At 39.4% G+C, this 144,179-nt stretch overlaps 1 protein-coding gene and 1 non-coding gene across 2 annotated transcripts; one reads left to right on the plus strand and one right to left on the minus strand.

Moving 5' to 3' along the window:
• Positions 1-10,973: 10,973 nt before the first annotated feature.
• Positions 10,974-101,922, minus strand: LOC145624983 (plasma membrane ATPase 1-like). The gene is made up of 5 exons (XM_081678065.1): positions 101,888-101,922; positions 13,264-13,345; positions 11,655-11,792; positions 11,395-11,574; positions 10,974-11,300 (listed from the first exon to the last, which is right to left on the minus strand). Exons 1-5 carry the CDS (start codon positions 101,920-101,922, stop codon positions 11,115-11,117), a joined length of 621 nt encoding a protein of 206 aa, XP_081534191.1. The 3' UTR covers positions 10,974-11,114.
• On the plus strand, positions 55,984-56,089 carry LOC145626069 (small nucleolar RNA R71). The gene has a single exon (XR_014110939.1). It is a non-coding gene; the product is annotated as a small nucleolar RNA R71 (small nucleolar RNA).
• Positions 101,923-144,179: the final 42,257 nt, after the last annotated feature.

Genomic DNA, 144,179 nt, shown 5'->3' on the forward strand with positions numbered 1-144,179 from the left:
TTCCAATGTCTTTGATATGAAAATATCTTTGATAAGAGCACGTCTCAGATTGCGTCTCTTATCGAGTGCTCGGTACCGTGCTTGAGAAACATGAATGCCAAGTGAGTGATAGACCGCATGATCGGGATTGCCCACACTTATAAAAATAAAATAGATGCTAAAGACAAAAGAGAAAAGAGAGCTAAAAAAGAGCGAGAAACTTCAAGCATAAAAATATAAAGATTCAAAAGCAAGGTTGCACACCTTGGGGGCTTATCGAGGGTCTTGAGTCTTTATCCCCTTCTTCTTCAACCTTTAGCCTAACCACGTTACAAGCCTTAAAAAGACCTTTTTGAGGTATACACACACTTGTGCGAGGTTCGGCTAGAGCTACGTTCGGCCTTATTCCTAACGGATACGTAGGCAACCTCACATCGAGGTGCGACCGTAATAAACATGCATTCATATTTACATTCACACACTTACACCACGATCATATCAAGAGATATCCTATGCTCATCCCTTTAGAGCTAGACTTGGGGGCTTGATCCCTATATCATTAGTTTACCTAGCCTAAGAGTCACCATCATTTGAGTCTTCTAAAAATAACATCTTCCTACACACTTAGCCCTTGCATCCTAGCTTTAGTGTCACTTTAACACACATCACAGATACATGACCAAATATACTTCCCTTAGGAACCCTTTGTCATGAAATCTTAACACAACGCTGAAGCATGCCTTATCATTTCAAAATCGCTCATCAACCATAATGGTCATTGCATCACGAAGTACAAAGTACTTAGCCTCCGTGCCTAAGTTATCTAAATACTTTCATCATTGAGTCAACAATAGAGATAGCATAGGATGGATTAATCCTTGCACCTTGAGAGACAGTATCAAACAACATTTGACTAAGCTCATTCAACATGCATCTTCAAAACTTCGATTCTTTTTCGCGTCTTTCTTTTTCGGGAGAAAGTCGGTACCCTCCACAAAAATGACGGAAAATTTTTGCTTTCGACATTTTCGAGTCGCACGATCACATTAAAAATGCACACATGGGTCATGAGTCACACGTGTCATTTCACTTCGAGTCGAGTCAACCTCGAGTTAGTCGATCACAGCGAGTCAAGTTTATGCCTTGAGTCATGTCAAGTCAATGAGTCAAGCAACGTTAAACCTTAGGTCAACCCTAAGATAATTCAACCTTAGGTCAACCCTATGACGGTTAAAAAGATTGGCAAAGTTCTATAGTCAAAAATAAATACAGGTGCAGCAGAATAGGGAAGACCCTATCACAACATTCGGCGACAGAGCTCGAAGCCTCTCAGAAGGGTGATTTCGACCTCATACAGCAATTTCGGGTTCCTTGGTAAGCCAGTTAGCCCCTATAAGCAATTTTACATGATTAAGTAGTCAGTTTGATTACAATTGCAATAAGTGGTCGACTTGATGAAAGATCGTCTCACTTAGCTTAAAGCGCCTAAGATTTGGCTCATTACGGAAACACCGACATACTGGTTTTAGCGGAAGCAAAGTTCAGGCGAGCTTTAGAGATCGACAAACGTTGGTCTTCGGAAATTTTTCTTCAGAACATTATCGCAACAAACATTCAAGTACCGAAGCTCTATTGTTCAGAGACGCGTGAACATCTCCATCAAAGCTCTTTGCTCCAGAGATGCGTGGGCATATTATTCAAGCTCTATTGTTCAGAGACGCGTGAACATCTTCATCATGCTCTTTTGTTCAGAGACGCGTGAACATTTCCATCAAGCTATTTTGCTCTAGAGACGCGTGGGCATATCATTCAAAAGCTCTTTGTTCAGAGACGCGTGGACATATCATCAAAGATCTCCTATTTTCAAGCTCTTTTGTTCAGAGACGCGTGGACAATCCTTTTCAGACTCTTTCGCTCAGAGACACGTGGGCATCCTATTATCAAGCTCTTTGTTCAGAAGCGCGTGAACATATCCAAAAAAGAGAAAAGAAGCTCTTTGTTCAGAGGCGCGTGAACATATCAAAAAGAAGCTCTTTGTTCACAGACGAGTGAACATCGAAACAACAAGGTGGCGTTCCCTAGATTGTGGAGTGTTGTCACAAACAACTGAGGATTGTTTCAAGAGAAGCAATCTTCGATAGTATCCCCTTGGATGTGGAATATTATCAAAGCGGAAGAGGATCGTTTCAGGCAAAGCAATCTTCTAATTTGGAAGCAGTTACAGGCGTAGCAATTTTCAAGTGGGATGGAATTCTCTAGCTTGTAGGAGGTCATCAAAAAAACAAGGATACAGCAGCAATCGGTTACTTTCAGAGACGTGTGCTCGACGGTGCAAGATACGCGTTTCTTAACTCTTTTATCTGTTTAACTAATGCTAGTTTTGCAGGTATAGGCGTTACAAGAGTGATTTAGGATCGCAGAACGTTCTGAATCATTCTCCGTCCCTATCGATACTTTGACTTTTGTTTTCGAAACTTGCGTTTCTCCAAACTCGGTCAAAGTGGGGGCTTCTGTAGACACCCATTTGTGTCTTCCCAAAACCAAACCCAGTGATGAGTACCTTTCATGTCGAATCATAATCGAATGAAGCGAAAGTGTGGAAAGTCTAGTATTGCGGAAAGTTTTAATTTCTTTTCTCTTCTCTCTGTTTTTGAAAACTTATTTTAAGAAAACAGCCAATCCAGTTTGGTTGGTCCATGATATGGGTCCAATAGTAGTGTAGTTGGATGGGGCTTGCAAAGAGCTTTCCAATGATATATTATAAGCCCAATTCCGATTAATATTGAGGAAGTTATGGCCAATTTACCAAACTGGGCCCGATTTGAGCTTTATGTACGGTCCAATGATCTAGGGGGGGCCTAATATGATTTATCATTCCTAATGCAATTAGGAATGGTTTTAGTCTTCTAGATTCTTCTATAAGGTTCTTTTCATTCCTAATCCAATTAGCATTGATAAATTGACTTTTGTTGACTTTTTAGAGTTTTAATCAAAATCAAATAGCATTTTCAAGCAAATTATATGATTTTATCCTCCAGTACGGCAAACTTATCTGATTTTCAAAAACGCGTTAAAATTAGGCTTGGCGCCTGACCCCAGGCTTTGGCGCATGGAACCAGGCTTGGCGCCTGGCGCTAGCCATTGGCGCCTGGCGCTAGTGTTGGTGCCTAGCGCCTGTTAGCCAGGGTTTGCGCCAGCTTTGTTTTTTGTGCGTTAGACTCTGTTTTGTTTATTTTATCTTTTTGGCTGATTTTCTCTATAAATAACGTATTAAAAACTCCGTTTTCAATCATCCACATTCATCTACATTCACCAATTCTCACGATCATTCACCGACAATCAGTTTTCTAATTCTCTCATCTTTCTCTCTTTCTCTTAATTCTTACCTTTCTTTCACATACAAAATTCCGCATTCACAAGATTTAGAAACACCTAGCCATATTCGAAGTTGCCTTCGCCCTAGACGTGAAAGGTTTTAATTTCTGAGGGTTTGGTCCCAAATCTCTCTTTCAATTATTTAATTTAATTGTTTGATTATTATTTTCCTTGAAGTTACTAACGTGTGTATTTTGTTATTAGAAAGAGGTACGAGGCATCAAAGTAAGTACTTTAATGGTTTTTATTGATATTATGATGTAGACATCATGTCTATATTGTTATTATGATATTCCTAGTATCATGTCTAGGGTATTTTTAATATTAAATATGATTCATGCGATGCTTCCTATGTTCTTCCTAATATTTATGATTGCTAGTATCATGTTAGGGTTAAAGATTTGATTTTTATTGCTTAGTGACATGCTAGGGTTTGTTATCAATCTTGTTAGTATCATGCCTAGGATCTTGCTATTATTATGCTTTAATATTAACATGAACATGATTATGATTATAATTGTTATAATTTATGATGATTATGAATATTATTATTATTATTATTTTGATGATGATTATTTTATTTATGATGATATTATCATTATTATAATTTATTATTATCGTTATTATTATTATTATTATTATTATTATTATTATTATTATTATGTTGCTTGATATTTATTGTTATTGCTTGATCACGCCTTTTATGCATGTTTAAAGGGAATTTTGGTACTTGTAATCACGCTTAATAAGATAATTAATAATCTTATTTAGGGTTAATGTGATTATAATTCAAGTGATCGCCAATAATAGATTTGTTTGTGCATTAATATTCAACCAACATAGATAAACAGGTTTAGGGTTAATCTATTGATTGCATGTTAATTAGAAAGCGCACATGAATACGATTAGAATAAAGTAGAGGCCTATTATTTGGGTAGGTTCAATCTCTTTTAGGTTGGATTTGTACCTTCATCCCCGAACCCTTATTTGGTTCTAGACCTTAGGAGTTGACGATCTCTTGGATCGTTAAGGGGTGTAACCTTCACCTCGTGAATGGTTTACAAGTTCCTAAAACTTGTTGGCGACTCTTTTGCTCTATCTTTTTCCCATCAGTTTTGTCCACAAGATGAGTACACGTGTCTCGGGACTGGGGGACGTGACTACATGGGTGCGACATCGTCTCGTCGCTTCTTTATACATGGGGTGGATTCGACACCCTAAATGTCTGGTAAGTTAGTAAGCGCACTAACTACCGTATCCATTCAAGAAGTGCCTACAGTAATTGACAAGGAGTGGAAATAGGTCGTTGAAACTAATCCTACCTCGATCAAACTAAATTTATAAACACTTAAAAAACCTATATACTAGTATAGAGGCAAGTCAAAGGTCGAAACCAAAGGAACGGTAATGTTCAAGCGTTCTTAATTATGCTCCTAAGCTAGGTCTAAGTCTAAGGATTAAAGGTAAACGCTAACTAACTAACAAACCGAAGAATCAAACAAATGAAAACAGTAGGAACGAGGATTAACAAGTAATCATGACAATTATAACAACTCGGAAATACATGCAAGTCAATGGTTGTGAAGACTAATGGCAAGCTCAATCAAAAGATTCAACAAGCTATCTCCTATAGGTCAAACTAACGCCAACTACGAGAGACTCTAACTAGGAGCATCACTAATCAAGCTCAATCGACAAATGTAAGCTATAAATTAATGGTCCGTATCAATGTAGACTCACAATGCAATCTAGCATAATTCTCAAGGCCCAATCGAATTACACACATGCATACTTCCATTAATCACTTTAATTTCAACAATTAATCAACATAATTCCCAAATTAAGCACAATCAATCAATCATACAAGTTTCACCCAATTCCTAGCATACAACTACATTAACATCATCATCAAATCAACAAACAACTAAAGAAATCAAGAATCAACAATATATGAATAACAATTACACTAATCAACAATCAAAAATCAAAATCAAATCAAACAAACTTGAATATTAAACAAAGCAATAAAATGGGATAGAGTTAAGAATGCTCATTGATAATAAAGAAGATCTCAAACACAATTGTCACCATTGAATTTTCAATATCTCAATCACCATTGAAATTCCTCACTTTCTCTCTCTAAAATCTACTCCTAAACTAACCCTAAAACTAGAGAGAAAAGCTCTCAACTAAGCTATGAAAATGAATTCTAATTCTACTTGTTTCTCTCTCCACCAAAAAATGGGTATTTATAATTACAAGGTTAAAAGAAAATAAAATAAAAGAAAAGGAAAGTAAAAAATGAAAATAAGAAAAGAAAAGGAAAAAATAAAGAATCGAAAAATATGAAATCAGTGGATTTCGGTGCTCTTAATTTGGGAAATTATCCCATGCTCCTCACATTCCCTATCACGCACCATAAAAGCTGCTCATCATCATCAGTTAACTTTGATCATCAAATCAAGGCCAGAAATTTTCATTAAAATCGTCAACCCAAATTGGCGCGGCCGCGATTAATGAATGCGCGCCCGCGTCTATTGAGGTTCGAATCGAGCGCATTTACGGTGGCTACTACTTGGTGCTGCTCTGCTGCCGGAAATTGCTGCTAGTTGCGGTGGTGAATGCAGGGAAGGAGATGAGTGGGCTGCGCTGCTGGTTGCGGGCTGGAATAATTGTTGTGGCTGGTCGGTGCTTGCTGCGGCTGGAGTAGGGGAAAGCAGAGGAAGGGAGTGCGAATGGTGGTGGTGATTGTGGCTGACTGGTGGCGGAATCAGAGAGTGGCAGGTCTGTGGTTTTGATTGCGGTTGTTAGGTGGTGAAGGCGGAGGAGCTGCTGCTTGGTGTGGGAGGCAGATGCTTGGTGATTTAGGCAGATTGGTGGCTGATTTTTGGGTGATAATTGCGGTTGTTGTTGGAGTTGTTGCTGTTGTTGTGTGGAAGAATAGAGGAACAGGGGAAACAAGGGAGTTTAGGTAAGTGGTGAGGTTGTTGGTGGGCACGAGCATCATCCTCACAGCATGCTCTTGATAAACACAAAAGTAGGCAGTCCCTAAACACCATGATTGTGGGTTCAACACTACCCGACTTGAGAGCGCGACTATGCAAGCGCAAGGAGTTGAATTTGGAATATCCACCTACAAAATACAAATGAAATCAACGATAAAATGAAGTAAAATAAACTCAAAATTAACAAACAAAACTAAGAGAAATAAAATGAAAATGAAAAGAATAAAAGAAAGAAAACAATAAAAATGAAAAAAAAATAAACGAAAGAAAATGAAATAAAAATGAAAATGAAAATAAAATGAAATAAAAACTAAATCTGTAAAATCTAAAATAAAGGAAAAGCAACTAAAATAACTAAAATAGAACAAATAAAGGAGAAAAGACTAAAAAACCATTAAAATGCATAAAAGCTACAAAATAAGAGAGGAAAGATAAAATAGAGAGAAAAAACATAAAACTAAACATTTATTGAGAATAAAAACCATGAAAAGAAGGTAAAAACGACTTAAATGCTCATCAAATGGGTGTCATTTATGACACCCATCAATAATTCTCTATCTTTTAATCCCGAGAGATAGATCTCGCAAAGCTTGGGCTGAGTGAAATTTTACGCAACACCTACGCCGTACAATTTGGCGCCGTGCGATCCGCCATTTACATTTTTACGATGCATGAAAACGCCTTCCTTTGCTTCGAACGTGAAAAAAGAAGAAAACCCGGACATTTGTAACGTCAGTACAGTAAAATGACAAACCTGTCTATGGGTGCTTTTACGTAAAGCACCACCACGGAACGTCTTAAGGTACTCTTAAGAAAAACATTCATAACGTATGATTGGGGAAGGCACAAAGCACGGTGTGCATGCAATATGATGCAAAAAACGAACAAAAAAGAAAATAAACTACAATATGCAAAGCAATTAAAAAGATTTTGATAATTTGCGCGCCATTATGTCTAATAACGATCAAAAGCCGTTCAAAAATGATCAAACGGATCAAAATCAAAATCCCGGTCTTTTAGTGACCAGTATCCGCGCCCAACTCAGAAGGTCGCGCTGGAGAGGCATGCGCATCTTTCTGAGTTGCTTTGGTATGTCACGCGCAACATCTGAAATTGCGCGCGACATTTATGTTAGTAAAGTGAAAAAAAAACGCAGACGCGATTTTCGCTTCACTCTTTTCTTCTTCCTTCACCATTTTCGACTCTTTCTCCCTCTAGAAAGCTCGGTTTTTTGCAATTTTTGAAGCTAAAGGAAGCTAATCTCGTCCTCAATTCATATTTGCCGTAATCTAATATAAGTTTTTTGCTAAAATTTACTCTTTTTCGGCTGAATTCGAACGATTTTCGAATCGGTAAACCCCAAATTTTGAATTTGGGGTTCTTGATTCGGCTTATTTTTCTAGAAATAGTTTGCTCTATGTTGTTATGCCATGTTTAAGGAGTGTTTTGCAAAAAATTTCATGAAAAATGGTTATGTATTGAACCTTGTATGAGTATTTCTTTGTTCAAGTTCATTCTTGCTTCTTTTACTCGAATTTGGCTTGATTTTCTGTTATTGTGTTTGCCCATTTTTGTTATACTTGTTAATTATGCAACAATTGTAGTATTGGAACTATCTTTGGTTCCATAATTAACATTTTGAAAGTTTTGAATCCGAAAAAAATGGCGCGAAGTGTATACTTAGCCTATTTTCACCATATTCGAACTCCAAAATTGTATGGTAGACGATAACTATGTTTATATTACAATTATTCGTCTAGAATTAGTTGATTCTTTGAGATTTTGGAATATAATCCATTGAATGCTTAGTTGAAACTGGTATAGGATGGCTTTTATGGGTGTTAAAAGCCCCCATTTACTGAGTTTAACTGCAGGTATCGTAGCCCCCAAGTATGGGTGGCGTTCGATTTTCATGTTTTTCCCTATCGGTAGCCGTTATGCTGCCGAAATGGGTCTAGAATATGTATATTAGTTTAGGAAGTAAAATAAACTAATTAAAGAAATTGTATCCGTCAAAGCATGAACCCGCCTCCGTTTGTCGGTGCTGAGGAGGTTCTTGTTGGTCCGAACGAGGCGGTTCGCCCTCGAAAGAGGGTGAGCCGTCCTCGAGAGGAGGTTCAAGAGCGACGCGTCGCGGGTGATCGACATCGCCAGGAGGAGGTGATTTGGGAGGCTCCTCCCAACTAGGACCTTGGGTCCTTAAGTGGGACCCAGACCACCATGTTTCGATCCGAGGGTAGCGTGGCATCGTGAGTTTCTCGCACTTTTGCTTCTTTCTCTTTTCTTTTGTTTCTTCTCCTTTTTAAACCATAATCGTTTTTTTTTATTTAGAGTGAGCATGGCATGCGTTTGTACGGCTCTTGCGACCTACGAGCCCGTTTTGAGAGTTTTCCCGAGGTGGCAAAGGAGATGGTAGCACTTTTTGGGATTGACTCCCAGCTGGCGGCTCTTCGAGATTTATCGAGCCAGTCTGCGTCGTCAGCTTTCCTCTGTGGATTGCTGGAGTTTTGGTGGGAAATATAACGATTACCCCTTTCGGTTTCTCTATGATTACGGGTTTTCCTTTCGGAGGCAAGCCTGTAGTTATAGAGCTTGTTAAGGGGTCATACGAGAGATTGCGCGACCTTATGTGGGACCGTCTTGCGTCAGCCCTTCACGTGTACGCGCAATCTTGTCCGCACTCAGTTCTTGCCGACGAGTCGTCGGCTGACGAGCTTGACCGGCAGTGTACACTTGAGCAGCTGGCTCAGATATACATTGCCCACGTTCTTTCCGTCACCATCTTGAGTGATCGAGGAGAGCGTTTCGCCATTGGGTTACTCATTTGCTTCATCGATTTGGGGCAAGTAGGTAACCTGAGTTGGGCGCAGGTATCGTACGCATGTATGCTTACGACTATGGGCAAGGTGATTCGGGTCATGGATTCCGCGGCAGCTACTAAGGTGCCTCAGATCTCGCTTACATGGCATGGTCGTATCCTTGAGGTACGTAGTTTAAGCTTTTTTCTGTTATTACTTTCGTTTTTTCCTTTAGGCTTTTCTTTTCTCGATTTCAGGCTTGAGATACTCGTACCTGCCTTTCTTAGCCCCCAAGGTGCTTGGGGCTACTCGTTTTCCTATCGCCATCGATTGGTCGAGATTAAGAGGAGACGAGCTACTTTTGCCGGTGACTTTCGCCAGAGGATTCTTTCGGCGACTCGTGCGTCGGTGAGTATTCCAAATACTTGTTCTCTTTTTTGTTTTTTTATTTTATTCATTTTCTAACGATTTTTCATGTGGTTGTGTTTTATAGATCGATCTCCCTCCTTGGAGTTTGATCGTCGGAGTCCCTGAGGCTATCCGGTCTAGCATTGTTCATTGCCGTTTACGGGACCTCTTTACGGGACTTTTGGTATTCCAGAGGACCAACGCTTGGTTCTTAGCCGAGCGTGTTCTCTTGCAGCTTTCGACTGAGGAGCCTTTGGTTCCTGCTGATCCCCCGATCCGGATGCTACGTCCGGACCAGCTGTCTACCGAGGATCGGGCTCAGGCGATCCTTCTGGAGTTGCACGAGCCTGTCGCGCGCAACAAAATTAGTTGCGCGTGACATCCGCGCGTAACAAAATCAGTTGCGCGTGACATCCGCGAGCAACTTTTCCAGTTGCGCGTGACACCTATGCTACGAATGTCTCGAAAAAAAAATTTCTTTAAAAAATCGTATTGTTACCACCCCAAGTGTGAAGATTTTTTTCGTGATGTTCGAAAAATTTTGAACACTTAGAACGGTTTATTATTTCTAAATTACCCCCCAAGTGTTATGTATTTTACCGTGTTATTCGGTAAAATGCATAACACTTAGAATCTTTCAATTGAATGCTTAATTAAAAATGGTTGTATGAGTGAACGAGTTTTATCCGAATTTAATATGTAATTTTTCTTAAGGCGATCAATATTTATTAATTGGCGAATTTCATCTCCTCCAATATCCATTAATCTCACTAGTAGAAAAAGGCTTATTTGCGTCGCTCATTTATAGTGTATTTGCGTCGCTTCTATGAGCGACGCAACTGCTCGCGACGCAAATGACTTTTAAGTCATTTGCGTCGCTCCTAGGGGCGACGCAAATAAGAGTCATTTGCGTCGCTCCTTTATAAACAAGCGACGCAAATGACTTTTTTTATAAACTTATTTTTTGTCATTTGCGTCGCTCCTTTATAAACAAGCGACGCAAATGACTTTTTTTAAAAACTTATTTTTTGACATTTGCGTCACTCCTTTATAAAAGAGCGACGCAAATGACTTTTCTGATAAACTTATTTTAAGTTATTTGCGTCGCTCCTTTATAAACAAGCGACGCAAATGACTTTTTTTAAAAACTTATTTTTTGACATTTGCGTCACTCCTTTATAAAAGAGCGACGCAAATGACTTTTCTGATAAACTTATTTTAAGTCATTTGCGTCGCCCCTTTATAAACAAGCGACGCAAATGACTGAGTAAACAATACAATTGCTGTATTTGCGTCACTTGTTTGTTTAATGAGTGACGCAAATGATGTAAATTTTTTTTTTTTAATTATAATAATTGCTTGTATATGTTTGTAGTACCTGTTTTTCTTGCTAGTGGTATAAAGTAATATGCTAACGCTAATATAATTGAAATTAAAATGCAATATTATTGAATAATGCAAATGTAAATTTCGGCAGAGTATCCTTTGTAATTTGGCCTACCCATAAAATTGGGAATGACGGCATTATATTAACAAACTTTCCAATAATTTACATCTTTAGTAATCTCCAATAATGAGTGTGAAGAGCAATGGGGATTCCACCAATGAGGAGAACAAGCAGATTGTCAATTCCGCGCCAAAATGCTATGTGCTGGAAAAGGTACATGAAAACAATCTCCACCAACACCCCAACAGCAACCAAGCACAAGCATACATTCCTAATGCCAACCAAAACCTAAAAAGGAAAGAAAAAAAGCAAAATAAAGGGTTAAGAAGATAGAACAAGTAGCTATATATTTTTAGTGTTGAAATCCACTAGAACTTTTTACCTTATCCCAACATTTGACTTCATTGATGCTAAAATCCAGGCAAACATTTTTCCTAAAGAAGATTCGAGCACCTGTGGCAATGATCACAGCTTCACATGCTCCTTGTTCACAAATACAGCCAGAGTATACTGCATCCCCTGCTTTCTTAGTTACTGGAGACAAAACTCCTGTTAAAACATACTGCAAAGCACAAGAAATCATATATTCAGCAACAATAGATGCATGAAGTAAATATATTAATCACAAACATTACAACTGACCTCATCAATTATTACAGCATCGTCTCCTTCCAGTAGACGCGCATCAGCTAGAATGATGTCTCCAGCATTAATACTAATTACATCCCCAGGGACCAACTGTGAACTATACTCCTCACTCCACCAACCATCTCGCAGAACCTGATGAAATAGCCATAAATTTAGAAACAGCCTCACAAATACACGTGTATAGTCGCAACTCTCAAGTGATACTATGATACAGATAGACCAATGCAAGCATTGAAAGCATGCATACCTTTACTTTCCTAGCTAAGGGTGCCATGACGGAGGTTTGGTGATTATAGATATCTTTTTCTGTAATATGACTCATAATTGGAGCAATTAAAAGCACAAGAAAGACCGAAACAAAAAAAAAATTAGAGGAATTGGGTTTTAAAGGTTGAAGGTTGAACATTCAACTCGATTTCTGGGCGAAACTCAGGTCGGAAGGTCCAACTGAATTTCTCAAGGTAAAAACATGCAACTCGAGCCTTCAACTACTTATGTCAAATACTTTAAATCAAGATGAGTAAGGCCACTTGGATTTACATACACTTCAATAGTCCATGTTATCTTTTTATCTACAAAGCTAAACAAATCCTTCGATCATCAAACAATCAATCAATCAAACCCTAAATCTATCCTTCGATCATAACAAAGTATATGTCTCTCTCAAGAAACAAGTCAATCCAAAAACTATAATCTAAGCCACATTTTGACCTTTTACTTTCACAAACCAAGCTCATCATTGCTCAACCTATGAACTCAAGAAGACACTTTGATGAAACATTAGTAACATTACTAGTTTAAATTACGCTTTAACTTCCACTCTTAAAATCCGGAACAACAATTTGAGAACGAAGGGAGTATAATTCGTGCTTAAAACAACGAATTTACCATTAGTTTCATCACCCAATTATAATTTACAAGCCAACCATATCTTCGTTAAATTACAGCATATATCAATCATAAGAATCATATAATCATCCAAAAACAATAAAGCTTGAATATTTCCTCATCATACTAGCATAAATTCAGTTTTAAAATCTGAAAATAGTATTCAGCATCGAAAATGTAATTTTTAAATTAAAAAAAAATTGATATCCCATTAACAGAAATTATTAAATCTAATTAGTTAATTACCCCTGATTTACCAAGCCAAATTCCCAATTCCTACAAATTTTCAATTAAATAAAGAATTTGCAGCAAATAAATTAACTTGATTAAAATTGTATTGGTATGAATTCCTAGTAATACAACCAATTTTCAAAAATTAACAAAAATCAATCAACACATTTTCAGAGAACAAAACTGCAAACCGTTTTTAGAAATTATAAATTGCATTTTAAACTAAATGAATGAGCCATTCCCTAAAAAAAATAAACTAAATGAATGTGCCATTCTCAGCAACCTCAAACCCATTTTTATAGAGGCATTCTAATAATCCTATTACAAACAAAAGTATTTTGAGTTCTATCGCAATTATGACTTCAATTTCATGAAATTTTTTCGCATTACAGAAAAACAAATCAAAAATAAAAAAACCCTAGAACACAATTTACGAATTGGACGGAAAAAAAAAGACAACTTCACTAAATACAAGAAATCTTACCTTAGGTGAAATAAACTTCACACATTCAACAATGTCGAGCCTAAATGCAGTAATATGAGTGGGGCGAACACTGGTCGAATTGCTACACTAATCAAACTTCAATTATTGTTGCTGTAATTTGCTAGAACTTCCTCGGGTTTTTTTGGGGCGAAATTAATCGATTTTCCAGTCGAAAATTTCAGTCATTGCTCGAATATGAGGCCAGGATTTTTAATTGAATTTTTTGGGGTTTCTAGGGTTAAAATTCCTATAGTTTGGAGTAGATTTTTTGCTCGAAATGGGGGAATATTGGTCAGAAATGCTCAATTTTTCTGGGGTTTATGGGTTCGGATTTCTTAGGGTTTTTGGTCCAAATTTTTGCTCAAAATTGCTCAATTTTCTGCCGATTATAGGTCTTCAACTTGACTGCGATTTTGGATGTTGAATTTGCTGAGGAATCAGTGTTTTTTTGGCCGAATTTGTTGGATTTAAGGGTCGAATTTGTGGGTGCTTTGGCTGTAGAAATTCACTGGAGTAGCAACTTGTTTTTTCTCTTTGTTTAGTGAAAGGTAGGCGTGCAAAAGCTAAGGTCAAAATTCTGAAATAACCTAAATGCAAAAGCTATATTTGCGTCACTTTATTATTAAAATGCGACGCAAATAACATAAAACATAATGCTGTACATTTTTCATATGCGTCGCTCATTTATTAAAAGAGTGACGCAATTTATTCAGTCACTCATTTGCGTCACTTGTCAATAAATGAGTGACGCAAATAAGATTATTATTTGCGTCGCTTCAATAAATAAGAGCGACGCAAATAATAAAAATCTGCAATACAACAGTCATTTGCGTCGCTTCTTAATAAATATGCGACGCAAATAACTTTTCAGGATGGTAAAATTAAACATTTGCGTCGTTCTTTCTAATGAGTGACGCAAATATGGCGACGCATATGTACATTTTTCTACTAGTGTCTGACGGCTCCTCCTGATAGGATTTAAATTACGCGGTAGTGTAGACACCTAAAAATGTCTCCCCAAAACCAAACCCGATGATGAACAACCTTTCACCGCCACTATTGGTCGGGTTCAGTATTTAATCCTTAGAGTGCTTGAAAAATTGTATTTAATTAAATTTTATTTTTGAATAGTCCATGGATCAGTCTTGGTGTTTAGTCAAAGCATAGTTTTTTATTTCAGCCCAAACTTTTTTAATCTTATTGTTTTATTATTTATTTTGGCCCAAACCTTTTATTTATTTTATTTACTTATTTTCTTTTTTTAGCCCAAATAATAATCAATAAAAAATGGCCGAAAATTATCAATCGGCACTTAAAATGTTGAACGAAATTTGGGTTTAAAATGAATTTGGACGGGAAAACGGGCTAAAAACACCCGCGTCACGGCAGTATTCTACCGTGTCACGGAATACTCTTCCGTCTGACAGTGAGATTCCCCGTGACACGGGACACCTGATGTGACACAGGGGTCGTGTCCTTTCCGTGTAAACCCTTAACACGTTTTCTCCCCCGTTCACTAAATATTTCCCGCGTCACACATCTGTTCACCGTGTCACGGGAATGTTTCCTGTCTGACGGTGGGATTTCCCGTGTCAAGGTACATTTTGTCGTGTCGCGGTATATTTTTTAGGGTTTTTATCTTTTTAGGGTTCCGTGTGTTCCCTCAGCACATTTTTTCTATAAATACCCCCTTATTTCTGATGTACGGGGCATCAATTAATTCTCTATTTTTCTCTCTTCTATGCTCTAGCCTAAACACTAGCCTACCCTTCTGTAGACACCTAAAAATGTCTCCCCAAAACCAAACCTGTTGATGAACACCTTTCACCGCCATTATTGGTCGAGTTGAGTATTTAATCTTTGGAGTGTTTAAATTCATGTTCTATCCAATATATTTCATGAACCAATCCAATTTCTAGCTCATTTCCCTAAACCATAACCTATTTTCCACTTTTCGTGTCCACATCGCAAAACTGAGAGAAACTGATTTTATGGATATACAATTTTGATCCAATTATAATTTTGTTAGATAGGCCTTTAAATAAGCTTTCCAACCATATATCATAAGCCCAATTCCAAGCTATAACGAAAAAGATATGAGCAAAACACTAAACTCGGCCTAAAACCGACATCCTTCCACTAAAACGAACATATATTAAAATTACATATTCTTTTGACTTGATTCTAATTGGGTTAGAAAGTAGACTTGATAAGCTTTCCAATTATATATTATATGCCTTATTCCGAGTTACGGATCAAAAGTTATGATTATTTTAAAAACTGGTAAAAAACTGAAATTACCGCGCAGCAGCAAAAATGCCGCGACGCGGCAAAAGCTGACGTGTCACGGGGCTGATTCCCGTGACACGGTGCCCATTTTTGTATTTCTGCACAATTTTCTCCCGTGTCACGGGATTTTTTACCGTGTCATGGTGCAATTTCCCGTGTCACGGTGCCCATTCCGTGACACGGGAATATTCCGTGTAATTTCCGCGTACTTTTTACACCGTGACACGGCATACTGCACTGTGCCACAGTGAACAATGCCGTGTCACGACATTTCTTCCTGTGTCACGGTGCACATCCCGTGCCACGGGATTGCTCCGTGTTTCCTCCGCGTAATCCCTAAACGCGTTTTCACTTCCCGTAACCTAATTATTTCCAGCGTCACTCAGTTTTTCCCCGTGTCACGGGATCTTCCCCCGTCTGACGGTGCCTGTCACCGTGTCACGGTGCTCTTTGCCATGACACGGTATTATTTTTTAGGGTTTTTATCTTTCTAGGGTTCCGCGTGTTCCCTTTGCTCATTTTCCCTATAAATAGGACCCCCCCTTTCTGCAGTTCGGGGCACCAATAATCATTCTCTCTCACCTTACACCAAAAATCATTCTCTTCTCCCTCTTTAAACTAATTTCTAGCTTTCTTATTCTTCCATAATAATTCCCCTAAGCACTCCAAGGAGTCTATACTTAACCCGAGGTTCCGTCCTTAAACCAAGGCGTGAAAGGTACAAATAACTGAGGGTTTGGACCAAATCAACTCTACTTTTTATTTAATTTAATTTTCATTTGCTTTATATTTTTATTGAATTTACTAACAATTTATTCATGATGTAGCAATTTAAAGGAACACGCACAATGTTAGTAATTAATTAAATTAATTACTCTTATTTTATTTTTTATTGCTAGTATCATGATTAGGTTATTTTATATTTGATTTGACTAACACTATTATTGTTAAATTGCTTCCAATATTGATGTTATTCTATTATTATTTTGATCACCATATTGCATGTTTAAAGGGAATATGTAATTTAAAAATCACGCCTAATAAGATAATTTGGACAACATGTTTAGGTTCCTTTTTAATCTTGTTGTTTAATAAAGTGATCACGATATATTAGAATTATATGTTGCATTAATATTAAACCAATTTAGCCTAATAATAGTTTGGAGAAAATTGAATATTTTGTTTCTATGCCTTTGAAATCGTAGGAATCACTTTTCACTATAAGAATCGAGTAGAGGCCAATACGGGCGAATGTGACTCCATGACTCACTTCGTACCATCATCCCCGATCCACCTTTCGTGGTTCCGAACCATATGGAGTTAGTAATCTCATGGATTATGAATGGGGTGTAACCTTCAGGGGTCAATTGTTGTTGCCTATCGTTGTCCTTATTCGTGGTTGCCTTTTATGATCCGTGAACGGTTTACAAGTTCCTAAAAAAACTTGTTGGCGGCTCCCTACTTTCCTTGTCCCTAATCGTATATGTCAATTCCCACTTCCTATGAGTGCCAAGCATATTCACAACATGCTGTAACGTAGGCGCACTTCGAACGACGCCTACACCTTCTTCTTTCAAAATTCCTTCTTCAAGCACTCCAAGGAGTCCATACTTTACTCGTGGTTCTGTCCTTAAGCCAAGGCGTGAAAGGTAGAACTAATTGAGGGTTTGGCCCCAAATCAATTCTATTTAATTTAATTTAATTTAATTTTGTTTTATTATTATTTTCTTGAAGTTACTAACTCGTTTATTATTTTGTAGTTGCAAGCAAACAGAATCAAAGTAAGAATTATGTTTCTTTTATTTCTATTATTTTTCTAACGATTTTATATTGTTGGAATTATTGTTAAGTTGCTTCTAATATTAATGTTTATTCTATTATAATGTTATGATCACCATATTGCATGTTTAAAGGGAATATGTAATAGAAAATCACGCCTAATAAGATAATTCGGACAACCGACTTAGGTTCCTTTTTAATCTTTGTTGTTAAATCAAGTGATCACGATATTTTACAATTATATGTTGCATTAATATTCAACCAATTTAGCCTAATAATAGATTGGAGCAAATTGAATCTTTGTCTGTATGCCTTTGAGATCGTAGGAATCACTTTTCACTATAAGAATCGAGTAGAGGCCAATACGGGCGAATGTGACTCCATGACTCACTTCGTAACATCATCCCCGATCCTCCTTTCGTGGTTCCGAACCATATGGAGTTAGTAATCTCATGGATTATGAATGGGGCGTAACCTTCACGGGTCAATCGCTGTTGCCTATTGTTGTTCCTTTATTCGTGGTTGCCTTAAATGATCCGTGAACGGTTTACAAGTTCCTTAAAAACCTGTTGGCGGCTCCCTAATTTATTTGTCCTTAATCATATATGTCGATTCCCACTTCATATGAGTTCCAAGCATATTCACACATGCTTTAACGTAGGCGCACTTCGAACGACGCCTACAATTTGGCGACTCCACTTGGGAGGATTCTTGGTTATTTATCGATTTGAGTAATCGGTATTTAATTCAGATGAGTGGATGAGACTTGAAAGATTCTTGAAAAATATTCCTATGATTAATTTGGCATTTTTGCATAACAATAGACGTTTTAACGTCGCATTTAGGTCTATCCCATAGAAAAAATTAAATAACATGATTGCGAAAAACAAGGCACCAGTCAGATTTTCTGACTGTCGTGCCACGACTGAATATGCCGTGTCACGACAGATTTTCTGACGGTGTGCAGCACCGTGGCACGGGAATCTCTACCGCGTCACGACAGTCCTAAAATCAGTCTGGTGGCTTGTTTTCTCTTCTCACAGTCAACTTCCTTCGATTTTTCTGAAAAAACGTGTGTGTTCTACATGCGTCTTAGCCCCGAGGGATTTAAGCTCTATCAACCCAAAAACGCTCATGGCAATAAGGGTTCATCCGAGTTATTAAATCCACCCAAACCATGGAGTCGAGTTTGATTTCATCACGAACTCGCGGAGACGCCCGTTGGTATACATCCTCAAGGAAGGCTGCCTTGCTAACATGTCCAAACTCTTAACAATGGTACCCTTTTGACACCCAAAGCTTGACCAATAGTTGAACATAGATCTTGACCTTAGGTTGCGAACTCTTTTTTTACATCATCGTGACTAAATGCTACATTGTTTGTTTGGTGTTAACCCTCATGTGTTTGCTCTTTTTGTTTAACCCATGATCGAGGGTTTTTATTTCCATATAGTAATTAATACGGACCTAAAATCAATTAAAATCTGGAAAAACTCACAAAAAAAGACTTGTAACAGAGCACCGTGTCACGACAAGTCCTGTCGCGCAACGGTGAACAGTGTCGTGACACAGCGTTTTCTACCGGCTGACGGTAGACTGCACCGTGTCACGACAGTCAGCATCTTGACACGGTGCCCAAGAGAAGTGTCTTGTTAGTCAATTTTTGATTTTTGTGCGTAGGTATGTGGTTTATGTGTCCAGTTTGGTGTCATGTCTAGCTGTACGGTCATAACATGCGTCCATAACCTCACTTAATCACTCATATGTCATGTTCACACACTTTTTTCGTTAGTCGTGCACCATTTCATGACCGTATTTTAGGGTAGTCTTTTGTCCTTTTTTTGTGTCGTTTTTTTTTCGGAGTAAGTCGGATGGTATCCTCCCATATATATTATTTTTTAAAATAAAATAAAATAAATAAATAGAATTTCAAAATTCAATTTTTTTTTTTAATTTTTCCGGATGAGTTAAGGTTAAGTTTGGTCATTAAAGGTGTGTTTGTTTCGGTGTCACAGCACTTGGTCAAGAATCAGGGGTAGATTGTTACGGTTCAAGTCAATACCTCAACAACCTCTTATACCAAAGAGGCGTACAAGGAAACCACCACAATCATCTTCACAAGATTCATCTCCAGTCTACTTTCAACCAATGGCTACTAAGGAAGATATCGAGAACATCAACAAGACAATTGAGATGTTATCTAACATGATGCAAACACTCACCACTAGAGTCAACACGGTAGAGCAAGACAATCAGAACAATGTCACTGCCGCTGCAATGGACAAGATTAAGGAACAGATGAGTAAGATTTATAAAGAATTCACTTATGTGGAGAAACCTGTCACCTCTTTGTCCATAAGGAACAAGCTTCCCGAGAAGTTTTCCATTGCTGACATTCCCAAGTTCAAGCATACTAATAATCCGCTTTTCCATTTGAAAGCCTTTTCTGCGACCATGGCTCTTAAGGGAGTAGATGTGACACTCTTCCCTATTGTGTTCCCTCTTTCCTTAGAGCATGCCTGTCAACAATGGTTCTACTCCCTGGAATCTAAAAATGTTGCGACCTGGGAGGATGTTGCCGAAGATTCATGAATCGTTACAAGTATAACATTCAGACCAAGACTTCTGAACGTAAATTCTCTATTCTCAAACAAAAAGAGAATGAAGGCTTCACCACTTACTTAAGCAGGTGGAGGGAAACAGCTGCGCTCTTGGTGGATCCCCCCAAGGAAAAAGAGATGGTTCGCTTGTTTATTGCCAATTTGACTCATAAGTACAAGAAACACTTGAAGTTTCTACCTCTGAGTACCTTCAAAGCAGTATACGTTATTGGAATCAATATCGAAGATGAACTGATGAAGACTGCTGGTAGCAACAATAATAACAGCACTTGGAAAAACAAGAAGAACGACACTCCTTCTTCTTCGTCTTCCAAGCCCAATAATGCTACCAACGATATCAATATCAATGATGTGCTGGCCCTTAATGCTCCTCCTCAAAGATTCCAAAGGCAAAGGAGGGTTTACACGCCTTTAGGAATGACTTATGATGCCGCTTTCGATCGTTTGCATAGTCAAGGATTGATTTTGCCAATTGGACCGTTTCCAGATCCTTGACCAGAGAACAGAACCGCTAGCTGTGACCCCAATGCTCATTATAAGTTTCATCAGGGCAATGGTCATAATACTGAGAAGTGTTGGAGGTTGAAAGATGCAATCCAAGACCTGATTGATGCTAATCAACTTCCTGTCCCTCTTTGGGCAAGAAGCCTTACATTCAAACAAGTCCTTGTTCTGATGCTTTAGCTATCATGGGAGATGAAGTCTCCTTTGATCCGTCAATACTCATTCAACATGTGAATGAACCTTTGCCGAAAGTTGTATTTGTCTCGAGCTATGAAGAAGTGAATGGAATTTGGGATAGTGACGATGAAGACGCCTATCTCAAGGATATAGACTTTTCGTCTCTTGGCACAAGTGAAGATGTTTGGGGTGACCTTGAGGTCAAGGTTCTCACCAGAAGTGGACGGTTGCTACAGCCTAGTCCACCTCCACCTCCACCGCAATCACAACCAATAGTTGATCCCATCAACCCATTGAACAATGATGTGGTCAAACAATTACAAAAGACCAAGGTGGAAATGAATGTATGGAAGCTTTTGGCCACCTCCCACGAGCATCGAAAGGTTGTGATGAATGCTCTGGTGAAGATAGGAGTTGATGATGATATGACTCCTCAAGGACTGGTCAACTTTCTCAATAACGAATTGCTAAATACTAGCAATTTGATTTCTTTTTCTGATAAAGATCTACCCCCGGAAGGGGACCAACATAACAAGGCCTTACACCTCACTGTGGTGTGTAGGCAGATGAAATTTCCTATGAGACTGGTTGATAATGACTCTGCAATCAATGTAAGCCCATTCGGCACTACAAAGAAGTTGGGTATAAAAAATGAAGAACTGACTCCCTCTACTCAGGGGATTCACGCTTATGATAATACTCGCCGTCAAGCCGTGGGTACTATCATGCTAAACATAACGACTGGAGCCATTGAACGTCGCACAAAGTTTAAGGTGGTGGACATTAAGGCTTCTTTCAATCTGTTGTTAGGACGTCCTTGGCTTCATGAGCTAAAGGCGATCCCCTCGTCGTTGCATCAGAAGGTGAAAGCCATAGTTGGAGAGGTTCCAATTACCATTGATGCCTCCCCCATGCACATTCAAGTTATCGATACTCCCATCGTCCATGTTGAACATGACGAAGAAGATGAAGATCTTTGGGGGTTTTCGCTCGATGATGTTCTCATGATCGAAGAAGAGGAGAAGTGTCATCTCGACTTCGATCCATATTCAAACACCAATGTTAATGCCACTATGAAGAAGCAAGGGCATTTCCCTGGAATGACCCTCGGACTCAAAAAGAAAATGGCTGAACTTTGGGGGCATCCTGGTGCACTCAAGAAGGATACCTTTGGCTTGGGATTCAAGCCAACAAAGAAGATGTGAAACAAGCCCTCTTGAAAATGAAGGCTCGCAATAATGCTTGAATCATGATGACAGAAATGGCCATGTATCCCATGCAATGAATCTCCTGAGCCTTTCGTCCATGATGGGAAGCGTGAACTAGGATTCGAGATGTTCCCCGATTGTGACTTCGTCGATGAAGGCAAAGAACTCTTCACAACTGAGAAACCAGCTAGTCCAAGCTATGATGATCTAAACATTAACCTTCTGACCCATTTGTGTATCCCCAAAACCAAACCCAGTGATGAGTACCTTTCGCGTCGAATTATAATCGAATGAAGCGAAAGTGTGGAAAGTTTAGTGTTGCAGATAGTTTTAATTTCTTTTCTCTTCTCTCTGTTTTTGAAAACTTATTTTAAGAAAACAGCCAATCCAGTTTGGTTGGTCCATGATATGAGTCCAATATTAGTGTAGTTGGATGACGCTTGACAAGAGCTTTCCAACGATATATTATAAGCCCAATTCCGATGAATATTGAGGAAGTTATGGCCAAATTACTAAACTGGGCCCGGTTTGAGCCTTATATGCGGCCCAATGATCTAGAGGAGGGCCTAATATGATTTATCATTCCTAATGCAATTAGGAATGGTTTTAGTCTTCTAGATTCTTCTAAAAGGTTCTTTTCATTCCTAATTAAATTAGCATTGATAAATTGACTTTTGTTGACTTTTCAGAGTTGTAATTAAAATCAAAGAACATTTTTTAGGAAAGATACGATTTTATCCTCTTGTACAGCAAAATTTATCTTATTTGAGAAAACGCGTCAAAAACAGGGTTAGCGCCAAAAGCCAGGCATTGGCGCCTGGCGCCAGCTATTGGCGCCTGGCGCTAATGTTGGCGCCTGGCGCTAATGTTGGCGCCTGGCGCCAATCAGCTGGCGTTGGCGCCAACTCTGTTTAAGTTGCGGCAATGCTCTGTTTTGTTAATTTTATCTTTTTGGCTGATTTTCTCTATAAATAACGTATTAAAAACTCCGTTTTCATTCACCAATTCTCATCAACAATCAGTTTTAATTAATATCAATCAACAACCAGTTTTCAATTATATTCACCTACAACGAGTTTTCATTCGCAATCATTAATTCTCGCAATCATTAATTCTCGCAATCTCTAATCCATCATTCACCATCTTTCTCTCTTTTTCTAAACTTGGTTTTACATACAAAATTCCGCATTTACAAGATCTAGAAACACCTTGCCATATTCGAAGTTGCCTTCGCCCTAGACGTGAAAGGTTTAATTTCTGAGGGTTTGGTGCCAAATCTCTATTTCAATTATTTAATTTAATTGTTTATTATTTTCCTTGAAGTTACTAACGTGTGTATTTTGTTATTAGAAAGAGGTACGAGGCATTAAAGTAAGTACTTTAATGGTTTTATTGATGTTATGATGTAGAATCATGCTTATATTGTTATTATGATTCCTAGTATCATGTCTAGGGTAATTTTAATATTAATTATGATTGTTACGATGCTTCCTAGGTTATTCCTAATATTTATGATTATTAGTATCATGTTAGGGCTAAAGATATGATTTTTATTGCTTAGTGACATGCTAGGGTTTGTTATTAATCTTGTTAGTATCATGCCTAGGATCTTGCTATTATTATGATTTAATATTAACATGAACATGATTATGATTTTAATTATTATGATGATTGTTATTATGATGATTATTGTTATAATTATTTTTATGATTATTATTATGTTGCTTGATATTTATTTTTATTGCTTGTTTACGCTTTTAATACATGTTTTAAAGGAATTTGTATTTGTAATCACGCTTAATACAATAATTAATAATCTTATTTAGGGATAATATAATTACGATTTCAAGTGATCGCCAATAATAGATTTATTTGTGCATTAATATTCAACCAACATAGATAAACAAGTTTAGGGTTAATCCTATTGATTGCATGTTAGTCAGAAAGCGCACATGAATACGATCAGAATAAAGTAGAGGCCTATTATTAGGGCAGGTTCAATCTCTTTTAGGTTGGATTTGTACCTTCATCCCCGAACCCTTATTTGGTTCTAGACCTTATGGAGATGACGATCTCTTGGATCGTTAAGGGGTGTAACCTTCACCCTGTGAACGGTTTACAAGTTCCTAAAACTTGTTGGCGACTCTTTTGCTCTATCTTCTTCCCTTTTGGACGCCACCGTAGTTTAGTGTATGATCACAGTGGGGTTTGAGCAAGGGGTTAACGCTTGAAATTATTCCCTACACATTCTTTTTGGACTAGAAAAGAATGAATCCAAGCATGTCTACAAGGATGATTCCGAGCTCATTCAAGCTGTTATATCAAGCAAGGATTTTGACCCCTCCGAGTTAATCGTTGAGGCTGATGATATTTCAAAGGGATGGCGTAAGACAGTGCAGATCACTACGCCAAGCGGAGAGAAGTTGGAAATAACCACCGGCGAAGGTCCTATGTTTGATGAGTCAGAGTCATCTGGGTCCGAGTCCGAGTTTGAGTCTAAGTCTGTAGACGAGTCCTTAGGGTCTGAGGCCGACCCTCTTTCTGCTATAGAGTCCAATCCTGAGTCTCTTGTTGAGTCTTCTCTTTCTATCCCAAATAATTCCGGTGAGTTCGCAGCTGACCTTTCCCCCCTTGATGTAATGACCAATGAATTGAATAAAATGAATACCTTTGCTTACGATGCGTGTCATTCCCCTAACCCTGATCAATATTGCTTTGCTAACGATAAAAATGACAAAGAAATAATAAAAGCAATGGAAGAACACGAAAATAAAACAACAGTTATTGAAGATACAGAAACAGTTAATATTTCCAATGATACGACTATCAAAGAAGTAAAAATTGGATTAACACTAAGTCAAGATGAACGCAAAGAGCTAATTAACTTGCTTAGTGAAGTTGTTGATGTATTTTCTTGGTCATACCAAGATATGCCAGGAATTGACAGGGATATAGCTCAACATACGATACTACTTATTCCAGGAATGAAGCCTGTCAAACAAAAGCTACGCCGAATGAAACCGGATGTCGCTCTCAAAATCAAAGAAGAAATCAGAAAGCAATTGGCTGCAGGTTTCATCAAAGTATCCAAGTATCCAAAGTGGATAGAAAATGTGGTTCCAATTCCGAAGAAGGATGGAAGGGTTAGAATGTGTGTTGATTATAAGGACCTCAATAAGGCAAACTCGAAAGATGGGTTCCCTCTACCTCACATTGACATTCTGGTCGATAACACAGCAAACCATGCACTCCTATCATTCATGGACGGCTAAGCCGGATATAATCTAGTATTAATGGCCAAAAAAAATATGGAGAAAACCACATTCATCACACAATGGGGTACGTATTGCTGTACGGTAATGCCATTCGGGTTGAAAAACGCGGGTGCCACCTACCAAAGAGCAGCCACGGCATTGTTACATGATATGATACACAAAGAGGTGGAGGTCTATGTTGACGATATGATCATCAAGTCAAAAGATCGCCCAGGCCACATCATTGCACTTCGCAAGTTCTTTGAAAGACTCCGGAAGTACAACATGAGATTAAATCCAGCAAAGTGTGCATTTGGGGTCACATTAGGAAAACTACTTGGATATGTGATCAATTCTCGAGGGATTGAAATTGATCCCATAAAAGTCAAAGCGATCATGGCCATGCCACTACTCAAGAATGAGAAAGAAATTCTAGGCTTCATCGGAAGGCTACAATATATAAGTAGGTTCATATCAAAACTCACGGCGATATGTGAACCTATATTCAAAAAGCTTAAGAAAAATGTCCCGGTCACATGGGATGACGTTTTCCAAAAAGCTTTCGACAAAATCAAAGAGTACCTGGCAAACCCACCCGTGCTAGCGCCAGCGATACCTGACTTTCCTCTTCGACTCTACCTTACGGTCACAAGAGAAACGATGGGGGCAATGCTAGCACAAGAGATCGAAAGCAAGGAGAATGCAATTACTATTTGAGCAAGAAGCTTCAGGGATATGAGACACGATACACACCGCTTGAAAGGTTGTGTCTCGCACTTGTGTGGGCCGCACAAAAACTAAGACATTACATGCTCACTCACACAGTGCATGTCGTGTCCAAGATGGATCCTCTCAAATACCTGTTCGAAAAAGCAACACTCAATGGCAGATTATCAAGGTGGATAGTCAACCTTGCTTAGTTTGATTTGAAATTTTTACCACAAAAAGCCATCAAAGGTTCTGCGGTTTCTAACTTCTTAGCAGATTTTCCGCTAGAAGAAGTTGCGAAGGAAGAAGATGAATACGATTTCCATGACGAAGATCTACTCATGACCGAGGATGATAGCTGGACGCTCTATTTCAACGGAGCTTCAAACCAAAAGGGTTGTGGTGTAGGAGTCTTGCTCGTATCACCCAATGAAGAGCATATCCCAATTTCCGTGAAGCTCGACTTTGATGTGACCAACAATGCCGCAGAGTATGAAGCATTCATTTTTGGATTAGAAACATTTGTGGCCTTGGGAATTAAGAAGCTCAGAGTCTATCGTGATTCGTCACTAATCATTAACCAAATCTCCAAGAAATGGAAGGTGAGAAGTGAAAGTCTCGCTACGTATCAAGCTCATTTGGAAACTCTCACGGAGCAACTAGATGAAATGGAATATACGTACTTGCCTAGAGAAGAAACCCAGTTTGCCGACGCACTTGCTAAATTAGCATCAATGGTGCGAATTCCAACGGATACAATCAGAATGCCATTGACCATAGAAAGAAGATATGAATCGGCTTATGTTCACGCACTTGATGATGAACAAGAATCACAAGTAGAAGATGAAGAGCCATGGTATACAGATATCCTTAATTACGTGACATAAGGAGAATACCCTCCTAATACTGATAAAAGGGCACACAGTGCTTTGAGGCTCCTGAACTCACAGTATGTGCTCATCAGGGGAGAACTCCACAAAAGGACTGCACTAGGGAGAAATCTCTTATGCATAGCCAAGAAAGAAGCACACAAAACCATGGAAAATCTTCATGCCGAATGCTAAGATGTTAGTACAGAAGATTCAACGACAAGGTTATTATTGGACTACCATGGAGAGAGATTGTCATGAATACGTCATGAAATGTATGAAATGTCAAGTCTATGCAAATTTACATCACGTTCCACCTTCGCTTCTATACACATTTACCTCTCTATGGCCTTTCTCTACTTGGGGTATCGACATCATTGGAAATATAACGCCGCCAGGACAAGGGGGGCATGAATTCATCCTTGTAGCAATCGACTATTTCACCAAATGGGTCAAAGCTGCCTCATATGCTAAGTTAACATTAAAACATGTAGCTCAATTCATTGAGAAAAGTATCATATGCTGCTATGGGGTACCTCATGAGATGATCAGTGATAATGGAACGCATTTCCAAGCCGAATGCGCGGAACTATTACAGAAATATCATATCAAACATCACAGATTATCACCCTATAGACCGCAAACAAATGGTGCGCTCGAATTGGCCAACAAAAATGTGAAAACTATCATCGAAAAGATGACAGAAAATTACAAAGATTGGCCAAGTAAGCTACATTTTGCCTTGTTATCGAACCTCTATTCGTACATCAACGGGGGCTACCCCTTTCTCTTTGGTCTATGGAGTTGAAGCTGTACAACCAATAGAGCTCGAAATCCCTTCTCTCCGAATCGCGTTGGAAAGCCAACTAGATGAAGTCGACTGGATTAGAGCAAGATATGATGAACTAGTCTTACTTGACGAAAAACGCTTGCCAGCTTTGCATCATGTCCAAACCTACCAACAACGTATGGCGCGACATTTCAGTAAAAAAGTCAAGACTAGGAACATCAAAGAAGGTGACTTGGTGCTTAAGGCACTTTGCAAAAATGTGTTGGATCCAAGAGGAAAATTCAGATCAAATTGGTCAGGTCCGTACATTGTCAAATCTATCTTGTCTCGCGGAGCAGCACAATTGGTAGACATGGATGGTAACGGTTTCCACAATCTAACCAACTTGGATCAACTCAAGAAATTCTATGCCTAGTTGCATGGGTTCATGACCCAATAGAGCTACGTTTAACCTGATTCCTTTTTAAGGATACGTAGGCAACCCCTCAAGGGGGCCCGACCACTTTAAAAAAATAAAATCCTTCCTCCGTCGATTAAGTATACGCGCTAGTTCAACATTGCGTCACGACAAAATAGAGCTAAAAAAAAAAATTGCTCGATCAGCATCCGGAGTCCACCGTGGCACGGGAATTTCCACCGTGTCGCAGAAGCTACCACCGTGGCACGGTGGAACAATAGCAAAAAAATAATAATAAATTGCCGCGCCACGGGAACCTCCACAGTGTCACGATAGTTTTCACCGTGGAACGGTGGATAATTAGTAGTGTTTTTATTGATAATGCTTTGTGTGATTTGGGTGCTAGTGTCAGTGTCATGCCATCGTCTATCTGCGCTAAACTTAATATGGGAGAATTAAAAATTACTAATATAACTTTGCAAATGGCAGATCGTTTGGTAAAATACCCCTTAGGTATTTTAGAGGACGTACCTGTTAGAGTTGGTAAATTTTTTATTCCTGTTGATTTTGTTGTTTTAGACATGGCAGAGGATACACAAATACCTATTATATTAGGTAGGCCTTTTCTCTATACTGCAGGAGCGATTATTGATGTTAAAAATGGTAAATTAACCCTTCCTGTGGGTGACGACAATGTTACTTTTAATTTAGGGAAGGTTTTGGAAGGGCCTATGCTAGAGGAAAATTGTTGCTATATTAATGTAATGGATATAATGGATGATATTTCTGATGATAGCTTGCCACAGGTTCTTGCGAAGGATCCCCTAGAGGAAGTTCTCTGCGGGAATTTATCTATAGACAATGCAAGCGTTTGGGGTAATGAGGTACAAGATATTGAAAAGTCTCTTTCCTTAGAAGAGTTAAGCCCCGAGGAAACATTGAAGGTAGTAAATTTAGTTCACGAATCAAAACCTGCAAAGGTCAAGAAATCTGAGCTAAAACCTCTCCCTTCTCATTTAAAATATATTTTTCTTGATGAACATGAACTACACCCCGTGATCATCAGTACTGCACTTACTGACCAACAAACTTCCCAACTTCTAGGGGTTCTCAAAACCCATAAGAAAGATATTAGGTAAAGTATCGATGATCTCAAGGGTATTAGCCCTGACTTTTGTATGCACAGGATACATCTAGAGGTCAATTACAAGCCCTGCATTCAACCCCAACGAAGATTAAATCCCAACATGCAGGAAGTAGTCAAGAAGGAGGTCATGAAATTACTTGATGCAGGTATTATCTATCCTATTTCTGACTCCAAATGGGTAAGTCTTGTGAAGGTAGTGCCGAAGAAAGGTGGGATGACTGTGATAACCAATGAAAAAAATGAATTAATTCCCACTAGAACTGTAACAGGGTGGCGTATGTGCATTGATTATCATAGATTAAATATCGCCACTAAAAAGGACCACTTCCCTCTTCCCTTTATATATCAAATGCTTGAGAGGTTAGCCAATCATAAATTCTTTTGCTATTTAGATGCGTATTCGGGATTTTTCCAAATTCTGATTCACCCTGAAGATCGGGAAAAGACTACTTTTACATGCCCTTATGGTACTTTTGCATATCGTAGAATGCCCTTTGGTTTATGTAATGCACCCGCTACCTTTCAACGTTGTATGATGAGCATTTTTTCTGATTTCATAGAGTCTATTATGGAGGTCTTTATGGATGATTTTAGCGTATATGGTTCTTCATTTGATTCATGCTTAATTAATCTCGCTAAAATTTTGAAAAGATGTGAAGAGTGCAACTTAGTTCTTAATTGGGAAAAATGTCACTTCATGGTGACAGAGGGAGTAGTCCTAGGTCACATTGTATCTGATAAGGGCATACAAGTAGACAAAGCTAAGATATCAGTGATTGAGCAATTACCTCCCCCAGTTATTGTTAAGAGATTTAGAAGTTTCTTGGGTCATGCGGGGTTTTATCCCCGTTTTATCAAAGATTTTTCTAAAATTGCTAAACCACTGACTCAGCTTTTGCTCAAGTATGCTCCTTTTATTTTTACTGACGAGTGTCTTGAGGCTTTCAACAGGATTAAGCAGGCTTTGATATCGGCACCCATCATATGTGCTCCCGATTGGAACCTTCCTTTCGAGATCATGTGTGACGCAAGTGACTTTGCGCTAGGCGCCGTGCTCGGACAGAGGAAGGACAAGGTTTTGCATGCTATTTATTATGCAAGCAAAACCTTGGATGAAGCTCAAGTCAACTATGCCACTACGGAAAAGGAGTTCCTTGCTGTTATTTATGCTTTAGAAAAATATAGATCATATCTTGTTGGTTCTAAAGTTATTGTTTTTACTGACCTTGCAGCATTGAAGTACTTGATAGCCAAGGCTACTCCGATGGGTTCTTTTGCTCCAAGACTTCAACATTGAAATAAAAGATAAAAAGGGAGCAGAGAATGTAGTGGCAGATCACTTGTCATGAATCAGGTATGATGAGGGTAAGGATTCTCTTCCTATAGATGATTCATTCCCTGATGACAACCTGTATGCAGTTGTAGAGCAACACCCTTGGTATGCAGACTTTGCTAATTATTCAGTGGGTGGCACTCTACCTCCTGACTTGTCCTACCAACAGAAAAAGAAATTCCTTTCTGATGTTAAACATTATTTTTGGGATGATCCTTTTTTGGTTCGTGAGTGTGCAGATGGATTATTTCACAGGTGTGTTCCCGAATGGGAAGCTCATGGTGTTCTTACCGCTTGTCATACCTCACCTTATGGAGGACATCACGGCCCCACTAAAACAGTGGCTAAGATAAATGAGCCAGGCTTCTATTGGCCTACTATGTTCAAGGATGCTAACACTTTTGTCCAGGCTTGTGACTCTTGCCAGAGGACTGGCAACATTTCGCGGTGGCATGAGATGCCCCAAACCGGGATTCTTGAAGTAGAAATATTCGATGTTTGGGGTATTGATTACATGGGGCCGTTCCCATCTTCCAATGGGAATTGTTACATACTCGTAGCCATCGATTATGTGTCTAAGTGGGTCGAGGCCATAACTTCACCAACAAACGATGCCAAGGTAGTCATCAAGCTCTTCAAGAAGACCATATTTGCGAGGTTTGGTGTTCCACGGGCTATTATTAGTGATGGAGGTACTCACTTCCATGAAAGACAATGGATAACCTCCTTAAGAAGTATGGTGTATATCACAGAACCGGGCTTAGTTACCACCCTCAAACTAGTGGTCAAGTTGAGGTCTCTAATAGGGAAATCAAGGCGATCCTAGAAATGGTAGTAGCCAAGTCAAGGAAAGATTGGAGTATGAAGCTCGATGACACACTTTGGGCATACCGAACAACATTCAAGACACCATCTGGTACTTCGCCTTATAGATTAGTCTATGGTAAGGCATGTCATCTTCCCGTGGAATTGGAGTACAAAGCTTTTTGGGCGATCAAGGAGCTTAACATGGACTCTAAGGTCGCGGGTAAGAGAAGACTCCTCCAACTAAATGAGTTAGATGAGTTTAGATTGTCGGCATATGATAGTGCGTGAATCTACAAGGAGAAGACCAAGAAGTGGCATGACAAGAGGATCTTACCAAGAGAGTTTGCACCGGGTGATAAAGTTCTTCTCTTCAATTCTAGATTAAAGATTTTCCCAAGAAAGTTGAAGTCTAGGTGGTCCGGTCCCTTCACTGTCACAAGGGTGAACAAATTTGGCTCGGTAGAGTTGGTCAATGACAAAGGTGAAGAGTTTAAGGTAAATGGCAAACGATTGAAAGTGTATCATGAGGGCGCTACTAGTAGAGATGTGGAGGAAACCCTCCTTACTCCACTTCCAACCTGAGCATCAAGGTGGTAAGAAGGTCGTGCGGGACCTTGATAAACCAGCGTTTTGCGGAAGGCAACCCGTATTTCTTGCTTTCTTGACTAGTTTTCCATCTTCTTAATTTTTATTTTTTATTTTAGAGAGGCGAGGAGAGTGAAGTTTTACCATTTATAAGTGTTTTTGTACAGGTATAGGTTTAAGAGGTAAACAGACTTAGAAAAATTTGAAGACGAAAAGAAATCGTAGAAAAGCTAAGTAAATCCGACTGGGCACGGGCCCGATCGGGCGCGCAAGCAAGGATAATTTTCATCTTTTATTTTTCCCGATCGGGCGCGCAAATAGAGTTGGAAATTGGGGCTAAATTAGCCCGATCGGGCGCGCAAGTCAAGTTAGAAATTCGAGCTTAATTCGCCCGATCGGGCGCATATCGAGTGATGGAAAAAAAATGTCGGGCAAAGCTCGCCCGACCGGGCGAGTGAAAGGGCAAAATTTTCGTTCGTATTCGCGCCCGATTGGGCGGAGCTCGCCCGATCGGGCGGAGCTCGCCCGATCGGGTGCGCGACCAGGGTTCTGGATTTCAGAATTATCCGCCCGATCGGGCGAGGCTTGCTCGATCGGGCGCGCCTTATTTTGGCCGACACTTTTAAATCCTTTTCCTTCTTTCTTTCCTCACTTTCTTCTTCTTTCATCTTCTTCACCATTAATTTCTCTCTCTAAAACCTCCATTTTTACACCTTCAAACTCACTTATTTTCAAGATCTTCTCCAATTCTTCCATCAAAACTCAAAATTTTTTGCATATTTTTAATCCTTTCATTGATTCCCTAATCAAAAGTAATACCTAAATCCTCTAACTAATATAGATAGGGAAGTAGGGTCGAACTCCATAGGGAAACAAGTCTTTTTTCTCCTAATTATTTATTATAATCTAAATTATCTAAGTAACCAATATTTTTTGGAATAAATTCTATACTATGAAGAATAAGTTTAGGGAGAAAAGAAACAATAATAAGGAAGCCTAAGGTCATAGGTTCACCAATAATTAATATTCCGGGATAAAATGACGTAATTAATAATTAACAATGCACAAATAACATGATTAACAGGCTCTCGCAATTTATTAATCAACATAGATCTAATAGGCTCTCGCAATTTATTAATCAACATAGATCTGCTCGATTTATAATCTAATTGCCAAGAATTAAAACAATTCAATAAGAAATTATCATGCAATATCAATAATCAATAGTAACAAATTATCCCTTCATATTAATTATGGATCCCCATAAACCCTAGAATGAAACTACTCACGCATCATCTTAACTAAACTAATCAAATAACTAAATAAAAGCATAATCAAAGAAGTAAGTAAAATATCTGAAATTAAAAGGGAAGAAATTGTTACCAAAAGAAAACTGGATTAATGGAAGTAATTAAGAACAAAAGTTGTGAGAGAATTTAAGAGGGAGAAAATATTCTAAGTAGAGAGAGAAAGTCTAAGAAAGAAGGTAATCCAAAATTAAGTGCAAATCTCGTATTTAACGTTCCCTAAAACGAAAATTAACTCTAACTAATCAAGTCTTGAGATAACAGGCGCCCGATCGGGGGAAGAACCGCCCGATCGGGCCCGCCTTTTTCCTTGCGCTCCTTCTCAGCAGCGTCGCCCGATCGTGCTAGACGCTCGCACGATCGGGCGCGCTATAGGCCACGCACAACACCAAGCATGCTGCGCCCGATCGTGCTAATCCTTGCCCGATCGGGCCCTTGCTTCACTGTGAGGCTCGGACTTCGGTTGGGCTTGATTTCTTGGCCCAATCCGGATTTCCTCTTCGGGTCTTGAATACTCGGTCCAAATACCTCGGAATCCCAATTACCGATCCCTTAATCACCGGCTCGATGACTCTAACCGGCCTTGGGCTTCAAAGATGGTCGTGCTCTTCTAATTCCCGTAGTCGCTCCATGAAAAACCCAAGAAAATGCTCCAAAGGCGCAATTTCCTACAAAACTCAACAAAAACTACGAAAACATTAGAAAATACAAATTAGTAATAAAAGTGGCTTGAAAGAGCCAAAAACACTACTAATTATGACTAAGGGACGGGGGTAAATTACTATATAAAATGGACATATCATGGAACAATAGCAAAAAAAATAAATAATAAATTGCCGCGCCACGGGAACCTCCACCGTGTCACGGCTGTTTTCACCGTGGCACGGTGGAACTGCAATAAAAAAAATAAAAAAATTGCCGCGCCACGGGAATTTCCACCGTGTCACGGTAGTCTACACCATGGCACGGTGGAATCTCAGATTTTCCGATTTTTTTAGTGACGCAATCTTTGCAAATTCAGTTATTTGTTCGACGTTTTTTTTTTATTTTCATTCTTCCATTGCGTCCGACTTCTTGACTCGGAGAAAAAAAAAAGAAGAAGTCATTGTTATTTTAATTTAAGGCGAAAATAAATATGCTATTATTATTGAAATAAAGGTGACTACAATTATTAGCAACATGCGCCTTATTTTAAAAATTATAAATCATATAAGCAAAGCAATACTGATCTAATCCCTCTTCACTTTAGGAACCTCCTTTTCTTTTTCAATTAGGTCGGCCTTCACCATTAACATGTCTTTTATAGCCCGAATCATCACACCCCTAGTCGAACTTTCACCCCTGTCACCTTTCTTAAAATTCTTTGGTTGCTTCTCTCTATAAACCATCTTCTCCTTACCCTTCCCTTTCACATAATTCTTCCTTTTTGGCATTATAGGAGTCTCAAACTCAATCCCTTGTGTTCTCGGACAAAGACGATCTTTAGGAGGCGCTTTCTTACTTCCAAGACGACCCTTCACATCAGAGTTGCGTGATCCGACTCGATTCTTCTACTAGGATTCAACCATGCCTTGTATGCACTAGATAAGGGAGGAGGAGCTTGGTTACTTGCAGAAACGGTCCACAACGGTCTTCCAATCTAATAAGCCTCGTACTTGTGAACGTTACTTTGATGCAACGATACTTCACGAGGACTATTATTATAGCGTGGAACTACTTGTTCATGTCCATACTGTCGCATCAATCCAGATGGACAATAAAAAGTCAGCCTTGAGATACTAGGAACACGGCAATTCGGAGTATCATTCGTACCAACCATCCTAGTAAGCCTCCACCAAGGCACCACCCAACGAATGGAAAATTCTCTCTTTGCAAAGAAATTCTTCCAATCTTCATACGACATGTTCACACAGTAATTCTTCTTCTTGCGGACTAGGTCGTTGGAACCATATTTTTCAATATCGTCGGGGGCTTCAAAAAGTTCTAAACGCTCCATCAACCAAATCTGCAAAACAAAAAAAAAATCAGTCGAAAAACAAAAAATTGCAGATTTCATCGTGACACGGCAGAATGCACCGTGTCACGGCAAAAGTGCACCGTGACACGCTGCCTGTTTTGTGTCACGGGGCTACTCAGAGCGTGTTTTTACTTGCAACAGTACCAGAGAGCCATTCCTGACGGCTTTCCGGTCAGCTTTTGCTTCGTCAAGGCCGCGTAAAGTTTCTCCAAGGCACGTGGGCATAGGAGATCTCCCAGATTCGACATGTTCAAGCACAGATGCTAGACAAGCATTTCCAACCACTAGTAGAAAATATCAAAAAGGCACCCCCTAATTGGCACCGATTCAGTCCAAACCGGTGCCAAAAATGGCCTACAAAATTGGTGGGAAACTGAACTAGAGTAAAAGGCACCGGTTCACTTCAAACCGGTCCCAAAAACATATAGGCCACCAGTTTGAACCAGTGCCGTTTTGAACCGGAGCCATAAAAAAAAAAAAAAAACGGTCCTTTTAAACCCACGGATCCACCCCAACCCTAAAACTACTCCTCTCATCCTCTTTCTCTCTCCTCTCATCTTCTTTCTCTCTCCTCTCATCCTCTTTCTCTCTCCTCTCATCTCCTCCTCTTTCTCCATTCTCGATCTCCTTCTCCTCCTTCTATAGTTCTATTTCTATTTATCTTTCTCGATCTCCTTCTTCTCCTTCTAATTCTCTTTAATTTTTCAATCTCCTTCTCCCTCACAACCACGAAGAACACATGAAACACTACTCCTCTCGATTTTCTGGGATTTTGAAGACCACATGCAACACCACTCCTCTCGATTTTCTGGGTTTTTGAAGACCACATGCAACACCGATTTCAATCGAATTTGTGTGTTTTGTTTTAATTTTCTGGGTTTTTGTTTTAATTAATTTTTTTAAAATTTTAATCGATTTAAATTCTTTTTTTTCTTCTGGGTTATTGGTTAGATCGATTTCAATCAAATCTCTGGGTTATTGTTTTGATTTCAATCAAATTTTTGGTTTTTTTTTTTTTAATTTTAATAGATTTTAATTTGAATCGAATTTTTAATCTATTTTTTTTTAATCAAATTTGATTTTAATTTTTTTTTCAGATTTTTATCGGATTTTTTTTCGATTTCAATTTTTTTTTGTTTTCTGGGTTTTTCGAACACCGATTTTAATTTTTTTTTCGATTTCTAATTTTTTTGCATTGGTTTTTTTTATTTTAATTTTTTTCAATTTCTGGGTTTATTCGAATACTAGATTTAATAGGATTTCAAAAAAAAAATTTCTGGGTTTTTTCGATTTCAATTTATTTTCGTTTTCTGGGTTTATTCGAAAACTGGTTTTTTTTTTATTTCAAGTTTTTTTTTCTGGGTTTTATGGATTTCAATTTTTTCTGGGTTTGAAATTTTTTTCAATTTTTGGGATTAAATTTCTGGGCTTTTTCTTTCGAAGTTTAATTATATTAATCGATTTTTTTTTTTTGTTTTAATTGGTCCAGGTATGTTATTTAGATCTGAAAACGAAGAAGCAAGATACAAGCAAGAATGAATGAGATTTTTTTTTTTTTTTATTTATATTGTAATTTTTTTTAAATTTATATTGTAATTTTTTTTATATGCTGTAATCAAAGTTTTTATATGTTGTAATTTTTTTTATCATATATTGCAAATTTTTGATTCTTGTTGATATGTTGCAAATTTTCGATTCTTGTTGATATATTGCAAATTTTCGGTTCTTGTTGATATGTTGCAAATTTGATGGAAAAAACAAAACAAAAAAAAAAATTTGGGCATTTTAACCGGTGCCAAAAACAACAAAATAATTTTTGTTGGCCATTTTTGGCACCAGTTAACCGGTGCCATTTCCAAGTTTAGGCATCGGTTTGAACCGGTGCCTTATTAAACCACTTTTGGCACCCTCCACATTGGCACCGGTTCAAACCGTTGCCTTAGGCCGGGTTTGAACCGGTGCCAATTTCATATTTTCACGTAGTGTACCCTACCGTTTGCAAATAAAAGCTTGCTAAACATGCAAAAAATATAAGCCTTCTACGGTATACATGATAAGACTCAGAGACAGGGCGATTGAAATATAAATTTGTAAGTTTTTCTAAGTGTACCTCATTACCACACACAATTCTATTTAAATCTGGATCTGTTAGATTCAGATGGCGTTCAAAGTCTTGGTAATAATATTCACGTAGGGTAGGCATGACAATAAGATTTATGGCAGGAAACCCAAAGATGGCACTGAATTCCTCCGGCAGGGGATAGATTACATCGTAATCGAATTTAAAACAATGTGTTTCTAGACTCCAGTAGTCTAATGCTGCCCTAAGAAAATCATGTTCAATCGCTACATGTCTGAGGGCTAATAAACCCCTAACATGAAACAATTCCAACTCTCTTTTGTCAGCATTGGTCAAAGAATAAGACCAGTCGCGCAATGTATTCTCAAAATTATGAGACATTTTTATTGAAATATGATATTCTAATTATTTTGTGTTTCGTAATTATGCATATCACGAATATACTGGTCCTATTTTATAGCAAAAACGCTCGGAAATACTCAGAATCTATCTTTCTATACGCGTAAACCAAACCGTTGTAGAATACGCGCACCGTGACACGGGAATTCCCACCGTGTCACGGGAATTTATGTCGCGACACGACAAATTTTGCCGTGTCACGGTGTACAGTGCCGTGTCGCGGTGCTCACGCATTTTCTTTTTTTATCCTTTTCCTATATCTATCCGCAATTTTTTTGTTTTATCTTCACCGTTTATTTTTTTAATTATGTTTTTCTAGAGTTTCATTCCTAATAAAATTCTCAACTTTTTTTTATTAATATTTTTATTAATATTTTTATCAATTTATTTTATTTTTCATTACTTTATTATTATTTCTATTCATCTTTATTATTTATTATTTTATTTTATTATTTACTCTTAAATCTATTATTATTATTTTATTTTTTCTTTCTTTGGGGAAGTTGTAAACCTTGTCCCCCATTCCATACTTTTTTATTTTGGAGGAGTTGTAAAACTTATTCATTTTTTCTTTTCTTTTTATTTTTTTTTTCTTTTGGGGAAGGTCGGTACCCTCCACTTACGTTTTTTCACGTCATACACAATCACACACAATGAGTCTCAAGCACACACTAATACACACTAATAAATACATAAACTATGAATAATGTACAAAATGAGTCATAATAAATAAACAGCGTCAAGTGTCATCACAGTATGTACAAATAAAGACCATCGGTCAAAAATCTGTAGAACTAGAAGAGTGAGGATCAGTGTCATATCCAGCCTGTGAATATGGGAGCAGTTAGCTAAAGAGTCCCGCCATCATCCGGGTACGTGGAGTAGTATCCCTACTAGTCCCAATAACTTTAGTAGCAGTCAAACTCAAAGCAGGACCCGTCCAACTAGAAAACGGTGTAGACTGACTCCAAGAAGTAGGAAGCGTCAGTGGAGGCATCGTCCCATACACTGGAACTGAAAACAAGCCTGGCATCGGTGGAGGAAGCGCCCCAGACGATGGAGCTGAGTTTAGGCCCTGATCCACATGAGTGATAACTGGCCTGAACACAGCCTGTGAAGACTGTGAAAACGATTGTCGCTGTCGCTGATCCTTAAAGTGCTGGAACGGCTGGGAAGACTGAGGCTGCTGCCACTAAGCCTCCTCAAACGGCAGAGAAAGCTGAGGCTCCCGATGAGACGGAGAATGCCGATGAACCTCAGGAGATCGTCTGCCACGACTAAGCTCTCCCACGTCCGAGCCTCTATGCCTCGAGCGCGAGCGAGACATCCGTCGCTCCTGAAAGACACAAGATCAAAAGATGTCAATGGTGAAAGAGAGAACAAATGGTAAAAATTTAAAAAGTGAACATACCTCAAGAACATCGCTAGAACCAGCTCGACAACTCGCACCACGCCGAAGCTTGATGATGTAGTACTTCAAAGCGTCAACCAGCTTCATGAAGCCCATAATCTCCGAGTGAGTAGGCAGAGAACAAAGCAAAGAGAAAAATCAGTAACAAGCGGTATTAAAAAGGATGAATAATGTATCAAAATCTTATCGGCTCAAAAAGATCAGGCAAAGACTTTTGCGCCTGTCTGAAACCCTCTGGCGCGACAGAAATATGGTCCTCAGTAATACCAATCGGCCTTGGGTAGCGGACAAATTGAAACGGAATCTCACTCCTCCCCCAAACGGCGAATAGTCGTCTGAAAATACGATCGAATAATCAAGTTATTCGATGGTTTAAACAGAGACTAGCAACAAACTCTTCAAAAGAAATCATACCTCAGGAAGACGGGGTGGAGGAGCCAAGGAGGGAAACAAGTCCTGCGCATAATCGACCTCCATACGCACAAGCTCCTGCCAAGGAAAAGTGTAGCGCTCTTCCCTGTTTATCAACTCCCTAAGCTAGCGTGAGTCCAGCATCGACTCCGGTGGAGACAAGGGCACCACAAAGCAATCACCACTGTGCTGACGAATGACACGCTCCCCTAGATACTAGACAAAGCGTCCAGTACCAACCAAAACTTGCAATGAAGCGCCGAAAAACGTCAAGATAGAAAATAACAGTTACGGAAGTAATTCTTACACCAACAGAAGAGGTGCCTCGGCGTAGCAGCCCGCGTAGCGCAGAGACAGACTCCACTCGTGACTCGCCTCGGTCACGCCAGCTGGCTCCGATAGGGAAGTCATGAACCACTCCATGACGCCGTCGAGGGGCCAATTCCGGAAAGTACTCATAGATCCATAGCTGCAATGAAAAGTAATCTTTCAGCACATGAGGCGAACAAATTAAAACAAAACAAGAAGAAGAAAGGATCGTCACCTCTACGACTCTCCATAAACCGTAAACAGTGACAGGGGACTGGTCGTTCAGCTGCCTACACCCATTACGTAACGACAAGAGAAGATCAGCATATCCAAAGCTAGCCCAGCAAAAGGATCCTATCTCGCTGATCCCAAGAAAAGAAGGAAGGTAGCAAACGAGCACACGCGAACTCCTATTAGGAGAAAGAGTCATGGAAATAAGAATCAAAATGAAGATCCGCACTCGCTGCTCAGGTGATGTCTCCTCCATGTCAAAACCACTGGCCAGAACATAAGCCAACTCTAATCGCCCGCTCCTCGGACCACCTCGAGACACCGGCTGAGTCCTGATATGCTGAACGATAAGACCTAACAAATCGGCTGCCTCAATCGCCCCCTAGAAATATCAGACATATGCGCTACGGCCCGGTCAGTAAAGCGTAGACCACTGATCATGCTAAAATCAAGAGGGGTCACTGTCATCTCCTGAAAGGAATGGTGTCCTTCGAACAAGTGTATTATTCTAATAACGGGTTCAGAATTATTAGAAAGCTAATATATTCAGTAAGGTCAAGTGATCGGAATGCCTTGATGGAGGCCGCTTCCGATCAGTAATATTAATATAATTAATATTACAGCTTAATCTTGACTGAACCCTTCAGGTCACACCCAAGCAAAATATACGAACCGACTCGACGAATTAATTCGGAAGAAATTAATTCGTCGCCCGAGTGTTAAATATTTAGACGTCGGTAATTTGAGCTTGAAGCGTCGAAACCGATCGTCGGAAGTCGAGTCAAAAATAATAAAAAGACGAGACGCGCAAAATAATAATAAATCGACCATATTCCCAAAATACCCAAAGCATCTGAATGCCCCGAGCATCCGAATGCTAGGGGCAAAAATGTCCAAGCATAGGTGGCTAGCAAGCGCACCAAGCCGAGCCTAGCATGGCTGGCTAGGTGCGTGCTAGCGCACCGTGCTAGCAGCCACGCATAGCAGCAGCTAGCAGCCGCGTGCACGTGGTGCGTGCAGTAGCTAGCAGCCGCAAGCTAGGCGTGCTAGCAGCGCACGCACTAGCAGCCACACACAGCAGCAAGCCCGCACCAAGTGCGTGGCTTGCGCGCACATCAGCAGCCTGCATCTTGGTTTGGGGCTGGGCTCGGGCTGGGCTCGTGGCTGGGCCATAGGGCCGGTCACTATGGGGAAGCTTGAGGAATGTGGGAGTAAGTGGGTAAGGACATGTGGCACAAGGAGAGTATTGAGTGGGGACCAAGTATGGTCCCCTACTCTCCATGTGGTCCTTACCAACCCATTTCACATGGTAATGCCACTTGTAGATTTATTATTAGTTTGCAATTTTAATTTAATTTAGCTTTAAATTAATTTGTGGAATTTCATGATCCCACATTGATGGGATAGAAATTCCCACTCATACTTTCCTCTATAAATACCAACCTTGCGATTTAGAGTAAAGTGCTTGAGTGGGAGTTAGAAAGAGCATTCCATATTTTGAAAAAACTCTTAAACTCCATTAACACTTGGGTTTTGGTAGGACCTTGCTAACTCCAAGGTAGCAGACCTAAAAAGTCGTGTTCGTCCTTTGTGGGTGGATACCGTTGGAGGCACGGCATTTGCGGTGCTCAAGGCTTTCAAGTAAGAGCCCGTTTTAGGAGGGCGAAACTCGCTTCAAGGGTATGATTCGTTCTTCCTTTTCTTGTGTTTATTTATTTATGCTTTATGGTTTTATTAGTTACGAGTGGTTCCTTGGGTCGGGGTTGTTTCCGCGGTGAGTCGGACTCACCAAACCCCAACATCTCCCCCAAGCAAAGTGAAAAGTGTTGGTAGTATCCTAAAAATACTCCAACAACGCGCGAACGACTGTCGCGCCACAACCCCGGGGGCTGCGAAACCTTACATTCGCCCAATAAAAGTCTACTAGACCAACAGATTCCCACAAGGCGTTCGTAACAGGATTCCTCGTGATAATCCCATGAAGTCGAGGAATCAAATCTCCGGCTCCTAAACCGTGATGGCGAAGCGTGCCATCGACTATGCCGGCAAGTGGACAATGTGAAACGTGGTTCTCACGACAGAATACCAACTGCTTTGGTGTCCACGGAGGGGGAGCCCACCTACCCCTACCCGTAGAGGGTCGAGGCTCAGACTCTAAGACGTCATCATCCATACCCTCGGGAATCGTAGGGGTGTCCTCCCGAAAATCCTGACGCCGGCCATAAGTGGAAAGATCGCGATCCCGTCGTCTAGGCATGCTATTACAAAAATAAAAATCTAAATGCTTAGCATAATTTCCTAAGTTATTTAGTTATTTATTCCAAACACCTTAACGGTTATTGCAAGTTGCATTTTCTATTATACGCTAAATTTTTACCTCAAGGCTAAAAATTAGGAAAATAATGGAATTATTTCTAGTATTTAGTTTCTCCATGACGAACTAATACTATGTTCTCCTAATTGCATGATACTATGTTCTCGATGACAATGTAGTACATACACAACACAAAACATGTTTCAAAATTGCACGAAAACAATTGATCGACGTATCATGGCATATTTTACAAGATCTATAACCAATATATCATCATTTCAAGTGCAAAAGAACAATATGAACAACAAGAACACCATTTCACACAAGTAGTACCAAAAAATGGTGATTTGCTCAATTCTTCACCAAATCACGCAATTTTTGTCTCAAATCGCTCAAAAACACGCATACATACATATACAAGCTAATTCATGCAAAAAAAATTCAACATAAAACCTCAAAATCAAAAATCCCCAAATTGATTTTTTAAGGATTTTTACATGAAATTACTCACTTAAAGCAAAATTTAAGACAAAAATCAAAGGAAACTTACATGGATCCTTGTGGAGAATCGACAATGAAGAAAATAGCAAAAAAATTAGGGCAAAATTGATGAGGATTTGAGCTCCAAAGATCGAAAAACCGTGAAGACAGCAGTACAGGCCGCCGCGACACGGTTAGTCAAAGCCGCGACACGGTTTTTATGTCCCGTGTCACGGTAATTCTGGGAAACGGCGGAGCTCCGGCCAGCAGCGGAGAGCATCGGAACAGCAGCAACAACGAGCAGACGAGCAGTAGCAGAGGAAAAATAAATAAAATAAAATAAAAAAAAGAAGAAAGGGGCAGCAAAACCGCCGTGTCACGGTGACAAAAATCGTGACACAGTAAACACGGTCGTCCGCCGGTGCAGCAAAACCGTGGCACGGTATTCTGAGAAGCTTAAAATAAAAAAAGTGGAGAGGATAGAGAGTAGAAGAAGAAAGGAAATGGCAAAAATGGTGAAGAGCAGGTCAAATTGAAAGACAAAAAGCATCTCGTTACAGTGTAACAGTAAAGTATTGACGTGGCGCACGTGCATTAGAATGGTCAAAAACACCAGTTGACGAATTTGCAGCCACAAAAATTACCGTGTCACGGGATGTTACTCCGCGTGACGGGGACACCGACCGTGTCGCGGGATTGGTTCTTCGTGACACGGTGGTCTCGCGAGTGTCCTGCACACTCCTTGAAGCTATCATCGAATATTCCTGGCATTTTGACCAAAATTGTACGATTTTCCGCACAAATTGGACAGTTAATTTTTTCAGTAAAATTACGCAGAAAATTTTAACTGACATTTAAAGGGTATCAAAATTACTATTTTGCCCCTAGCAAGCATCAAAGTCAATTTGTCGACGTTTTAAACACCTAATATGGTTGGATTGTCGACTTAAAGGTGTGAATCATCTGCGGCCCACGTCCGGGGATAATCGAACCATCATACACTTGCAAATTTCAGCTATTACATTAGTTGTCGGCTTTCCTCAAGTATGGAAAGCGTTATCGGTGGATTTTTCTTCAAGGATAGAAAATCTCCAAGTCAGTGACAAGGAAATAATCGTGTCGTTGAGCGACTACACCTAAATCAAATGAATTTATAACGCTCTACCGACCTAATACGTGTATAGGGTAAATAGAGGGGTCGAACCACAGGGAGAAATGCTTAAGCACTGCATTCATTACCTAGGGTCTAAGCTATCTCGGAACAAGAAGTGTGAATAACTAAAAGGTTAAACTAAGAACGAAATGGATTAAGATTAATATAGCTAGGCACCAAGGGAAATGGGTAGGTAAAGTTGACGCTTGATCATGCAATAACAAAGTAGCATATCAATGGTAAACTAAACATGCATGAATACCGAAGTAAAGGGGTCCAATATAACCGCCTTCCGGGGTTAATTGGTTTCTCCTAACGTAGCCTCTATGTTTCCACATTAGAACCATATATTAGAAGGTGCAAACAAAGAATTACCGATAGTAATGAATCTCAACTAAGTCAACTTCCGTTACTTGTTAGTAAAGACTCATCTTTGATCAACTAACAATGTGCACTTGCAAGAAAGACCAAAGAATATCAAGCATGCAAAGACTTTAATCACCATTAACATAACCCCAACATTATAAGCATGAACAAATAGCAACTACACCATCCCCACACCCTTGGCTAGGTGACTACTCACAAATCATATTGAAAACAATATCAATCATCAAATCAATAAGCATCAACATGATTAATAAGCAAAGAAGAAAAATCAAAGCAAATAAGCAAAATAAAAAACAAAGGTAAAGAGAAAGAGTAAGAGATTGCTCATTAATTGAAGATGAAGGTCTACAAAGGATTGAACAAACTCTTTCTTCAAAATCCAAGTTCATCAATGAAGAAAACCACACTTTCTCTCTCTACCAATGAAGACTAATAGTGTTTCTCTCTCTAGATTAAGCTAAAAATGTAGAAAAATTAAAACTAAGTTAATCTCATATCTCAAAACGTTCTAAGATGGGACTTATATAGTCCGTACAGAGCCAGCTGATAAAAGGAGAGGTCCGACTGAACAATGGGTAGGTTCGGCCGGACTACAGGGTAGGTTCGGCTGGACTATAGGGTAGGTTCGGCCGGACTACAGGGTAGGTTCGGCCGGACTACAGGGTAGGTTCGGCCGAACCATGGGTAGGTTCGGTCGAACCTCCCTGATCCTGGTCTGGTCGAACTCCTGTGGTTCGGCCACTCCTGCAAAACTGCCAAATTTCATCTTGTCCCTGCCTCGACGTTCGGCCGAACCACTGAGCAGGTTCGGCCACACCTTCAGGAGGTTCGGCCGAACCTCTTCTGAATCATGCTTCCTCCAGCTTCCCTTGAGCTTAGCTTCCTCCTCTTGAAAATCCGGATGGTTCCTACAAAGCATAAGCATGAAAATCACAATAAGAACAAAGCGAGAAGACTAAGAAAAGGGAAGATAAAGGAGAAAGAAAAGAAGAAGCAAAACTAAGTAAAAATGCTTAGAAAAAGGGCCAAACAAGTGCAAATGAGGGGAGAATCCTTAGAGAAAAAGGATAAAAGAGTGCCATAAATGCCACTCATCAAAATCCCCCACACTTGCCTTTTGCTTGTCCTCAAGCAAGGAATACTAAAACAAAAAGACAACACACACAACAAGCATAATATGACAAGGGCTAAGAAAATCAATCAAGCTTCACGATGGGAAATGCTCCAAATGGACTCTAATATAGGGACATGAATCAAAGAATGCTTACTTTTCTCAACTCAAAGAGGGGGAACACGTTCTAAGATGCTCATGGTTGAAGGAGACAAACCTAAGCTAAGCGTAGAGAACTAATGATTTCATCCTCTGCCCTAGCTCCAACCAAGATGGTCCGCGTTCTCTCCACTAGCTTCAAATCATCCCCAATTTAGATCCTCATGATTCCTCGAGGGAACCGGAAAAAGAAATTTTATGTGGATTCATAAGGTTATCCCGACATCTCAACTATGCACACTCTTTCCATAGGGTTGAAATCTATCTCCCTCCACCGTTCTTTGACCGCACTCCTCCAAGTCCAAGGGTCTTAACTCGGGTTGTAATGTCATGGCTAGGGGTTAAGGTTGGGAATTAATTTGTAAATTTTGGTGGAAAATCCTAAGTGAAGCAAAAGAGTGGCCATCTCTCAAGAACAACCTAAGAATTGAACCTAAATTCAAATTACAACCTTCAAAACAAAATTTCACAACATTACTTCATTTCTCTCATCATTTTCTCTTTCTTTTCTTTTTTTTTCAACTCTTCTTTCTTCTTCTTTTTTTATTCTTTTTTTTTTCTCTTCTCTTTTTTTTTTTCTTTTTTTTTCTTTTTGTCTTCTTACGTTGCATCCTTCCTCAAAAAATTTTTGCAAATATTTTCTTTCATGAACAACTTTCAAAATCTCACTTGAACCAATATTCACAACTTTCTTGCCCTAAAACCAACACTCTCGAATTCGAACCTCAAAAGCTAATGCTTCACTAACTACAAGGGTTGGTAGAACATAGGCCGATAGGTTTGTAATATGGCTAGATCAAGAAAGGAGAATGAGGCCCAAATTGGTTAGCAAGTGGGTGGATGTAAAAATGAAAACCAAATTTGTAACAAAACACAAAGAAAACAAAGAAAAATGAGAAGAAATGCCCTCTTCCTCCTTTAAAGTTGTTTGGTCACGATCTCGGGAGCTAAATATCAACACAAAAATTAAGACATGCATAGTTAAGGATCCAAAGCGCCGCTCACAAGAATGATGAAGGCTAGAACAAATGACGCTCACACGGGATAAAAATAAGCAAATACCAACCAAGGGAATCCTATTCACTACGGAGAGCAACACCATCTTACCACTTTCCCGTGAACTAGGGGGTTTAAACGTCATCAAAAGTTCTAAACCGGGCTACCTTAGCTTATAACGTGTCTAATTCAACCTTAAACATTCTTAAACCGTGTAAACCCTCATCAACTAGGAAGGTAAGCATTCAAAGTCATGTCATAAAAAAGGCACACAAATTCTCGAATCCAAATGAATGAGCAAATCCACATAAAAAATATTTCAACTTGCCATAGTCATGCTTGTTACACAAAAGAGAACAAGAAAAAAACACACACAAAGGAGGAAGAAATTTAAAAGGTTCATAATCGAGGCATGTAAATCAAATAAATCCCAATCGACATACAAGTGATCGTTGATATCAACATCAACGATCCCAGGTTCCTTGGAACCAAAATCAATCAACCTTGAACCATTCAACTCTTCCTAAACTACACCTAAACTAAGCACTCAAAGAAAAAGAAAAGAAAGAGAGGAAAGGTCTCACCGAATGCCGCTTGAAAATATAAGACAAGGTAATATATCCAATCTCACCAAGGGAGCTAGTGTTGCTCCTTAACGTCCTACATCTCCGCTTCAAGCTTCAATAAAGATAAGCCAAACAAAATAAACTACAACAAAACAAGAAAAGGTTAGAAAACAAAGAAAAAGACTAAAGAAATAAACAAAAAGAAGAAAAAATAAATAAAAAGCTATCTACAAAGTTCGGATTAAGGGGATTTTGATTTTCGGGAAATTTGGATTTTTTTCTCGGGAGCATCTCCACCTACAAAAACTCAGGAATCATCAAAGAAAATCATCAGAAAATAGCAAAAATAATAATAAAACATCATCATCATCATCACAACAACACATCAATATCATCACAACATCACCATCTCATCACATCACCATCACAACATCACCAGCATCATCACCACCGTCACAACGCCACATCAATACCACAAGGCCACTATCCTCACTATCCTCCTTATGTGCAAGCAACTACCCTACCACTCTACCTTCCTATGTACACTTCAACCAACCAAAAGGACATCCTCCCCCACACTATTCTTTTGCTCGTCCCGAGCAAAAGTTACAAGCGAGAAGATAAGGGGGGGAGAGGGAAAAGAACCCTCATCACTGGTTATCATCTCCTCGCCCCCTAGGTTGAGGGGGGTTATCGGGATCAAACCCGGGAGTGTCCATGAAAGGGTGGAAGGGTTGGTTAAAGTGCTTATAGGGCCACCCTTGGGCACCCCAACCACCATCAAAAGAAGCAGGGGTGGATGTGGATGCCGGGTCATAAGCCGGATTACACCCACCCGGACGATAGGGGTCGTATGGGGGGGGGGGGTGCCAACGCGTTGGGTAGGGTCGATGGGACCTTCCCAATAGGCGTAGCAAGGGGGGGTGGGGTGTTGAGGGTCATAGGGTCCCCAATGATTGACCGGACCCTCTTGAGGAGGGTGGTAAGGGTAGCTCACATAGGGCGCTTGAATGCCCGCTTGCACAAGATTGTCATAATTTTCCCTCGCGTAGTACCCCCATTGCTCAATGGAAGCTTGATTGTATCGACGGATATCATCGAGAGTACTACGAAGGGCATTGAAATCAAAAGGAGGAATTGAAGAAGAAGAAGATGCCACACCTCCCCCGCTAAGGGGGGGAATGATTTGCTTTTGATGGAGGACCGGTGGAGGTTGAGGAACTCCACCCTAGGCTCTAGTTCGCCTCAGCTCATTGGGGATGTTTTGCTGAGGGATCTTCCATTTGAGAGGAGCGTAGTGGTCCACCGTAGTGTAGTTGAGGAAGCGGCTATGACGGAGGGCGCTTATGGAAAGAGCATATGGAGGGAACTCGTCGGTGAGCTCTTCTCGGGTTTGGTGCACGGGTGGGAGCAATTCAATTTGATCTTTGTATGCTCCATTCTTCAAAGAAAGAGCAATGATAGTAATCATGCCACCCATAAATATCTCATCACCGAGACGGTTATCCCTAGTATCCAAGAGCCGTTGGATGAAGGTGGATGAGCATTGAAATTTGAGCCGTTGAGGATTATCGGCCAAGAATAGGTAAGCAACCTCGTCTTTTACCATGGAGCCGAGGTTGGCTCTGAAGAACACGGCATATTGGAGAAGCCGTACAAAATACCTCAAGGCTATATGAATGATGTTGTTGACCTTTGAGGTATTGGTTTGGAACCTATCCTTGTTTGTGATACTCCTCCACCACTCTTGCTCGTTGTAAGGAATGCGATGAGATGAGGTCATTTTGGAAGGGTTATCAAGGCCGGTGGCGTGCCAAAAGAGATCTCATTTAGATCACTTTCCGTTAGAGAGTGATCCTCGTTGAACATTCTGAAGTGAATCATGAGTTGAGGATCCTCATCGACATCTTCCGGCTCAAAAACTTCCTTGCGAAGAGAGGCAAGGAATTCCAAAGTCACACGCTCGTAAGTGTGAGCGTGGAGGTGAATGAAGTCACCCCATCCAAAGTTTTGAGCCAACCTTGTCACCTCATCCAATATTCCCAGCTTCCTCAAAGTTTGAGGGCAAAAGAATCTTGTAGACCGAATCGGACGCTTGACGGGTGACTCATAGATGGGCCAAAATTGCTCGTCCGAAGCAATAATGCCATGATCATTGATGCCGGGAGGAGGTGGGAATTGTGGTCCTGAAGATTCTCCCACCCACTTCCTCTTTGACTTTTCTTTTCCCTTGCCGAACATCTTGATTCTACAAATTCACCAAGAGCATATCATTAGAACAAATTGATAAGAAATGACATAAGAAGCCAAGTAACTAGCCAAGGTAAAAGTGTATGCATGAGAGTATACAATTCAAGGCATGCATGAATACATTTGAACCAAGGTTTGAATAAGAATTCCTATGTCATTCCTATATTAGTCCTAACAAAGTCTAGGCGAAATTTGGCATGATGTCCCCTAATTTTCATGATATCCATTCATCAAACCATAAAAAACAAACCAAAATAATGAATAACAATCTCCAACAACATCCAACTCATGCATTTCTCAATCATAAAATGGTAACATGAACACCCTAGTATGAAATCAACAATCTTAAGCAAAGACATTGAGATCAAAATAAAACCAAGTTAAACATGCATAATCGTCATAACAACGTGTTCTACTATCAACAACCAATCAATTGCAACAAGTCAATCCAAAGAACCACATGAATCAAACAAGTTATTACTAACAATTTCAAGAATACCACAATTCATACTTAAATATGTAAAACATGGTAAAACTATAAGAAATTAAAGAAATAAACTTGCAAAAGCTAGGAAAAACATACCACAATTGATTGGAAGGAAGTAAAAACCCAAAAACACCAAAGCACTTAAACCCTTGAAATTGGGGAAAATGGAAAGATGGGTTTTTTTGTGAGGAATTTTTGGCGGAGATTGTAGAAATTGAGTAGAGGATGGAAAATAAGTGAGAAAGGGTGAAGATTGGAGTGATTTTGATGGAGATTTGAGGTCTTAAGGGGGGGTGTAATGGAGGTTTAGAGTGAGAAGGAGAAGAAAGGTGTGGGTGACGAAAATGGTAGTGAGGGTCACGAAAATTCAGCAGCATAAAAATATGGCAGCAGTAAATTTTTTTTTCAAATCTGAAGAAAGGTTCGGCCGAACTAAGGGTATGCTCGGTCGAACCACAGTGAAAGTTCGGTCGAACTCCCCTTTGGTTCGGTCGAACCATGGCCAAAACTCAATTTTCTGAAATCCTGGCAAAAAGTTCCAGCAAAATCGCAAAAATAGAGGAGTGACCGAACCTGGAGAGAGTTCGGTCGAACTACAGAGCATGTTCGGTCGAACCTCCCAGGGGTTTGGTCGAACCTATGCTGAAACATCAAGTTTGCAAATTCTGGCAGAATGTTGCTGAAATTTTCTAAAAATTGAGGAGTGACCGAACCCAGGAAAGTTCGGCCGCACTACAGTATAAGTTCGGTCGAACCATCATTAGGTTCGGTCGAACCTGCTGCCAGAATGCAAAATTTTTGTTCTTGGCAAAATGTTGCCATAAATCCTTGAAAATGCTGCAGTGGCCGAACATAAAGTGGTTTGGCCAAACTCCCATAAAGAATCACGCAAGTAAAAATAGTCCTTAACACACATCTAAACACCATACAATCATGCTAGATGCAAAGCATATCAAAAACCCAAGCACAATCAAAACTCAAAAATCCCAACAATCCAAAGTTGTAGATGGAAAAATAGAAGCCACATGAAAAGAAAACGTAGAAAAGGGTTAGAAACTCAGGTTTCCTCCCGGAAGCGCTTTTGGTTAACGTCGTTAGCTCGACGTTCCTTGAGTTGATCAAGGAGGGTCAAATTGACGATGCACATCAAGAAGTGTCACAGAAATCGGTTCATCACTTGGGAATCCTTCATAATAGGGCTTGAGACGGTGACCGTTGACTTTGAAAGGAGAGTGGCCATCTTGGGAGATTTCGTAGGCTTCATATGGAAACACTTCCGTGACAATGTACGACCCACTCCACCTTGACCTAAGTTTGACCGGGAAAAGCTTCAAGCGGGAGTTGAATAGGAGGACTTTTGGCCTTTGAAGAATTCCTTCTTGACAATTTGAGCATCGTGCCAATCCTTAGTCTGCGCCTTATACATGCTTGCGCTATCGTAGGCATTCATCCTCAACTCCTCTAACTCATGTAGCTCTAGAAGCCTTTGCTCACCCGCACTATGGAGATCAAAGTTGATTTGCTTGATTGCCCAATGCGTTCGATGCTCCATCTCCACGGGAAAATGACAATTTTTCCCATAGACAAGCTTGTAAGGAGTGGTCCCTATTGGAGTTTTGAAGGCGGTCCTATAAGCCCATAGTGAATCAATGAGTTTGGAGGACCAATCCTTCCTCGTCCTAGAAACCGTCTTCTCCAAAATCACCTTGAGCTCTCTATTGGTGACCTCCTCTTGACCACTCGTTTGAGGGTGGTAAGCAAGCCCTCGCTTGTGAGACACCCTATACTTATCAAGTAGTCGAACGAAGGTGTGGTGCTTGAAATGAGATCCCCCATCACTAATTATTGCTCTTGGAACACCAAATCTCGGGAAGATCACTTTCTTGAAAAGATTGACCACCACCTTAGAGTCATTCGTTGGAGAAGCCACGGCCTCCGCCCACTTAGACACATAGTCAACGGCGACCAAAATATACTTGTTCCCATTTGAAGAAATGAAAGGTCCCATGAAGTCTATAGCCCACACATCAAAAACTTCAAGCTCAAGGATGGGGTTTTGCGGCATTTCATCCCTTCTAGAAATATTCCCCATCCGTTGACATCTATCACAAGTTTTGACAAATATCCAAGCATCCTTGAATAGAGAAGGCCAAAAGAGCATAGATTGAAGGACCTTTGAGGCGGTCTTTTGAGCACTCATATGCCCACCACAAGGAGAAGAGTGGCACATATGGAGAACACTTTGAACCTCGTCGTTGGGGACGCATCTCCTCAACAAACCATCGACCCCTCTTTTCAATAAAATGGGATCATCCCAAATGTATCTCTTGGCCTCGTGCTTGAGTTTTCGACGTTGTTGCGAAGTGAAATCCGGCGGTATGGCACTACAAGCTAAGTAATTCACAATATCCGCATACCACGGCTCTGATTTCACTTCAAGGACATAAAGCACATCATCTCTTAGAGCGTCCTCTATTGGCAAGCCATCATCTTCAAACCTTGCACCGCCCAACCTTGAGAGGTGATCCGCCACCACATTCTCGGCTCCCTTCTTGTCTCTTATCTCATAATCGAATTCTTGGAGGACTAAAACCCATCTAAACAACCTTAGTTTAGCTTCCTTCTTCCCTATTAAATATTTGAGAGCCGAGTGGTCGGTATACACAATTGTCTTAGAACCAATGAGGTAGGTTCTAAACTTCTCGAATGAATGGATAATCGCTAGGAACTCCTTCTCGGTAGTTGTGTAGTTTCGTTGGGCATCATTGAGAGTTTTAGACAAATAATGTATGACATGAAGTTTCCCATCCTTTCGTTGTCCAAGAACCGATCCAATGGCCTCGTCGCTTGCATCGCACATGAGCTCAAATGAAAGAGACCGATCCGGACCTTGGACAATAGGAGCGGTGCAAAGGTCTTCTTTCAACGTACAAAAGGACTTATGACAAGCATCATCAAACACAAACTCCTTATCTTGTTGCAATAGGGATGTGAGAGGCTTAGCCATCATTGAAAAATCTTTAATAAAGCGCCGATAGAACCCGGCATGTCCAAGAAAAGACCTCACTTCCCTCACGTTGGTGGGGGGAGGAAGTTTTTCGATGACCTCAACCTTGGCTCTATCCACCTCAATGCCGGCATGGGAAATTTTGTGCCCAAGAACAATCCCACTTTCCACCATAAAGTGGCACTTTTCCCAATTCAACACGAGGTTAGCCCTCTCACACCTTTCTAAGCAACGAGATAAATTAGATAGACAATTTTCATAGGTGGCTCCTCCAACGGAGAAGTCATCCATGAAGACTTCTATCTCATCCTCAATCATATCACTAAAAATGGACATCATGCAACGTTGGAATGTTGCAGGGGCATTACAAAGCCCGAAAGGCATCCTACGATACGCATAAGTACCGTAGGGGCATGTGAAAGTCGTCTTCTCTTGATCCTTGGGGTCATCAAGGAAACAATAGAAGGAATGCTTTGTAAGCCTTTCCAAAATTTGATCAATGAACGGTAGTGGAAAATGATCTTCGCATGTACTTGTGTTAAGTTGGCGATAGTCAATACACATGTGCCAACCGCTAACAAGTCTAGTGGGTACTAGTTGATCATGATCATTTTTCACTACCGTCATGCCCCCTTTCTTAGGCACAACTTGCACGGGAGATACCCAATCACTATGGGCAATTAGGTTAATAATTCCCGCATCAAGAAGCTTAGCCACTTCCTTCCGCACAACCTCTTGCATGGAAGGGTTAAGCTTTCTTTGCCTTTGCCTAACGGGTTTGGCATCTCCCTCCAGATCAATTTTGTGCATACATAAAGATGGACTAATACCTTTGATATCATCAATGGTATAACCCAAAGCTTTCTTGTGTTTTCTCAAAACATTGATCAAGAGGGAGGTTTGCTCATCCGTTAGGTTAGAATTTACAATCACAGGGAAAGACTCATCGGGACCAAGAAATGCATACCTCAAGCCCAAAGGTAGAGGTTTCAAGTCTACCTTTGGTGCTCCCTTACCATTGGGGCTCTCTTCTCTTTCTTCAACTTGAAAGAGGTCATGAATGTAAGGAGCCTCTTCTTCCATGCTCGTGCCCTTGCACTCCTTCTTGCTTTCCTCAAGAAAATCCTTATAGAATTGTATGTCTTCTTTGTGAGTACCTATCTTTGATTCATTCAACAACACACTTTCAAGAGGATCATTAGTAGCATGCAAGTGGGAGCGAGAAAATTCATTAAGAACGGTATCAAGAACATCTACCCTAAAGCATTCACCTCTTGAGGAGGGTTGTTGCATGACATTATTCAAATCAAACTCAATAGAATCCTCTCATCCTCATCCATCTCTAGCACATAGAAATCCACGGGGAATGTAAACTTTCCTACCCTAAGGGGAATGTCCTCAACTTTGCCCATGGGGAACTTAACAGAACGGTCCGCTAGTTGGAGAGTAATGTTAGTGGGAGAGAGGGTTCCTACACTAAGCTTTTGGTAGACGGAATAGGGCATAAGACTCACACTTGCTCCTAAATCACACAAGGCTTTATCAAATTCAATGCCATTGATAGAACAAGGGATGGAAAAGTTACCCGGATCTTTCAATTTGGTAGGTAGTTTGTTGGAAAGAATTGCACTACAATTGGCGGTCAAACTAACCGTCTCACACTCCCTTCTCCCACTCAAAAGATCTTTCAAATATTTGGAATAGTGGGGCATTTTCTTCATAGCATCAACAAAAGGGACGGAAATATGCAAATTCTTAATGACATCCAAAAACTTTCCAAATTGGGCATCAAGTTTAGCTCTCACAAATCGTTGTGGAAAGGGTAACTTCTCCTCTCTAGGATGGCGATTTAGGGGCAAGGGGGTGGCTTCTTTTTCCTTAGGCACCTCAACATGTTTTTCCTTTTCAACACTCAATGGCTCATTGGGTTTTTCACCCTCATTCTCTAACTCCACCTATTCTTGGGGTTCTTCCTCAATTAAAGGGTCACTCCCTACTACCTTCCCACTCCTAGTTGTCACGGCATACAAAGGTTTTGGGTTGACTCCTTGACTTGGGATGTGAGAAGAAGAAGAAGAAGAAGAAGAAGAAGAAGAAGAAGAAGAAGAAGAAGAAGAAGAAGAAGGGGATGAATTAGATGCAAGTTGAGCAATTTGGGTCTTAAGCATTTTCATATGAGCATTGGTTCGTTTTTGGGCCTCTTCATATTTCTTTTGATCCTCCTCACGCATTTTTAAAAGAGCATCTAATTTAGCCATCACGGGATCTATTGGAGGGGCTTCAAGTTGAAGAGGTTGTTGAGGTGGAGGAAGTTGGGGTTGATGGAAACCCGGAGGCCTATTAGTTTGGGCATAATTAGAAAAAAATTGGCCCCTATTGCCTCCGGTGCCTTGGTTAGGAACATTGCTTTGTTGATTATTTCCCATGTTACCTTGGTCACAAAAATTTTTATTTTGATGGTCATGGTATCGGGAATTAGGTTGTTGGTTTTGATTACCATACCCCCTTTGGTTAGAGTAGGCTCTTCCATTGAAATTGGAAGGGCCTCCCCCACCATGGTATTGGTTATCATAACAACCACCACTTTGGTTCCAACCACGGTTTCCACCTTGATTCCAATTCCCCATTTGATTGGAGTTTGGCCTAAAGTTTCCTACATTTCCCATTCCAGGAGCAAAATTCATAGCATTGACATTTTCCATATTACAATCACGTTCATGGGAAGGGGGTTGAACTTCACAAGCATATACACAATGAGAGGTATCATGATCATAAGTTTCACAATTAGAACAAAACATGCATCCTTGGGGCATTGTATTGTAAGAAGAGGGGGAGGAAGTATCCATACCATTGCCTCCCTTGGTTGAAGGGGAGGTATTACCATGAGGGTTGGACCTTTCTTTCATTAATTAATCCATTTGCTTGGTCATTTTGGAGATTTGGGTAGAAAGGTTGTTGATTGCGTTGGCTTGCTCCAATGCATAAACACCCTTGCTAGAAGTAGCATCCCTTTCTCCTTCGTACCAGTCATCATAGTGCTTTGCGGCCTCCTCTATAATACACTCCACTTCATGCTCTCCTTTGTTCATGATTGTACCACCGGCCGCGGCGTCTAGGCTTGTTCTTCCTTGAGGTGTGAGACCTCCATAGAAAGTGTGAATGAGTTGATACTTGGGTATCCCATGGTGTGGGCATTGACGTTGAAGCTCTTTGTACCGTTCCCATGTCGCACTTAGAGACTCACCACTCTTTTGGCGAAAACCTTGAATCAAAGACCGAGCCTCGGCGGTCTTCCTATGGTTATAAAACCTCCTCAAGAAAGCCGTAGTCACTTGGTCCTATGTTGTGAGAGAATTAGGGGGCACCTCCTTCTCTAGCAATTCTAGACCTCTACCAATTAGCGAAAATGGAAACATTTTGAGGCGAATATATTCTTAAGTCACTCCATTGGACTTTATTGTGTCACAATATTTCTCAAACTCTTTGAGGTGCTCATGAGGACTCTTAAACTTTCCACCCGAGAATTGTTTCCTCTCAATCAAGGCAATCAAATTAGGCTTGAACTCGAAATTGTTGGCTTGAGTAGTAGGAGTTAGGATCCCACCTTGCGCTCTAAAAGCTTCGGGGGCCCCAAGACGACTCAAAGGCGTATTCTCTCCCATTTTAGAACCTTCTTCACTCTCAAACTTATAGGTTGAGAAAGGGTTGATTTCTGAACTCGAAGATGATTTAGGGCTATCTAATTCTTCACTAGAGGGTGAAGAGGGTGGAGTATCTTCTAATTCTCTTACTCCTCTCGTTGGAGTGTGGGAATTTCTACTCCTTGCTCTTGATTCTCTTCGAAGTAGGGACAAAGACCTCTCTAGCTCTGGATCGATGGGAATCAAAGATCTTGAGCGGGTTCGTCCTCTGTTCATACAACAAATCTAAGAAGAACGTAAGCACTGACAAGTAACAAAAGTAGAAAACACTAACAAATAAAGATGAGATAGTCTCAAACAAGCAATAAAATAGCAATGGAAACCGTCTCCCCGGCAACGGCGCCAATTTGACAAGGCAATAATCGTGTCGTTGAGCGACTACACCTAAATCAAATGAATTTATAACGCTCTACTGACCTAATACGTGTATAGGGTAAATAGAGGGGTCGAACCACAGGGATAAATGCTTAAGCACTGCATTCATTACCTAGGGTCTAAGCTATCTCGGAACAAGAAGTGTGAATAACTAAAAGGTTAAACTAAGAACGAAATGGATTAAGATTAATATAGCTATGCACCAAGGGAAATGGGTAGGTGAATTTGACGCTTGATCATGCAATAACAAAGTACCCTATCAATGGTAAACTAAACATGCATGAAAACCGAAGTAAAGGGGTCCAATCTAACTGCCTTCCGGGGTTAATTGGTTTCTCCTAACATAGCCTCTATGTTTCCACATTAGAACCATATATTAGAAGGTGCAAACAAAGAATTATCGATAGTAATGAATCTCAACTAAGTCAACTTCCGTTACTTGTTAGTAAAGACTCATTTTTTATCAACTAACAATGTGAACTTGCAAGAAAGACCAAAGAATATCAAGCATGCAAAGACTTTAATCACCATTAACATAACCCCAACATTATAAGCATGAACAATTAGCAACTACACCATCCCCACACCCTTGGCTAGGTGACTACTCAAAATCATATTGAAAACAATATCAATCATCAAATCAATAAGCATCAACATGATTAATAAGCAAAGAAGAAAAATCAAAGCAAATAAGCAAAATAAAAAACAAAGGTAAAGAGAAAGAGTAAGAGATTCCTCATTAATTGAAGATGAATGTCTACAAAGGATTGAACAAACTCCTTCTTCAAAATCCAAGTTCATCAATGAAGAAAACCACACTTTCTCTCTCTACCAATGAAGACTAATAGTGTTTCTCTCTCTAGATTAAGCTAAAAATGTAGAAAAATTAAAACTAAGTTAATCTCATCTCTCAAAACGTTCTAAGATGGGACTTATATAGTCCGTATAGAGCCAGCTGATAAAAGGAGAGGTCCGACCGAACAATGGGAAGGTTCGGTCGGACTACAGCGTAGGTTCGGCCGGACTACAGGGTAGGTTCGGCCGAACCATGGGTAGGTTTGGTCGAACCTCCCTGATCTTGGTCTGGTCGAACTCCTGTAGTTCGGCCACTCCTGCAAAACTGCCAAATTTCATCTTGTCCCTGCATCGACGTTCGGGCGAACCACTGAGCAGGTTCGGCCACACCTTCAGGAGGTTTGGCCGAACCTCTTCTGAATCATGCTTCCTCCAGCTTCCCTTGAGCTTAGCTTCCTCCTCTTGAAAATCCCGATGGTTCCTACAAAGCATAAGCATGAAAATCACAATAAGAACAAAGCGAGAAGACTAAGAAAAGGGAAGATAAAGGAGAAAGAAAAGAGGAAGCAAAACTAAGTAAAAATGCTTAGAAAAAGGGCCAAACAAGTGCAAATGAGGGGAGAATCCTTAGAGAAAAAGGATAAAAGAGTGGCATAAATGCCACTCATCAGTCAGCTTTCCTTAAAGCATAGAAAGCGTTATCGGTGGATTTTTCTTCAAGTATAGAAAACCGCCAAGTCGGCTTTCCTCAAGCATAGAAGGTATTATCGGTGGAATTCTTCAAGCATAGAATAACACCAAATTCATACGTTGACTTTCCTCTGGCATGGAAAGTTACATCCGGTAGGTTTCTTCAGGCTTAGAATGCTACCAAATTCCTTAGTCGGCTTTCCTCAGGCATGGAAAGCGTTTCAACGAACGTCATCCGGTGGATTCCTTCAAGCATAGGAAACTACTAAACTCATTTGTCACCGATACACGTGTGTCAGATAAGCGTATTCTATCCTTTTACTCTTTTATCTGTGGAATTAACATTTTTCTGCAGGTATCGGCGTATACAGGGTGATTTAGGATCGCAGAACGTCTTAAATCTTTCTCCGTCCCTATCGGCTACTTTGACTATCGTTTTCGAAAGTAACGTTTCTACAAACTCAGTCAAAGTGGGGGCTTTTGTATACACCTAAAAATGTCTCCCCAAAACCAAACCCGATGATGAACAACCTTTCACTGCCACTATTGGTCGGGTTCAGTATTTAATCTCGAGAGTGCTTAAAAAATTGTATATAAGTAAATTTAACTTTTGAATAGTCCATGGATCAGTCTTGGTGTTTAGTAAAAGCATATTTTTTAATTTCAGCCCAAACTTTTTTAATCTTATTGTTTTATTATTTATTTTGGCCCAAACCTTTTATTTATTTTATTTACTTATTTTCTTTTTTTAGCCCAAATAATAATAAATCAGAAATGGCCCGAAATTATCAATCGGTACTTAAAATACCGAATGAAATAAGGGTTTAAAATGAATTTAGACGGGAAAACGGGCTAAAAACTCTCGCGTCACGGCAGTATTCTACCGTGTCACGATAAACTCTCTCGTCTAACGGTGAGAATCCCGTGACACGGGACACCTGATGTGACACGGGGTTTCCGTGTCCTTTCCGCGTAAACCCTTAACTCGTTTTCTCCCCCGTTCACTAAATATTTCCCGCATCACACATCTGTGCACCGTGTCACGGGAATGTTTCCCGTCTGACGGTGGGATTTCCCGTGTCAAGGTACATTTTGTCGTGTCGCGGTATATTTTTTTAGGGTTTTTATCTTTTTAGGGTTCCGTGTGTTCCCTAAGTACATTTTTTCTATAAATACCCCCTCATTTCTGATGTACGGGGCATCAATTAATTCTCTATTTTTCTCTCTTCTATGCTCTAGCCTAAACACTAGCCTACCCTTCTTCTTTCAAAATTCCTTCTTCAAGCACTCCAAGGAGTCCATACTTTACTCGTGGTTCTGTCCTTAAGCCAAGGCGTGAAAGGTAGAACTGTTTGAGGGTTTGTCCCCAAATTAATTCTATTTAATTGAATTTAATTTAATTATTGTGTTATTATTATTTCCTAGAAGTTACTAACTCGTTTATTATTTTATAGTTGCAAGCAAACAGAATCGAGTAGAGGCCAATACGGGTGAATGTGACTCCATGACTCACTTCGTACCATCATCCCCGATCCTCCTTTCGTGGTTCCGAACCACATGGAGTTAGTAATCTCATGGATTGTGAATGGGGTGTAACCTTCACGGGTCAATCGTTGTTGCCTATTGTTGTCCCTTTATTCGTGGTTGCCTTAAATGATCCGTGAACGATTTTCAAGTTCCTTAAAAACTTGTTGGCGTCTCCCTACTTTATTTGTGCCTAATCATATATGTCAATTCCCACTTCCTATGAATGCCAAGCATATTCACACATGCTTTAACGTAGGCGCACTTCGAACGACGCCTATAGGTAGGGACCGATCCAATTGGGTTTGAAATTCCCTCTTGGATCGTTTGATAGACCCCTAACCTCCTTTAGTAAAAAGTCACCTTCTTTTATATTTCTAGGTTTTACTCTTTTATTGAAATAACGCGCAATGCACCTTTGGTAGAATTGTACATTATGCAAAGCTCTTAATCGTCGTTTATCGAGGAATAAAAGATCTTCATACCACGCTCTTACCCATTCAGGAATGTTGATCATTGAGGCTAATTTTGCTAGCGCATTGGCAAATTGATTGTCATCCCTTGGGAGATTTTTAAAATCAATATGTTGAAAATGCTCGATGAGTTGCTCTAGGTGTGCTTGGTATAATATCATTGTGGAGTTCTTTATTTTTCATTTTTTTAATATATGATTTATAATCAAAATGGAGTCTACATATACCTCTAATTTTTGCATACCTATGCTAGCTGCTGCTTCTAGTCCAATAATGCACGCTTCACATTCTGCGGCATTATTAGTAACCTCAAAGTCTAATTTAATAGAGATTGGAGTATGTGCTCCCATTGGACTTATGAGTAACACTCCTACGCCACATCCTTTTTGATTGGACGCACCGTCGAAGTACATTACCCATTTGTCATCTTGTGTCATGAGAATCTCTTCATCCGGAAGATAAGTAGTTTCTGCACGACTTATTTGAATTGGATGTTGCGCCAGAAAGTCGGAAATTACTTTTCCTTTCATTGCTTTTTCAGGAATATATTTTAGCTCAAATTCAGCCAACATCACTAACCACTTAGATATCCTTCCTTGTATGGGTGGTTGTTCAAACAAATACTTTATCGCATTTTGTTGAGAAATCACATGAGTAGTGTGTGGTAACATATAATGTCGTAACTTTTTGGTTGCCCACACTAATGCTATGCTTTTCGTTTCCAAGGTGCTATATTTTGTTTCGTATTTGATGTATATCTTACTTATATAATATATTCCACGTTCGAATTTTTCTACCTGTTGTTCTAACATGGCCCCTGTGGTTGTGCCTGTAACTATAATGTATAGCCTAAGAGGTAGTTTGGGTACTGGTGGTGGTAAAATTGGTGGACTTTTGAGATAATCTTTGACTTTCTCAAAGGCCTTTTGGCATTGATCGTCCCATTCATGTTTCTCATCTTTTTTCAATTTTTTAAATATTGGCTCACAAGTCATAGTCAATTTGTTGATAAATCGACTAATGTATTGTAGTTTGCTAAGGAATCCCCTAATTTCTTTTTCTGTTTTAGGGGGAGGAATGTCAACAATTGCCTTTATTTTAGAGGGATTGATCTCGATGCCACGTGTGCTTACTATGTATCCGAGTAACTTACCAGAAATGACTCCGAATGCGCATTTTTGTTGATTCAATCGCATTTTATATTTTTTTATGCGAGTAAAAAAATTTGCGTAAAGCTTTTATGTTTCCCATTCTATCTTTGGACTTTACGATCATATCATCCACATACACTTCCATTTCTTTATGCATTATATCATGCAAGAGAGTCATAGCCGTTCTTTGGTACGTAGCTCCTGCATTTTTTAAACCAAATTGCATGACTGTATAGAAATACGTACCCTAAGGGGTAATAAAGCATGTCTTTTCTTCATCTTCTTTTTCCATTAAGATATGGTTGTAACCTGCGTACCCATCCATAAAGGATAACATCGCATTTTTAGCCGTGTCATCTACCAATATATCAATATGTGGTAGAGGAAATTCGTCCTTAGGGCTAGCTTTATTAAGATCCATAAAGTCGACACACATGCAAACTCGTCCATCCTTTTTAGGTTCTGTAACAATGTTCGCTACCCATTCTGGGTAATTACATACGCAAATAAAACCGATGTCCAACTGTTTTTGTACTTCTTCTTTTATTTTTAATGCGACATCAGGTTTCATTTGTCGAAGTTTTTGTTTTACTGGTTTAGAAGTAGGCTTCAAGGGAATGTTATGTTCGGTGATTTCCCTATCTATTCCAGGCTTGTCCCTGTATGATCAAGCAAACACGTCTTCTAATTCTTTGAGCGTCAATATCAGGGTCGATCGCTCTTCCGGATTTAGAGTTCAACCAATTTTGACTTCTCTCCTATTTTCGTTAGTTCCTATATTAACTATTTCAGTTTCTTCAACGATAGGGTTCTTTTGTTCTTGTTCATTCATTAATTCAACTAATTTATTAATGTTATCATCTTCATTAGATTGATTGTTATAGCATTCGAAAGATTCAAGAGAAGGCATATACTTGAAAATAGAGCTCATATTATTATCAAAAGAGAGTACATCAAGGGAAGAATCCTTTTTGGGATCTTCGACCTTAGAACTAGAAAATAAAGACTCAGTAATGGCCACAAGGCCTAGATTTTCAGCATCCCTAGAATCTACAATAGATTCATCGTTCGATTCTTCAAACATCTTCCCTTCACATGTGACGATCTCTAGTTTATCGCCTTTGTGATTGATCCATTTGAAAGATTTCCTCCATCCATGCTCAAAAGTTTCGTTTTAAGGGGTGATCAACGAGGTTGGGTTAAAAGCTTCATCTTGAATGGCATTTTGATTGGTTATTGTTGCGACATGATTTTGCTCTAGTCCAAATAGCGAGTGAAATGCTTGCCCATCATAGCACCCTAGAGTTGGGTGCTTTGATTTAACGATACTAAGATCGTCATCCAAAAAGTAGCAATCATGAAATATTTCAAATCTAGGCTTCTTGATTCCTTCCAAAACTAACGGTTCCGGAAAGTCGTAACATGGGTAATCTCCTCCCTCCCTAATGAATTGTCCATTAAGGGATTGTTGATAGGATGGGAGTGAAGTGATTATCCCTTTCTTATTATTGTCTCTACGTGCTTTTTTTTTGGCATAGTGAGACTCCAATTCTTCTTTGGTTGGTTTATTTCCCAATCCAAAGGAGAAACTCTTCTTTAGGATAGGAAGTAAGAGAGATTTCTTTATTCCTATTCCCAAAGGCATCCCAGGAAAGTAACTACTCTTGAGCAAGATGTTGTTTACTATCCGAGTGGAATATAGATCAAGCTTGAATGGTTCTTCCAAGTCTTCTTCCATTTCGATTGTGAAGATTGGCTCCACGGAAAATCCCCACATGTACTTTTCGTCATTATCATGGTTTATTTCTAAGAGTAATTGATCATTTATTGCTATTTTTAGTGGAGAAGCATATATAGTCATAGGAAGCCCTTGATAGTTCAACCTAATCATTTGATGAAGTGAGGATGGTATTGCACCAAGCTCATGTATCCAAGGACGTCCAAGTAAAAGGTTGAATGTAGGTTTTATGTCTATAACATGGGATTCAACCATCTTTTGAATTGGGCCTGTGGTAATAGGTAGATTAACAGTTTCACACACCAATCTTCTCGAATTTTCATATGCCCTTATGCTTTGTTTTGTTGATTGGAAATCTTTTTCTGGATTTAGGCCTAAGTATTTTTCCGTTCTTAATGGGAATACGTTTACATCCGACCCATTGTCTACCAAAGTTAGAGGGATATTGTATCCCTTGCATCCCACAGTTAAGTATAACGCATTGTTGTGGGTAGTGTCTTTTAAAGGCAAATCATCATTAGTGAAAACGATTGACTTGTCAGATTTCTCGCTAGTAAGTAAGCTAACGAGGTCTTGAGGGTTTGTGTCTATTCTTACAGACAAACCCGTTAGAGCGTTCATGAGAGAATTCCTATGTTCTTTTGAAGTACTTAGGAGTTCCCAAATACTATCATTCGCCTTGGATTGGCAAAGTTGTTTGACCAGTGGATCTTTCACATCAAGTGGAGGTGGTATTGTATTTTGTGTTTGACCTTGAGTTTGATTTTGTGTGGTTGAAGATCCATTTGGTGGTGGTGCTTTGTAGACTCGCCCACAACGAGTTAAATGATCTATCTCATTTGGGTTAGTCATAGGACTCATAAACCAACTTTCTTCTAGAGGCTTTGGATGTGCCTCCATTTTAAGATGCTCCATGAGTTGTGCATGATGTCATTGTTCATCTAAGGAGAGATTCGATAAATCTTGCGATTTTCCCAAGAAATGATCTCAATCAAGCGCTCCATTTGTTTCATTTTGCAAACAAGATGGAGGTGGGACGCCGGCATACTTAGAGACATACAAGTCTTGAAAGTCGTCGTCCCATAGTCCACATACTTCATTAGTTGCCCCTATGAGTATTGTGGATAGAGGTTCACCTATGGGTGTGATATAGTCCAAAGGATTGAATGTATCACTTCCCATATGGTCTTCATTGATGTGAAACACCCCTAAGGGGGATGCTTTATTGTTAGGTTTAGGCGTGGGAATTTTCCCATCGTTTACTAAATCTTGTATTTTGTGCTTTAAAACATAGCAATGTTCAGTATCGTGTCCAACGCCTCTATGATAAGCACAATCAGCACTACCATTCCATTGAGGAAACCTCCTTTCTAGTGAAGTGGGTGGTGTTGGCCCTGTTGGCGCAAGTAAGCCTTTTTCATTTAATTTTTCTAACAATTATTTATAGCTTACAGGAAATGGAGTAAATTTTCGCTCTTTTGTCCATCTTTTTCTAGGATCATCATATCCATTTCTGTTATTGTATTGCGTGGAAGTCGCAAATACTTCAATAAAGGATGATGCGTTATCATTCCCCTTCTTGTAGTTATTCTAAGTTTGATGATGATAATGAGGTTTGTTTGATTTTTCTTTAGCAAGATCATCTTCAATCCTAGTAGCCACAGAATAGACCTTTTGAAAAGTGTCTAGACTAAGGTAACGTAGATGTTTGTTGTACTTTTCATGACAATTGTCAATGAATTTTTGTACTAACTCAAGTTCAGGAGGCCTTTGGGAAAGGTGGGCCGCCTTTTCTCCCCATCTACCATAGAAAACAAGGAAACCTTCATCGTCACCTTGCTTAAGCATCTCGAGTTCACGAAAAGTTGACTTGAACTCTATGTTACTCTCGTATTGGGTGATGAAAGCTTAAACTACATCTTCCCATGTCGCTTTAAATTTTGGATCTAGCCCATAGTACCACTCTCTCGCGGTTGGGTCTAGTGATAAAGGGAAAGTCAAGGCATAAAGCTTAGGATCAACTCCCTTTAGTGTCATAGTGCAAGTAAAACAAATTAAATGATTTTTTGGATTATTGGTCACCTTAAATATTGGCAAGTCCGTAGCTACGAACTTTTCTGGTAAAGCAAGTCCTGGGGGAGGAGCAAACTTTTCTGCGTCAGAGTACTTGTTCCCCATTGTAGAATGAAGAACTAGTCTCTCTAACGACTTTTCTTTGATGGATAATTGCTCCATCTTTCTTGTAAGGCTAATGCTTTAACTTTTTTCTTTTCATCATTTTCCATCTTCTTAATTCTTCTCTCCTCGGCCTTTTGAGCCTTTTCCTCTCTCATACGAAGAATCTCTTGTTGAAGTTCTTCGACGGTTGTCATTGTTGTTGGACTAGGACTAGTTGTCAAAGGAAAGTGGTTTGATAGTGGTTGATCTTTGGGTGGTAAACTTAGAATGCAAATGCCCGGGGTCCTCTTTCCCAAGCTTGAAAACCGGCCCTAAAGGAGTACAAAAGGATAAGTAAATCAATACGCTTGCTTTTGAAAGGAAAAAAAAAAGAAGACACAAAATATACTCAAACAGTTAACATCTCCCTTAACAATTCTTCAATGAAGATATTGTTCGGACTAGTCAATTTGTTTTTTGAGTAATCAAAAGTGAATCGTCCAGTGGGCACGCGCAAGTGACTCAGTTGCGCGCGGCTATCGCGTGCAACAAAATCATTGCGCTGGGATGGGTTGCGCAACTTCTTGAGTTGCGCGCGCCACCTGCTCGTAATTTTTTAATTTTTTTTTTAATTTGAGCGTTTTTTTCGAGTTTTTTTACTTGACCCTTCTGTTTTTTATGCTATCCTTTGAATATGACTCTAAATCAAGAAGGGACAACTTTGTAGTTAGGAACCTAGACCAAACTAAAAAAAAAAAAAAAAAAAAAAAAAGAAGACTATCCTAACTCGTTGCACATAGTCACATAATCACATAAGCATGTCATAAGTCAAGATTCACGCAATGCCATTCTAAGGTCAAAAAAAGGCTTGGGTGTCCAGAGGTACCATACCTTAAGAAACGACGCATAAATCAATCACTCAACGTGTTGACCCGTGACATTGCCCTCCCAACAATTTGTTGGTGATATGGGTGGGATGATTGTTATTGATTTAGGGATAGATGCCTAGTGTTGGCGACCCTTAGTCAATGAGCCAATCCCCAATGGTTTAAGTGCGATATGCTTATGCATGATGCAATGTTGCTTGTTTGGTTTTTACTCTTGTGAAAAGGAAGATATTATGCGTTCAAGTCTCGCTCTCTAACTAGAGATTATCCAAGTTAATTCTCGTTACAACCCATAGGCAACGTGGTGTTGGATACCTTGGACCATAACTACGAATTAATCATGTAACCTCTAAGTCCCCAATGGAGTCGCCACTGTATGGAGGGTGATCCCCATCGTAAGGGGTACTCTCCCTAAATGCCCTTGGCCCCTTAAAAGCCTAGGACTTTACACTTGTTAGGGTGTAGTAGGATTTCAATTCCTGATTGTTTGGGGGACCTTGAATTAGAATTGAGTCTATCATCACGCTTTTTTTAAAGAAACAAGTAGGAGTCGCCAATGAGTTTTAGGAAAAAACTCATAAACCTCGTTCATGCCTTTCTTCCATGTGGAGTTCATGGAATAATTAGCACGAATTATAAGTTTACCCATCCCCAAATTGGTCTATAAACGAGAAATGAGTTCGGGAGCGAGGGTACTAAGATAACGTTCCTTTAAGAGGGGAATCGTCATCCTAGCCCTAGTACGGCCTCTACTAGCTCTTCTTTTTTTTTAAATTTCATCACCAAACAATATATGCAACGCGATACCTAAAACTATGTTAGTTGATTTTATTTACAAACATTAGTTCACGTAGGAATTACATTGTAATGTCGTTATTCTTATTTAATAATATTTGTGAAAGAACAATAAATAAACAAGGATCGCCTTGGCTTAAGTGATCAACCAACAATTATTTAATTCAATTCTAATCTTTATTTAACGCAAGATACCATGTGGAATTGATTAATTATTTATTTTAAAGGTGATCAAACAACACTAATTAATTAATTAATTAAAGTCCTTTTAAACAAGAAAAAGAAGGTGATTTAACTAAGTGCTCGAGAATTTACCACTTTTCTTTTCTAAATCTCCGTTTAGAACACTTATGGACACTTTCTTGTTGGGGAACCTCCACTTTAGTAGCAAAGTATCGAAAGGATGAGTGTTTAGGACAAGAGGGCTAGGTTGCACAAGTTCACAAGTTATTTCGCCAGAGGTTTAGGTTAATTTCTATCTGTTGAAGCCTCGGTTTAAGCTCGTATTTAAAAGGAATAATTAGGTTTAGGGTTTCGAGCAATCTTCCGCAGCAGGCGTCGCGCGCAACAAATGAAGTTGCGCGCGGCATCCCAGCGTAAGTTATAGAGTTGCGCTGCTATATGCAGCGCAACTTTTTGTATTGCGCGCGGCTTTATGGTAAGATTCGATTTTATATTTTCCGTATAATTCCAAATAATTCTGAATCTTCCGCAGCGCAACTCTGGGTGTCGCGCGCAACTGAAATAGTTGCGCGCGGCAGCCCAGCGCGACTTTGTGAGATGCGCGCCGCTTTTTCTGCGGCAGCACTAAGTTTTAACCTAAGCGCTCCTAAATCCGCCATTATTAGGGTTTAAGCACGGGATTAAGCATAATTATGATCGGGTTAAGTTAATTGAACCTTGGTTTTGGCTTTTCTTTGATTTGGGCTAGTCTTTTGTGTTTTGTGGCTTAACCAGTTATCCATAAGCATTCTTCACTTTGATCCAACATGAAGATGCTTTTGTTTATCGTCATTGCACTTCGTGTCGGGACAGGAGGCCAAAAGTATATGTCTACAGATGGATACGTAGGTTACAACCAAATTTTAATGGCAAAAGAAGACGAAGAAAAGACATGCTTTAATACCCCTCGGGGTACGTAAAGCTACACAGTCATGCCATTTTGTTTAAAAAACGCAGGAGCTACGTACCAAAGAACGACTACGACTCTCTTGCATGATATGATGCATAAAGAAATAGAAGTGTGTGTGTGGATGATATGATTGTGAAGTCCAAAGATCGAATGAGACATATAAAAGCTTTACGTAAATTTTTTTCACTCGCATAAAAGAATACAAAATGCGATTGAATCCACAAAAATGTGCCTTCGGAGTAACTTCTGGCAAGTTACTCAGATACATAGTAAGAACACGTGGAGTCGAGATTGATCCCTCTAAAATAAAGGCATTTGTTGATATGCCTCCCCCTCAAACAGAAAAAAGAAATTAGGGGATTCCTTGGCAAACTACAATACATTAGTCGATTTATCAACAAATTAACTATGACTTGTGAGCCAATATTTAAAAAATTGAAAAAAGAGGAGAAACATGAATGGGATGATCAATGCCAAAAGGCCTTTGAGAAAATCAAAGATTATCTCAAAAGTCCACCAATTTTAGCACCACCAGTACCCAAACTACCTCTTAAGCTATACATTACAGTTATAAACACAGCCACAGGTGCCATGTTAGCACAAGAGATAGAAAAAGTCAAGCGTGCAATATATTACATAAGTAAAAAATCATCCAATATGAAACAAAATATAGCACCTCGGAAAAGACAAGCCTAGCATTAGTGTGGGCAACCAAAAAGTTATGACATTATATTTTACCACACACTACACATGTGATTTCTCAACAAAATTCGATAAAGTATCTAATTGAACAACCACCTATACAAGGAAGGATATTTAAGTGGTTGGTGATGTTGGCTGAATTTGAGTTAAAATATATTCCTGAAAAATCAATGAAAGGAAAAGTAATTTTTGACTTACTGGCACAACATCCAATTCAAACAAGTCATGCAGAAACTACTCATCTTCCGGATGAAGAGATTCTCATGACACAAGATGACAAATGGGTAATGTACTTCGACGGTGCGTCCAATCAAAAAGGATGTGGCGTAGGAGTATTACTCATAACTCCATAGGGAGCACATACTCCAATCTCTGTTAAACTAGACTTTGAGGTTACTAATAATGCCGCAGAATTTGAAACGTGCATTATTGGATTAGAATCAGCAGCTAGCATAGGTGTGCAAAAATTAGAGGTATATGGAGACTCCAATTTGATTATAAATCATATACTAAAAAATGGAAAATAAAGAACTCCACAATGATATTATACCAAGCACACCTAGAGCAACTCATCGAGCATTTTGAACATATTGATTTTAAATATCTCCCAAGGGATGACAATAAATTTGCCGATGCGCTAGCAAAATTAGCCTCAATGATCAACATTCCAGATCACTTAAATATGATTGCATTATGCGTTGATAGAAGAGAAGAACCAACGTATTGCAACGCAATAGAGGAAATTAATGACATTGAAGGAGACAATCTTTGGTATGATCATATCCTCCAATATATTACTCATGGCACATAACCTGAAAATACTTCATCGAAAGACCAACGAGCCTTACGAATACTTGCGGCCCAATATGGTCTAATAAATGGTCATTTATGAAAAAAAGGACCTAATGGTCAAAGCTTACTATGTATAAGCCAACCGGAAGCCACACGCCTTATGGAAAATACTCCCAAAGGTGTTTGTGGACCTCACGTGAATGGTAAAATGCTTTCTAAAATAATTTCACGACAAGGGTACTATTGGTCTACTATGGAACATGATTGCATACAATATGTTAAAAAAAAGTCCACAGTGCCAAATGTTCGTTAATTTACAACCCCTTCCACCATCCGAACTATACAATCTAACTTCCCTTTGGCCTTTTTCGACTTGGGGAATTGACATAATTTGAAAAGTCTCTCTAACAAGATCAGGAGGGCACGAGTACGTATTAGTTACCACTGATTACTTTACTAAGTGGATTGAGGCTGCTTCTTACGTGAATATCACTTCTAAACATGTCGCAAAGTTTCTCGAACGAAACATATTTTGTACATATGGAGTTCCACATGAACTAATTAGTGATCAGGGATTTTGTAATGCGAATACGTAGGCAATATTTATGATTCGATCATATCAAAATATAAAAATATAAAGCTCATTTTATTTCATTCAAATTTCAAAGAAAAGAGAGACATTGCTGAACTAGATTGTAAACAAAAAAAAAACATAGTAGTGATTACACTTTATTCAACTTAAAACTTATGGCGAAACTGTGTAACACTCTAAGGTTTTACTATGTCCTCAATTGTCATGGACGATGGAGGAGTAGTTTCCATCGCTGTAATTTCAGAAACCTTAGAGCTTTCTCCTACGCTCTTCTTCTTGACCCATACATTGTTCTTTAATTTGGGAATTGGGGTCTTTTCAACCTTTTTTCCCTTTTTCGAAGATTTCGTTAGAGTCCTTTTTCGAGTTTGTTGGGAAGGTTCCTTGATTATCACACCTCGTTGTGCAGGTTTGGTGGGAGCTTTCCTTTTTGTTTCCTTCGAACGCGCCTTATGAGATGAGAAGTTTAATTTTCTTCTCACCCCCTTTGTTTTGGCCACTAGAAGGAGTAGTGGTGGACGAATGCATCAAGGGCTTAGGTTGATTGCGAGCCGTGACGGCTTGATATTGAGATCAAGCCTTGTTTAATTCGCCCTTATCCGCCGCATTCATCCAAGCTTTGTAAAAGGAAGTTAATGCAATACTCGCAGTAGAATTTTGTACTACCCATCTAGGAAGACTTGACCAATACTCCATCCAACGAAAAATTCGCTCGGGTCTATAAATCACATGATTAGGGGTATCACAATCTTGCGAGGGAATAATTTGTTTCATCCGGTATTGTCTCATTACTGTGCAAGGAAAAATGTAGTAGTACTAGATAGGCCTAAAAGCCTAATGTAAGGGCAATTGAGACTATTCCCAATCATACTATTTATGTTCCACCAAGAAATTACAAAGCGTATGTTAGGAACCCCATGACAGAAAAACGACGTCCATTCCTCTTCATTCTTATGCTTATAAAGGATTTGACGTCCAGGGAATGTCCTTACTCCATTAGCCTCAAGGTTTTGCGGCTGATCAACAATTTGCAAACGCTCCATAAGCCAAATCTACAAAAAAAAAAATCAGTTTGCGATTTTTACACAAGCAGGTGGCGCGCGCATCAAATTTAGTTGATAAATGACGAAAAAAGAACGTGTAATAGGAGTGGACTTCTCGTGAAACCGTTTTCGTTAGGGTCTCCTCTAAGGCGATTCAAACATAGAACGGTTTCCGCAAAAGCCAAAGGACCGGGTGAATGACATCCCTCTATTTGCTCTATTATGGACACCATGGAATAATCTCCGTATTCTTTGTCTGTCCTAAGTAAGCAATTAACAACAACACAATAACATAAAGCACGAATTTTAAAGTGTTGTTTAGTCATGTTGTCACGAGGGGCGACAAAATGTTCAATAAATTGAATCAAGTTCACGCCTTCTTCAGTTTGTTAGTCATATCATTTTCGGACAAGCCAAAAAATCTTTGGAATATAGGTTTGGGATCCGACAAGGTAGGCAAATAAGTCACAGGGAGAGTATTTGTAAGGAAACCTAGCTAGGCCTCAAACTCACCGGGAAGGGGGACAATTTGGTCCCTTTTAAACAAGAGAAGATGGTGGTTAGAGTCCCAATGGTTGACTGCAGCATGAAGAAAATCAAAGTTAGCCACTAGTTGCATATAATTCAATAGAGGGTCTAGGTGGTAAATCTTGAAAGCTAGTTTGTCCTCGGTTGAAAAGGAAGTGACCCATTGCTTCAAGCGTTGTCCATAGGTCTTCACCATTGTTCAAGAAAAAGAAAGAGATAATGAGAATTTAGAGGGATTAATTCTTTTTAGTTTCTTATATTATCAAGCGAATGAATGCGAGATGATCAAAAGCCAACACTAAACCACGTTTAAATAGACCCAAGTGGGGAAAATTTTCGGCAAATTCGACTTAAAGGAAAGTTCACCAACAGGTGGCGTGCGCAAATCATGAGTTGCGCGCGACATCCGCGCGCAACCAATTCACATGCGTGCGACAGCCGCGCGCAAATCACGCAGTTGCGCGCGTTTCCCCTGTCGAAGCATGTGAGTGGATTTATTTCCGCATTTTGGCTCACATAATGACGGAATCTTCACGAAATCTTAAGAAAAATCATACGCTTGCCTTTTAACCCTTTGTGTCCCTTTCTGGCCTACTTTCTTATTTTCTTTTTTTATTATTATTTTCTTACTTTCTTGTTTTCTTTTTATTTTCTTTTTTATTTTCCTACTTCCTTATTTTCTTTTTTTCTCTTTTTCCTTTTTTGTTTTCTTTTCGCCTTCCCTTTTTAAAGTTTTGGTTATTTATTTTCAAGGGGAATAAGTCGGGAACAATACATCTGTTTCCTAAAAATAACAATATGTGTACAAAAGGAATCAGGGTGCACGACGAGTACTAGACGGTTGTTGCACATCCTGCAAAAACCAAATAAAAGATTAATACATAAAATGTAATAACTTCGTTAAAAAGAAAAGAAATAAAACTTACCGCGGTCATCCGATGATCACGGCATGATAAAGTCACGAGGGCTCTCCGTTAAGCAGCTCGGAAAGCACGTAAAATCCTAACCATGTCGTTCACAGTTTCCCGCAGAACCTGTTCCAAAAATACAAGGACAGCTAGTAAACAAATGTATATCAAACAAAAAATAAATAGAAATTTTTAAGTACATATACACAAAAGACATACCGACTTAACTGTCTCAGGTACAAACGGTATCCCCTCATCTTCCTCCGCTGCTAGAAGGGTCTCACGAATTACCGATCCGACAACATCGGTATTGTAGACACCTAAAAATGTCTCCCCAAAACCAAATCCGATGATGAACAACCTTTCAACGCCACTATTGGTTGGGTTAAGTATTTAATCCCGAGAGTGCTTTAAAAATCGTATTTGATTAAATTCGTATTTTTGAATAGTCCATGGATTAGTCTTGTTTTTTGGTAAAAGCATAGTTTTAATTTTAGCCCAAACTTATTATTTAATTTTAGCCCAAACCTTTTATTTATTTTATTTGCTTATTTTCATATTTTAGCCCAAATAATAATAAATCAGAAAAAGGCCCGAAATTATCAATCGACACTTAAAATGCTGAACGAAATTAGGGTTTAAAATGTATTTAGACAGAAAAGCGGACTGAAAATTCCCGCGCCACGGCAGAAGTCCACCGTGTCACGAGAATATTTCCCGTCTGACGGTGGGATTTCTCGTGACACGGGAAACCAGCTGTGACACGGGAATTTCCGTGTCCTTTCCGCGTAAACCCTTAACGCGTTTTCTTCCCTGTTTACTAAATGTTTCCCGTCTGACGGTGGGACTTCCCGTGTCACGGTACAATTTGCCATGTCGCGGGATACTTTTTTAGGGATTTTTTTTTTTATTATTTTAGGGTTCCGTGTGTTCCCTCAGCACATTTTTCCTATAAATACCCCCTCATTTCTGATGTACGGGGCTTCAATTAATTCTCTAGTGTTTCCTCTCTTCTATGATTTAACCTAAACACTAGCCTACCCTTCTTCTTTCAAAATTCCTTTTTCAAGTACTCCAAGGAGTCCATACTTTACTCGTTGTTCTGTCCTTAAGCCAAGGCGTGAAAGGTAGAACTATTTGAGGGTTTGGCCCCAAATCAACTCTACTTTATTTAATTTAATTATTGTTTTATTATTATTTCCGTGAAGTTAATAACTCGTTTATTATTTTGTAGTTGCAAACAAACAGAATCAAAGTAAGAATTATGTTCCTTTTATTTCTATTATTTTTCTAACGATTTTATATTGTTGGAATTATGGTTAAATTGCTTCCAATATTATTGTTTATTTTATTATATTTATGATCACCATATTGCATGTTTAAAGGGAATATGTAATTGAAAATGACGACTAATAAGATAATTTGGACAACCGGTTTAGGATCCTTTTTAATATTGTTGTTTAATCAAGTGATCACTAATATTTTAGAATTATATGTTGCATTATTATTCAAACAATTTAGCATAATAATAGATTGGAGCAAATTGAATCTTTGTTTGTATTCCTTTGAGATCGCATGAATAACTTTTGACTATACGAAACGAGTAGAGGCCAATACGGGCGAATGTGACTCCATGACTCACTTCGTACCATCATCCCCGATCCTCCTTTCGTGGTTCCGAAACATATGGAGTTAGTAATCTCATGGATTATGAATGGGGTGTAACCTTCACGGGTCAATTGTTGTTGCCTATCGTTGTCCCTTATCGTGGTTGCCTTTTTATGATCCGTGAACGGTTCACAAGTTCCTTAAAAACTTGTTGGCGGCTCCCTACTTTATTTGTCCCTAATCGTATTATATCAATTCCCACTTCGTATGAGTGCCAAGCATATTCACACATTCTTTTAACGTAGGCGCACTTCGAGCGACGCCTACAATTTGTCGACTCCACTGGGGAGGATTCTTGGTTATATATCGATTTGAGTGATCGATATTTAATTAAGATGAGTGGATGAGACTTGAAAGATTCTTGAAAAATACTCCTGTGATTAATTTGGCCTTTTTACATATGCATAGACGTTTTAACGTCGCATTTAGGTGTGTCCCGTAGGAAAAATTGAATAACTTGATTGCGTACGAAGGAAAATAGGGCACCAGTCAGATTTTATGACTGCCGTGCCACGGAAAAATATGCCTTGTCACGGTACAGAGCACCGTCTGACGGTGTGCCGTATTGTGGCACGGGAATTTTTGCCGTGTCACGGCAGTCCTAAAATCAGTCTGGTGGCTTATTTTCTCTTCTCACAGTCAACTTCCTTCGATTTTTCGGAAAAAACGTGTGTGTTCTACATGCATCTTAGCCCCGGGGTATTTAAGCTCTATCAACCCAAATACGCTCATCGCAATAAGGGTTCATCTGAGTTATTAAATCCACCCAAACCATGGAGTCGAGTTCGATTTCATCACGAACTCACGGAGCCGCCCGTTGGCATACACCCTCAAGGGAGGCTGCCTTGCTAACGCGTCAAAACTCTTAACCATGGTACCCTTTTGACACCCAAAGCTTGACCAATAGTTGAACATAGATCTTGACCCTAGGTTGCGAGCTTTTTTTACATCATCGTGACTAAATGATACAGGGCTGCTTGGTGCTAACCTTCATGTGTTTACTCTTTTGGTTTAACCAGTGACCAAGGGTTTTTATTTCCACATAGTAATTAGCACGGACCTAAAATCGACTAAAATCTAGAAAAATCACAAAACAGACCTGGAACTACGCACTGTGTCACGGCAAGTTCTGCCGCGCCACGGTGAACAACGCCGTGACACGGCGCTTTCTAGCATCTGACGGTAGGCTGCACCGTGTCACGAAAGTTAGCACCGTGACACGGTGCCCAGGATAAGCGTCCCGTTAGTCTTATTTCGATTTTTGTGCGTACGTATGTGGTTTATATGTCCAGTCTGGCGTCATGTCTAGCTGTACGGTCAAAACACGCGTCTATAACCTCACTTAATCACTTACATATCGGGTTCACACACTTTTTTCTTTAGTCGTGCACCACTTTTTTGACCGTATTTTAGGGTAGTCTTTTTTTTGTGTTGTTTTTTTTCGGAGTAATTCGGATAGTATCCTCCCATATTTTTATTTATTTTTATTTAAAACAAAAGTAAATAAATAAATAGAATTTCAAAATTATAGATTTTTAAAATTCATTTTTTTCGGATGGGTTAAGGTTAAGTTTGGTCATTAAACGTGTGTTTGTTTCGGTGTCACAGCACTTGGTTAAGAAGCAGGGGTAGATTGTTACGGTTTGAGTCAATACCTCAACAACCTCTTATACCAAAGAGGCATACAAGGAAACCACCGCAATCATCTCCACAAGATCCATCTCCAGTCTACTTTCAACTATTGGCTACTAAGGAAGATATCGAGAACATCAACAAGACAATTGAAATGTTGTCTAACATGATGCAAACACTCACCACTAGAGTCAACACGGTAGAGCAAGACAATCAAAACAATGTCACTACCGCTGCAATGGACAAGATTAAGGAACAAATGAGTAAGATTTCTGAAGAATTCACTTATGTGGAACAACATGTCACCTCTTCGTCCATAAGGGAAAAACTTCCTGAGAAGTTTTCCACTGCTGACATTTCCAAGTTCAAGCCTATTGATAATCCGCTTTTCCATTTGAAGGCTTTTTCTGCAACCATGGCTCTTAAGGGAGTAGATGTGACACTCTTCCCTACAGTGTTCCCTCTTTCCTTGGAGCATGCCTGTCAACAGTGGTTCTACTCTTTGGAATCCAAACACGTCGCAACTTGGGAGGATGTTCCTGAAAGCTTTTTGAATCGTTACAAGTGTAACATTCAGGCAAAGACTTCTGAACGTGAACTCTCCATTCTCAAACAGAAAGAGAATGAAGGCTTCACGACTTACTTAAGCAGTTGGAGGGAAACAACCGCGCTCTTGGTGGATCCCCCCAAGGAAAAAGAGATGGTTCGCTTGTTCATTGCCAATCTGACTCATAAGTACAAGCAACACTTGAAGTTTCTGCCTTTGAGTACCTTTGAAGCTGTATACGATATTGGGATAAATATCGAGGATGAACTGATGAAGGCTGCTTGTAGCAACAATATTAACAGCACTTAGAAAAACAAGAAGAACGACACTCCTTCTTCTTCGTCTTCCAAGACCAATAATGCTACCAACAATATCAATATCAATGATGTGCTGGCCCTTAATGCTCCTCCTCAAAGATTCCAAAGGCAAAGGAGGGTTAACACGCCTTTGGGAATGACTTATGATGCTGCTTTTGACCGTTTGCATGGTCAAGGACTTATTATGCCAATTGGACCATTTCCAGAACCTCGACCAGAGAATAGGACCGCTATCTATGACCCCAATGCTTATTGCAAGTTTCATCAAGGAAAGGGTCATAATACTTAGAAGTGTTGGAGGTTGAAGGATGCAATCCAAGACCTAATTGATGCTAATCAACTTCCTGTCCCTCTAGGGGGCAAGAAACCTAATATTCAAACAGGTCCTCTTTCTGATGCTTTTGCTATCATGGGAGATGAAGTCTCCTTTGATCCGTCAATACTCATTCAACCTGTGAATGAACCTTTGCCGGAAGTTGTATTTGTGTCGAGTTTTGAAGAAGTTAATGGAATTTGGTACAGTAACGATGAAGACGTCTATCTCAAGGATATAGCATGTTCATCTCTTGGCACAGGTGAAGATGTTTGGGGAGACCTTGAGGTCAAGGTTCTCACCAGAAGTGCACGATTGCAACAACCTAGTCCACCTCCACCTCCACCACAATCACATCCGATAGTTGATCCTATCGACCCTGTGAACAACGATGTGGTCAAACAATTGCAAAAGACCAAGGTGGAGATGAATGTATGGAAGCTTTTGGCCACCTCCCACGAGCATCGAAAGGCTGTGATGAATGCTTTGGTCAAAATAGGAGTTGATGATGACATGAATCCTCAAGGACTGGTCAACTTTTTCACTACTGAATTGCCAAGTACTAGCAATCTGATTTCGTTTTCTGACAAGGATCTGCCCCCGGAAGGGGACCAACATAATAAGGCCTTACACCTCACTGTGGTGTGTAGGCAGATGAATGTCCCTATGAGCCTGGTTGATAACGGCTCTGCAATCAATGTATGCCCATTCCGCACTGCAAAGAAGTTGGGCATAAAGAATGAAGAACTTACTCCCTCGACCCAAGGGATTCGTGCTTATGATAATACTCGCCGTCAAGCCGTGGGTACCATCACACTAAACATAACTACTGGGGCCATTGAACGTCGCACCAAGTTTCATGTGGTAGATATTAAGGCCTCTTTCAATCTGTTGTTAGGACGCCCTTGGCTTCATGAACTAAAGGCGATTCCATCATCGCTGCACTAGAAAGTGAAAGCCATAGTTGGAGGGGTTCTAATTACCATTGATGCCACTCCTATGCGCATTCAAGTTATCGACACTCCTATCGTCCATGTTGAACATGACGAAGAAGACAAAGATCTTTGGGGGTTTTCACTCGATGATGTTCTCATGATCGAAGAAGAGGAGAAGTGCCATCTCGACTTCGATCCCTATTCAAACACCAATATTAATGCCATTTTGAAAAAGCAAGGGAATTTCCCTGGAATGACCCTCGGAATCAAAAAGAAAATTGTTGAACTTTGGGGCCATCCTGGTGCACTCAAGAAGGATACTTTTGGATTGGGATTCAAGCCGACAAAAGAAGATATGAGACAAGCCCTCTTTAAGATGAAGGCTCACAATAACGCTCGAATCATGAAGACGGAAATGGCCATGGATCCATATCCATTCACTCTCAATGGCCAGTACATAAAAGAAAGGGGAAGACTTCCCATGCTATGAATTCCCTGAGCCATTCGTCCACTATGGGAAGCGTGAACCAGGATTCTAGATGTTCCTCGATTGCGACTTTGTTGATGAAGACGAAGAGCTCTTCACAACTGAGAAATCAGCTAGCCCAAGCTCTGATTATCTAGGAATTAACCTTATTTTTGGAATAGAGAAGTATGAATCTAAGCCCGTCTGCAATGATAATTCCGAGCTCGTTCAAGCTGTTATAGCAAACAAGGATTTTGACCCCTCCAAGTTAATAGTCCAAGCTGATAATATTTCAAAGGGATGGCGTAAGACATTGAGGATCACTACGCCAAGTGGAGAGAAGCTGGAGATAACCGCTGGTGAAGGTCCTATGTTTGATGAGTCTGAGTCGTCTGGGTCCGAGTCCGAGTCTGAGTCTAAGTCTGTAGACGAGTCCTTAGAGTCTGAGGCCGACCCTCTTTCTGCTATAGAGTCCAATCCTAAGTCTCTTGTTGAGTCTTCTCTTTTCGGTGAGATCGCAGCTGACCTTGCCCCTCTTGATGTATTAACCGATGAATTTAATAAAATGAGTACCTTTGCTTACGATGCGTGCCATTCCACTAGCCTTGATCAATATTTCTTTGCTAATGATAAAAATGACAAAGAAATAATAAAAGCAATGGCAGTTATCGAAGATACAGAAACAGTTAATATTTCCAATGATACGACTGTTAAAGAAGTAAAAATTGGATTAACACTAAGTCAAGATGAACACAAAGAGCTAATTAACTTGCTTAGTGAATTTGTTGATGTATTTGCTTGGTCATACCAAGATATGTTAGGAATTGACAGGGATATAGCTCAGCATACGATATCACTCATTCCAGGTATGAAGCCTGTCAAACAAAAGTTGCGCCGTATGAAATCGGATGTGGCTCTCAAAATCAAAGACGAAATCAGAAAGTAGTTGGCCGCAGGTTTCATCAAAGTATCCAAGTGTCCAGAATGGATAGCAAATGTGGTTCCAGTTCCAAAGAAGGATGGAAGGGTCAGAATGTGTGTTGATTACAGGGACCTCAATAAAGCAAGCCCGAAAGACGGGTTCCTTGTACCTCACATTGACATTCTGGTCGATAACACAACAAACCATGCACTCGTATCGTTCATGGACGGCTACGCCGGATATAATCAAGTATTGATGGCTGAAGAAGATATGGAGAAAACCACATTCATCACACAATGGGGTACATATTGCTATACGGTAACGCCATTCGGGTTGAAAAACGCGGGTGCCACCTACCAAAGAGCAGCTACAGCATTGTTACATGACATGATGCCTAAAGAGGTGGAGGTCTATGTCGATGATATGATCGTTAAGTCTAAAGATCGCCCAGGCCACATCATTGCACTTCGCAAGTTCTTTGAACGACTCCGCAAGTACAACATGAGATTAAATCCAACAAAGTGTGCATTCGGAGTCACGTCAGGCAAATTACTTGGATATGTGATCAGTTCTCGAGGGATTGAAATAGATCCACAAAAGTCAAAGCAATCATGGCCATGCCACCGCCCAAGAATGAGAAGGAAATTCTAGGTTTCATTGGAAGGTTGCAATATATAAGTAGGTTCGTATCAAAACTCACAGCGATATGTGAACCTATATTCAAGAAGCTTAAGAAAAATGTCCCAGTCACATGGGATGATGATTGCCAAAAAGCTTTCGACAAAATCAAAGAGTACCTGGCAAACCCACCCGTGCTAGCGCCAGCAATACCCGACTTTCCTCTTCGACTCTACCTTACGGTCACAAGAGAAACGATGGGGGCAATGCTAGCACAAGAGATTGAAAGCAAGGAGAATGCGATCTACTACTTGAGTAAGAAGCTTCAAGGATACGTGACACGATACACACCACTTGAAAAGTTGTGTCTCGCACTTGTGTGGGCCGCACAGAAACTAAGACATTACATTCTCACTCTTTTAGTGCATGTCGTGTCCAAGATGGATCCTCTCAAATACTTGTTCGAAAAAGCAACACTCAATGGAAGATTATCAAGGTGGATAGTCAATCTTGCTCAGTTTGACTTGAAATTTGTACCACAAAAAGCCATCAAAGGTTCTGCGGTTTTTGACTTCTTAGCAGACTTTCCGCTAGAAGAAGTTGAGAAAGAAGAAGATGAGTACGATTTCCCTGACAAAGATATTCTCAGGACCGAAGATGATAGCTGGACGCTCTATTTCGATGGAGATTCAAACCAAAAAGGTTGTGGTGTAGGAGTCTTACTTGTATCACCCAATGAAGAGCACATCCCAATTTCCATGAAACTCGATTTTGATGTCACCAACAATGCCGCAGAATATGAGGCATGTATATTGGGATTAGAAACAACTGTCGCCTTGGGAATTAAGAAGCTCAAAATCTACGGTGATTCTTCACTAATCATTAACCAAATCTCCAAAAGATGGAAGGTGAGGAGTGAAAGTCTCACTACGTATCAAGCTCATCTGGAAACTTTCACGGAGCAACTAGATGAAGTGGAATATACGTACTTGCCTAGAGAAGAAAACCAGTTCACCGATGCACTAGCTAAATTAGCATCAATGGTGCGAATTCCAACGGATACAATCAGAATGTCGTTGACCATAGAAAGAAGATATGAACCGGATTATGTTCACGCACTTGATGATGAATAAGAATCGCAAGAAGAAGAAGAACCATGGTGTACAGATATCCTTAATTATGTGACAAGAGGAGAATACCCTCTTAATACTGATAAAAGGACACACCGTTCTTTGAGGCTCCTTGCCTCACAGTATGTGCTCATCAGGGGAGAACTCCAGAAGAGGACTGCAACGGGGAGTAATCTCTTATGCATAGCCAAGAAAGAAACACACAGAACCATGGAAAACCTTCATGCCGGTATATGTGGAACGCACATGAATGCAAAGATGTTAGTCCAAAAGATTCAACGGCAAGGTTATTATTGGACTACTATGGAGAGAGATTGTCAGGAATACGTCAAGAAATGTATGAAGTGTCAAGTCAACGCAAACTTATAGCATGTTCCACCATCGCTTCTGTACACATATACTTCTCCATGGCCTTTCTCCACATGGGGCATCGACATCATTGGAAAGATAACGCCACCAGGACAAGGGGGGCATAAATTCATCCTCGTAGCAATTGACTATTTCACTAAGTGGGTCGAAGCTGCCTCGTATGCTAAGCTAACGGCGAAACACGTAGCTCAATTCATTGAGAAAATATCATATGCCACTATGGGGTACCTCATGAGATGATCAGCGATAATGGAACGCATTTCCAAGCCGAATGCGCGGAATTATTACAGAAATATCATATCAAGCATCACAGATCATCACCTTACAGACCACAAACAAATGGTGCGGTCGAATCGGCCAACAAAAATGTGAAAACTATCATCGAAAAGATGACAGAAAATTACAAGGATTGGCCAAGTAAGCTACATTTCGCCCTTTGGGGTTATCGAACCTCTGTTCCTACATCAACGGGGGCTACCCCTTTCTCTTTAATCTATGGAGTTGAAGCTGTACAACCAATACAACTCGAAATCCCTTCTCTCCGAATTGAGTTGGAAAACCAACTAGATGAAGTCGACTGGATTAGAGCAAGGTATGATGAACTAGTCTTGCTTGATAAAAAACGCTTGGCAGCTTTGCATCATGTCCAAACCTACCAACAGCGTATGGCGCGACATTTCAATAAAAAGGTCAAGACTAGGAACATCAAAGAAGGTGACCTGGTGCTTAAGAAACTCCGCAACAATGTGTTGGATCCAAGAGGAAAATTCAGACAAAATTGGTCAGGTCCGTACATTGTTAAGGCCATCTTGTCTGGCGGAGTAGCACAATTGGTCGACATGGACGGTAACGGTTTCCACAATTTAACCAACTTGGATCAACTCAAGAAATTCTATGGCTAGTTGCATGGGTTCGTGACCTAATAGAGCTACGTTTGGCCTGATTCCTTTTTAAGGATACGTAGGCAACCCCTCAAGGGGGCCCAGCCACTTTAAAAAATAAAATCCTCCCTCCGACGATCAAGTATACGCGCCAGTTCAGCATTGCGTCAAAAAAAATTAAAAAAAAAAGAGAGAGGGTTGCCGCGTCACGGGACATTCCACCGCGTCACGGCAAAGTCCACCGTGGCACGGTGAAATTGCACAAAAAAAAAAAAAAAAAAAAAGAGAGTTTGCCGCGCCACGGGAATCTGTACCGTGTCAAGGCAGATTTTCACCGCGGCGCGGTGTAACTAAAAGAAAAAAAAATAATAAAAATAAAAATTGGCGTGACGCCGAAATTTCCAACGTGTCACGGAACTTTCCAGATTTTCCGATTTTTTTAGTGACGCAGTCTTTGCGAATTCATTATTTGTTGATTTTCCAATTTTTTTAGTGACGCAGTCTTTGCGAATTCATTATTTGTTCGATTTATTTTTTTTATTCTTTCATTGCGTCCGACTCCTTGACTCGGATATTTTAAAAAAAAATATTCATTGTAATTTTTTATTTAAGGCTAAAATAAATATGCTATTATTATTTAAATAAATGTGACTACAATTATTGGCATCATGCGCCATATTTTAAAAAAATTATAAATCATAAAAGCAAAGCAATACCGATTTAATCCCTCTTCACTTTAGGAACCTCATTCTCTTTTTCAACTAAGTCGGCCTTCACCATTAATGTGTCTTTTGTAGCCCGAACCGTCATACCCCTAGTCGAACTTTCACCCCTTTCACCTTTCTTAAAATTCTTCGGTTGTTTCTCTGTATAGACCATTTTCTCTTTACCCTTCCCTTTCACATAATTCTTCCTTTTCGGCATTATAGGAGTCTTAAACTCAATCCCTTGCGTTCTTGGACCTAGACGATCTTTAGGAGGCACTTTCTTATTTCCGAGACGACTCTTCACATCAGATTTGCGTGATCTGACTCGTTCCCTCCTACTTCTAGGATTCAACCATGCCTTGTATGCACTAGATAAAGGAGGAGGAGCTTGGTTACTTGCAGAAATAGTCCACAAAGGTCTTCCAATCCAATAAGTCTCGTATTTGTTAACGTTACTTTCATGGAACGATACTTCACGAGGACTATCGTTATAGCGTGGAACTACTAGTTCAAGTCCATACTGTCGCATCAGTCTAGAGGGACAATAAAAAGTCAGTCTTGAGATACTAGGAACACAACAATACGGAGTATCATTCGTACCAACCATCCCACTAAGCCTCCACCAAGGCACCACCCAACGAATGTAAAATTCTCTCTTTGCAAAGAAATTTTTCTAGTCTTCATACGACATGTTCACAGAGTAATTCTTCATCCTGCGGAATAGATCGTTAGGGCCATATTTTTCAATATCGTCAGGGGCTTCAAATAGTTCTAAACGTTCCATCAACCAAATCTACGAAAACAAAAAAAAAAATTAGTCAAATAAAAAAAATTGCAGATTCCCCGTAACACGGCAGATTTCACCATGTCACGGCAAGAAACCACCGTGACACGGTGCCTATTTTGTGTCACGGGGGCTACTCGGAGCATATTTTTACCTGCAGCAGTACTAGAGAGCCCTTCCTGATGGCTTTCTGGTCAGCTTTTGCTTCGTCAAGGCCAGGAAATGTTTCTCCAAGGCACGTAGGCATAGGAGATCTCCCAGATTCAACCCGTTCAAGCACAGACGCTAGACAAGTATGTCCTACCCTACCGTTTCCAAATAAAATCTTGCTAAACATGCCAAAAATATATGCCCTTCTATGGTTTACATGATAAGACTCAGAGATAGGGCGATTGAAATATAAATTTGCAAGTTTTTCTAAGTCTACCTCATTACCACATACAATTCTATTTAAATCTGGATCTGTTATATTCAGATGGCGTTAACAATCTTGGTAATAATACTCCCGTAGGGTAGGCATGGCAATAAGATTTCTAGCAGGAAATCCAAAGATGGCACCGAATTCCTCCGGCAGGGGACAGATTTCATCGTAATCAAATTTAAAACAATGTGTTTCTGGACTTCAATAGTCTAATGCTGCCCTAAGAAAATCATGCTCAATCGCTACATGCCTCAGGGCTAGTAAACCCCTGACATGAAACAATTCTAACTCTCTTTTGTCAGCATTGGTTAAAGAATATACTGGTCCTATTATAAAATGTATTATAAAATTTTGAGACATTATTATTGAAATATGAAATTTTAATTATTTTGTGTTTCGTAATTATGCATATCACGAATATACTGGTCCTATTTTATAGCAAAAGCGCTCGAAACTACTCAGAAATTATCTTTCTATACGCGTAAACCACACCGTTGCAGAATACGCATACCGCGACACGGGAAGTCCCACTGTGTCACGGGAATTTGTGCCGCGACACAGCAGATCTTGCCGTGGCACTGTATACAGTGCCGTGTCGCGGCGCCCACGGGTTTTTTTTTTTTTTTTTTTATCTTTTCCTGTACCTATCCGGTTTTTTTTTAGTATTTTATCTTCACCGTTTATTTTTCTTTTTTTCGAGAGTTTCATCCCTAATAAAATTCTCAACTTTTTTTTTATATTTTTATTTTTATCATCTTATTTTGTATTTACTTATTTATTTTTATTTTTATTCATTGTTATTATTTATTAATTTATTTCTATTATTATTTTATTTTTCTTTGGGGAAGTTATAAACCTCGTCCCATTTTCAAACATATTTATTTTAGAGTAGTTGTAAAACTTGTTCAGTTTTTTCTTTTCTTTTTATTTCTTTTTCTTTTGGGGAAGGTCGGTACCCTCCACTTACTCCACTTACGTTTTTTATCGCGTCATTAATAAATACTCAATCACACTTAATGAGTCTCAAGCACACACTAACACACACTAATAAATACATAAACCGTGAATAATGTACAAAATGAGTCATAATAAATAAGCAGCGTCAAGTGTCATCACAGTATGTACAAATAAAGACCCTCGGTAAAAAATCTGCAAAACTAGAAGAGTTAGGATCAGTGTCATCTCCAGCCTGTGAATTTGGGAACGGTGAGCCAAAGAGTCCCGCCATCATCCAAGTACGAGGAATAGTATCCCTACTAGTCCCTGTAACTCCAGAAGCAGTCAAACTCAAAGCAGGACCCGTCCAACCGGCAAACGGTATATTGACTCAGAGAAATGGGAATCGTCGGTGGAGGCATCGTCCCATACACTAGAACTGAAAACAAGCCCGACACCAGTGGAGGAATCCCAGACGACGGAGCTGAAAATAAGCCAGGATCAACAGGAGTCAAAACTGGCCTAAACTTAGGCTGTGAAGGCCCGTGAAAACGAATGTCGCTGCCTCTGACCCTGACCCTGAAAGCGCTGGGAAGACTGAGGCTGTTGAAACGGCTGAAAAATCTGAGGATCCCGCGGAGACTAAGAATGCCGATGAACCTCAAGAGATCGTCTACCACGACTAGGCTCCCCCTCGTCCGAGCCTCTATGCCTCGAGCGCAAGCGGGACCTCCGTTGCTTCTGAAGGATACAAAATCAAAAGATGTCAACAATGCAAAATAAAACAAATGGTAGAAATGGAAGAAAGTGAACATACCTCAAAAACATCGCTAGAAGTACTCCGACAACTCGCACCACGCCGAAGCTTGATGATGCAGTACTTTAGAGCATCAACTAACCTCATGAATCCCATCATCTCCGGGCAGTTAGGCTGAGAACTAAACAAAGAAAAATCAGTAACAAGCGGTGTTAAGAGGGATGAATAATGCATCAAAAGCTTACCGGCTCAAAAACCTTAGGAAGAGACTCTTGCGCCTGTCTGAAACCCTCTGGCGCGTAAGCAATATGGTCCTTAATAATACCAATCGGCCCTGGGTAGCGAACAGATTGAGGCAAAATCTCAATCCTCCCCAAAAGGCGAACAATCGTTCAAAAATACGATCGAATAATCAAGTTATTCGACTATTTAAACAGAGACTAGCGACAAAAATCCTCAAAAGAAATCATACCTCAGGAAGGCGGGGTGGAGGAGCCAGAGAGGGAAGCAAGTCCTGCGCATAATCACCCTCCATGCGCACAAGCTCCTACTAAGGAAAAGTGTAGCGCTCTCCCCTGTTTATCAACTCCCTAAGAAAGCACGAGTCCAGCATCGACTCCGATGTAGATAAGGGCACCACAAAGCGATCACCACTATGCTGACGAATGACACGCTCCCCCAAATACCAGACAAAGCGTCTGGTACCAACCAAAACAGTGCGGTACGCTGAAAGCTGCAAGGCCTCGGGAAGATTAGTTATCCCAGCCCAAGGACGATACTGGACATAAATAGCAACCTGAAAACCATAAAAAGTTGCAATGAAGCACCGAAAATAACGTCAAGAGAGAAAATAACAGGCTACAAAAGTAATTCTTACGCCAACAGAAGAAGTGCCTCGGAGTAGCAGCCCGCGCAGCGCAGAGACAAACTCCACCCGTGACTCTCCTCGGTCACGCCAGCTGGCCCTGACAGTGAAGTCATGAACCGCTCCACGACGCCGTCGAGGAGTCAATCCTAGGAAGTACTCGTAGAACCATAGCTGCAATGAAAAGTAATCTTTGAGCACATGAGTCGAACAAATTAAAGTAAAACAAGAAGAGGAAAGGATCGTCACCTCTACGACTCTCCATAAACAGTAGACAGTGACAAGGGACTTATTGTTCAGTTGCCTACAGCCATGGCGTAACGACAAGAGAAGGTCGGCATATCCAAGGTTGGCCCAGCTGAAAGATCCTATCTCACTGATCGTAACGACAAGAGGTAGCAAAGGAGTGCACGCGAACTCCTATCAGGAGAAAGAGTCATGGAAATGAGAATCAAAATGAAGATCCGCACTTGCTGCTCAGCTAATGTCTCCTCCATGTCAAAACCACGGGCTAGAACTGAAGCCAGCTCTGATCGCCCGCTCCTAGGACTACCTCGAGACACTGGCTGGGTCCTGATATGCTGAACGATTGAACCTAACAAATCAGCTGCCTCAGTCGCTCCCCAAGAAAGATCAGACATCTGTGCTACGACCTGGTCAGTGAAGCGTAGACCGCTAATCATGCTAAAGTCCAGAGGGGTCACTGTCATCTCCCCCCAAGCAAAGTGAAAGGTGTTGGTAGTATCCCAAAAATACTCCAACAGCGCGCGAACGACTGTCGAGCCACAACCCTGGGGGCTGCAAAACCCTACGACCGCCGAATAAAAGTCCACTAAACCAGCTGATTCCCGTAAGGCGTTCGTTGCAGGATCCCTCGTGATAATTCGGTTAATTCGAGGAATCAAATCTCTAGCTCCAAAACCAAGGTGACGAAGCGTGCCGTCAACTATGCTGGCAAGTGGGCGATGAGAAACTTGGTTCTCACGACAGAAAACCAACTGGTCTGAGGTCCACGGGGGTGGAACCCACCTACCTCTACCCGTAGAAGCCCGAGGCTAAGACTCTAAGGCGTCGTCATACATACCCTCAGGAATTGTGGGAGTGTCCTCCCGAAAAGCCTGACGCCGGCCATGGGTAGGAAGATCGCGATCCCGTCGTCTAGGCATGCTATTATAAAAATAAAAATCTAAATACTTAGCATCATTTCCTAAGACATTTAGTTATTTATATCGAGTTGCATTTTAATAAAAAAAAATAAATAAAATCTAAATTCTTAGCATCACTTCCTAAGTTATTTAGTTATTTATTGCATTATACACTAAATTTTTACCTCAAGGCTAAAAATTGGCAAAATAATGGAATTATTTATAGTATTTAGTTTCTCCATGACGAACTAATACTATGTTATCCTAATTGCAAGATACTATGTTCTCCATGACAATGTAGTAAATATACAATACAAAACATGTCTCAAAATTGCACAAAAATAATATATCGGCACATCATGACATATTTAACAAAGATCTACAACCAATAGATCATCATTTCAAGTGCAAAAGAGCAACATGAACAACAAAGAACACCATTTACCACAAGTAGTACCAAAAATGGTGATTTGCTCAATTATTCACTAAATCATGCAATTTTTGTCTTAAATCACTCACAAACACACATACACACATATGCAAGTAAATTCATGGCAAGAATTTCAACATAAACCTCAAAATAAAAAAATCCCCAAATTGATTTTTAAGGGTTTTTAAGTGAAATTATTTGAAACAAATTCGAGACAAAAATCAAAGGAAACTTACATAGATCCTTGTGGAGAACCAAAAATGAAGAAAGTAGCAAAAATTTAGAGCCAAATTGATGAAAGTTCGAGCTCCAAAATTCGCAAAAACTTGAAAACACCAGAGCAGCCGTCGCGACACAGTCAGCTTACACCACGACACGGTAACCAAGTACCGTGTCACGGATCTCAAATACCGTGTCACGGTGATTCCAGGAGTCGCCGGAGCTCCGATCATAGCAGCGAAAGTTCTGAGAAAAATAAATGAAACCCGCAGAACCGCCGTGTCACGGGAAGGCAGTCCGTCTGACGGGAAATAAACCGTGTCCCGGTGAGCCGTCAACGTGCCATAGAAATTTGAGCAGTTAAGGTGGAAAAGTAGAGATGAGAATTAAGAGCAGGAGAAGAAAGAGAAATGGTGAGTGAACAAAAATTAGCAATGTCTCATATTTAAAGCCAAAGATAACCGTTGCATGACCCCGTTACCGTTCCACATTTCCCGTTATTGAGTAACGGTGTTCAGGCGCGTGGAATGAAGCGCGTGGATTTTTTTGTGCCAAAAAATTCACGTGACACGGGAGTCACTCTCGCTTAACGGCAAACCAGAACCGTGGCACGGAGTTCAGTTCTTTTGGTCCTACACACTTTTCGAAACTGACAGTGAATATTCCTGGCAATTTGACCAAAATTGCACAATTTTCCCCGCAAATTGGATAGTTAATTTTTCAGTAAAATTACGCGGAAAATTCTAACTGACGGTCGGAGGGTACCATAATTACTATTTTGCCCCTAGGAAGCGTCAAAATCAATTTTGTCGATATTTTAAAACACCTAATATGGTCGGATAATCGACTTGAAGGTGTAAATCATCTGCGGCCCACGTTCGGGGATAATCGAACCATCATACACTTGCAAATTTCAGCAATTACAGTAGTCGTTGGCTTTCCTCAAGCTTGGAAAGCGTTATCGGTGGATTTTTCTTCAAGTATAGAAAACCGCCAAATCGGCTTTCCTCAAGCTTGGAAAGCGTTATCGGTGGATTTTTCTTCAAGTATAGAAAACCGCCAAGTCCGATGATGAACAACCTTTCACCGCCACTATTGGTCGGGTTCAGTATTTTATCCCGAGAGTGTTTAAAAAATCGTATTTGATTAAATTCGTATTTTTGAATAGTCCATGGATTAGTCTTGATGCTTGGTAAATGCATAGTTTTAATTTCAACCCAAACTTATTATTTAATTTTAGCCCAAACCTTTTATTTTTTTTATTTGCTTATTTTCTTATTTTAGCCCAAATAATAATAAATCAGAAAAAGGCCCGAAATTATCAATCGGCACTTAAAATGCTGAACGAAATTAGGGTTAAAAATGTATTTAGACGGAAAAGCGAACTAAAAATTCCCGCGCCACGACAGAAGTCTAATGTGTCACGGGAATCTTTCCCGTCTGACGGTGGGATTTCCCGTGACACGGGAATTTCCGTGTCCTTTCCGCGTAAACCCTTAACGCGTTTTCTTCCCCGTTTACTAAATGTTTCCCGCGTCACTCAAAAATTGCACCGTGTCACGGGAATGTTTCCCGTCTGACGGTGGGACTTCCTGTGTCACGGTACAATTTGTCGTGTCGCGGGATACTTTTTTAGGGTTTTTTTTTTTATCATTTTAGGGTTTCGTGTGTTCCCTCAGCACATTTTTTCTATAAATACCCCCTCATTTCTGATGTACGGGGCATCAATTAATTCTCTAGTTTTTCCTGTCTTCTATGCTTTAACCTAAACACTAGCCTACCCTTCTTCTTTCAAAATTCCTTCTTCAAGTACTCCAAGGAGTCCATACTTTACTCGTGGTTCTATCCTTAAGCCAAGGCGTGGAAGGTAGAACTGCTTGATGGTTTGGCCCCAAATCAACTCTACTTAATTTAATTTAATTTAATTATTTTTTTATTATTATTTCCTTGAAGTTACTAACTCGTTTTGTTATTTTGTAGTTGCAAACAAACAGAATCAAAGTAAGAATTATGTTCCTTTTAATTCGATTATTTTTCTAACGATTTTATATTGTTGGAATTATGGTTAAATTGCTTCCAATATTAATGATTATTTTATTATACTTATGATCACCATATTGCATGTTTAAAGGGAATATGTAATTGAAAATCACGACTAATAAGATAATTTGGACAGTCGGTTTAGGATCTTTTTTAATCTTGTTGTTTAATCAAGTGATCACTAATATTTTAGAATTATATGTTGCATTAATATTCAACCAATTTAGCATAATAATAGATTGGATCAAATTGAATCTTTGTTTGTATGCCTTTGAGATCGCAGGAATAACTTTTCACTATAAGAATTGAGTAGAAGCAATACGGGCGAATGTGACTCCATGACTCACTTCGTACCATCATCCCCGATCCTCCTTTCGTGGTTCCAAACCATATGGAGTTAGTAATCTCATGGATTATGAATGGGGTGTAACCTTCACGGGTCAATCGTTGTTGCCTATCGTTGTCCCTTATCGTGGTTGCCTTTTTATGATTCGTGAACGGTTTACAAGTTCTTTAAAAACTTGTTGGCGACTACCTACTTCATTTGTGCCTAATCGTATTATGTCAATTCCCACTTCCTATGAGTGCCAAGCATATTCACACATGCTTTTAACGTAGGCGCACTTCGAGCGACGCCTACAGGTATACGTGATCTCCGTTGTAGGAGGCACCCAACCACCTAGCTCGACCCGCTAAAATATACATGACAAAAAACGATAAAAGGGTCAAAGTTCCGAAAAATAAACAGAAACAAAGAAAAGAGAGAGTTAGAGTACTAACCGGAACAAAAGCCCGAAAATGAGTCAGCCTAGATGCTATAAAAGCCGGAAAAGAAACCTCCAGCAGCACCAGCTGCTCCGCTTGATAACCAAGGATCATCTGAGCTCGATCCTCGGTAGACAGCAAGTTCGGACGTAACATCCGGATCAGAGGATCCGCAAGAACCAAAGGCTCCTCGGACGAAAGCTGCAAGAGAACAAGATCTCGTAAAAATCAAGCGTCTATCCTCTGGAGCACCGAGAATCCCGGATAAAGGGCCCGGAAACGACAACGAATCATGCCAGACCGGATAACCTCAGGGATTCCGACGATCAAACTCCAAGGACGGAGATCAATCTTTAAAACACAACCACATGATAAATTTGTTAGAAAAATAAATAAAACAAAAAAATGCAGATGTAGTTGGAATACTCACCGACGAACGAGTTGCCGAAAGGATCCTCTTGCGAAAGTCTCCGGCAAAAGTGGCTCGTCTCTTCTTAATCGCGACCAATCGATGGCCGATAGGAAAACGAGCAGCCCCAAGCATCCTGGGGGCTAAGAAAGGCATGTACGAGTATCCCCAAGCCTAAAACCAAGAAAAGATAAGCCTAAAGGAAAAAAGCAGAAGAAATAACCGAAAGAAGCTTAAGACACGTACCTCAAGGATACGACCATGCCACATAAGGGAGATCCAAGGCACCTCAGTAGTTGCCGTGGGATCCATCACCCGGATCGCCTTGCCCATAGCTGTAAGCATACGGGCTTACGACACCTCCGCCTAACTCAGGTCACCTACTTGCCCCAAATCGCTAAGGCAAATAAGTAACCCACTGGCGAAACGCTCTCCTCGATCACTCAAGATGGTGACGGAAAGAACATGAGCAATGTATATCCGAGCCAGCTGCTCAGGTGTACACTGTCGATCAAGCTCGTGAGACGGAAACTCGTCGGCAAGAACCGAGTACGGACAAGACTGCACGTACACGAGAAGGGCCGACGCAAGACGGTCCCCCACAAGGTCGCGCCGTCTCTCGTCTAACTCCTTAACAATCTCTATAACTACGGGCTCGCCTCCGAAATGAAAACCCGTAATCATAGAGAAATCGAAAGGGGTAACCGTCATCTCTCCCCATGGAAAGTTGAAAGTGTTGGTGGAATCCCACCAAAACTCTAGCAATCCACTGAGGAAAGCTGACGATGCAGGCTGACTCGATAGATCCCGAAGAGCCGCCTGCTGGGAGTCAATCCTGGAAAGTGCTACAATCGCCTTTGCCACCTCGGGTAAACTCTCAAAACGGGCTCGCAGGTCACCAGAGCCGTATAAACGCATGCTAGGCTCACTCTAAATAAAAAAAAAACAGTTATGGAGAAATGAAGGAAAAGAGAAAGAAACAAACGCGCGAAAAACTCACAATGCCGCGCCACCCTCTGATCAAAGCATGATGGTCTAGGTCCCACTTAAAGACCCTAGGGTCCCAGTTGGGAGGAGCCTCCCAAAGCACTTCCTCCTGGCGACGTCGATCGGCTGCGACGCGTCACTCTCAAACCTCCTCTCGAGGACGGGTTACCCTCTTCTGAGGGCGAACCGCCTCATCCGGACCACCTAGGATCTCTTCAACATTAACAAATGGAGGCGAGTCCATGCTATGATGGAAAAAGTCTCTTTAATTAGTTTACTTTATTTCCTAAACTAAACTAGTATACGTATTCTAGACCCATTTCGGCAGCATAACGGCTGCCGATAGGGCAAAACACAAAAATCGAATGCCACCCATACTTGGGGGCTACGATACCTGCAGTTAAATTCAGTAAATAGGGGCTTCTAACACCCACAAAAGCCATCCTATACCAGTTTCAACTAAGTATTCAAGGGATTGTATTTCAAAAACATCAAAGAATCAACTACTTCTAGACGAATAATAGTAATATAAACATGGTGATCGTCTACCAAACAATTTTGAAGTTTGAACATGGCAAGAATAAGCTAAGATTATGTTTCGCGCCATTTTCCAACAATTCAAAATTCGTGAAAAATTAATTATGAGAGTAATATTGGTTCCATCACTATAATCTACTTCATAATCAGCAATTATAACCAAAATGAGCAAGAAAAAGCAATAAAATCAAGCAAAATTCGAAGAAAAAAAGCAAGAACGAACTTGAACAAAGAAATGCTCATACAAGGTTCAATACTTAACCATTTTTCATGAAATTTGTTGCAAAACACTCCTTAAACATAGCATAACAACATGAAACAAATAATTTCAAGAATATTGGACCAAATCGAAAATCCCAAAATTGAAAATTTAAGGTTCAATGATTCGAAAATTGTCCCAATTAAGCCAAAATCAAACGAAAAATAACAAAAACTTATATTGGATTATGGCAAATATGAATTAAGGACGAAATTTGCTTCCTTTAGCTTCGAAAATTAAATGAAAACGAGCTCTTTAGAGAGAAAAAGAGGCGGAAATAGATGAAGAAAGAAGAGAGAAAGTGAAATGAAAACTCGCGTTTTGCGATTTTCTTTTTGCTGAACAAGTGTCGCGCGCAACTGAATCAATTGCGCGTGACAGACCAGCGCAACTCAGAAAGATGCGCGTGTCTGGCCAGCGTGACGCACTGAGTTGCGCGCGGATACCGGTCACTAAAATGACCGGAATCTTGATTTTGATCCGTTTGATCATTTTTTAACGGTTTTTGTGCGTTATCATACGTAATGGCGCGCAAATTATCAAAATCTTTTTAAATTGCTTTGCATATTGTAGTTTGTTTTCTTCTTTGTTAGTTTTTTGCATCATGCTTGCATGCACACCGTGCTTTGTGCCTTCCCCAAGCATTCGTTTTGAACGTTTTTCGTAAGAGTGCCTTAAGACGTTCCGTGGTGGTGCTTTACGTAAAAGCACCCATAGACAGGTTTGTCATTTTACTGAACAAACGTTACAAATATCCGGGTTTTCTTCTTTTTTCACGTCCGAAGAAAAAAGGAAGGCGTTTTCGTGCAACGTAAAAATGCAAATGGCGTATCGTACGGCGTAGGTGTTGCGTAAAATTTCACTTCAGCCCAAGCTTTGCAAGATCTACCTCTCGGAACTAAAAGGTAGAGAATTACTATAGGCGTTAGCTCACGAGTTGACAGGCGCGCCGAACCATCAAGAACAGGAACTTATTAAATGGGAGTGAATACGGTAGTTAGTGCGCTTACTAACTTACCGGCGTTAGAGTGTCGAATCATCCCCTATATAAAGAAGCGACGAGACGATGTCGCTGAAAGGAATGGTGTCCTTCGAACAAGTGTACTAATCTGTTAGTGGGTTCAGAATTATTAAAAAGCTAATATATTCAGTAAGGTCAAGTGATCGGAATGACTCAGTGGAGGCCGCTTGCGATCATTAATATTAATGCATAATTAATATTACAGCTTAATCTTGGCTGAACCCTTCGGATCACACCCTAAACAGTAAACGAACCGACTCGACGAATTAATTCAGAAGAAATTGATTCGTCACCCGAGTATTAAATATTTAGACGTCGGTAATTCGAGCTTGGAGCATCGAAACCGAGTGTCGAAGAATCTCAAATGTCGAGCCAAAATTTAGGATTTGGCGAGATGGGAAAATGCTTAAAGTAACAAGTAAAATCTTAGCCACTCGAAAGGCTAGGAAAGCGCGCCCAATATGAGCGTGCCACATGGAATCACACATGGCAAAACGTCATGTGGCAGCACACGTAGCAGCCACGTTGGCAGCCACCTAGTGGCAGCATGCCACGTAGGCAGCGTGCCACGTGGCAGCTCACCATAGGGGCAGCGCGCCACTGTGGCGACACATGTGGCAAGGGTCGTGGACCCGGGGCGATAGGTCATGGACACGGGCCAAAATAAAATGGCCCAACCGAACACAACTTGGGGCTCAAGGTTGGGTGACACATGGTAAGTTCACATTGCATGTGAAATGCCTTGGGGACTAAATGGGAAAGTGGTCCTTACCTAACCATGTGACACTTGTTACTTGTTCCTTGGTTTATTTAACTAAGGGTTGAATTCATCAATCTTCCTAGGTGGGATTTTTTTGTGAAAAGTCCCACATTGAAAGATGAGTGGAATTCACAAGCTATCCTTCCTTATAAATAGCCAAAGCATGGCATGAGAATTCCTTGCTTGAGTAGGAGTTCAATAGAGCATTGCATTAGCAAATACTCTTAAACTCATATACTCCCTCCGTTACTTTTTAGTCGCAACAAACTTGTAGTTTGCGGACTCCTAGGCAAAACATTGAAACCATGATTAATGAAAAATAAGGGCATACACTTAAGTGTGTTAATCCTACTTTTAAAAAAAAATCAAAGTTAACAACCCAGAAACTGGAATTCACCGAACCACCACCACCTCCACCACCTATCCACCTAGCACCACCACCTAGCATCACGACACTACCCAACACCACCATCAAGCACCACGGAACCACCCAACACCACCATTTAACACCACGAAACCATCAAAGGTCGAACCCACCACCACCCATAATCCACCACCACCCACAGCCCTAAACACCGAACCTACTACAACCCACAGCAAACACCAAACCCACTACAACCTACCCCTAAACACCGAACCAACTACAACCCACCAACACCCACAACTCACAAACCCACGAACCCAGAACCACTAAAATTCGCCACCATCCGTTCCCCAATAAGTCTAGCATAGGCACCCTTTTTTATTTATCCTAGATTTATTTTGTAGGATCATTCTTTTATTTCCTATAATAAAACGATCATTTATTTTCTTACATATAATCATTGCATTACAAAAAAAAAAAAAAAAAAAAAACCATGTCGAACTGAGCACAAAGTATATCAATGATTTGAGGCACCTCTTGTAGCCATATCATATATATCATCTTTTACCCTTCAAATATGCAATCCTTTCTTGATAAACCACTTTGAGCCTCATCTAACGATTGACCTTTCTTTCTTCAACCCACATCTACCTAACCTTGGGATGGGATGGTGTGTAACTTATGCAATTTTCAAAGACCAAAAACTTGAGTGATTCGAAAGATTAAAATAGCAAAATAGAAATAATAAAGTGTACAAAAGGGCAAGTGTTCCAATGTCTTTGACATGAACAGGTCTTTGATATGAACATGTCTCATATTGCGTCTCTTATCAAGTGCTCGGTACCGTGCCTGTGAAACATGAATGCTAAGTGAGTGATAGACCTCATTATAGGGATTGCCCACACTTATAAAAATATAAAAAAAATGCAAAAGAAAAAAAAAAGAGAGAGAGAAAGAGCTCAAAAGTCAGAAAACTAAAGAATACAAAGATTCAAAGCAAGGTTGCACACCTTGGGGGCTTATCTAGGGTCTTGAGCCTTTATCCCCTTCTTCTTCAACCTTTAGTCTAACCACGTTGCAACCCTTAAAAAAGACCTCTTTGAGGTATACACACACTTGTGCGAGGTTCGGCTAAAGCTACGTTCGGCCTGATTCCTAACGGATACATAGGCAACCTCACATCGAGGTGCGGCCGTAATAAAAATGCATTCATATTTACGTTCATAATCGATCATATCAAGGGATCTCCAATGCTCTTCCCTATTCATGTAGAGCTAGACTTGGGGGCTTGATCCTTACATTTTTAGCTTACCCAGCCTAAGAGTCACCACCATTTCACTCTTTTCAATATATTTTCCCACACTTAGCCCTTGGGGCCTAAATTTAGTATCACTTTCACACACATCACAGATACATGACCAAATAGTCCTTCCCTGAGGTACCCTTTATCATGAAATCATAACACAACGCTGAAGCATGCCTTGTCATATCATCAACAATCATCATTGCAATTTCATCGAAGATAGCCTAGGATGAATTAATCCTTCCACCTTGAGAGATAGTAGCAAATGACATTTGACCAAGCTCATTCAACATGCACCCTCAAACACTTTGATTCTTTTTTGTGTCCTTTTTTGTTAGAAATTCGGTACCCTCCACATAAATGATAGAAAATTTTTGCTTTTTTGCACTTTCGAGTCGCCAATCACATTATAATGCACACACGAGTCATGTACACATTGAGTCATGTCGACTTAAGTCTACACACAAACGAGTCACATGAAGTGAGTCGTCATACCTTGAGTCATGTTAAGTCAATGAGTCAAGTAACACTAAGTCTTAGGTCAACCCTAAAGAAAGATGAGCAAAGTTCTATAGTCCAAAATATATGTGCAGGTACATTCCAAAGAGGAAACGAGTAAGAATATTCTTGAATTTTTTTAAAAAATCGCGAATATGACCACATGAGATTCCTCCAAGATAAGAGGAGTTTGAGCAAAATTACGTGGATCAGTAAATCAGAGATAAAGAGCTTTAATTTACAAAAAATTTGAGCAGATTTGGTTAAAAGGAAATGACCAAGTTCAAAGTTCGAAGCGAAACCGAGCAACGAACAGCAACAGCAAGGGCAAAATAGGGAACATAATGCGCGTCGATAGAAGAAAAGCGTGGCGCCAGATAGTTCCAGCGAGCGCTGATGCGGCGACATAATGCGTGGCCCTCGTATTAGATTATGCGAACCTAGTGCAGAAATTTCCGGGTTCCTTGGTACGCCAGTTAGCCCCTCTAAGCAATTTGACATGATTTAGTAGTCGGCTCCATTACAATCGCATTAAGTAATTGACCAGACGATGATCTTCTTACTTAGCTTAAACGCCTAAGCATTGGCTCATTAAAGCACTAACGCATCGGTTTAAAAGCAAGCACTTATGCGATAATTTTTCCAAAATTGGATTGTCATCTCTGGCAAAGTTTCCAAGCGTGGATTGTCGTACTCCTTCTTTGTTTGGAAAATTTTTCCAAGTTCGGATTGTCATCTCTGGCAAGTTTTCCGAGATTGGATTGTCATACACATGGTTACCTATGGCAAAATTTCCCAAAGGATTGTCGTAGGTCTCTACTTATCATAAATTTTGGCAAAGGTTCTTCAACGTGGATTGTCATTCATTTCAGTAAGTGGCAAATTTTCCCAAAGTGGATTGTAGGTCGACTCTTTTTGCAAATGTTCCAAGACGCGGATTGTCAATAGTGGCAATATTTTCCAAAAAGGATTGTCGCATAGCGTTGGCAAATTTCCAAGGTGGGTTGCGTTCAAGAGTTATATTCCAAGATGTGGATTGTCGATCGTAGCAAAGTTCTTATGACAGATTGTTACGAAGCATTGGCAATAATAGATTTTGGAAAATTTTCTAAGATACGGATTGTCGCTTCATCGTGGCAACATTTCCAAGGATGGATTGTTACGAAGCATTGAAAACTTTCCCTAAATCGCATTGTCATACATCATACAAGAGTTGTGTTGGCAACTATTCCTAAAGAAAAGAGGATTGTCATAACCCAAAACATTGGCAACAAAATTCAAGCAACATTAGGGATCAACAAGTAGTGGTCTTTCGATAATTTTCTTCGGAATATTATCGCAACAACTGACGATGGCTTCATGCGAAGCTATCTTTGATCATATTCCCTGGCTTGCGAAAGATGGTCACAAAGCGCTAGAAGATTGTTTCAGGCGAAGCAATCTTCGATAGGGTTCTCTAGCTTGCAGAAGACTATCACAGCAGAATTGGAGACAGTTACAGGCGTAGTAGTCTTAAGGCGATATCCCCTAGCTTGAGAAAGATCGTCAAACAAAAAAAAGAAGCTCTTTGTTCAGAGAAGAGTGAACATATCCAGAAAATTTTCATTGTTAAAAGACGAGTGAACATCAAAATAGCAAGATGGTGTTCCCTAGCTTGTGGAAGGTTGTCACAACGGCAAATGCAACAAATCGGTTACTCCTAGAGACGTGTGCTCGACGGTGCAAGAAACGCGTTTCTTAAGTCTCTTATATGTTTTAATTAACGCTATTTAACAGGTATCGGCGTTACAAGAATGATTTTGGATTGCTGAACGTTCTAAATCATTCTCTGTACCTATCGCTACTTTTACTTTTGTTTTCGAAACTTGCGTTTCTCCAAACTCAGTCAAAGTGGGGGCTTCTGTAGACACCCAAATGTGTCTCCCTAAAACCAAACCCAGTGATGAATACCTTTCATGTCATTGATTATCGAACAAATCGAAAGTGTGAAAAGTCTAGCGATGAGGATATTTTATTAAAATATCACTTCTTTCTGTTTTTGAAAATATTTCTTTTCTTACCCTATTTTTGAAAAACGTGCATTCCAGTTTAATTTGGTCTATGCTATGGGTCCAATAATGGTGTAGTTGTATGAAGCTTGAAAAGACCTTTCCAACGATATATTACAAGCTCAAATTCGATGAATAATGAGGAAGTTATGACCAAAATACTAAACTGGGCTCAAACCGGATTTTACCTACGGCCCAATGATCATGTGGAGGGTCCAAAGGTCTAATCCTATTACTAAACTAATTAGGATTAATTAGAAGCTTCTATAAGTTGGTTTCAAAAAAAAAGAAGCTTCTATAAGTTTATAAAAAATCTTAATTATCCTTTTTGAAAAGATAAGATTAAAGAATTTGAGTTAAATAAAAACTTTCCTTTTTCTTAAATCCTAATTCTATTCGAATTTAAAGATATTCAATGACAGTCAGATATTAATTTTTTGCTTCATAATATTTATCCAAATTTTATATGGTTGGATAGATCTTGAAATTATCTATCCAATGATATATTATAATATTAAATCCGAGTTATAACGAAAAAGATATGAATGGGATATGAAACTCTATCCAAACCTGACATCGTCCCACTATTTCAGCCATGTCTTTTAATATAAAAAATATTTTAATCTGATTTTAATTGGGTTGGAATGTAGACTTCAAGAGATTTCCAACGACATATTATATGCCTTATTTGGACTTCAGATTCAAAAGATAGGATAAAAACAAAATCCGCAAAAACAGCTGTCCATTGAGTTTTATTTTGATTCGAATTTGGATTCTTTTCTTATTCTTTGACCCTGTTTTTTCTCTATAAATAGAGGTCATGTCTCCCCTTTTTTAAATCATCAACTCTCATCAAGAATTCCTTGATTCTCTCTCTCTCTTTCTAAGCCAACCCTTTTAAAAACAAAATTCCTCATACATTAGCACTAGACACACCTAGCCAAGTTCGAAGTGGCCTTCGCCCTAGACGTGAAAGGTTTGATATTTCTGAGGATTTTGTCCCAAATCATTATTTCATTTATTTAATTTAATTGTTTGATTTATATTTTCCTTGAAGTTATTAACGTGTGTATTTTGTTATTTGAAAGAGATACGAGGCATCCAAGTAAGTACTTTAATTATTTTATTGATATTATGATATAGAAATCATGTTTAGGTTGTTATTTTGATTCTTGGTATCATGTTAGGATGTTTTATTGCTTCCTAGTATCATGTTTAGGGTAAAGAATATAATGTCAATTATGATTTTTATGATGCTTCCTTTTTAATTTCCTAATATCATATTAGTATCATGTTAGGGCTAAAGCCTTGATTTTTATTGCTTAGTGACATGCAAGGGTTTGTTATTATCCTTGTTAGTATCATGCCTAGGATCTTGCTATTATTATGCTTTAACATGATTATTATTACTATGATGATTATTAATATTATGTTGCTTGATATTTATTGTTGTTGCTTGATCACGCCTTTTATGCATGTTTAAAGGGAATTTGTACTTGTAATCACGCTTAATAAGATAATTAACAATCTTGTTTAAGGTTAATGTGATTATAATTCAAGTGATCGCCAATAATAGTTTTATTTGTGCATTAATATTCAACAAACATAGATAAACAGGTTTAGGGTAAACCTAATGATTGCATGTTAGTCAGAAAGCGCACATGAATACGAGAAGAATAAAGTAGAGGCCTATTAGTAGGGCAGGTTCTTTCTCTTTTAGATTGAATTTGTACCTTCATCCCCGAACTTCCAGTTTTGGTTCCAGACCTGTTGGAGTTGACGATCTCATGGATCGTTAAGGGGTATAACCTTCACCTTGTGAACGGTTTACAAGTTCCTAAAACTTATTGGCGACTCTTTTGCTCTAGCTTCCTTCCCTTTGGACGCCAGCATGCTTAAGTGTATGATCACAGTGGGGTTCAAGTTTGGGGTAATGCTTGAAATATTCCCTACACTACTGAAGGAGTTGGGCATTGAAATCATTGCTAGCTTGATCAAACTTGGTCTTCTAAGTATCATAGTTAACACTCGGCTGAGCCGCTTACCAAGCCATCCGCATGATGGCTTCATTGTCTTCCATCATCTGCTTGACAAGGGCCTCCTTCTACTTCTCATTGCGAGCCTTGTACTTGGCTTGGAGCCGCCTCTCCTGGTTGGCCAAGCGCTCCTCCAGGCGGCCCACCAGCTGCTTAGCCCTCTAAGCATCCTGCTTGGCCTCATCCAAGGGCTTTAGTTTCTCGTTAAGGCTCTTGATTTCAGCATTAAGCTCATTGATCCTTGTCCGAGATGCCTCCAAGTTCCGCTTTACCTGCAGGTTGGCATCCGCCTGGGAATACATCATATCAAGTGTCAATAACTCATTCAGAGCAATTTCAAATTGAGCTCTGTCTAAAGCGGAGGCGGCCCGGGCATTAGTAGTCGTTACCTGTTTTAACTTCTCTAGGATTGGCTTTTTAAGCCCTTGCACGCACAGCATGACCTGCATTTAGTCAAAGGGGCGAATGGTTAGCATAAGGCGTATATAAGTATAACTTGTAAAAAAATTTTTTAAGTTCTTGCCTCGTAGAGGATCCCCAAGATGTCGTCCAAGTTGAGGGTGCCGACCCCTCGGACAGACGCCTTGTCCTCAGGGTCAAGCGCCCACAACATCTCTTTGACCATTTGATCAACTATCGGCCTCTGAGCAGGAGCTGCGAAGATCAATATAACATACATTAAGAGCAGCCCGAATGATCTACATCTATGAAAAAAACATTAAGGGGAAGTAGCCTTACCCTCCGGCTGCTCCTCATCCCCCGTGACAGGCTTCTTCCCGTCTCCAGCTGAACCGGTAGCAGAGTTGAGTGGCTTGCCACTCTTCGATACCCTTTGGGCATCCGGCTTGCTGATCTCCCTATCAGCTTCGAGATGGGAGTCGTCACCTCCCATCTTTGGCTTGTGGGCAACGTGCTTTCTATTCTTGCTAAAAGCGCCCACATCTTCAACCTTAAGTTTCTGCACCTTAGGGTCGGATGGTTTGGAGGGAGAAGGCTTGGTGGAACCACCCTGCACAAATAAAGAATAGTCAGAAACCATGCAGAATGAGATAAAACCTTGTTTAAAAAAGACAAGTGTTATAAGCTTTTACCTTGGGGGTTCCGCCTTTTTTTTGTTCTTCGTTCGTCCGTTTGAGAACGTTCAAACGGTACATAGCTGCAGAGGCTACAACCGGCTTCTTGGAGGCCGAGAGCTTCTCCAAAGCTTTGTCTGCACAAAGAAACAAGTGTTAGAAATCTGCAAGCATTTATTTAAAATAACTAAAGCATTAAAAATATCAAGCGACCGACTACCTCTCGGCATCTCTGTACTCAGGTCGCAGGCGGCCAAGTACACCCCGTTCGAGAGCCACTCGTAACAAGGAATGTTACTCTGGGGATGACTTCCTTCCCCCCCCCCCCCCCCCGTGTGCTTATTTGTCCGGACGGACAACTTGAACAGACCCTTATCGAAAATCTCCTCCTAGGCTCGCCTAGGGAGAGGCGGCAGGGCTTTCTTTCCAGCCAGGAGGGGGGATCCTTATTCCACCTATTATATTTTTGGTTCAGCAGGCGGTTAGAGGAGTGGACAATATAAAAATTTGTCCTCTAGTCCTTCCATTTGGACTCCTTGCCAATTTCCATCATGTACCCCTTGTAGGTGGTCAAGGTGTACCAGCCTTCGCCGCCTACTTTCGGTGCTCGGTTTAGATAGTGCATGTGGGAGAACGCCTCAAAGCTGGGCTGGAATCCACCTCCAGCATTTCACATGCGGCAACGTACCCGATTAAATTTTTCCAGAAGTTCGGGACTAGTTGCCAGATACCCAGTTGGTATCCATCAAGAATTCTCTCCACTGCCGGATGGAGAGGGAAGCCTAGACCCGCCTGAATGGTTGCCTCATAGCAACCAAAACTCTCATCATGGTAGTTAGCCATTTAGGGTCAAGTGACTGTATTTACAAGATCCAGCACGGAGAAAAGGAAGCCATGTCCCATGACATGCTTAGATATAAACTTGGGCAGGTCAGCCTTCATTATGTCCCGCCTGCCCTCGGGAACATGTTGATAATAGGGAGCACGCTCCCGGCGGTGAGTAGCATGCGGCTTGGCCCAGCCCTCGCCTTTTTCTACTGACAAGGACTCCCTTGTCGTGGTTATCTTAGCTCGTGCCTCCTCCGAGTCAATGGAGGCACTAACAGAAGATGATGAGGCCGAGTCGTCATTAGAGCTCTCGCCAGAGCTGAGGGACTGCCGATTAGTGCAGTAGGGTCCTCCCTCAGTCTCTCCTCCGGTGCCTGTCTAGAAGGCCCATGTGCCGATTGATTCTCAGCCTCCCACAATATTGTGTCGTTAGGAATGTCGTTGGAGGTTGGGGAATGGTAATAAGAAGAAGTTGGAGAGGGTAAGAAGAAGGGCTTGGAGGATGATCTCGAAGCTGACTGACATGCGCCCTAATGGAGCCGTATGAATATATAGTGGACCCGTCCGGATGGTAGAAAGAACCATCCAAATTATATTGTCTTGTCGTTCTCTTGGTTCTTGCCATGGTGTCCTGCATAGACACAGAAACGGTCGGATTAAAGGATGTTCGCAAAGAAGGGCCCATGAAAAAGCATTCGACACCACTAGTTCTAGACTCAGCCGTCCACGGTGACCAGCTGATAACTACCCTAGGCCGTGTCGTGTGCGTTTGGGAAACCATTTTAAAAAACAAAGCAAGAAAAAAGTATAAAAAAGAGAAAGAGAAAAAAGCAGGCGGTTACCTTTAAAAAGTAATAGGAGATGGCTGAAAAAGCTTTGATGTCTGTTTACAGACGGACTGGTTGGCGGTTGTCGGATGCTTGCAAGTAACTAGTCAAGAGTTCAAATGTCAAAAATTCAAAGATTCTCCCAAAGATTCACACAAGTGTGAATCCAAGGGGAGTCAACCCTTCTATTTATAGAGGGGGTAAATGATCCAAGGTAAAACCCTAGATTTAGGTGAACAGGAAAAGTAATTTCTTGGCCAATCAAAGGCCGACACCTGTCACAGGCGCCACATAGCATGCCACGTGACACATGTGAGGGGCAAATGATATGGGGTATTTGACATCCCAAACTGGACCAATGAGAAAGCGACATGTGTCGCCTTGGGAGGCGTCCCATGATGATGCCACATAGCATGCCACGTGACAAATGGACGCCTCATGATGCGTGACACGTGTCACTCATATATCCCTCCTTTGAAATGGCGGCCTTCAAGGCCCAAACTTCAAGGGCGCCGCAAAACGGCGCTGCCCTAATCCCTAGGTCATCAAACCCTAGGAGAGGGCACAGTTCCCAAGGTCCCTATAAATAGGGACATTCCCCCCATTTATTGGGGGACGTTCCAATCATTACTGAGTTGTCACTCTCAACAAACAAACAGCACCTAAGCTTGGAATCCGAGTAGATAACTTAATTCTTGCACGTTTTACTCCGAATCCATACTATCTTAATCTTCGGAGGCGGACCAACGACCATTCGATGCTCCTTTTTTTTTGCAGGTATAGGCGTCCTTACTGAATCCAGTCTTGAGCTGTAACTCTCCCGAGGGACACAAAAAACCCCGAAACAATACCTATATATAAAATCAAGTTACTTTATTCTACCAGTACACATGATCTTTTCACCCATGATAAGTATCAAACCACATGAAGATTCTAAGAACTACAACTAATTAACGAGAAAGTAATTTCATGCTGGATACTGGACAATTAATAATGGGTATGGCTTCAATATAGGCAATATTGGAGAGTGACTTCTATGATTGCTATCAACTTATTTCCAAATTTCATGTTTCCAAATCCCAAAAACCCAGTTACACAAAACTACAAAAAGGTTTTTTTGGAGAGAAAATGAAAAGAGCTAATAGCTTTCATTTTTATTTAAAGGATAGCCAACTAAAAGGATACAAACACAACTTTAATATTGGTATTTAATAACCCCACCATTCACATGCTGCTATGTAAATAAAATAAATTTAGTAAGGGAATATTTTATGAAGTATAGATTGAAAATGACTAGCAAGGCTTGCATCCATTGGTTGCTGATGCCGATAATTTTTGTAGGGATTGGTTGTTTAAATGGGTATCCTCCCAAGGATCTTGTGATAGGATTGCTTGGTTAACAAAAAGTTTGATTAAGACAGTTTGCTGGCTACATTAATTTGGATAATAAGACTGGTGGGAGCTTATTTTACTACTTTGTTGAAGCTGGGAAGGATCATGACCATAAGCCACTCACTCTTTGGCTCAATGGAGGTTAGCTTCTTGCTTTTCTATCTGCTTCATATCTTGATGTTCCATTGTACATTTTTTTTTCTTTGTATTTGAATGTATTCTTCTCACTCTGTGGCTACAAGCACCATTGACTGATCTACGATCATCATTATTGATTATGTATTGATATTCCACTAAGATACCCTGATATTTCCATGTCGGCTGGAGTATCCACAAGGCCTTTAAAATTTCATACCTTAAACTAGTGACCAAATAATCGGCTTGATTACAGCTTTTAATAGGAAATTCCTATTTTGTTTTGATCTTCTTTTTATGCATTTTATCAGATGTGCTCCATACCTTTGTTTGTTGAGACTAATAAGAACACTATAGAAAATTGCTGACTATTATTATTATTATTATTTCTGGTAGGTTTGGGTTTAGTTTTGGCGGCTAGGTGAAAAATTGTTCTTGTTTAATTTTAAATTTTAATTGTTGTTCTTTAATTTTCAATTTTAATTAATTTTTTGTGGAAACTAATTGTACTAATGTGATTGTTCAATTTCAATTCAAAACCTTGTAAAACTTATATGAAATAAATTTATATTTTTTGAAAATTTTAGGAGTCTGAAATAAATTTGCATGATTAATGGGAGAATAGGGGGAGTAATAAAAAATTTGCATTTAATAAATGAGAAAATTCCATTTTTTGAGCTTTATGAAACTGTTTTGCCTCAGGTTATGCAACTAAGATTTGCCATTTAAAGTATTATTCGTGAACAACCGTGATGAAATCAACCCCAAGCTCTTTTTAGCAGCTATTGAGCTACTCACTTCTGCAACAAATCACCAGGTTTGTTGCGTTTCAATACTTTTCAATGACAAACTGTAATGATGCCAGAGTATCTTATTGTTGATTTAATATGAATGAATTGAGTTGTGCTTAAAAAAAATTGAATTTGGTGCTAGCGTAAACTATTGTTGACTCTGTATGAATTTTCTAGCTATGTCTACATCTGCTTCCACTCTCTTATTCCCGTATATTGATTTATAGTATTATCTTGTGCCACTAGGCAGGCATAAATGCATTATATGCCAACATTTACAATGTGACCAAAGGAATGAACAAAAATCTTAATAATTGTTGAAATGTATAATATTAAGCAGCAACACAAGATACAACATACATCTAAGTATCTAACTGCTCTGGTCTTCTTCTTTTATTGAAATTATTACTCGATTTTTTTAGTTTTTTATTTTATGGAAATTTGTTGTAGTCTGCATTTCCGTTTAGTTCAATTCAATTGAACTGTTGTTTTGATTTTGCTTGAACATATCCTTGATTTGTTGGTTGATCTTGAATGTGTTAATATTTATTATGCATTATCTCTTCATATGCTTAGAGATTCGTTCAAGATAGAAGTCCCTTAGGAAATTTTGAAGCCTTTTTGGCTCTAAATGCTCCCAAAATGAGTAAAGGTCATATTTCATTGATTTCAATTCATAGAAACCAAATATAAGTTAATTATGGATGTTATGAGCTTTATTTCTATAAATTGGACCAATACATGAAAAATGGGAAAAATAGAAGTCCCTTGGACAATTTTATAGACTTTTTGGCTCTAAATGCTCCTAAAAGTGAGTAAAATGTCATATTTCATTGAATTCAATTCATAGAAACCAAATATAAGTTAATTATGGATGTTATGACTATTATTTATATAAATTGGATCAATACATAAAAATGGGGAAAATACAAGTCCCCTAGGCAATTTTGAAGCCTTTTTGGCTTTAAATGCTCTTAAAAGTGAGTAAAAGGTCATATTTCATTGATTTCAATTCATAGAAACAAAAATATAAATCAATTATGGATGTTATGAGTTTTATTTCCATAATTTGGTCCAACACATGAAAGATGAAAAAGATAGAAATCCCTTAGGCAATTTTGAAGCCTTTTTTGGTTCTAAATGCTCCCAAAAGTGAGTAAAAGGTCATATTTCATTGATTTCAATTCATAGAAACCAAAATATAAGTTAATTATGGATGTTATGAGTTCATTTTTATAATTTGGACTAACACATGAAAGATGGGAAAGATAGAAGTCTCTTAGGCAATGTTGAAATGACTAGAGTCAACACATGAAAGATGAGAAAGATAGAGTTGTAACCTCATTCATTTGTTTTTTTTGAAGGATTTTTGTCCAAGAAAAACCCCTTATGATGTTAGCGAGTTGAATGTGGTTCGAGAACAATGGGCGTAATACTTTAGATCTAGATATTTATTGAATGCATAACTATTAGGTGGAATAATGTAATATTATTAGAGTTGTTGTATGTGTTGGATAAACTTATACAAGTTTTTATTTGTAATGTATTATTTATATTATTATGTCCTATTAATTTTTACAAATGTTTTGTTTAGTATAATTGTTTATTTACAGGTATATATGTGGAGGAACAGGTTTATTATCACATGTTATAATTATATTAATTATAAATATAAATAAATGCAGCCGAAATTTAATAAAAAAAAATTATTTACTGACTATTTGTAACGGGCAACAAATATGCCTGTTACAAATAGGTACTTATTCGTAACAGGCATTAGTGTTGCCCGTTACTAATAAGTACAAATTAAAATACAATAAGTCGTTATTTGTGACTGGCAAAAAAGTGTCCGTTACAAATAATAGGCTATTCGTAACGGGCACCTGAAAAGGCCGTTACAAATAACCCAATATTCGTAACGGGCATCGTAATTGCCCGTTACAAATAACAAAGGCCATTCGTAATGGCCGCATACGTAATGAACGCTGCCCGTTAGGCAATTTTTGCCCGTTATATATGGATGGGCTTTTTTCCACTAGCATGTTTAGTTTCTATAGGAATATGATGTTGTTTAAATACTTTTAATATTATTTTATATTATGCTTGTGAGACTATCGCAAAGGTTTTTAGTATTGTTTTGGTTAAATAAGGGCCTACAATGGTTCAAAGTTGTAGGTTGACTTTGTTCAACTTTGATTTTACTTTACTTTCATTTGGTTTGACTTTTAAGTTGACTTGTTTTGAATGGTTTTAAAGGTAGTTTTCCGCTGCGTGTTTTGATAATTGCCTTAGCTGTTTTTACGGTGCGTGGTAATGTCTTAGATTTTCCTATTTCGTATTTTAAAAAGGCAAAACTTGTATTTTAAAGGAAAAGAATTTCTAGAGTGTTACAAAGTGGTATATGAGATGTTTGGTTGAGAATTTTATTACCAATAAAGTCAAAAACGTGTTTTAAATTGTTTTGTTTTAAACTAGGCTAAGTTCTTTGATGAGTGACATTTATGTCACTCTTAGGGAGTAGTTTTAGAGTTAATTCCGTGTTTATTATCCCTTATTTTCCCTTTTATTCTCTTGCTTCTTTTTAATAAAGTTTCTAGTTTATTTCTTAGTTTTAGTATGTTTTAATTTAATTTCTTTATTAATTGTTTCTAGTTTATTTTTGTATTTTATTTGCTTTCGATTTATTTTATTTCTTTCCTTTTCTTTGTTACTTTCATAGTTTTAATTAGCTTTATGTTTTGCTTGTATAGTTTTATTTTATTTGCTTGTATAGTTTTATTTAATTTTGCTAGTTTTAGTTTATTCCTCTTATTTTCTATTTTATTTTATTTATTTCCATTTTATTTAGTTTATTTTTTTTATCCCAATTCCTTCCTTCGGTTTTGTGTGTAGGGGTTCGGCCTTTATGTCAAGTGAATTCGGGTCCCAATTTGAGTCAAACGCCAAATGCACAAGCTTCCAAGCAACAACCCCTGCTGCCAGCTTATCATACACCACACCCTTCACTATCCTACACCATCCCAAACAACACACACCAACATCACAACACTTACCTTGCTGACGCAAACCACCAGCTAATTCCCCTGCTCCAATTCACCTTCAGCCACCCAAACCAAACCATAGCAACCACAGCAGCCACGCACCTAAACCACCATCACCTACCAATTCCACTCACCCTTACAAACACCACCCGCATCTTCGTGCAACCACCATCCCACACTAATCAGCCACCTGCCGCTCACCCTTCGCCAATCCCCAACCTTTCCCCTAACTCACTCAAATCAGCGCAACCGCAAAACCACTGTACCACACATAGTAGCCCACCAAAGCCAATCAACAACCCCTGCACCACCATCCACCAAAACCCACACCAATTAACTACCTGCACCACCGCTGCTTCCTTCCCCCGCACCTCACCAAACCACGACTCCAACCACCGCTGCAGCCACTCAATTTTAGCCACCCAAACCACACCTCTTCCCTACAATTCCCGGCCACCACAAACCCAAATCAACCCCATCAATTCGCACAAGCATCAGCCTAAATCAAAGCAAATTCAATTAATCAATTTCAGGTAAACCGCATAGGAGTTCGATCGAAATGCCAAGAAGTGCCAAAACAGTCAGAAACTTTTGAAGTTTTGTAAATTGAAGAGGTTTGGTCGAACACACCCATGGTTCGACCTAACCAACCCCGTAGTTCGGCCACACCAACCCATGGTTCGATCGAACCATTTCACGAGCTATGCACGTGATAATTATTGAGATCAAACAATTAAATCTTGGTGATTGCCGTTCATCTTCAATTCGTGATGATGATGTGCGTTGATGATGGTCTGATGAAGTGGTGATGAAGAATGGAGCAGCCAAAATCGAATAGAAGAAAAATAGGAAGGCTGATGTGTTTTGGGGGATTTTGGGTTTTTTATTCCTTTTTCTTTTATTTTTATTTCTTTTCCATCTCCTTTTCTTATTTCCTTTCTCTTTTATTTTCTTTTATTTTCCTTTTCTTTCTTTATTTTCTTTTATTTTATTAAGTTAGTATAAATACCCATTTTTGGGGGTAATTAGAATGAGCAAGGAACAATATAATCAATTAACAATTATTCTATTCTCTAATTAGTTTTAGGAGAGCTTCTCTCTCTAGGTTGAGGTTAGGATTAGAGTAGTTTGGAGAGAGAAAGTGATGGTTTCACCATCGTTGAGTTTGGATTTTGAAGAAGATTGATAATCTTGTTTGTAGACTTTCATCTTCAATCAATGAGAATCTTTAACTCTCTCTCCTCTATTTTATTTGTTTTCTTTTGATTATTATTTTTGTTGTTGGTATTGCTTATTTTTATTATTGATTATTTGTTAATTAATCTTGTTATTAGCATGATTAGTGAGTAATTCCCCCATTAAGGGGATGGTTGTGGTGTAGTTGGATCTTGAGCATGTTCTAGGGTTTAGAATTGATTTATTTGTGATTAAAGTCTTTATATGCTTGATATTCTTTAATCTTATTGCAAGTGCACATTGTTGGTTGATTAAAGATGAATCTTTGCTAACAAGGAATGGAAGTTGACTTAGTTAAGGTTCATTATTATCAATTGTTCTTTAGTTGCACCTCCTTATATATGGTTCTAATGTGGAAACATAGAAGCTATGTTAGGAGAAGCCAATTGACCCCGGAAGGCGGCTAGATTGGATCTTTTACTTCGATATTCGAGCATGTTTAGTTCATAATTAATTCAATTTCTATGGCTTTGTTTATGTTCAAGTTAATGCTACACCTAAACCATTTTTCTTAGTGTTTTATTTCTTGTTTTAGCATCTTTAGACTTTAGATTATTTATCTCCTATTCCGGACTAGCTTTATTATCGATAACATTTGGTGGTGTTTATTAATTCCCTATGGTTCGACCCTTATGCTTTCCTTATACTCGTATTAGGTTTGTTTAGGTTGTATAAATAGTATTTGATCTGGGGATAGACAATTGACGACGAGTTTATTCCCTTGTCAAATTGGCGCCGTTGCCGAGGAACGGCTTCCATTACCGTTGTGTTTTCTTATTGAGACTAGTCCATTGTATATAATTTTCATTCTATTTGTTGGTTTTTATTTGTGTTGCTTTATTTGAAAAAATGGCTTCTATTTCTATTCCTCAATTTGATAATGAACCGTTTTGGGTGTATTTCAATAGACTTGAGGATTTCCTAGATGGTGTTAAAGGTTTTACCAAGGGTGATTATTGTGAAATCATTAATTTGTGATTAAATGAGCATTTTAGAGGAGTAGTTGACAATATGTTAAATGGTAGATTTCAAGACATGTCTTCGGAGAGGGCCAATCATGAGACTTATGTTCGGGATTCTCATGCTTTTAATGTTGATGCTAATTGTCATGATTTGTCTAATATGAATTCCCATGATGTGCTTGATGCTCCCCATAGTGACCATGTAATGCATGATTTCAACTCCCCTCCCTCGATATCTCAATGTAATGAGGTACATTCTAATGATGATGATGAAGTGCATGTTCTTTCTCATATTGCATCCGATTTTTGCATCAATTATAAAGGTGTGCCCCATAGTCCCCTAGATGATTCCAATGAGCAAGCTTTTGAATCGTCTATCCATGATGAGTTGGACCCATTTAAGATTATGGCCCAAATATTTCTTGAGTTTTAAACGGTAGCCCATAACCTTATGAGTGAGTTCATTCAAAAGGCATCATTAGAAAAGATGAGTTTGAGAGAAATTTGTCCCCATTCACTCTTGATTTTAAGATGGTAGGCCTTGAGAAATTTAAGGGAGATGTTGTTCAAGGTTGTGAAGAGGAGGTTGAGGTTGAATCACTTTGAGTTTTTGAGCTTGAGGGAGATGTATAACGTGAGGGTTCTTCATTTGAGGATTCCATGATTGATTTTCATTCCCTCATTAGTGATGTTAGATCTTGTGATGAGGGATTAGCTACCCCTTTTTCCCTTTCTCATACACCTTTCTTCCAAAGGTTTAACCATATCTCCTACTATCCTATGTTCCTCTCTTCTTTTCTCATAGAACCTCTTAGGGATCCTTTTCCTATTCATGCTTTCGATGCCCCCAACTCTTTCATTGTTGATAAGAAAAAGAGTTATAATTCCAACCAAAAAGATTTTTGTGAGGAGAGTTTGTCTCCCTATTTTTCTTGTTATTCTTCTACCTTTTCTTCTTATTTTCTTGATTTTTCTTTTGATTCTTTTACTTTTTTCTTTCCTCCCTTCTCTCAAGCATAGAGTCTCCTTGTACTTTATGTTTGTTTGTCATATGAGCATCGCGTATGTTCTATTTCTTGATATGTTTTCCGGTGCATATGACAAGCTTTTGCGTTCTTTGTCGGGTTATTTACTAGATTGGTCATGCTTGGACGTTAAGCAAGCCTTTATCGGGAAGTAACCTGTGTTTTATTGCTTTCATTTTCTTTTCTTTTTAGATTAGATTTTCTCTCATGGACGTGTTTGTGTTCCTTGCTAGTTACACAACTCGATATACTCTTGTGCATTGGTGATGATCAAGAATCAAGGAAATGTGCCTCAACTTACCTATCATGTGGAGTTCAAGCCTTATTTGTAGAGATTGTGGATCCTATGAGGTTATTTTGGGGTTTTGTGTGATTTTGCATTTTCCCAATATCCGGTAATATCCTTCTTTTCCCTCTCTCTTACTCATTGTGACTTGAAGATCATGTGTTTGTAATGTTGGATTAATTTCTCCTTGTTTTCCCCTCTTTGGTTTCATTGTTCATGGTTGAGTTTGGTGCCTCATTCAAGCTTGGGTGAGGGTATTCTATCATGTTTGGTGGGATGTTGATTCATATATGTCATGCACTTGAGTATATACATTTCCATGTTTTTCACGCTTTTGAAAAATACCAAAAGATTTTCGTTTTAATCAAGGCAATTAGGTGTTGTGTCTTTGTTTTAACTTGGATCGGACATTATATCTTGTGGATTTATTTATTCTTGAATGCCTTTCTTCCTAAGTGGTTAATGTATGCACGATTTGAGAGTGTCATTGGTTGACTCTAGGATATTACATGCTAAGGTAATCGGGTTAAGAACTTTTAGGAATCCATGAAGCCTTAGTTCACGGGTATGTGGTAAGATGGTGTTGCTCTCTATAGTGGATTTGACACCTTGGTTGGTATTTGACTAGTTATAATCCCTTGTGAGGTAACATTTTTCTAGCCTTCATTATTTTGTTGTATGGAACATTTGGATCCTTAGCTATGCATGTCTTGATCCTTGTTTTGACTTATAGCACCCAAGATCGTGGCCGAAGCACTTTAGGGGAGGAAAAGGGCACTCTTTCTCATTTTTCTTAATTTTCTTTTTGTTTTGTTACAAATTTGATTTTCTATTTTGCGTCCACCTACTTGCTAACCAATTTGAGCCTTATGTTTCCCATTCTTGTTTAAACCACATTACAAACCTAATGGCCTATGTTTACCAACCCTTTTAGTTAGTGAAGCATTGGCATGTGAGGTTTGAGTTTTGAGAATATTGATCATAAACAAGAAGCACTTTGAGATTTGGTTAGAGTTGAGTTTCAAAAGAAAGATGCAATTCAAGAAAATCAAATTATGTTACAAGAAAAAGCCGTCCATAGTTAAAAAGGCAAGGACAACGAATAAAGTTTTTTTTAAAAAAAATAAATAACAATAAAAAAATGGAAAAGAAACAAAAATAATAAAAATATTTTTGATGGTTTCGTTTTCTTCCCTAGTTTAAGCATTAGGAAAGAAAAAGGAGATAGCAAAACAAATGGAATTACCTGGCCTCCCTAAGTTAGATACTTTTGGACTTGGTTTCGAACAGACTCAGGATGATCTTAAGCAAGCCCAGGAAAGTTCTAAGGCGCGTAGGAACGCTCGCACCCAATAGAAAGAAATCCTAATGGATCAGTATCCTTTTACTCTCAATGGAAAGTTCATAAGAGAAGGAGAGGATTGTCCATGCTATCAATTTCCCGAACCTTTTGTTGTGAATTGCATAAGGCAACCGGGGTTCGAAATCTTTCTGGATTGCTACTTTCTAGATGAGATCCCAACTCCCAATGACAAGGATAAGGCACCCCCATGCTTTAACTTTAATTTCATGGGATTACTATTTGGGCGAGAAAAAGATGAGCCGAGATATGTAGAGGACAATTCCTCGCTCATCCAAACGGTCCTACAAAGCGAGAACTTTGAGCCTTCGAAGCTCATCACTCCAGCAGAAGGATTAGTATAAGGATGGCGCAAAACGGTCAAGGTGACTACTCCAAGTGGAAGGAAAATCCCCATAATAACAAGGCAAGGACTGATGTTTGAAGATTCGTTAGAGTCAGAGTCAGAGTCTTTTCATGTATAGTCTTCCAAGTCTTTAGCTGTTTAACCCCCTATTTCTTCTATTTCTACTCCTTGGATAGTCAGTAATCAAGTCCTTGAGGACATTTCCCTTTTTGATGTAATGATTTCAGAATTTAATAATATGTCTTCTTTTGCTTACTCCTCGTGTTTTTCATTAACCCAAGATTACGAGCATTGCTTATCTATCAATGAAAATGACAAATAAATTATTAAAGCAATGAAAACACTTGAAATGAAAACAACGATAATTGAGGATATTGAGACAGTTGATATCTCAAATGATTCAAACATTAAAAGAGAAGTTAAAATCGGATTAACGTTTAATTAACAAGAAAGAACTGATTTAATTAATCTACTTAAAGAATTTATTGATGTATTTTCTTGGTCATATGAAGATATGCCAAGCATTAATAGAGAAATAGCTCAACACATTATACAACTAATTCCAGGAATGAAACCTGTAAAACAAAAGCTACGTCGAATGAAACCCGATGTAGCTCTTAAAATAAAATAAGAATTTTAAAAACAAATAACTGCGGGTTTTATTAGGATATCCAAATACCCCGAATGGGTAGCCAACGTGGTCCCAGTTCCGAAGAAGGATGGAAGGGTAAGAATGTGTGTCGACTATTAAGATTTAAATAAGGCAAGTCCAAAGGACGACTTCCCTTTACCACACGTCGATATTTTAGTAGATAATACAGCAAATCATGTGCTTCTCTCATTTATGGATGGATACACAGGATACAATCAAATTCTTATGGTAGATGATGACATGGAGAAAACAACATTTATAACACCATAGGGTACTTACTGTTACACGGTAATGTCATTCGGGTTGAAAAACGCGGGTGCTACTTACCAACGAGCACACCTATCCTACTCTATGACATGATGCACAAAAAGGTTGAAATATATGTAGACGACATGATTGTGAAATCAAAAGATTGCCCAAGATATCAAATAGCCTTTAGAAAATTCTTCAAAAGGCTAAGAAAATACAACATGAGGTTGAATCCATTATAGTGCGCTTTTGGAGTCACCTCAGGTAAGCTCTTAGGGTATGTCATAAGCTCTAGAGGAATAGAGATAGACCCAACATAGATCAAGGCAATTATGTCAATGCCACCGCCCAAAATCGAGAAACAAATTCGAGGGTTTATTGGCCGGATGAAATATATAAGTACGTTAATATTGAAATAAACAACGATATGCGAACCAATATTCAAGAAACTCAAAAAGAATGTGCTAGTAATATGGGAAGATGAGTGTCAAAAAGCCTTTGAGAAGATCAAAGCCTGTCATGCAAATCCTTTCGTGTTAGCACCAGCACTTCCAGGGATTCCTCTTAGGTTATACTTAATTACGTCACCAAAGGAGAATATCCTCCTCATGCTTACAAAAGAGAAAAACGAGCATTAAGACTCTTGGCTTCCCAGTACGTACTCATAGATAACGAGTTACACATAAGGGTACCTAAGGGTCGAGCTCCCTTATGTGTAGGGAAAACGGATGCCCAAAGAGCTTTGAGGATAGTCCACGAAGGCATTTGTGGAACCCATGTTAATGGAAAGATTCTAGTCTAAAAGATAATACGAGAAGGGAACTGCTGGACTACCATTAATAAGGATAGTCATCAATATGTAAAAAGATACCCTAAATGCCAAATTTATGCCAATTTATAACATGTTCCTCCATCTCTACTTTACACCTACACTTCACCATGACCATTCTCTACATGGGGAATTGATATTATTGGTAAAATTACCCCTCCTGGGACAGGGGGTCACAAATACATCCTAGTAGCAATTGATTACTTCACAAAGTGGGTTGAAGCACAATCATATGCTAAACTCACTGCAAAATATGTAGCACTCTTTATCGAAAGGAATATCATTTGTCGACACGGAGTCCCACATGAGATGATAAGTGACAATGGAACTCACTTTCAAGATGAATGTGAAGAATTGTTACAAAAATATGGCATTCAACACCATCATTCTTCCCCTTATAAACCTCAAGCAAATGGAGCAGTTGAGGCAGCTAATAAAAATCTAAAGACTATTATCGAGAAAATGACAGAAAATTACAAGGATTATCCCGACAAACTCCATTTCGCACTTCGGGGTTATCGCACATCAATTCGCACATCAACAGGAAATACGCCATTCTCCTTAGTTTATGGAATGGATGTCGTACAACCTGTAGAGCTAGAGATACCATCTCTACGCACTGCACTAGAAAGTAAACTCGATGAAGTAGAATGGACTAGAGCAAGGTATGAAGAGCTAATTCTACTTGATGAAAAGCGACTAGAAGCTCTACATCATACCCAATGCTATCAAACCCGTATGGCAAGGCATTTTAATAAGAAGGTCAACACAAGAAACATCAAAGTAGGAGACTTGGTGTTAAAAGCATTAAGGAAAAATGTTTTGGATCCAAAAGGCAAATTTAAACCTAATGGGTCCGGACTCTATATTATCAAAACCATCCTATTAGGAGGTGCAGCAAAACTAACTGACATGGATGGCAATGAGCTCTCAAACATGATGAATGTAGACACCCATTTGTGGCTCCCCAAAAACAAACCCAGTGATGAGTACCTTTCACGTCGAATCATAATCTAATGAAGTGAACGTGTGGAAAGTCTAGTGTTGCCGTTAGTTTTTATTTCTTTTCTTTCTCTTTGTTTTTGAAAACCTATTTTAAGAAAATAGCCAATCCAGTTTATTTTGGTCCATAGCACGGGTCTAATAATGGTGTAGTTGGGTCGGGTTTGAAAATATCTTTCCAACGATATATTATAAGCCCAATTCCGATGTATAATGAGGAAGTTATGGCCGAATTACTAAACTAGGCCCGGTTTGATCTTTATATGCGACCCAATGATCTAGAGGAGGGCCTATTATTGATTTATCATTCCTAATGCGATTAGAATTGATTATAGTCTTCCAGAACCTTCTAGAAGGTTCTTTTTAATCCTAATTTGATTAACATTAATAAGTTGACTTTTAAAAGTTTTATTTAGAATAAAAAAAGTGTTTTTAAGGACATTACAGTTTTATCCTCTCGTACGCTTAAATATTATCAAAATAAGAAAACAATTGGAAAACTGATTGCAGCGCTGTACGACACGTCTGTCGCCTAGCGAGAGACCTGGCGTCTGGCGACAACCCTGTCGTATGGCGATAGGCGCGTATGTGACGGCAACGTCGTGTTTTATTCTTTTCAAAACCGCGATTCGTTTTTTATCATATCCGGCTGATTTTCTCTATAAATAGCCTCCTAAAACCTCTGTTTTCGATCACCAACTCTCTCATCAAGAAATTCTTGATTACTTTCTCTCTCTCTCTTTTCTAAACTAGCCTTTACTGAAATACAAAATTTCGCATTCACAAGATCTAGACACAACTAGCCAAGTTCAAAGTTGCCTTCGCCCTAGACGTGAAAGGTTTTAATTTCAGAGGGTTTGGTCCCAAATCTCTCTTTCAATTATTTGATTTAATTGTTTTGTTTGATTTTTCCTTGAAGTTACTAACATGTGTATTTTGTTATTAGAAACGGGTATGAGGCATCCAAGTAAGTGCTTTAATTGTTTGCATTGATATTATGATATAGAAATCAAGTCTAGGTTCGTATTTTGATTCCTAGTATCATGTTAGGATGTTTCATTGCTTCCTATTATCATGTTTAGGGTAAAGAATATAATGTCAATAATGATTTTTATGATGCTTCCTATTTTCTTTCCTAATATCATATAAGTATCATTTTAGGGAAAATATCCTTAATTTGATGTTTTAAATGACAACAATGATTCCTAGTATCATGTTTAGGGTAAAGGTTATAAGATCAAATATGCTTATTATGATTCCTGCGATGCTTCCTATTTTTTTCCTAGTATTCATGTTAGTATCATGTTAGGGCTATATATTTGATCTTTGATGTTTAGTGACATGCTAGGGTTAGTTATTAATCTTGTTAATATCATGCCTAGGATCTTGCTATTATTATGCTTCAACATGATTGTGATTATTTTCATGATTTTTATTAAGGTTATGATTATTTTCATAATTATAATTGTTATAATTTATGATAATTATTATTATTATTGTTATTATGATTATTATTATCATGTTGCTTGATTATATTTATTATTATTGCTTGATCACGCCTTTTATGCATGTTTAAAGGGAATTGGTACTTGTAATCACGCATAATAAGATAATAATAATCTTGTTTAGCGTTAATTTGATTATAATTCAAGTGATCAACAATAATAATTTTATTTGTGCATTAATATTCAACCAACATAGATAAACAAGTTTAGGGTAAACCTATTGATTGCATGTTAGTCAGAAAGCGCACATGAATACGAGAAGAATAACGTAGAGGCCTATTATTAGGGCAGGTTCAATCTCTTTTAGGTTGGATTTGTACCTTCATCCCGGAACTTCCTGTCATGGTTCCACAACTATTGGAGTTCACGATCTCCTGGATCGTTGATCGTTAATGTGAACGGTTTACAAGTTCCTACAACTTGTTGGCGACTCTTTTGCTCTAGCTTCCTTCCCTTTAAACGCCACCATGATTAAGTGTATGATTAGAGTGGGGTTCATGTTTGGGGTAATGCTTGAAATATTCCATACAGTTTTTGGCGACTCCGTTGGGGAAGAATTCTATTTTAATTCCTGATATTTATTTCGACAATGATTTAGAATGAGTGGATGAGACTCGAAAAGTTCTAAGTATTTCATGTGCGTAATTTTGATTAACATTATTGTCATATGCATAAAAAATATCTCATTGGAAATACTATCCGTAATGAGTTAAAAACATAGGATTTTAACACGTAGGAAATTTGAGGAATATCTTTCACAACTGGGATCGAAATAATGCTGCGAAAAACTGGAAAATTTTATCGAACACAGAAAGCTGTTGAGGCATGTAGGCACTGGCGTATAGAAAACAGAGTCTGTCGCCGATGATATGACTCTGTCGCCAGGTGACAGAGCTATATTGCGGCGACGGCCTCTGTTCGCTGGCGCCAAGTTCTTCCAATACCGAGCCAGATATATGAAGCTTAATTTTGACAAGTTCTAGCACTGTTTGCTCGATTCTACTTCCTGATTAAGTTTTTCTCACCTTTCTGAAACCCATATGTGTTCTACATATAGACATAACCCTCTGGGAATTCATGCTCCATCTACCTAATTGAACGCTCTGTGCAACAAAGGGTATATCTGAGAATGTTGAATTACAAAACCATGGAAGCAAGTTTTTTTTTTAAGTCGCGGTGTCCCATCCACTCGCGCCAACCCTTGAAAAGGTAAGGCTTCCGCGCGGAGCATCTGGACAAATAACCATGGACCCTCTTTGACTAACCCGTATCCCGAACTTTAGAGAACTAGAGCCATGGTTAGGTTGCAAACTCATTGCATCATATTATGCCTACTTGACTAATTTTGCATTATTAAAGTCTAATAATTTAAAAAGAATTGACTTAGTACGACTTTAGGCATGTCCCGTGGAGTTAAAATACTGAAAGTAGTCCCAGATTAATGCTCCAGTAATGGAGCCACGATTTGGGCTGCAGCGCCACCACTGCTGTGCAACGCCGAGCGACATCTCTGTCGTCTGGCGCTGCATTGCAGAGTGCAGCAACAGTCCTGTTGCTTTGGCGACAGTTTAGCATTTTACTCGAGTCATCATGACTAGTCTATTTAAATAGTTTGCTAATCAGTTAAGTTATTTTGTTAATAACACTACCTTTGTTAATTTCTTAATTGAGTCTAGTCACATAGTCTAGCCACATGGTCTCACACAAGAGTCTTAACATGTCACCTACACTCACTAGTCTTAGCACACTTTGTGTATATGTCACCATGACTATGACTTAGGTGCATGCATGAGTCGATTTTTTCCGTCATTTGAGTTGGGGGTACATTCTATTCCTAATTTTTTTTTCATATTTTGCCATCTACATCATCTTTCCATTCTCTACATGCTTTCCCTAAATCACAATATTCATTCTTCCAACCTCCTTCCATCTATTGCACGTTGAATAGAGTTTGAGTCAAATAATGAATATCCCTAATTTCCCTTTCCACAGTACTTGGTCAAGGAGAGAAGGGCGATTAATCAAAGACAACATCTTCATTCAAGTTCGAATTTTTGATAAACAAGTTGGTCGAAAAAGAAAAGCTAAGAAGATAATGGCAAGTCAAGAAGAAGTTAATGAACTTAAGAAGCAAATGGTTGACGTGACTGAGGTGTTGAAGGCTTTAACCCTTCAAATCAATGACCCTGTGAAGCAACAACAAATGGAGCTCATGCAAGAAAGATTGAGCAAAATATCCAATGACTATAAATTCCAGGGCATTAGCTCGCAAGGGGTCTCGGTTGATAAGGAGCTTCTTCAGCAGAAGTTCAATGCCACTGACGTCCCTAAGTTCAAGGCAACAGATAATCCTTATTTCCACTTAAGAGCCTTTAAAACGATAATGAGTGTTAAGGGTATTGATAAACAAGTATTCCATTCTCTATTTTCCCTATTTCTTGAAACCGTTTGTCAACAATGGTTCTTTTTTCTTGACAAAGAGAAAACCTCTACTTGGGATGCTATTGTTAACGCTTTCATTGATAGATTTAAATGTAATATTCATGTCGAAACTGATTTTAGACAACTTAAGATGCTAAGACAAAAAGAGAGTGAAGGCTTTACTTCTTTCTCTACTAAGTGGAGGGAAACTTCCGCTAAGATGATTGAGGTGCCCTCCGAAAAAGAATCTGTGAGGATGTTTATCAAGAATCTCCAAGAGAAGTATTCGAAGCATTTAAAATATCAACATAATTTGAATACGTTCAAGGCCGTCTATGATATAGGTATTGAAATGGAAGATGACCTCACAAAGCAGAAAGCTACCAACAATAGTAACCATAGTGGATGGAAAGGAAAGAAGAACGATAATCCTTCTTCTAACGAAAAAGCCCACTCTAGTAACAATTTTAGTACCTTTGACCATAACGGTGTCTTAGCTATGGATAAGAAAGGATATAAAAATAAACCCAGGAGAGAGTTCACACCCATTGGAATGACCTATGATGCTGCTTTAGATCGTTTCTATGATCGAGGATTAAACCCATTGGCCATACCGAGGATCAAACGGCAGAAAAGCGATCTTCAAGATGGGATCCCAATTCCTATTGCAAGTACCATCAAGGAAATGGTCAAACCACCGATGAATGCTACAGGTTTCAAAATCTCATTCAAGATCTCATAAAAGCAAACAAGATCCCATTGCCTTTAGGTAGCGAGAAGACTGGGTGATGATGAAGCAAACGACACAAGACAAGAGGCAAGCGTCAACGACAAGATTTCATGACCACTTTTATCTATTTCTTTTTCATTCTTCCTTTCCCCAATAAGTCTACCATAGACACCTTTTTTTTTATTCACGAGTGAAACTGCTAAAACTTTTAGTTACTAAGGACATGATTATTTGTTGAGAAACTAAAATTATAATTGATCTGTTCAAATTATAAAAAAATTCGGCAGATTAGTGGGCTATTTATACACAAAATCGATGCAGTTTTACTCCGGAAAGAACTCGGAATCAGCGCACTGCAGCGCCAAACGACAAGCCTATCGCCTGGTGACAGCAGCAGCGCTAGGCGACAACGCAAAATGCGTGGCGACACGTGGCGCTGCAGCGTTTCCTCAATGCACTATACAAACCGTGTTTTTCTGGCTATGATTTGAATTCGTACAATGACTTTACGATTTAACCCTTTCTACAAATACCCATACATTTTAATTTAATATATTTTTCTTCTATTTTGTTTTGGGTTTTATTCAAACTTAATTAAATTTAGGTTTGTTTCAAGTCCAGTTTATTTTTAATTTTTTCTTTTTGGTGGAGAAAGTCGGATACCCTCCATTATTAATAAAAATGACGAAATTTTTTGCGCAAAATTAATTGCAATTTTATCACAATTATTTGCACACAAACATATGCAAATTAAAATGAAAAATAAATGTAAAAATTATACAGTCATAATAGATAAAAGTATGTATATATAAATATGTCTAACAAATAAATCTATCAGGAAAAGTCCTATAAAAGTCAAAATAAATAACAACACAGTTACAACTACAGCGCTGGAGGACGCATATGATGAGGAATGTCCGTCATACCAAAGAATTGTGTAGAATGAGGAGTATGCGCCCCACCAGCTCCTGTCTCTCCAGGAGGAGAGAAACTCAACTCAGGACCCGTCCACCCAAGGTCGTCCTGGTGATGAATCAGCAGAGGCTAAGGCTACGGACGCTGTTGCGACGATGAGCCGACCTCGTACGTCCCCCCACCTCTCGGAGCTGAAGTCGCCTCTCCTTGGCCTATCATCCTAGCTAGCACACTCTCTAATAAAGAGCCCGAGCCCTCCACCGCCTCGGTCCGGGCAGCATCAGATCTACCACTTCGACCACCAGAAGTAGTGCGGCAACGCCTCGAGCTTAACCTAGCCGGCTCTCTCCGAACCTCAGGCCTCGTCCGAGTACGGGAAGGAATAGGCTGTCCCTGCAAGAAGAAATCAAGTCAGAAGCAACGAAAATAGGAATATAAATAATGCAGAAATAATACGTGGAAAAAGCTACCTCCCGAACAGTGTCGTTGCAACGACAAGAAGCCACGTTCCTCATCTGCACGACCTGGCTCAGAAAGGGGTCTATGCACCTCGCCATCGCTGTAACCACCTCGCGCGAGAACTGTCAAAGAAATAAGATCAGTAACAATACAAGACAGATATAAACAAATAACAAGTAAATAACTCACCCGAGTCTGGTGGCGAGGAATAGATCATTCAACAAAGCGCTGATCCTTGGGAGCCGGAGGGATAATATCCTCAATAGGCCCGTATGTCCCCTTATAACTGATGGACATACGAGGGGGAACGAACTCATCAGTAGGCTCGGTCTGGAAAAAACCAAACCAAAGTGAATAAAATATCACTTAGGGGCTACTTAGAAAAAAGATAAAAGATAAAAATCATACCGTCGCCTCCTCAGACAGAACAGGGGCCGGAGCTAACAACGACAGCATCTTCTCCTCGTAGCACCGCCCTGAGATCGCATGAGATCGCCAAGGGGTACCAGCATGCGACTTCTCCGACAAGCTGAGCAGCCTTGCGTCATTGAACATATGACGTGGCGGAGGAGCAGGGACAACAAGAATCTCTGAGGAGTGTTGAATAGAAACTCTCTCTCCTAGGTACACCGCTGCCTCATACGTCCCCTGGATGTAGCGACGCTTAGCAGTGTACTACGCAGCCAGCGTAGGAATAACCAAACCGTCTCATGGCCGGTATAGCACGTTAGGCTCTTAAAAAAAATGCCTATAAGATAAAGCTCTACCAAAAGATATACAATGATTTTAAATATGCAAAAGAACATACCGAGAGAATCAACTCTCGATCACGGGCAGTAATCGCCCCGGTTACTGTAGCGAGCTCCCAAACAGGCACTAACAGGGAACTCGCGTGGAGATGGCCTCGCCGGCGCAAGTGAAGGAAAGTACTCGTAGAACCAAATCTACAAAGATAAAAGATATCAGCAAGTGCTAATAAGAGCTTAGAGTTAACTTTGTAAGACATAAAGTATACCTCTACAACTCTCCAGAAGACGGACAAAGCGATGTCTCTTGTGTAAGACCGGTGTCGACAGGAGTCTCGCAATCCTCGCAGATAGTCAACATAGGCCTAGCTGGCCCAATCATAAGTCCCGATCAGCTGAAGATCGCGAATAGCAGGAAGGCAGTAAAGCAGCACCCTACTACCCTTGTCAGGGAAAAACTTCCTTGACATCAAAATAAGTGCAAAGTTGCGCACCCGCTGCTCTCGGGTGGTCGCATCTTCCTCGAATGCAATCGATAGAGTAGACCGGCGAATGCACCAGGAGCTAAATCTTGATAGCTCCACCTCATCACGGGCCCGAACAGCGATCGGACCCAACAACTCATTAACCTCAGGAGAGAAAACGCTGATGAAGTTGTCGAACGGCAGCGCTGTCACACTTTACTCCAGTCTCGAGATGAGATTGAAGTTTGATGGTGTAACCATCATCTCACCCCAAGGAAAGTGGAAAGTGTTGGTGGTGTCCTAGAAGAACTCCACCAAAGCATGAACCACGGGATGACTCGCGTCAAAAGAGTACATGGCCTGCGTGGCCCGAAATAGGGCAGTCAGCCCACAAGACTCCTAAACAAGTCGCAATCCCTCATTACCGCTGAAGTATGTGTCGTACATCTTGCCTAGGGTGTCGTTACCTAAACCGTGGCAGCGCGTCCTACCTGTAGGGAATAAATTTCAAGCTTTAATCCCACTAGCTTGAACCCCACTGTGATCATACACTAAAGTACGGTGGCGTCCAAAAGGGAAGAAGATAGAGCAAAAAAGTCGCCAACAAGTTTTTTAAGGAACTTGTAAACCGTTCACAGGGTGAAGGTTACACCCCTTAACGATCCAAGAGATCGTCAACTCCATAAGGTCTAGAACCAATTAAGGGTTCGGGGATGAAGGTACAAATCCAACCTAAAAGAGATTGAACCTGCCCTTATAATAGGCCTCTACTTTATTCTGATCGTATTCATATGCGCTTTTTAATTAACATGCAATCAATAGGACTAACCCTAAACCTGTTTATCTATGTTGGTTGAATTTAATGCACAAATAAATCTATTATTGGCGATCACTTGAAATATAATCACATTAACCCTAAACAAGATTATTAATATCTTATTAAGCGTGATTACAAGTACCAAATTCCCTTTAAACATGCATAAAAGGCGTGATCAAGCAATAACAATGAATAACCAAGCAACACAATAATAATCACAATAATAATAATAATAATCATAAATAAAATAATTATCATCCAAATAATAATAACCATAATATTCATAATCATCATAAATTATACCAATTATAAACATAATCATATTCATGTTAATATTAAAGCATAATAAAAATAGCAAGATCCTAGGCATGATACTTACAAGATTAATAACAAACCCTAGCATGTCACTAAGCAATAAAAATCAAATCTTTAACCCTAACATGATACTAACAATCATAAATATTAGGAAGAACATAGGAAGCATCGCAACAATCATAATAAGCATATTTGATATTATAATCTTTTCCCTAAACATGATACTAGGAATATCATAATAACAATATAAACATGATTTATACATCATAACATCAATTAAAAACATTAAAGCACTTACTTTGATGCCTCGTACCTCTTTCTAATAACAAAATACACACGTTAGTAACTTCAAGGAAAATAATAATCAAACAATTAAATTAAATAATTAAAATAGAGATTTGGCGCCAAGCCTGGTTTTAACGCGTTTTTCGAAAATCAGATAAGTTTGTTGTACTGGAGGATAAAATCATATAATTTCCTCGAAATTGCTATTTGATTTTAATTAAAACTCTGAAAAGTCAACAAAAGTCAATTTATCAATGCTAATTGAATTAGCAATGAAAAGAACCTTCTAGAAGAATCTAAAGGACTAAAACCATTCCTAATTGCATTAGGAATGATAAATCATATTAGGCCCTCCCCTAGATCATTGGGCCGTACATAAAGCTCAAACCGGGCCCAGTTTAGTAAATTGGCCATAACTTCCTCATTATTCATCGGAATTGGGCTTATAATATAGCGTTGGAAAGTTCTTGTCAAGCCCCATCCAACTACACTACTATTGGACCCATATCATGGACCAATCAAACTGGATTAGCTGTTTTCTTAAAATAAGTTTTCAAAAACAGAGAGGAGAGAAAAGAAAATTAATACTTTCCGCAACACTAAACTTTCAACACTTTCGCTTCATTCCATTATGATTCGACGTGAAAGGTACTCATCACTGGGTTTGGTTTTGGGGAGACAAAAATGGGTGTCTACACAAGCCCCCACTTTGATTGAGTTTGGAGAAACGCGAGTTTCGAAAACAAAAGTCAAAGTCTCGATAGGGACGGAGAATGATTCAGAACGTTCTGCGATCCTAAATCAATCTTGTAACGCCGATACCTGCAAACTAGCATTAGTTAAACAGATAAAAGAGTTAAGAAACGCGTATCTTGCACCGTCGAGCACATGTCTCTGAAAGTAACCGATTGTTTTGATGACCTCCTGTAAGCTAGAGAATGCCATCTCGCTTGAAAACCGCTACGCCTGTAACTGCTTCCAAATTAGAAGATTGCTTCGCCTGAAACGATCCTCCTTCGCTATGATAATATTCCACGTCCAAGGGAATACTATCGAAGATTGCTTCTCTTGAAACAATCCTCAGTTGTTTGTGACAACTCTCCACAATCTAGGGGACGCCACCTTGCTGTTTCGATGTTCACTCGTCTCTGAACAAAGAGCTTCTTTTTTTTTAATATGTCCACGCGTCTCTGAACAAAGAGCATCTTTTCTATATTCTTTTTTAATATGAACTTTTAAATAATGTGTCCACCCGTCTCTGAACGAAGAGCATGATAATAGGATGCCCACACGTCTCTTGAGCGAAAGAGCTTGAAAATAGGAGATCTTTGATGATATGTCCACGCGTCTCCGAACAAAAGAGCTTTTGAATGATATGCACACGCGTCTCTGGCGCAAAAGATCTTGATGGAAATTTCACGCGTCTCTGAACAAAAGAGCTTGAATAAATTGCCCACGCGTCTCTGGAGCAAAAGATCTTTTGAATGATATGCCCACGCGTCTCTAGAGCAAAGAGCTTGATGGAAATGATATGCCCATGCGTCTCTGGAGCAAAGAGCTTGATGGAAATTTTCACGCGTCTCTGAACAAAAGAGCTTTGATGATATGTCCATGCGTCTCTGAACAATAGAGTTTCTGTGATATGCCCACGCGTCTCTAAACAATAGAGCTTCGGTACTTTAACGTTTGTTGCGATAACGTTCTGAAGAAAAATTTCCGGTGACCAACGTTTGTCAATCTCTAGAGCTCGCCTGAACTTTGCTTCCGCTAAAACCAGTATGTCGGTGTTTCCGTGATTAGGCGTTTTAAGCTAAGTGAGACGATCTTTCATCAGGTCGATCACTTATTGCAATTGTAATCAAACCGACTACTTAATCATGTCAAATTTCTTATAAGGGCTAACTGGCGTACTAAGGAACCCGAAATTGCTGTTTGAGGTCGAAATCACCTTTTTGAGAGGCTTCGATCTCTTTCGCTACTAAAAAGATCTAGCGCCAGGCGCTAGAGTAGGGTCTTCCCTATTCTGCTGCACCTATATTTAATTTTGACTATAGAACTTTGCCAATTTCTTTAATTATCTTAGGTTTGACCTAAGGTTTAACGTTGCTTGACTCATTGACTTGTCATGACTCAAGGTATGAACTTGACTTGCTGTGATTAACTCGAGGTTGACTCGACTCAAAGTGAAATGACACATGTGTTATACTCAAATCAAGGTGATATGACACGACATGACTCAGTGTGTACATGACTTATGTGTGCATTGTAATCTGATCGTGTGACTCGAAAATGCAAAAAAGCAAAAATTTTCTATCATTTTTGTGGAGGGTACCGACTTTCTCCCGAAAAAGAAAGACGCAAAAAAAGAATCGAAGTGTTTGAAGGTGCATGTTGAATGAGCTTATTCAAATGTTGTTTGATACCATCTCTCAAGTTTCAAATATTAATCCATCCTAGGCTATCTCAACTGTCAACTCAATGATGAAAGCATTTAGGTAACTTAGGCACGGAGGCTAAGCACTTCGTACTTCGTGATGCAATGACAATTATGATTGATGAGTGATGAGCGATGTGACAAGGCGTGCTTTATGTTTTGATTCCATGACAAAGGGTTCCTAAGGGGAGTAAATTTGGTCATGTATCTGTGTAGTGTGTGAAAGTGAGACTAAAGCTAGGCCGCAAAGGCTAAGTGTGTGGGAAAATATTATTATTAGAAGAGTCAAATAATGGTGACTCTTAGGCTAGGTAAGCTAATGATGTAGGGATCAAGCCCCCCAAGTATAGCTCTAAATGAATAAGGATGAGCATAGGAAATCCCTTGATATGATCATGGTGTAAGTGTGTGAATGTAAGTATGAATGAATTTTTATTACGGCCGCACCTCGATGTGAGGTTGCCTACGTATCCGTTAGAAATCAGGCCGAACGTAGCTCTAGCCAAACCTCGCACAAGTGTGTGTATACCTCAAAAAGGTCTTTTAATGTTTGTAACGTGGTTAGGCTAAAGGTTATAGAAAAAAAGGATAAAGACTCAAGACCCTAGATAAGCCCCTAAGGTGTGCAACCTTGCTTTTGAATATTTGTATTTTCATGCTTGAGGTTTTCTACTCTTTTTTTAGCTCTTTCTTTTGCTTTAGCATTTATTTCATTTTTATAAGTGTGAGCAATCTCGATCATGCGGTCTATCACTCACTTGGCATTTATGTTTCTCAGGCACGGTATCGAGCACACGATAAGAGACGCAATTTGAGACGTGTTCTTATCAAAGATATTTTCATATCAAAGACATTGGAACAATTGCCCTTTTGTACACTTTTATTTATCTTCTTCCCCAGTTGAGTCGCCAAAAACTATAGGGAATAAATTTCAAGCTTTAATCCTACTAGCTTGAACCCCACTGTGATCATACACTAAAGTACAGTGGCGTATAAAAGGGAAGAAAATAGAGCAAAAGAGTCGCCAACAAGTTTTTTAAGGAACTTGTAAACCGTTCACAGGGTGAAGGTTACACCCCTTAACGATCCAAGAGATCGTCAACTCCATAAGGTCTAGAACCAAATAAGGGTTCGGGGATGAAGGTACAAATCCAACCTAAAAGAGATTGAACCTGCCCTAATAATAGGCCTCTACTTTATTCTGATCGTATTCATGTGCTCTTTAAAATTAACATGCAATTAATCGGATTAACCCTAAACCTGTTTATCTATGTTGGTTGAATTTAATGCACAAATAAATCTATTATTGGCGATCACTTGAAATATAATCAACTTTCATAACATCTTGGGGCACTTATTGCTACACGGTGATTCCATTCGGGTTGAAAAACGCGGGTGCCACTTACCAACGATCAGCAACTACTTTACTCCATGACATGATCAACCCCATGCTAACAAAAGAGCAAAACAAGCCTTAAGACTTTTGGCTTCCCAATATGTGCTTATTAATAACAAATTACATAAGAGGGTACCTAAAGGTCGAGCTCTTTTATGTGTGGGAAAAAAGGAAGCCCAAAGGGCTATGAGAATAGTCCACGAAGGGGTATATGGAACACACGTAAATGGCAAAATGCTAATCCAAAAGATAATGTGCAAAGGATATTATTGGACTACCATGAATAGGGACTGTCATCAATATGTTAAAAGATGCCCTAAATGCCAAATATATGTCAACTTGGAATATATTCCTCCATCTCTCCTCTAAACCTACACATCACCATGGCCATTCTCAACATGGGGAATGGACATCATTGGAAGAATAACTCCTCCAAGAACAGGAGGCCATGAATATATATTAGTAGAAAATGATTACTTCACTAAATGGGTTGAAGCAAAATCATATGCTAAAATCACTACAAAACATGTAGCACTCTTTATCAAAAGAAATATCATTTGTTGATATGGAGTCCCACATGAAATGATAAGTGACAATGAAACTCACTTTCAAGCATAATGTGAAGAATTGTTACAAACGTATGGCATTAAACATCATCATTCTTCTCCATCTAGACCTCAGGAAAATGGTTCCGTTAAGGCAGCTAATCAAAATTTAAAGACAATCACTGAGAAGATGACAGAAAATTACAATGATTGGCCTGACAAACTCCACTTTGTTATGTTGTGTTATCGCACGTTAATTCGGTCATCAAAAGGGAATACGCCATTTTCTTTAGTCTATGGAATGGATGTCGTACAACCTGTAGAGCTAGAAATACCTTCTCTACGCATCGCGTTAGAAAGTAAACTCGATGAAGTAGAATGGACTAGAGCGAGATATGAAGAGCTAATTCTACTTGATGAAAAATGACTAGAGACTCTACATCATACTCAATGTTATCAAACCCGTATGGCTAGACACTTCAACAAGAAAGTCAAGACAAGGAATATAAAAGTTGGAGACTTGGTGTTAAAAGCATTAAGGAAAAATGTTTTAGACCCAAGAGGCAAGTTTAGACACAATTGGTCTAGGCCGTATATTGTCAAGACTATCCTATCAGGAGGTTTTGCATAACTAATTAATATAGATGGCAATGAATTCTTGAACATAACAAATCTTGACCAACTTAAGAATTATTATCCATAATTACTTGAGTAGGACACTCAAGAGAGCTACGTTTGGCCTTATTCCATAGGAAAAGATACATAGGCAACCCTTACAGGGTGCGGCCACTTTAATTTTTATAAGCCTCGCATTCCAGCAAAATAAAATTATAGAAATAAGCGCAAAAATTTGCAAGCGCATCCTAGAAAAGTTGTGGCCTGACGGCAGAAGTCAGCGTCGGCCGACAACATCAGCTTCAGGAGACGAGGATAGCGCCAGGCGAAAGACTTAAATTTTGATGCCAATTTTTCCGCATTAAACTGGGCAAATTTCTGTGTATTTCGGAATTTTTTTTTTTTCCGTACTAGAATATTTTCAGAAAAATAATTAAGTGTTTTCATTGCTTTAATAAAGAGTGTAATGTAAATGTTGATTTATTTTAAAAAGCGGAAAATTGCATGAATAAAATAAAGTAATTACATTATACATGGAATTTAAATAAAAGCTTAAAAGAAAATAAATTGACTTAAAATTTAATTTGTCTAATAAATTGAAAGTTATGCAATGCTTTAATCTTTCTTCTCCTTTTTTGCTCTCTTCCAATTCTTATCAGCGTCTTCTTCATCGTCCATTACTTTAGCTAGTAAGAATCCTTTAGAGGATCCGCATTCAATTTTGGTGTAAAAAGTTTCTCCTTTAGCCAGTACACCATGTTTCTTCTCTACCCATATTTTCGTTTCTGTAGATTCAGCTTTCCTTTTCTCTTTGCCTTTATGTTGTCTTTCTTTTTAGGCATCATAAGTGTTTTGAACTCAACTCTTTCACCTATGCGTTCCTTAACAGGAGCTCTCTTGTCTCCCAGACGATTCTTCACATTGGTTCTACTTTGATCTTTCTTCTTGTCCTTTTTAGGCTTATCATGTAGCCAATGCTTCACATCCTTGGACAAAGAAAGAGGAACCTTTTGGGTAACAACTTCCCATAAAGGCCTAGCACTCCAATGAGCATCAAATCTCTCTAATTCATGTGAAACATGGAATTCATAAGGACGACGAAGATCTCCTGAAGGAATGGTTTGAGCAAGGTAATAAAAAAATCAACTTGGATAGGCTTGGAAGACGGCATAAGGGTTGCTTGTTGACACCAACTATCTTTTCAATCTTCCACCATGGGATGATCCATTTGATAGAAAATTCACGAGAGACGAATATTTTTCTCCACTCCCGGCGACCCATCTTTATGGAAAAGCGCTTCTTTTGCCTCACAAAGAAGTTTGGATTATATTTGTCAATGTTGTGAGGAGGACTAATTAATTCTAGTCTCTCCATTAGCCACATCCGCAAAAAATTCAATGCAAATAGTTAGTATTACTATACAAAAATAAATGTTTTTGGTTCTGTAATTATAAATATTATTTTTCTACCTGTAATAAAATTGGAGAGCCTCAAAAAGGTGCTTTTGGATTTTTCTTTAATTCATCCAAGCAAAGCATTGTTTCTCAAACAATTAATGGCATTGGATTCCTCCCTAATTCAATTTGTTCCATCACAGATACTGAAATTGCTTGAACCTCATGATTATTACCACTAGTGAGGAGATATTTGCTAACCATGCAAAAGAGAAAAGCTCTTCTTCTATAAACATGAAAAGACTTGGAATACGATCTATCAAAGTAGTGGCGTGCAAATTCTTTCAGATTAACTACAGTACCATCTACAATAACGAAGCGCTTATAATATTTATAATGATATTCACTAATATTAGGAATTATGGCAAGATCCATGGAGGAAAAGCCTAGAATGGCACCAAATTCTTCCGGTAAAGGACTAATTTCATCATAGCTAATCTAAATAAATTTGTGTCTGGATCCCAATAGTCTAAGGCGGTATGAATAAAATCTATATCTATAACTATCCCCTTAATACCATAAATACCTCCCATATGGAATAAATCAAGCTCTTTTCTCTCCATAGAAGTCAAAAATCGGCACCACTCACGAGTAAAATCACTAAAACTCTTAGACATGATTTTTCAAGAGAATTAAAGCTATAATTATTATTTTAATATGTTCGAAATATACAAAATTTGGCAGATTTGGGGGCTATTTATAGACAAAACTAGTACAATTTGTTTTTCGAAAGGATTTGGAGAAAAACACTCTGTCTCCAGACGATAAGGACAGCGTCTGGTGACAAGGCTTTTTGCCTGGCGACGATATCAACGTTTGTCAACGACACCAACGTTTGGCGGCAGATAGTCGGTTCGACGACAGCTTATCTGCGCTATGCAAACCATATGATTTATTCGATTATGTAGGCGTCGTTCAAAGTGCGCCTACGTTAAAAGCATGTGGAGAATATGCTTGGCACACATAGGAAGTGGGAATTGACATATACGATTAGGGACAAGGAAAGTAGGGAGCCGCCAACAAGTTTGAAGGAACTTGTAAACCGTTCACAGATCATAAAAAGACAACCACGATAAGGGACAACGATAGGCAACAACGATTGACCCGTGAAGGTTACACCCCATTCATAATCCATGAGATTACTAACTCCATATGGTTCGGAACCACGAAAGGAGGATCGGGGATGATGGTACAAAGTGAGTCATGGAGTCACATTCGCTGTATTGGCCTCTACTCGATTCTTATAGTGAAAAGCATTCCTGTGATCCCAAAGGCATACAAACAAAATTCAATTTGCTCCAAACTATTATTAAGCTAAATCGGTTTAATATTAATGCACCACATAACTCTAAAATATTTGTGATCACTTGATTTAACAACAAGATTAAAAAGGAACCTAAACCGGTTCTCCAAATTATCTTATTAGGCGTGATTTTCAATTACATATTCCCTTTAAACATGCAATATGGTGATCATAAAAATAAGCATTAATATTGGAAGCAATTTAGCAATAATTCCAACAATATAAAATCGTTAGAAAAATAATAGAAATAAGAGGAACATAATTCTTACTTTGATTATGTTTGTTTGCAACTACAAAATAATAAACGAGTTAGTAACTTCAAGGAAATCATAATAAAACAATAATTAAATTAAACTAAATAAAGTAGAGTTGATTTGGGGCCAAACCCTCAAACAGTTCTACCTTTCACGCCTTGGCTTAAGGACAGAACCTCGAGTAAAGTATGGACTCCTTGGAGTACTTGAAGAAGGAATTTTGAAATAAGAAGGGTAGGCTAGTGTTTAGGCTAAAGCATAGAAGAGAGAAAAAAACTAGAGAATTAATTGATGCCCCGTACATCAGAAATGACGGGGTATTTATAGAGAAAATGTGCTGAGGGAACACACGGAACCCTAAAATGATAAAAACCCTAAAAAAGTATCCCGCGACATGGCAAACTGTACCGTGACACGGGAAGTCCCAATGTCAGACGGGAAAAATTCCTGTGACACGGTGCAATTTTAATGTGACGCGGGAAATATTTAGCAAACGGGGAAGAAAACGCGTTAAGTGTTTACGCGGAAAGGACACGGAAATTCCCGTGTCACGGGAAATCCCACCGTCAGACGGCAATGATTCCCGTGACACGGTGGATTCCTTCCGTGGCGCGGGAATTTTCAGCCCGCTTTTCCGTCTAAATACATTTTTAACCCTAATTTCGTTCAGCATTTTAAGTGTCGATTGATAATTTCGGGCCTTTTTCTGATTTATTATTATTTGTGCTAAAATAAGAAAATAATTAAATAAAATAAATAAAAGTTTTGGGCCAAAAATACATAATAAAACAATAAAATAAAAAAGGTTTGGGCTAAAATTAAATAATAAGTTTGGGCTGAAATTAAAACTATATGCTTTTACCAAACATCAAGACTAATCCATGGACTGTTCAAAAATACAAATTTAATCAAATACGATGTTTTAAGCACTCTCGGAATTAAATACTGAACCCGACCAATAGCGGCAGTGAAAGGTTGTTCATCATCGTGTTTGGTTTTGGGGTGACATTTTTAGGTGTCTACAGATTACAACTCGTTTTTGTGCATTGATTTTAAGTTTTTTAACTTCTTTCAAACATGTTTTCGGATTAATTTAAGCTTAATTAATTTTAGGCTTATATTAGTCAAATTTTTTTTTTTTTAGTTTTTCTTTTTAGGGAAGAAAGTCGGATACCATCCATTAATAATAAAAATGACGGAAATTTTTTGCGCAAAAATTAGTCACAATTTTTTGCACACACTCACATGCACATAAAATAAAAAAGGCAAAAATAAGCATAATAAAGTGTATATACAATGGGTCTAATGTAAAAGTCATACAATAAAAATTAGCAAAGTCCTTTAAGTTAAATAAAATAAGCACAAGTATAACTATGGTGTCGGACGACGTAAATGAGGAGGCACTCCCAAAGTGTCAAAGAACAAGGTAAATCGTGGAGTATGCACCTCACCGGCCCCAGGATCGCCAACAGGCGGGATCGACAGAGTAGGACTAGCCCATCCAGTCTCACACTGGAGCTCAATAACCAACGGTTGAGGCTTCGGCGGCTGCTGCGACGACGAGCCAACCTCGTACGTCCCACCACCCCATAAAGGAGTCAACGACATGCGTCTTTGGTCGTCTGGCCTAACATGTGCACCCTTAGACGAAGAGCTTGAACCCTCTGGTATCTCAGGTGGAGCCGTCTTCGATCGACAACCCTCAACCCTGGAAGAAGTACGACGACGCCTCGAGTCGGACCTCTCTCTCCTAGCCTCAAGTCTCGTCCGGGTATGAGGAGGAATAGGTTATCAATGCAACCATGTCAGATGCTAAATGAGTAAATCAAACCATAAGATAAGGATAAGAGAAACACCTCTGCAGTGTCGTCACGACGACAAGAAGCTCGATTTCTCCATATCACCAGCTGGAAACGAAAGGCGTCCAAACCTCTCACCATCATCATTACCACATCGCGAGAGAACTGTCTAAAGACAAGTTAGTAGCGATCAAAAATATATGTGCGAGTAAAAAGGCAAATAAATGACTCACCCAAGTCTAACGTCGTGTTATCGACTGCTCGATAAAGCGATGATCTGGAGGTGCTAAAAGAATCATCTCCTCAATAGGGACATATATCCCTAAATAGGTGATGGATACAGGTGGAGCGACAAACTCCACGTGCACATCCTACAAGATAAACTGGGTAATTAGTATCTACTTGGGGGCTATACAAGAGACGAATGCGCATGATAAAGAATACCTCCTCTCCTCCCTCTCACAAAACAGGTGGTGGAGCCAAAAGCGGTAGTAGTGCCTCTAAATAGCATAGTTTCGGACGAGCGTGCGTCCGCCAAGGCGTGCCCTCTGGCTCCCTACTCGCCAAATTCCTCATCCCCGCCTTATCAAATATATGCCGAGGAGGGCGAGCCGGAACAACAAAGGCCTCTGAGGAGTGCTGAATAGCCACTCTCTCGCCAAGATACACCACAGCATCATACGTCCCCTGGAAATAGCGACGTTGAGCAGTGTATCGCGCAGCAAGCGCGGAAACGTCAAAATCGGCCCATGGCCAAAACTCCACGGCCGGCTCTAACAAAATGCATACTCATAAGACCAAATCCTACTAATGGTAAAGAGTGAGCCGCTGAAGAACATATTTAGAGGATCAACTCTCGAATGCGCCTAGAAGTGACATCTCCACTTTGACGACCTTCCCAATTGGCAGCAAAAGGGAGCTCGCGAGGTGAAGGTCTCGTCGATGCTAGAGGTGGAAAGTACTAGTAGAACCAGATCTATGAAAACAAAGAAATGTCAACAGATGCTAAAATAGGTCTAGACCTAACTTTAGAAGCAATAAAGCCTACCTCTACGACTCTCTAAAAAACTAGAAAGTGTGATATCTCACTCGATGGAGCTATGACGACTAGAAAGTCGTAGTCCGACTAGGAAGTCCGCATAAGCCAAGCTGGCCCAATCATACAACCCGATTAAAGCAAGGTCGCGAATAGCAGGCAGATAGTAGAGTAGCACTCGACTACCTCTGTCATGAGAAAAGGTCCCTGACAATAGGATAAGAGCAAAACTACGAACCCGCTGCTCTAGGGTGGTCGCAGGATCCTGAAATTCCGCCGCAAGCATACTCCAGCGAATGCATCTAGTGCTAAGCTGCGTCGGATCAGCCTCAGCATGAGCCCGAATAGTGATAGGGGCCAATAGCTTCAGCACCTCTGGAGAAAAGACCGTGATCGCGCTATCGAAAGGAAGTGGGACCGAAGTGAACTCTAATCCCGCAATGAGACTGAAGTCAGTGGGGGTAATGGTCATCTCACCCCAAGGAAAGTGAAAGGCGTTGGTGGTGTCCCAAAAGAACTACACCAAAGCTCGGACTAAATAGTGGCTCTGTCCGAAAGAGTTCATAGCCAGAGTGGTTCGCAGCAAAGGAGTCAAGCAACATGACTCCCACAAAAGGCACAGACCGACGTGGTCGTAGAAGTATTTATCATAGGTCGTGTTTTTGCCATGGCTACGGAGCATCCCACTAAGAATCCCTCGACAAACGCGCTCTGAAATATGGAACTCCAGATCAAAGTACAGAGTGTGCTCATCCTACTCTAGAAACCTCCCTAGAGAAGAAGAGGTGCCTATGGGATCGTCCACCCGACGAATCTCCCTAGAACGAGAACGAGCACCCAAGCCTCGTTGTCTAGCCATGCAATATTATGCAAAATACCATAAAATTAAGGTTCGACAGTATCTAAGGCTCGCCTAGTCGCATGATACTATGTTCGCAAAAACAGAGTACGTAGTACTAAAACAAAGTACAATTCCAATTTGAGAATAAATTGAAAAATCCAGCAGTCAAACAATTTCTTGCAATATTATGATAAATATTGTGAAAATTTTTGACAAAAATGGCTAGCAAAAACACGAAGAACATACCACATTGCTCTCACGAACTCAAGGGGGTTAATAATGGCAAATCGCTCATTTCTTCACCAAATTGAGTAAAACAAGTTTTAAAATGCCCTAATCATGATATATAAACATAATCCAGCAATTTCAAAGCATAAAATTCGATAAACAAAGCGAATTAAGCATAATTGGGTACGATTTTTTCGAATACCCGCGCACAAAAATCTCCGAATTTAGCAAAAATCGAGTTATGTTTGAGAAAAACTTACATAAATCTGGAAAATAGATGAGACAAGCTTTGATTTGCAACAAAGGTGGACAAACGAGTAAGAACGACCAAATTGAATTTTCGATCGAAAACGAATAGCAGCAGCAACAGCCATGGCAAATGGGAAAGAAAGGGGTTTTATTTCGAAAACCTAACTCTGGCGCCAGACGACGAGTTTGTCGCAAGGCACTGGTCTTCGTCGCTTGGCGACAAAGAACAAATTCGACAATAGTGCTTTCCAACGCACGTGCAGCGACAAAACACGTGGCCCTCATAAATGATTATTGTAGGCGTCGCGCGAATTACGCCTACGTTAAAAGCATGTGGTGAATATGCTTGGCACTCATAGGAAGTGGGAATTGACGTATGCGATTAGGAACAAATAAAGTAGGGAGCCGCCAAAATTTTTTTAAGGAACTTGTAAACCGTTCACGGATAATAAAAGGCAACCACGATAAAGGGACAACGATAGGCAACAACGATTGACCCGTAAAGGTTACACCCCATTCATAATCGATGAGATTACTAACTCCATATGGTTCGGAACCACAAAAGGAGGATCGGGGATGATGGTACGAAGTAAGTCATGGAGTCACATTCGCCTGTATTGGCCTCTACTCGATTCTTATAGTGAAAAGTGATTTCTGCGATCTCAAAAGCATACAAATAAAATATTCAATTTGCTCCAATCTATTATTAAGCTAAATTGGTTGAATATTAATGCAACATATAATTCTAAAATATTTGTGATCACTTGAATTAAACAACAAGATTAAAAAGGAACCTAAACCGGATGTCCAAATTATCTTATTAGGCGTGGTTTTCAATTACATATTCCCTTTAAACATGCAATATGGTGATCAATAAAAAATATAATAGAATAAACATTAATATTGGAAGCAATTTAACAATAATAGTGTTAGCCAAATCAAATAATAATAATAACAACCCTAATCATGATACTAGCAATATTAAAAATAAAATAAGAGTAAATAAATTTATTAATTACTCACATTCTGCGCGTTCCTTTAAATTGCTACATCATGAATAAACTGTTAGTAACTACAATAAAAATATAAATCAAATGAAAATTAAATTAAAGTAGAGTTGATTTGGTTCAAACCCTCAGCCAATTATACCTTTCACGCCTTGGTTTAAGTATAGAACTTTGGGTATTGTATGAACTCCTTGGAGTGCTTAATTAGGGAAAGTATTTTGAGAAAATAGGATGGCTAGTATTTAGGCTAAAGAGGGAGAAGAGAATTATTTTATGATCAAGCTTGTTGATGATTGAAAAAGGGGTGATATGACCTCTATTTATAGGGAATAAAGAGGGTCGAAGAATCAAGAAAAGATCGAGTTCGAATCGGATTAAAACTCTTGCGATAGACAACAATTTTTGCGGTTTTTGTTTTTATCATATCTTTTGATCCAGAAATCGGAATAAGATAAATAAGATATAGTTGGAAAGATCTTGAAGTATTCTTTCTAACCCAATTAAAATCAGATTAAAATATTTTGTAGAATAAAATATATGGCCGAAATATTGAGACGGTGTCAGTTTTGGATAGAGTTTGACATTTTATTCATATCTTTTCCTGTTACAGCTCGGAATCGATATTATAATATATCGTTGGAAAGATAATTTCAAGGGTTATCCAACCATATAAAATTTGGATAAAATCTATGCGTCACGAAAATAATATCTGTCTATCTTTGAATGTCTTTCAATTCGGATAGAAATAGGACTTTCAAAAAAAGGAGTTTTATTCAATTTCAAACTATTTAATCTTATCTTTTCAAAAAGGATAATTAAGATCTTTTAGAAACTTATAGAAGCTTCTAATTAATCCTAATTGGTTTAGGAATTGGATTAAATAACTTGGATCCTCTGCATGATCATTGGATTGTAGGTAAGGTGGGCTTAGGTTCGGTTTGGGCTCAGTTTAATATTTTGGCCATAACTTATTCGTTATAACTCGGATTTGGGCTTATAATATATCGTTGGAAAGATATTTTAAATCCCCATCCAAATATTCAATCATTAGACCCAGATTATGGACCAAAATAAACAGAAATAAACGTTTTTATAAAAAGGACACGAAATGAATGATTTTAAAGGACACGAAATTAATTATTTTGGGTTTAAAGGCACGAAAAGAGGAAAATGAGTTATGGTTTGGGGAAATGGGCTAGGAATTGGATTGGTTTATGAAATGGAAATATGGATTTAAGCACTCCAAAAGTTAAATACTCAACCCGACCAATAATGGCGGTGAAAGGTTGTTCATCATCGGGTTTGATTTTGAGGAGACATTTTTAGGTGTCTACAGAAGCCCCCACTTTGACTGAGTTTGTAAAAACGTCAGTTTCGAAAACGATAGTCAATGTAGTCGATAGGGACGGAGAATGATTTAAGACGTTCTGCGATCCTAAATCACTCTGTATACGCCGATACCTGCAAAAAATGTTAATTCCACAGATAAAAGAGTATAGCGATAAAACGCTTATCTGACACCAGTGTATCGGTGACAAATGAATTTGGTATTTTCCTATGCTTGAAGGAATCCACCGGATGACGTTTGTTGAAATGCTTTCCATGCTTGAGGAAAGCCGACAGATGAGTTTGGTAGCTTTCTAAGCCTGAAGAAACCTACCGGATGACACTTTCCATGCTTGAGGAAAGTTGCCATATGATTTTGGCGTTTTTCTATGCTTGAAGAAATCCACCGATAATGCTATCCATGCTTGAGGAAAGCAGACAAAGGAATTTGGCAGTTTTCTATGATTTAAGAAATCCACCGGATAATACTTTCCATGCTTGAGGAAAGTCGACATATGATGAGATTACAAGTCTCTGTGTATCGAGAACCTTGCGTCATGAAATGATGGTGGTTCGATTGTCCCTGAACGTGGGTTGTAGATGGTCCGCTTGTCCCCGGACGTGGGCTGTAGTTGGTTCGCTTGTCCCCGAACGTGGGCTGCAAATGGTTCGCTTGTCCCCGAACGTGGGTTGTAGATGGTCCGCTTGTCCCCGTACGTGGGCTGTAGATGGTCCGCTTGTCCCCGGACGTGGGCTGTAGATGGTCCGCTTATCCCCGGACGTGGGTTGTAGTTGGTCCGCTTGTCCCCGGACGTGGGTTGTAGTAGGTTCGCTTGTCCCCGAACGTGGGCTGTAGATGAGACTTGCAAAAATAAATTTGCCAATGGACTCGTATATATTGTGATTGACTTGACCACTGACTTGACCAAGTTTGACTTGATGTGATATGACATGTGTATGACTTGTGAGTGTGTGCATGACATGTAATGTGTGTGTGCACACACAAGCTAACGAAGATGCAAAAGCAAAAACTTTCCGTCAATTTTTGTCATGAGTGGAGGGTACCGACTTTCTCCTGAAAAAGAAAGATGTGAAAACTGAACTTTTATTTTCGAACTTCCCTCGATGAGAAAATTTTGAAAAAGTTTTTTTTTAAACTTCCCCAAAAGAAAAGACGCGAAAAAAAAGGAAAGAAGTTTTGAACTTCCTCGTTGAGCAAGACAAAATGAATCGCATGGATTATTGAATTGCTTTTCTTGAAAGTAATGTATGCATGATGCATGTTCTTAGGCCAGGAGGCTAAGGACAATTACATCATGTGACACGATGAATGAACTTAGGTAATGGAGCTAAGCATCATATATGGTGTAAAGAAACGATCTTGAACATCACTTAGGTCTGGAAGCTAAGCACGTATACAGATGAAATGATTATTGCATAATGAACGTTGCTTAGGTCAAGGAGCTAAGAACGATATGCTTTGTATATAAATGTTTCTCAGCACATTATGCGAGTCATGAAACAATAAATATTGCTCAGGTTAGGAAGCTAAGCAAGTATACAATGTTTCTTCTAATGAATGTTGTCTTTAAATATGATGAAACATGCACAGTGTTGAAACAAGATTTCATGATAAAGGGCTCTTAAAAGGAAGGATGATTGATATGGATATGGATGTGTGAGTGAAGTGTGTGAATGTGATACTAAGGCTGGCTGCAAGGGTTATGGCGATGGAAAGAGATGTGAGAAGAGTCAAAGATGATGACTCTTTAGGCTAGGTAGGCTAAATGATGTAGGTTCAAGCCCCCAAGTCTAGCTCATAATGGGTAGGGGTAAGCGTTGGATATTCTTTGACTCGATCATGCATGGATATGAATATTGAATGTGGCCGCACCTCGATGTGAGATTGCCTACGTATCCGTTAGGAATCAGGCCGAACATAGCTCTAACCGAACTTTGCACAAGTGTGTGTACACCTCAAAGAGGTCTTTCAAGGGTTGTAATGTGGTTAAGCTGAAGGTTTAAGGAAGAAAGGGGTAAAAGGCTCAATACCCAAGAGAAGCCCCCAAGATATGCAACTATGTATTAGACTTTACAAGTTTTATTTTTCATACTTTTTTTTTGAATTTCTTTTTTTTTCCCATTCTTGTGAATCAATGTAGGCAATCTCAGATCATGCGGTCCTTCACTCATTTAGCATCCACATTTCTCAGTCACGGTACCAAGAACTCGATGAGAGACACAATTTGAGACATGTTCATATCAAAGACAACTGAACACTTGCCATTAGACATTGTTTGTTTTTTATTTACTTATTCTTTTCCCTTTTTTTTTAATTTGAACTTGCTTTCTGACTGTTAAACAAATTGCTTACCTTCCCATCCCAGGGTTAAGTGAATGTGGGTTGAATAAATAAGGTTAACCGTTAGACGAGGCTCAAAGTGGTTGATGAATAAATGGATATTTGATTGAAAATGATTTAAGGGGAATGACAGGGTTGCAAAGGTGCCTCAAGTCATCGGTGTACCTTGCGTTTAGTTCGGTAATAGATTTTTTTTTTTTTTTTTTGCAGGTCCAACGTGCCACGGTGGACTGTACCATGACACGGTGGAATGTCCCGTGTCGCGGCAGAGATCATTTTTTTTTTAGTCGTGACGCAATGCTGAACTGATGTGTATACTTGATCGACAGAGGGAGGATTTTTTTTTTTTGAAGTGGTCGGGCCCCCTTGAGGGGTTGCCTACGTATCCTTAAAAAGGAATCAGGCCAAACGTAGCTCTATTGGGTCATGAACCCATGCGACTAGGCATAGAATTTCTTGAGTTGATCCAAGTTGGTTTAATTGTGGAAACCGTTACCGTCCATGTCTACCAATTGCGCCGCTCCGCCAGACAAGATGGCTTTAACAATGTACGGGCCTGACCAATTTGGTCAGAATTTTCCTCTTGGATCTAACACATTTTTACGAAGTGCCTTAAGCACCAGGTCACCTTCTTTGATGTTCCTAGTCTTGACTTTTTTATTAAAGTGTCCCAGTGGAGTCGCAAAATTGTAGGCGTTGCTCGAAGTGCGCCTACGTTAAAAGCATGTGTGAATATGCTTGGCACTCTTAGGAAGTGGGAA

Source organism: Chenopodium album, chromosome 3 (genome assembly GCF_948465745.1).
Source record: "Chenopodium album chromosome 3, dcCheAlbu1.1, whole genome shotgun sequence".
Taxonomy (NCBI): Eukaryota; Viridiplantae; Streptophyta; class Magnoliopsida; order Caryophyllales; family Amaranthaceae; genus Chenopodium; species Chenopodium album.

Coding starts and splice junctions, on each gene's coding strand:
- LOC145624983 (XM_081678065.1), bottom strand. CDS start 101,922: ATGGAAGACAATGAAGCCATCATGCGGATGGCTTG. Junction 13,346..101,887: donor GCCATCATGCGGATGGCTTG/GTAAGCGGCTCA, acceptor TGATTAGTGTAG/CAATTCGACCAGTGTTCGCC. Junction 11,793..13,263: donor TGAAGTTTATTTCACCTAAG/GTAAGATTTCTT, acceptor CTATTTCATCAG/GTTCTGCGAGATGGTTGGTG.